A 144,179-nucleotide genomic window follows, 5' to 3' on the forward strand; every position below is an offset into this window, starting at 1 on the left:
CTAATTGGGCTAACCCAACTCTGGCTAAGGGGTAACAAATGTTTAACTGCAGGAGGACATTCATGCACAACAATACAACCGTTGACAAATTTTAAATGCCCATCTTATTCCTGCTTCACAGGTGAGTATTTACATATGTAAATAGTTTTTAACTTGTTTACTTTTTCTCTTTTACAGGTTCCCAGATCCAGCTCCTCCCCTCCTTCTCTATACTTCACCGCGGGCCCTTCGGCTAGTACAAAGAGAGACCAAAAAATTTGCCACCATTCCTCCAGGAACAGGACCAGAGACACAAGATAAGAAATAATACAAGCATACATTCATTAATGTACATTCCACAGTCTTGGTGATGGGGCAGATTCACTGACCTCATCACATTATATAAGAGCAATTAAAAAAATGATTTTTAATACAAAAATTTTGGCCTACTGAAAAGTATGTACAGTACATGATCAATAATTGGTTGGGGCTTCTTTTATGAGAATTACTGCATCAATACGGCGTGGCATGGAAGTGATCAGCCTGTGGCAGGTGGCCAGGTTGCTTTGATAGCAGCCTTCAGCATTGTTGGACCCGGTGTCTCTCATCTTCCTCTTGACAATACCCCATAGATTTTCTATGGTGTTTAGGTCAGGCGAGTTTGCTGGCCAATCAAGCACAGTGATACTGTGGTTATTAAACCAGGTACTGTTTTTTTTTGGCAGTGTGGACAGGTGCCAAGTCCTGCTGGAAAATGAAATCCGCAACTCCCTAAAGCTTGTCAGCAGAGGTAAGCACGGGCTCTAAAATGTTCTGGTAGATGGCTGTGCTGACTTTGGACTTGATATAACACAGTGGCCCAACACCAGCAGGTGACATGGTTCCCCAAACATCACTGATTGTGGAAACTTCACATCAGACTCAGGCAGCTTGGATTGTGTGCCTCTCCACTCTTTCTCCAGTCTCTGCGAACTTGATTTCCAAATTAAATGCAAAATTTACTTTCATCTGAATACAGACTTTGAACCACTGAGCCACAGTTCTGTCCTTTTTCTCCTGGCCAAGGTAAGACGGCTTCTCGGCTTCTCATATCAGTGCTATGCTGATGACACACAGCTCTATTTATCCTTTCCTCCAGGTGACACTTCAGTGGCAACTCGAATCTCTAACTGTCTCTCTGACATATCTACATGGATGAAGGAACATCACCTCCAATTGAATTTATCCAAAACTGAACTACTGGTCCTCCCAGCCAAGCAAGCTATTCTCCACAACATCAGCATCAAGCTACAGTCCCTACCAGTGGCTCCCACCAAGGTTGTAAGAAACCTGGGTGTCATGGTCAATGACCAGCTGACCTTCGCAGATCACGTTACCGCTGTAGCTCGATCATGCCGCTTCTCCCTATTCAACATAAGGAAGATTAGGCCATACCTAACTCAACATGCAACACAGCTCCTTGTTCAGACGTTAGTAATCTCCCGTCTTGACTACTGCAACGCCCTCCTGACAGGTCTTCCGGCCTGTGCTGTGAGACCACTACAGATGATCCACAATGCTGCAGCACGCCTGGTTTTCAACCAGCCTAAAAGAGCACATGTCACGCCCCTATTAGTTGAGCTGCATTGGCTACCCTTAGCTGCTCGCATCAAATTAAAATCACTAATGATGGCCTTCAGAGTATTCACTGGTTCTGCTCCCATCTACCTCAATAGACTCTTAAAACCATATGTTGGTGCTCACCCTCTCCGTTCCTCAAAGGAGCGCCAACTAACATGGCCAACCCCCCGTACAGGTCAGTCGTGGCTATTCTCATCTCTGGTACCACACTGGTGGAACAAGCTTCCAAGCACTATCAGGGCAACAGAAACCCTCTCCGCATTCAAGAAATCCTTGAAAACCCAACTCTTCCGAGAGTATCTCTTGCACTGAAAGTCTTTCTTTAATGCACTTATTACTTACTGGCATATTGCACTTAATGTAAGGTATTTTGTATAATTTGTGCTGTAGTTCGAATGTTAGATCCTCTTTTGTAAGTCGCTTTGGATAAAAGCGCCTGCCAAATGCATAAATGTAAATGTAAGACACTTCTGGCGTTGTCTCTGGGTCATGAGTGGCTTGACACAAGGAATGCAACAGTTGTAGCCATTTTGGGGGCATTTGTACCCCAAATTATTCTTTAAGTCACTTAACTTTTGGAATGTGGGACATTTGTTACAGTCATAAAACATTACCGAAATACAGTGCAGCATGCCTCTATGACACTAGTGGGCAGCCATTAGAAATTATTCATACGTTAAAAGGCGCATTGGTGGCTGAATAGAAGTGGCTAAATGACCCTGGCTATATGGCTATATGAAAAATGACGTTAGCGATGAAACAACAGTCTGAACACGCAAGTTCCACCGAGATGCCAATTACCAGCCTTACATACCCTTCTGCTCCAGTCTCAACCCCAGCTAATCAGCACTTAAAAGGCTAAGCACCACTTAATGGACCTCCATGAATATTTCACCTTATTTTAGTTACTGACATATATAAGTATGAATTAAAATGAAAATAGCGTGCTTAATTTGCTTTAAAACTGACAATTTTATTAAATTGACAGAAAAACCCGAGCTAGATATGGAAATTCTTGAATGCAACCGTGATGTCACTGGTGGACAACAGCTGAACAACGCCGCGGTAAAACACTGTTATGACTGACTGTTATGGCAGTATCTAGCTAGATAAATAACAAACATTATTCATGACAATAACCTAGCAATACACTAAACTCAAATTTAGAGGTACCGTTATTCTTGTAAATGTGATCGAAGTCAAACTCAAATTCATCCGACACTATAAACCTCCGTAATGCAACTACATAGCCGAGTATAATCTGAGCCACCAAGTTTAGCAAGTCAAGCTAACGTTAACTAACACCAATTAAAACAGGTGAAGTAAGTGTCCTTACCCTGTTTACCTCCATGTATACAGAGGCTCTTGAACACCTTTCATTGGTTTCCTTACATGCTCATATTGTTGGAAAAGCCCAGTGTAATGAGCACTACAGATAACAGAGTGAGCGGATGGTCCTTTCCAAAGTGCCCATTTATAGTTTACAAATTTAGTCCATTTTCTGGATATTTTGGGATCTTTGGGCCATTTGTGCACAGATGTCCCACTGTACATTGAATTATTGCAGCCAAGAACAACACACCTTTTCGTCATTTTGTGCAACTAGAGTTGTTGTCCACCATCTACATCACATGCAAGACGCCTATTAGAGTTTCAGAACACTGTTGAGGGGTGGACCAACAGTCTTTTAAACCTTATTCCTTGAATTAGTAAGAAATAACATGTTTTCTGACTATCAATAAACAGTTAGGAACTCAAATTCCACTGTATTTATTTGTTTGACACTTCCATATAGCTGGTGCTTAGGCCCTTAGGAGCTTGTTTCTCTCTTGTTTTTTGAGCACTGTTGTCTTAATTATAGTCAAAACACAGCACATCCAAACTACAGACGCTGTGTTTTTCTTTGGTACTAGCTGCTCGAGTCGCTTGGTCGTCCTTGGTGTTTAGTTTGCTTCCATGTGCCAGATAGGGGCAGAATCACGTGACTACAGCTTGGTAGACTGGATAAGATGCTGACTCAGCTTTGGGTTACTACAAGGAATTATGTTTTGGTGTACTGGACAAAAGCATTCAAGAACTTCACGATTGGTTTCAGGAAAATGGTGTGGAAAGTCTGCAATGAACACCATTCTCAGCTCTAGATCACACATTGAGGAGGACCTGGCCTTTGTTTGTCAATGCTATGGTTTTCCCAAAGAGCAGACAAATGCAGAACTGTCCCTTTTCAGTGCCATTCCATCAGAAGAAATCATCAGATCTAGGCAATAGCCTAGTAAACGTGTGTAATCTTTCAAGTTGTTCCTGACCGTGCCAATGAGCAGCGCATCATGTGAACGGAACTTATTTTGCTTACATCAATTAAAAACCTACTCGAGAAACACTATTGCTCAGGAGAGACTGTCTGACACTGCAGTGCTGAATATTGAGTGGGCCATTCAAGTGAACCAGGAGTAAACAGTCAGTGAATATGATGCTGTGCCCGGAGGGCGATCTCTTGCACTTCACTAAAGCAGGACATCATTTATATTACATATAGTATCTACCTATATACTAAATATCATTTGATAAATGGAGGAATTTTACTTCCATACAAATGTCAGTCATATTATATATAAACTACATTATTTTAATGATGTTGGCTGAGATGTCTTGCCCCCCCGATATAAGTTTCAAATGTCGCCCATGGTTGTGGCCCATGTCCTGAATACGTCTGTATGTGGTGGCTCTTGAAGCACTGACTCCAGCAGTGAACCTCCCCCAAAGCACTCCTTGTGAACCTCCCCCAAATTTTTTAATGGCCTTTTCTTGACAATCTTTTCAGTGCTGTGGTTATCCTTGTTGCTTGTGAATCTTTTTCTACCACCCTTTTTCTTTCCACTCAACTTTCCATTAATATGCTTGGATACAGCAGGAGGGTGTCAGCGACTGCCTTCTGGACATCTGTCGAGTCAGCGGTCTTCCTCATGATTGTGTAGCCTACTGAAACAGGCTAAGGGACCATTTTAAAGGCTTAGGAAACCTTTGCAGGTGTTTTGTGTAGATTTTTCTAATTTTCTGAGATAATGACTTTTGGGTTTTCATTACACCATAATCATCAACATAAAAAGAAATAAGCACTTGAAATAGATCACTCTGTTTGTAATGAATCTATAAAATAAGAGTTTCACTTTTTGAATTGAATTACTGAAATAAATTTACTTTTTGATGATATTCTAATTTATTGATATGCACCTGTACATAGAAATATAGTTTATAAAACTTTATTAATGCATCGAACACCTGTGTTAATATTAAATAAAACAGAAAACCAGATCTAGTGTCTCTTTTATAACTCACCCCTCCTCAAAACAGATTCCTCCATTTTCTTTCTGTCCTCTTCTGTCCATTCTTGCTCTATCTGTAGAAGTGAACGAAAGTGTGAAATGAATGTAAAAATGTATGAAATTAATATTGATGTGATATGAACAATAACTGAAACTCTGTTTAAATCACTGTTGATGTGTGGGTCTGAATCACTGAGCGCTGAGATCACTAACAGTTCAGACTCTGAGGACTTTCACTGATTTAAACTGAGACTGTGTTTGAAAAACTACAGCATTTAAACCAACAGGAAAGAGGTGAAACAGACAAGCTGTGGAACTACAGCAGCGCCTGAGGATCAGGATCAATTAGAGAACTCTGATCAGCGTTTACACTAATGACACCCACATCAAACATCATGAAAGAGAAATTAACATCCAACAAACAAAGCACATTCATCTAAAGACTCTGAACAACACACCCTGCTTAACTTTATACACTCTATTATTTATTTACACAGATAATATCAACTCAGTTTATTATAATATAATGTACTCACCTGTGAAATGACAACTGTATCAGCTAGAGAATCAGATAAAAGACAAAATAAGGATGTTTAATACACAGAACGTACACAAAGAACAAAGAGTTTTTAGTGCTCTGTACTCCAAAGGACAGTATCTGACATCATCAGTTTCTTTCTTAAACTGTAAATAATGTTGGCAGGTCGATTAGCTATTCTAAAGTGTCCAAAGGCGACAGTGTGTGGGAGAATGTGTGAGTACGTCTACAACAAACAGTCTCTGCATAAACAGCGGTGCCCACATGACTGAAGAAGAATCACACTCACCTGGGAGAACTCCAACTTCCAGAAATCCCTGAGGGTCACGTGTTCAAACTGACAGCCGTACAGTCAGAGAGAAGTGTATGATGCTTCAGTTTGCAAGATTACTAATTAATTTCACCTGTGTGTTAGCCTTTTATAAACTGTTTATTTTTATCTGTGTTTGTTTTGCCTGTCTTTCAATGCATGCTTTGCCTTTTTTTGCAGTCATCTATATATTTATGCAGTTTTACAGAGGACAGTGACCACATTTCGTGTCAGTCACCTTTCATGAAAAAATGGAAGAACATAAAATAATGTGAAGATTTCATGAATGGATTTACATGTTAATTATTATATTTAAATCAGTGAAATAAATCATCCAACTTTTCAAAATGAATAAATTAATGAATAAAAATAAAAATACAAAACTGCAGAATTATATGATTGTTATATGTTGTCTATGTTCTCTCTCTCTAGTAATTTATTGTTTATGTGTATGCAGAATATTAATGTGTCTATATGTCATTAACATATGTGTCTCTAAATTCCTGCAGTGCAGTGGGATTATGCAACAGTGCACTGTGAGAAGGAAGGTGGGAGTTGAAAGTTAAAAGCTCTCATTTCAAGCTTTATTTAAAATATGAGCAACTGATGAAACTGGATTTTGTGTGAGAGCTCGACTTGGATTAAAACTCTCCTCTGACTTTATAAACTACACAAACTACATCCAGTACTTTCAGTAGAAATACACAACATTCACTTACCGCCGTACATCCCTAAAACATGAAACAGAGTTAAAAACAAAAAAGATAGGTTATGAAGAAACATTCACAGCTCACATTAAAATAATTGATAATTCATGAAACTGTGAGAAAGTCCTGTCTCTCTTATTTACTGCAGCTCCGTCCGTTAGACTTTCAGTTCAGACCTGGGGTCATCAGTAACATCTGTGCTCTCAGACCAAAATGTTCAGGAGAACAAAGGAAAGTTTAGAAGAACACAGAGAGGTCAATCTGAACCATCCATCCATTATCTGTAACCGCTTATCAAATTTAGGGTCGCGGGGGGTCCAGAGCCTACCTGGAATCATCGGGCGCAAGGCGGGAATACACCCTGGAGGGGACGCCAGTCCTTCACAGGGCAACACAGACACACACACATTCACTCACACACTCACACCTACGGACACTTTCAAGTCGCCAATCCACCTGCAACGTGTGTTTTTGGACTGTGGGAGGAAACCGGAGCACCCGGAGGAAACCCACGCGGACACGGGGAGAACACACCTACTCCTCACAGACAGTCACCCAGAGCTGGAATCGAACCCACAACCTCCAGGCCCCTGGAGCTGTGTGACTGCGACACTACCTGCTGCGCCACCGTGCCGCCCGTCAATCTGAACCATTTTCACTAAAATAATAAACTGGATTTACAGGAGGTTCAGTGCAGACGTGTTTGAGAACTGAGAAAATGTGGACGTTGGTGAATTTAAAGTGAAGGAAAATGGATTATTGAGAGTGTGTTTACATTAATCAAATCTGAAATGGTTTCGTTAAATTAAAGAGTGATGTTTTCACGTCTAAGAACAAAGTTTAAACAACAAAAGCTCTATCTGAGGTGAGCTAATGCTAAAGCTAACACTGGCTGCTCAGCGCAATGTTAGATGCTGAGGATGTGCAGGTGCATTGTGGGAAAGAATGTGAACAGTCTTCATTCTGTGATGGGAGACTTTATCAGGTGAATATTCCCTGAAAGAACTGAGGTCACTGTGTGATTTCTGGATTAAACTGTAATAGATGTGATACGTTTATAAACACAGCAGACATTGTGATCAGTGTGAGGAGGGAGGAGTGATGTACTCACCAAGTATGAAGGATCTGTATAAAAGAAAATAACAGAGCAGAGTGTGAAATAAAACCCAGTGAGTAAACGCTAACATCATTTATAAACACTTCTTGTTCCTACAACCACTGACTCCTGTTCCTGAAGTGATTAATGAGCCCAATAGAATTTGTGGAGAGGAATTTGTAGCAGAGTTTCCCTAGTGTTTTTCCAGCATTTACACTGATGTGAGCTCCAGGACAAAAAGTTATTCAGCTGAATTAATGTGATTATATTTATGTCAGTTCAAATTTTCCTCTCTGTCAGATGGTTATTATTTTGGGGGCTGTGTAATTCTGTGGCTGATTTGGATGTTGAGCTTCTTGAGATTTTCTTACTGAGGCTCAGAAAACAGATCCTTCTTTGGAGAGATTTAGAAAAATGAACATTAAATTTCATTCCTGTGATGAGCATGTGGCTATTATTTGTTTGTGGGTTTGTTGTAAATATGGATCCCTTCATCTCTGACTGACTAAGAGTGTAATGGAATTGGTCAAATTATTGGTTGTGAACGTGTGTCAACAGCAAGTTTTAAAATTAGCTTTTGACCCTTTGCTCAGTTGGAAATCTAGGGGTTACAAAAACCTACAGTCATATATAATTTATAAGGTGGGAAAACACCCTGGAGGGGGTGCCAGTACAGGATAACACACACACTCACTTCTGAGTCGCTAATTCACCTACCAACGTGCGTTTTTGGACTGTGGGAGGAAACCTGAGCACCCGGAGGAAACCCACACAGACACAGAAAGAACACACCAAACTCCTCACAGACAGTCACCAGGAGTGGGAATCGAACCCACAACCTCCAGGTAGCTGTGTGACTGCGCCACCGTGCTGCCCATGACCACTGTACACATGTTAATTTGTGTTAATACTGACTTACCACCCACTTCTACTGTACACTCCTCTGTTATTGTTCCATCAGTGAGCTGACACAGGTAATGTCCTAAATTTCCTCTCGGCAGCTCCTGAGTGAACAGACTCACTCTGCCCTTGTAGCCCCGCCCCTCTGTCGCCTGTCTGTTCTTATAGAGACAAACACACTCTGTCTCCTTAAACCACCTATTCTCCAGGTCAACAGCACTGACTTCAGGGGACAGGTGACAGGAGAGAGTGGCGGCAGAGCTAGTCTGAACCTCATCACAGGGTCCAATGAGTTTAAACTCTGTGAAGGGAAACACACACCACGAAGTTCACAGTTAAACCTGTTACAGGAAACAATAACTAATCAATATTAAACACATCAATATCTGGATTTGGCTCACTGTTGCTTGCAGTCGCCATTTTTATCTCTATATCTCCTGTTCCAGCTTCAGACTCAAGACCTCCTACAGACAGACAGACAGAGAAAGAGGGAGAGAGAGAGAGGAGAGTATTAACTGGATTTTATTTATTGCCAGATCAACAGATATCACAAAAGCATATAAAAATACTGGTAAAATTATGCTGCCATTTCAGGCTTCAAAATAAATGTTAAGACATCAGCTGAAATTATGCAAAACCCCCATAATCCCACAATCAAACTCATCCATGCCTACACCAACATTTTAAAAACCCAAACTACATCATAGTCCTGACCAGAGTCCCATTTTCTCTTTCTATTATAATAAAAAGCAGTTTTAGCTGGAACCAACATAAAATATATAAATTTACGTTTCTTTTTCTTTATTTGGCACTATGGATACTCTAGAAGTGAGAGAGTTTGGCTTGGTTATATACTTTCATACCCCCCTGTACAAGGACTGTACAAAGGGGAAGGACTGAGAAAGGGGAAGAGAGAGAGATTGAAAGAATCAGGAAGACAGAGACAGAAAGAGTCAGTTTAAATGCTTAGTTTAATGATTGTTTTCTAGAAATGATTGTTTTGTAGAAGCAGTAAAACCTGGAGCTGTGCATCAGTTAAACACTTGAGCATTTAATAATTATAGTAGTAGTAGTAATAATAATATACAGAGCTGATTCTGCAGTGTTTCTAGTTTGAGAGATAAAAGTAAAGAGCACTAAAACCTCAGCTCCAGACTAAAGAGCTCAGAGTGTGAAATCTTGTGTGTAGTTTGAGACGTTCTGCTGTGGAGCTTTAGAGAACTTCTCCTGATGTGTTCCTCAGTAAGTCTGACTTTCTGATCGTCTGAATCCTGTTTGATTTCTTCACTTCACTCTGTAATAAACACATTCCCTCCATGTTTCAGCCAATTAGTCGCTTCTATTCAAATCAAATCAAATTTATTCGTATAGTGCTTTTTACAACTGATTTTGTCACAAAGCAGCCTCACAGAATTCCAGTAAATGACCATTTCATTATCAAACAGTGTTTCCTTCATTGAACAACATTAAATATAAACACGTCTCTGCTGTTAAACACGTTAGGACGGTATTCTGATTCTATTAAATGTCACCAGTCCAAAATATTCAGAACCTCTCTCTTTCTCTTTATCAGTGTTTAGATTTGTGTGTGTGTGTGTGTGTGTGTGTGTCTGCTCTGAACACAAAGCACAGCTTAATACATTCACATCCCATCAGTATCAAAGCAGTTCCACACTCATTTAAACTCACCTCTGTTCTCTCCATGAGTCAACGCCACCTGTGGAAATAAACAATATGAATGTGAAGATTTAATGGATGGTTAAGTTACTCATTACATTAAATTAGTGGAGAGTAACCAAGACGATTTTCAAGAACAGTGACATCACTTCCATCAGAGTCCATACTGCTTTTATCTGTGGTGTCTTTTTCTCATCAGTAAACTTCACTGTCTCTAAGTTCCTGCAGTGCAGTGGGATTATACATCAGTGCATTGTGGGAAGGAAGGTGGCAGATGGAAGTTAAAAACTCTCATTTCAAGATTTGTTTAACCCTCCTGTTGTGTTCCAGTCAAATCAGACCGATTTACAAATTTACATTGAAAAAGTGTAGTAAATGACATGTGTTTATCATGAGGTTCCATTACTGTGTTCAGACATGGTATTTGAACATCTAAAATATATCTGAAATGATCTCATAAAAATGGTGTTTTATAAAACATTATTATATATTAAGGGTAATTCTTTATATTATCATTATTCGAAATATTAAAAATATCTATCAGTGCATAATATGCAGTTTGACAATTACTAGAATCCATGAAGACAGAGTTATTCCTGTCTTTGTCATGACTATGATATATTCTGATGAAAACTGCCACATTTGCACTTTTCACTCCTTGCAGTTTAAGAGACAGCAGAATGCTACCGGTGATTGGCTGTTTATGTGCCACTCCCAACACAGTCCATTATAAAGGGATATGAAAGGCTGTTTTAGACCCAGGGCGAGAGATCTTCTGTTTTATACATTGTGCTTTCCTGACTGTTTACATTTAATGTGTTTAAGTGAAACTACCAAACCTTTTCTTAACATTGTGTATGTCGTGTCTATCGTGATACATATTGCTATCGTTTTATTGACCAAGCCTTTTATTAGGTAAATATTACTTGCAGCAATTAATCCCACTTCCTGATGTCTGGTTTAAACTGTAATAGGTGTGATGTTTTTAAACACAGCAGTCTTTACGATCAGTGTGAAGTGTGAGGAGTGATTTACTCACCACAGGAACTGTGTAAAAGAAAAGAACAGAGCACAGTGTGAGATAAAACCCAATGAGAAAACACTCATATCATTTACAAACACTACTTGAGAAAAATGTGTCTTTAACACATCATCTTCCTCATCAGAAATCTCCTTTATTCATCTGTGCTGGAGTTTCTCATCCTTCGCAACTGCACCGTCACCCAATGCTTTCACTACAACTCCATGAAGATTTTCAGCTAAACGCTTAAACCCTAAACCTACAGCAGACTCTCAGCCTTATAGAAATGTTTCTGTTTCCACTACATTCATTACTTCATCAGGTGTTTCTCTCTTAACAGTCCGTCCTGTGCTCCTCCATCAACTACAGTAATGTATGAGTGATAGATTCTTGTTGTGGAGGAAAAGCCGCTCACAGAAACACAAAGCTACAACACTCCCAGAGTCACTGAGAGATGTGGAAGTGTGAGAATAAACAGCTTCTGAGGTTGTGCTCTGTTCTGTAGAAATGACTTCACCTGGATGAACTAAATGTGTGGGGTTTAGGGAAGTGTTTACAGATGCAGCACAGATGTTGGGACAAAGTATCTTTGCCATTGGAAGATGACCACATATAAGAAACAACGTTTCTAAGGAGTGATGAATTGTTGCTATGACAGTGCCAACCATATCTGGACCTGCAACATTGTCTGCTTTGTTTTTTCAAAGGATGAAACTCAGATATCTCCCGCCACACCATGTAATGCACAGTGTAGGTCATAAAATAATGGTTTTTGAACTAAAATAATGAATTTTATGTCAGATAATAAAATAATTTATATTCAATATAAGTTTCATGTCCCTCTAACGTTTACTGCACTTTCTGTATGTGCTTGTCACGCCCTCGTCATGTCTGTTTTCCCGGCCATGTACTCTTTTAGCACATGGCTATGTTTGTTGTTGTTCTAGTCCCGCCTCCTCGTCTGTGTCATTTGTTAACCTACCTCCTCGTTAGCTGTCCAGGTGTATCGTGTCTGTGTCTTGTATTTAAGTTCCCTTGTGTCTCTCCTGTTTGTCGGTCATTCGTTCTTCCCTGTTTTGGTCCATGTTGTTACCGCTGTCTCGTTATCTAGTCTGTATGTCTCCACTGTTTATCCGTCATTGTTTTCCAGTCATCGTGTTTCCTTTCTGTCGAAGTCTATCCGTTTTGTTATTCTTTTGTAAATAAAGTTTGTTGTGTTTAGCGTGTGCGTCCGCCTCCGTCAGTCTGTACCCCACGAGCCTGACAGTGCTAGTATTAATTTTATAAACTGTCTAGTGCACTATGTAGGTATTTAGGGATTATTTGTGACTGAGCCAAATTTTCCAGATGTGAGAATCTCCACCCTTTCTGTTCCCTTTGTATTGTGTGACAATAGTGTCCATCACTACCACACTCAAAAATTGACTGGTTTTAAGTATGCAATTTTAGTGAAAACAATGCCACAGGTAACTACATACTACACACTCAAACACAAGTTAGAATTAGTATTAAAGGTGAAAAATGGGACACAGCATTTGTCTTAACTTTGAATGTATCATGGCCAAATTACTCATGTTTCTACAGTGGCAGTCTATTGAGCTGGAAACTGGTGTCACATCCTGGCACTTTCGTGTTTGTTTTCCCCTTCTATGTGGCTCTTTCTGTCTATCATTGTTCACATCTCCGCCCTCGCTCCACCTTGTTTCCGCCTCTTTGTCATTGTCCTTCGTTATCTGTGTCAGGTGTCTCTTGTTAAGTACGTTTATTTAAGCCCTCTTCCCTCACTTCCTGGGATCGGTCATTGTCGTGTGTTGTGTTTTTGTTATGTTTTGTTGTGATTTCGTCCTCGTTCTTGCTCGTCTCTCTTGCTCCTTTCATGCCCCATTCGTGTAGTGTTGTTTCGTATTGTTTAGCTTGCCCTGTTTCCTGTCATGTTATTTCGTGTTTCTCGCCTAGTTCGTTTGTTGTGTTATCTATCTATTAAAACTATCTGTGTTGTAGCGAGTGTGTCTGCCTCCGTAAGTCCTCTCATCACGCCCGCGTGACAACTGGCCTGCTGCTCAAAACTGGTATAACACACTAAGATTTATCCATTTTTTCTGTTATATTTCTGGCTCACCTCACAACTAGAAAAAATTGAGGAAAACCAAAATATTTTTATTGATGGCAAAAATTGATGTTAGAAATATTTTTTGGTGTGTTATATATGCAGAAAAATACTCTTAAAGAAAAATACTTTTATAGGAAACAATAACAACAAAATCACACTGATCCATATCTGGGGATTTGACTTGCAGTTGCCATTTTCTGTCTTTATGTCCTCCTACAGCTTCAGACAAATGACCCCCTTTAGAAAAAAATATAGATGGAGTGAGCAATCCAGAGAAAGAGAGCGAGAGAGAGATATATAAGTCTTCTTCTCTAATTCATAAAACAAATGCTTATAAAACACAAAATCTAAATGTTAATCATAAAATGACCAGGGTGTGTCATCAGAGATTATGGAAACATGCTAAACTGAAGAGCTGTCACCTCTGACAGCAGTGCTACTGTCACATCTTGGCACTTTCCTGTTTGTTTTCTCCTTCCATGTGGCTCTGTCTGTTTGTTGTTATTCCTATCTCCGCCCTCGTTTCACTCTAGCTCCACCTTTTGTTCCGCCTCTTTGTCATTGTCCTTCGTTATCTGTGTCAGGTGTCTCTTGTTAAGTTCGTTTATTTAAGCCCTCTTCCCTCACTTCCTGGTATCGGTCATTGTGTTATGTTTTGTTGTGTTTTCGTCCTCGTTCTTGCTCGTCTCTCTTGCTCCTTTCATGCCCCATTCGTGTTTACCTTATAGTTCGTGTGTGTTGTGTTATTGTAGTCTGCGTTTCTCATTCTCATTTCTCCTTTCGCCTTCGGTCTCTTGCTTGTCTCTTGCTCTATTCCTATGTTGCTAAGTAGTGTTTTCGTGTTTCGTGTACGGCCGCTCCAGTCTCCGTAAGCGCGGCTCCTCCAGCCGCTCCTGTCTTCGTGAGTGCGGCGCCCGCCTCTCCTGTCTCCGTGGACGACGTCGCTGCAGGGCCTCCTGTTTCCATGGACGTCGTCGCTAGGCCCCCAGTTCCCAAGCACCGCTCTGCACTCCCTCCTGACCTCCAGGAGAAGCTTACAAGCCTCATGGCATGCCTGGAGGTCTCCTTGAAGGCGGCATCCGCCTCTCCTGTCTTTGTGAGCGCGATGCCCGCCTCTCCTGCCTCCGTGGACGACGTCGCAGATTCCTCTGCCTCCATGGACATCGTCGCAGGTCCTTCTGCCTCCGTGGACGTCGTCGCAGATTCTCCTGCCTCCGTGGACGTCGTCGCAGATTCCTCTGCCTCCGTGGACGTCGTCGCAGATTCCTCTGCCTCCGTGGACGTCGTCGCAGGTTCCCCTGTCTCCGTGGACGTCGTCGCAGGTTCCCCTGTCTCCGTGGACGTCGTCGCAGGTTCCCCTGTCTCCGTGGACGTCGTCGCAGGTTCCCCTGTCTCCGTGGACGTCGTCGCAGGTTCCCCTGCCTCCGTGGACGTCGTCGCAGGTTCCCCTGTCTCCGTGGACGTCGTCGCAGGTTCCCCTGTCTCCGTGGACGTCGTCGCAGGTTCCCCTGCCTCCGTGGACGTCGTCGCAGGGCTTCCTGTCTCCGTGAGTGCGGCTCCCTCAGCCGCTCCTGTCTCCTTGAGCGCGGCTCCTAGCGCTACGGTCATACCCGTAGGACGGCCCCAAGGACTTCGGGGCCGATCCCCAGAACTGTGCCCAGGCTGGTCCCTCAGACATTTCCACAGACATTTGCCAGCCCTGGGCATCCACCTGTTATATTAGTTCCTGTATCTGTTCCTGTCCTGATTCATGTCTCTCTTCTTGTCCCTGTACCTGTGTCTGCTTTTCTTTCAGTTCCGGTCCCTGTCACCGTGTTAATGTCTGTCCCTGTGAAAGTCCTGGTCCCAGTTCCCTTGCCTCAAGTCCAGTCCCCTGTCCACTCCCAGTACAGATCCTCCGTCTCAGCACCTGTCCAGTCTATGTTCCAGTCCAGTGTCTGTCCCCCTATTTCCAGAATAGTCCAGTCCCCTGTTAGTCCTGTCCGGTCTCATGTTCAGTCACCATTTAAACCCTCTGTCCAGACCCATGTCCAGTTCCCAGTCCCATCACCTGTCTTGTCACGTGTATCTGCTCCTGTTCCGTCTTTAGTGTTCAATCAAATGTCCAGTCTATCTTTCAGTCCCCTGTCTCTACTCCTGTCTTCTCTCGTTCCCCATCTATTCTTTCTAGTTCTTTACAGTGTCCATTTAAGTCCAGTCCCGTGTCACCTGTTTCATTCCCTGTCTTGTCCTGAATCTTTTGGTCTTGGGGTGGGGGGGGGCGTCTGTCACATCTTGGCACTTTCCTGTTTGTTTTCTCCTTCCATGTGGCTCTGTCTGTTTGTTGTTATTCCTATCTCCGCCCTCGTTTCACTCTAGCTCCACCTTTTGTTCCGCTTCTTTGTCATTGTCCTTCGTTATCTGTGTCAGGTGTCTCTTGTTAAGTTCGTTTATTTAAGCCCTCTTCCCTCACTTCCTGGTATCGGTCATTGTGTTATGTTTTGTTGTGTTTTCGTCCTCGTTCTTGCTCGTCTCTCTTGCTCCTTTCATGCCCCATTCGTGTTTACCTTATTGTAGCGTATGTTAGGTTTTTAATCACACGTCACGATACCTTTGTGAATATATATTTAATATATATATTTATAATTTGTGTTTATAGCGTTGACCTTATTCAAACTCCTCTGATCTCTGATATTTGACTTAATGATATTAATTAAAGTTTATAATTGGCTTAGGCAATTAAAACATTAATAATTAGTTTGAGAATGAATAATAATCATGCTAAATGAGTACTTCAGGATTTTCAGGAAAATAATGAACAAAATGTAAACACTGTGATTTCAAATAATGAAAGTTTTATTAACAAAGAGAAGGATATTTACTGAACATAGCATGATCTTGGAATCTCACGGCATCAAAGCAGGGGAAGCCGATTCGACTGCGGCGATACGCTAGGCACTCTAACTTGTGACTAATGTGTTGCTAACTGAGGTTTAATTACGGCAAAATTTATCAAGAAACTTGATTAATATTTTCAGCTCTGGACATGCTTAAGTTTAGCTTACTTTTTCGTCGATTCTCACCGCTCGTTCAATGCAGAGGCTCTATGAGGTCCTGGGAGTGAAGGCGTCTCACTTGGTCTCGCGGTTCTCCCGCGGAAGCGTCCAGGCTTAATCAGCGTGGAGGTTTTTCTTCATCGGTTAAGTTGTCTCGGGCGTACCCGGAGTGTGATGACGCAGGCGGCAGGATCCCCTCTTTGGCTTTCTGTCCTGAGCAGGAGAGTCCAAAGTATGGACGTTCTTGGACGAAAGGTTCGCTAGTTACTGCAGATCCAGAACTGAAAATCGATTCAATAAACTCACTTATTCTACGACTTTCCTTATCTCGGCGGTGTTCTCTTACTCTGGCCACGAATAAGTTCACCTGCTTTGATCAGTCGTGAGATTAAACTTAGATTGGCAATAAAACATAAACAAGATTAAAAGAAAAGGAGATATTCAAAACGCTCGACGCATTATTAAAAATTTCATACGATCAGCTAACTCAAGACGTCTCTTGTAAGCTTTTGATGAAATCTATGAGGTTCTATTTGTCTTGTTGGCGGGAGAGAGAAAGCGTCTCTTTGTTGTTTCAAAGTTTCTCGAAATCCTCGCTGTTGTTGTCGTCTTCGTTCAGTTCTTTTACTTCTGTGTCGAGTTGTCGTCTCTTCGAACTCTTCTGCTTCCAGTTCTCTCCTCTCTCCAGTTCTCTTCTCTTCTCCGTTTTCTTCGCATAACTGAACTGTAACTGAACTGTGAGCAGTCGAGCTGCTGTTTTTCAAAGTCAGCGCAATCACGCCCTAATGGGAGGTGTCCTTTCCTGATTGGGCACAAATTCAGCCTCACATAACTCTCGCGAGGGAGAGAGAGTAGGAGGGGGTTTGAATCAGTGATTCGCACAGAAATAATATAAATTTCGCGTATCGAAATTCTTATACCTGTTATCAATATATAACAATGAGTACACTGGACTGTTAGCATCCAACATCCACATAAGATCCCATCTTGAGTACGTTGTTTTACGTCCAATTCATGATGATACGCTGGAAAAGAATATTAATCCGTTTTCTCTATTCAGAGACAGAACTCCTTTTCATGATAGGAACAATCAACAATATACATCATTTCATTAGAAGATAGGCATTCATCTGAGGGTACAGAAAGTGACATTAATACATTTATTTATACACATTTAATCAGAATTTGACTTTTTTTCCGCTATTGTTTTAGACGACCCCGAGCGAGGCGTAGTTTCGCCAGTGTCCATTTGGGGTTGCTGTTGGTCCATGTGTAGGTTGTCGTGTAGATGAGTCAACGGGGTTCAACTCGAGGTCACCCCTTCTAAACATCTGCTGATTCCCGTGGGAGATAATGAGAGACATTGAGGTGCCACTTCGTCATCAATTCCATTTTTCAGAATGGAAAAGTTTTAATTCAAAACTTTTCATTTCTTCATTTCGATCTGGTTATCTGGTATTCGGTCCATACTCCACTACATTATAGTTCGTTTGTGTTGTGTTATTGTAGTCTGCGTTTCTCATTCTCGTTTCTCCTTTCGCCTTCGGTCTCTTGCTTGTCTCTTGCTCTATTCCTATGTTGCTAAGTAGTGTTTTCGTGTTTCTCGTCCAGTTCGTTTATTGTGTTATATCTTTATTAAACTGTCTGTGTTGTAGCGAGTGTGTCCGCCTCCGTAAATCCACTCATCACACCCCCGTGACAGCTACAGCCTGCACATTCTTTGTTTAGTGTCCATAGCAGAATTCTATGTGCATTTAAGTCAACCTGGTATTTCCCTGTAAAGTGGAGTATATACGGAATTCAGTCATCACAAGTGAAATTCCAAACCATAGGAAGGGAAAATATTCAGTTCAAAGAGAACTTCAAATTTTGTAGAGAAAAGTGAGTAGTACCTTACCATTACACAGTAAGATGACAGTGAAGATTAACCATCAGTCACTGTGTTTCATTGTAAACATGAAACAGATTGTTTTATGTCCATTAAAGGCAACATTCACAATTTAAGTCAAAAGCCACTTTTTGTAGAAATCATATGATGTTTCTTCACCATCTGCTAGCTCTCCAGTCTGTTTGCGCTCCTGAAACTGGTGTAATGTTTAGTTAACTCCAGTGTCAGTAAATTAGTGAAAATACAAAGTGGCTCAGTCAGACATGCTAGGCTTCCTGTTTCTGATCACGGCAGAGAAAAAGCAAAGGGAGCCCTCCTAATATTGAAAATCATGAAAACAATACCTATACATTTATTTCCATATTATATAGACAGTATTTATTTCATAAAATAATTACTTAACAAAGGAAAGGTAGCAGTCAAAGATGTAGACATCATGTCTTTTATGTAATTACGTTGCAGGCCAGGTATGAAATATTGCCAGTGTATTTGACAAACGGAGACAGATTTAGAGACCAGAAAGACTATAACATGGATGCTGAGTTGACAAATGTTCTGCTGAACCAGTAAGTACTAATCTTCCGCCACTAGATAGAACTGTACTCACATTTATACTCTGTGCTCCATATACTATTGGGTTATCAGTTCAGTGAGTATTTGAGGTGGTGGCACATCAAGAGATAGATACTAGAGAGATAATAATTATTGCATCAGGGACCTGGAGGTTATGGGTTCAAGTCTGTGACTGTCTGTGAGGAGTCTGTCTGTGTGTACTCCCTGTGTCCACGTGGATTTCCTCCCATGGTCCAAAAAACATACGTTGGTAGGTGGATTGGTGAGTCAAAAGTGTCCATAGGTGTGACTGAATCTGTGAGAGTGTGTCAACCTGTGAAGGACTGGTGGCCCCTCCAGGGTGTGTTCCTGCCTTGCACCCAGTGATTCTGTCTAAGCTCCGGACCCACCGTAACCCTGAACTGGATAAGCGGTTTCAGACAATGAATAAATTAATGAGTACTGGAGACAAAATTATTCCCACTAGTGTTGACTAACACTGCCATCTGTCATTCTGAACATCAATCATCATAACAGAGCAGCAGACAGGCCATAACTTTTTTTTACAGCGGCTCCACTGTGAGCAGTAGTTTTAGAGATGTGCACCCTCTAGCGTCATGGAGTGAAGCAGTATATAGTGACTCGAGAGCACTGTGTTCATTTAAAGCCATTTCTGAAAATAATGCTTTCTCTCTTTTTCCTCTCAGTGAAGTTTCCCAGACACCATTAAAAACCTTTCAAAGAAGCAAAAACTACTGATTGTAAATATTTCATCAAACTGATGGAGCTCGTCAGTGTTGCCGGGCCTGCTACCCAGACAGCAAGCACTTGCAAATCCATTGGGTTAAGAAGGTTTTTACTTTGCTGACTATAGGCCTCTGCTGGTCCACCATTGGACCACTCCGATTACTGTCCTCTGGAGAACATCTAACTTGTTCATTATGTCCTCTAATTTATTTTACATTTTAAACGAGTTTATTCAGGAAAATAAATCAATTCAAATATTACCATCAACCGTGAGAGATACAATAATTAGTAAGCCTCATATGAAATAATTATGCTGAAAATGATAACATTGTTCTGGATTAAAATTTTTACAAAGAATAACAAAAGAATATAATAAGGAAAGATCAGCAAAGCTGTCTTTAACAACTGGTGATCCGACCAGAAAATGCTTTCCTAAACACCAGTGGACCTCCAACTAGGCTTGTTATACGCCTCCCAATAGGAACAGATTATTTTAAATGTGTGTCGCAAAAACCTCAAAAGTTCACCCACATCATGTAAAATAGCATGACACCGGGACCACATCACTACCACCATCGCCATCCCACCAATCACTAATTATGTGACAGGTCCAGATCCATTGGCTAACTGTATTACATGCAGTGACTGCAACAACAAACATGGCAACAATCACTACCTTTCTGTTCTGTGGGTGTTGTTTTTGTCCAGTAGTAAATTATGGTGACTGTGAATAAAAAAAATCCACAGACAGTAGTCTATGTTGGTAGTGTGCTCAGTTTTTCATGTTATACCCCACCAACAACACCACACCAGCTTCATTGCCATAGCATCTAATACAGCTATGCTAGCACATGTGACTATTGTTTAAACATAGACACTGGTTCTGGTCACTATTCACACTCAAATTCAAGAAAGAATTTGATTTGCCCTGCAGTGTGAACAAAGCCTGTAACAAAAACATGTGACCCCCACAACTTTCTTTATAAAATGGCTATAAGTAATAAAAGTTATAATCTGCTATTGTAAGGTCTACAGTTATACTGAAGTGGATATGTCAGTAAACTGGTCAGCAACTTACACAATTACTTAAATTTTATTGATTGGTCAGTGTGTCTGTACACGACAACTTATCATGTGCGTTGTGGCAAGAAACAACACATCCATCCACCACTGCTCCGGGAGGGCTGTGCTTTAGCTTCTGAAGCTAGAGTCTTTCTAAGCTCTGAGTAATTTTCTCTCAGTTTCTCCAGCTCCAAGTTCTTCTCCTCCATCTGTTTGCTGAACTCCTCCTGCATCCTTGACTTTGAAGCAAAAATGTCCCTCTGGAGTTCAGGCAGCAGGATCATCATTAACTTTCTGTCTGCTTCAGCTCTGGCTTCTCCTTCATACGACTCCATGATCTTCTCCATCTCCTGTCTGTGTCTCTCTTCTATCTCACATCTCTCTCTTTCTCTCTTCTCTTTCAGTCTCTTCACCTTTTCTTCCATTTCTGTCCTTCGCTCCAACTCTCTCTCCAGCTCTCGTTCCAATCCTCTCTTTTTCTCTTCATCCCTCTCTTCTTTTGTTCTTCTCTCTAGGTCAGTTGTTCTGTTGTTAAGATGTTTTATCTCTCCTTCGTGCTCTTGTACTGCTCCCTCCATCCTTCTCAGAAAGTTCTGCAGCTCTTTTTCATGTTTTTCTTTAATTTCTCTCTCTTCCTTCATCCTCATTTTTTCCATTTCTTTCATGATCTTTGTCTCCATTGCTCTGATCTGAGCTTCTATCTCCAGGTAGATCTCACTGCTGTAGAACTTCTCTCTGTTTCCTTCCACCATCTTCTCGATCTTCTCCAGCAGCTCTGAGACCTGAGACCCCTCTCCACTCTCCTTAATGTTGAGACAGTGAAACCCGTTCCCACATTTCTCCACAAGGCTCTGGACCTCCTGGTTTCCTGACTGGACAAACTCTTCAATCTTCTTCTCTTGGTCTTCATCAGAGACGGTGAAGAGGATCATGGTGTTCCTCCAGCATCTCTCTCCAAACATATCCTCCATTTTCTGCAGCATGTCTCTCTCCTCTCCTGAGGTCTGCTTCACTGGTATGACTAGGAGGAAGGCGTGGGGTCCTGGGGCCGACAGACGGACACAGAGTCCCACGTCCTGTCTCAGCTCGTCCAGAGAGAATCCAGGACTGAAATAGTCAGGAGTTTCCACCACAGTCACCTGCCTCCCAGCCACCTGGCTCTGTCTGCTCTCACTGTGCTGCCTCACTGTAGACGCTCCAGCCCTGCTCCTCTCCTCTCGGCCCAGGATCCTGTTTCCTACGGCACTCTTCCCACTTCCAGTCCTCCCCAGCAGAACCAGCCTCAGCTCTGATACACCACCAGACTCTGGAGGAGACTCTCCACTCACTGCAGATCAACAAGAATGAAGGGGGTCATTTATTACTGAGCATCAGTGAATATTCCACATATTTCAGAAGTTGTAATTATTTACTTCCTGAAGGAAGAGCTCTACTGTGGCTTAAGTAAAATATTAAACCTAGCAAATACTTAAAAACTAAGAATGATAGATATTATAAAATATTAACTACAGTATACACTTTATAATATTGTTTAAATCATAAATCAAATCCTTCATTACATTTAATACAAACAGTGTGTGATAAAACCTTCACAGTAATAAAAATATTCTGAAAACGTATTTATTGCAGAAATGATTTTAAGTGACCCGGTCAGTTACTTACACTGTGTAAGAATCCACTCCTTGTTGTATGTACTCCAGACTGGAGCTGATGATGGACGATGTGTTCTTTTCTGCAGCAGCTTGTTTCTCTCCATTATATGTCTGTCTTTCTCTTTAACATGCTGCACTCTCTCCATTAGCTGTGTGTGTATCTCACTTACAATCCTCTCCTTCTCTTCAAGCTGTTTGTCTTTTTCACTCACTTCAGTTTTCTGTTCTTCCAGTTGGATCTTCATCTTCTGGAGTGTGCTGCTCTTTTCCTGCAGCTCCTTTCTCTGTGTCTCCAGTTGATTTTTACAGCTGTCCACCTCTTTCACTGTGTCCTCCAGTAGAAACTCTTTCTCTCTCAGCAGTTTCCTCACATTCTCCAGCTCTGTGTCTTTCTCCTGAAGCTGTGTCTCTCTCTCCATTAGCTGTGTGTCTCGTTCTGTTATAATGTTCTGTTTCTCTTTCAGCTCTCTGCTCATTTGTTCTAATTGTTCTTTAGTTTCTGTAAGAAGTGAATCTTTCTCCTGCAGCATTCTGTCCTTCATCTGAAGTGTCTCTGTGTTATTTGTCAGAAGTTTTTCTTTCTCTTGAATTTCTTTGTCTTTTTCTCTCAGTTCTTCATTTCTCTCCATTAAAAGTCTCTCTCTGTCTTTAACAATGACTTTCAGTCCTTTTAACTCTGTGAGAAACACATTAAAATAACACTCAAGATCAAACTGGTTATTGTACTGGTTTCACATAAGTGTATACATATTTATAAATAGGAATAATAACATTTATTTCATTTAATTTATTTGGAAAAAAATAATCAAAATAATGATAATGTGACCTGTGCAAAGCTATTTTATAGTATGTGTTTGTTCAATTAAGTAAATAAACTGAGCATCTAAATCTATCTATGGCTTTCATTTTGTATCTTTTCATTACTCACCCGTCCTCAGAGCAGATTCCTCTATTTTCTTTCTCTCCCCTTCTGTCCATTCTCTGTTGATCTGTAAAAGTGAATAAAACGATGTGAAGGTTCATGTATGAATTATTATAAATACGTCAGGCTCTGGTCCTGTCTCGTGCTGTCTTGCTCTGTTTTGTCTGTTTTCTTTGCCATGTGCTCTTTTAGCAACTCCTGTCCTTCAAGCAGTCCAAGCCCCTGCCTCCATGGATGTCAATGCAGGGCCTCCTGCCTCTGTGGATATCATTGCAGGACTACTTGCTGCCACTGCTCCAGTGTCCGCAAAGCCTTCCGCTGCTTCTGCTCCAGCGAACGGGGCGCCTGCTGCATCTGTTCCTCTGATGGCGGTCTTAGTCTCTGCCTTAGCACTGCCCTTTCATTAGTGTTTCCAGGTGTTTCTTGTCTGTGCTCCTGTGTGTTTGTGTGGTCTTGTGTGTAGATGTCTGCTTCTGTGTTTGTTGATTGCTCATGTCTACATCAGTCCATGGTTGTTTGTTGTTTTGTTCTGTTCAGTTTAGTCTAGCACCGCGACCCTGAACTGGATAAGCAGTTATAGATAATAAATGAATGAATGAATGAATGAGTTTACTGTAGCTTGTTTACATTCATTGTTTGTTTTATTTATTTGTGTTAATAAAGTACTTTCTTGCGTGGATGTCCGCCTCGCAGTCACCCCTTCTACCGGGACATTGAGATATGGACAATAACTGAGTCCCTGTTTAAATCATTGTTGATGTGTGGGTCAACAGCGCCATTTAAACCAGCAGGAAAGAAGATGCTCAGACAATATTTGAACAAGATCTGATCCAACAGAGTCAAACTAAACCAAAAATATATAGACATAGTACTTAATACAAACACTGTGCTGTGATCAAACTAACCCTAACCCTAGTATTTTAAAGTGAAAAGCACATTCATTTAAAGATTTTGAAAAGCAACAGGCTGTGCACAACTTTATACACTTTAAGTTGTATGTTTACAGATAATATTAACTCAGATTATTAGATATTAGAAGATAATGTGCTCACCTGAGAAATGTAGACTGTGTGGAGAATCAGATTACAAACAAAATTAGAACATTAATAATCTATACATTAAAAACACAAACAGATTCACCTGTAAGTTCTTTATCACATGAAGACGTGTGGAAGCCCTAAGGAACAGTAACTGAAAACTTGTTATTCTCTAAGTATCTAGTTGGAGAGATAAAATTAAAGAGCACTAAGAGCTCAGAGTGTGAAATCTTGTGTGTAGTTTGAGACGTGCTGCTCTGGAGCTTTAGAGAACTTCTCCTGATGGATTCCTCAGTAAGTCTGACTTTCTGATCGTCTGAATCACTTCACTCTGTAATAAACACATTCCTCCATGTTTCAGCCGATCAGTCGCTTCTATTTCATTATTAAACAGTGTTTCTTTCATGGAACAGTATTAAATATAAACACTGACATAAACATGTCTCTGCTGTTAAACACGTTAAACACATTCATTTTATATTAAAAGTGATCAGTCTAAAATATTCTGAACCTCTCTCAGTATCAGTGATAAGATAAGTTATCTGGTGTGTGTGTGTGTGTGTTATTGTATTGTACATAAATGTATGAAGGGAACACTCTCTGCTGATGATGTTGAGCTGAACACTGCTCTGATACAAAGCACAGTGCAATACATTCAGTCTCTACAACAAACAGCTTCTTCATAAAAAAATCAATGCAGCAGCATCAGAGCAGACATTTGTCATCCACTCAGTTACACTCACCTCTGTTCACCTGTGGAAGAGAATAGTATAATAAGAAGATTTCTTTAGTATAATTATGATTTATTATTATGTCTTAATCAGTGGAATGTGATCCTGACCATTTTCAAAATGAATAAATCTTTTTAAAAATGTGCATTTCCCATGAAAACTGTAGATTTATTTTGATATTTGCTGTTTTACCTCTCTCTAACTTTCTCTATGAAAAATCAGCTGAATTACAGTAGAAAAGGAAATTTAATTTACACACAGGTTTAATGTGAACACTACACACTAGAACAGAGAATCTGGACATTTCAATGTTCAGAAATTTGAGGCATAAGAAGTGAAGTGGAGGAGATGAGGGGATCTCAAAAATAGGAATCAAGTCTGTCATTGATGCTGACCCTCATTATTTCATTTACTGATGTAGAGACTAATGCACTCAGACAAATACTATGTGTGAGTATGTGTTTAAGTGTGTCTTATGTGCTACTGCAATCAGTAATGATGATGATGATGTAATTAGTGAAAATGATGATGATGATGTAATGCCCAAATCACGTAAGAACAGTGACATAACAGATGCACCATCAGTAAACTTCACTGTCACTTCACATGCACTTATGCAGCAGTGAATTGTGGGAAGGAAGGTGGGAGATGGAAGTTAAAAGCTCTTATTTCAAGCTTTGTTTAAAACATGAGCAACTGATGAAACTGGATTTTATGTGAGAGCTTGACTTGGATTCAAACTCTCCTCTGACTTTATAAACTACACAAACTTTCAGTAGAAATAGACAACATTCACTTACCGCTCCAAATGCCTACAGCAGCATAGAGAAAGAAAGATAAAAAGGTTAGAGAGAAGTGTTGACTGTACACAATGTAGAAACACTATAGACAATGTATTGTTTGTAAAGTGTGAGAAAGTCCTGTCTCTCTTATTTACTGCAGCTCCGTCCGTTAGACTTTCAGTTCAGATGACCTGGGGTCATCCACTTTGTAAATAAATGAAGGCTTAGAGCTCAGCTGTTGTTTAATCCCTGTAGTGGAGATGAACAGATTATTAATTTTAATAAAAAGATATTATACTTTTTGGGGAATTAATATGCCAAACTATCTTATTATGCTGAAAGGCCTCTCTTAGCTGGTCTTCAGAGATTTTTCAGTGACATCCCCTCCTTGCACCAAGCCAAGATCGGAATGTGAGATTAGCATCCAGAGAAGGCTCGTAAGACCTCACTCCAGGACGTTTACGACCCAAGGTCCCAGGGTCAAGAGGAGAATCTCTCTGTGTGTCTCTCAAGAGGAGAGACACACAGACTCAAACTTGATTTAAACTGTTTTCTCACACATTTTGAAAGATTGTTAAACAAAACAATCACAAACCTTAATTCACCAGGAGCCCTGTGGCTGACTTGTGCTATTGCAACTGAAGTCAATTTATAGTGCCCCCTTTCGCATGACTTGCGTTACTGCATTTAAAATTTCTCTGGTGCACTCTTGTGGATGACTTGTGTAAATGCAAGTTAATTAAAAAAAAAAAAAAGTGGAAGTAACCAATTACTGATTATAAAATCTATATTGGTTGAGGTGAAATAAAATGAAAACTGCAATAATTAAACATTAATTAGTATTAAATCTGACACCCAACCCAGTCACCAAGCATCAGTGTTAAGACCCTTGACTGAGGTGTATTTGTAATTAGCAAGCTCAACAGGAGCCGCAGTGTCAGAATATACAGCCATGATCCACAGCGCTGAGCCCTTTCACATGGCAAATATATCACAATTAATGGCCCTCCATTTAATGGAGGAACCTAAAGGCGAGGCCTTAATAAAGGTACCCAGCCAAATGGCTACACTAGCAATAGAAAAACTCAAACACACTGTCCAGGACATAGAATTAGAAGCAGTGAAAACACAAATGATGAGCCCAAAAATGGAGAACATCAGAAATACTCGCAAAGAGCCTGATCATTTAATGGCACTGCATGCAAAAACAACAGCAGAACTTGCTGCAGTCAAAGATGAACTCCAATTGTCTCAGCACCTGCAGTCAGAGACTGAAAGCAAGCTAAACATTGCTAAAGTAGAGCTAGAGAAGGTACGCTCACATCTATTTAGCAACCAATAGAGAAGTCCAAAGGTATCCTTGAGTCACCTTTCCCAGCATCAACAGCCCCTACACCAGCTCCACCACTGGAGACTAACAGAGTCCTCCCAAGCACAGCCGAATATAGGTTCTCTCAGTTTAGCTATGTGCCCCCAGCACATTACCAGACTCCCTTCTATAGGGACCTGGACAGAATCGCACACCACATAACGTGCTTCGACCTAAAGCCAGATGGCTCAAATGGAATCTATTCATACCTAAGAGATATAGATTTCTTTTTGCAAAGGTTCCCCGGAGCCACAGTAGATGACAGAATCTGCCTGATCTGAAAGGAGTTCCAATCAGCTGTCACAGGCAGGACTGATGACAGCACTGCAAGTTAAACAACAAAGGCAGGAGTCACCCCATCAGTACTATCACCGCCTTAGACAAGCTTATTTTGGGCCCCAAAATGAACCAGGAATGGAAGAAGAGTTGAATTTCAAAACACTGTTTGTCTTAAATCTCCATCCCAACACTAGTTATTATCTAGGGGTTTCAGCATGTCCACGCACTCTGTCTAGCAAACAGCTGCGTGACTTAGCACTCAAAGGCTTTTTAAAAGACCAGCAAACTTTAAATCAATGGCCAGAAATGCCACAAAATTTTAGCCATTATACTCTGTCTTCCCCTATGGAGCTAGAGGAAGCCTCTAGGGCTGAATCATGGTATCCAAAGCCCGTTCCATCTCAGGGCACCCTCAGCCAGTAGGCATGAGAGTTCAGCACCCAAGGGAAATATGTTGGATCACGGATGTCCCCAAAACTCTCTCACATGCGACAAAACCCTAGACAAAAGCCCTTGTCCTAACTCGACTAACGAGAACAGGGATGAGAACTGGCACCAGTGCGAAAGCTCAGATGATGCGAATGTGTCTGAAGTATCTGGAATTAGCACAGAAATTCCAGTAACCGCTGAACAGGTGTTTTCGCACCTGTGTAAAGAGGAATGTCAGACAGCTGACCTCTTCTCAGACACCTCAGGTGAAACTGAGCATGTCCCAAGGACACCTGCAATTCAGACTTGCACGTCTGACCAATTTAATAAGGGTGGTGAAAATCAGACTCCTCTTAATGTCACGGTTGTTCAAGGTGATCCACCTGCATCACAGTTCCTGGGCCATTTAACAGAAAAGGGGGGTGCTCGTAGATTAAACCTAACCACAGTCCTAGAAAAGAAGCTTGTACAAGAAGCTCTCTTGGACACTGCATCAGACATCACTCTGATGTCATCCACACTCTTTGATGAAGTGTGGGCTGCAGCAGACCACGCCCCACGGAGATTACAGTTACAAAACTGTTCCAAATTGTGCCTTATTCATACACTGGTATCAACATAAGGTCTGTGGCAAGAGTGCTCATAACAATAGGACCCATAAGTCTGGTTCACCCTGTATATGTGTCTCCTATTGAAAACATTCCCTTCCTTATTGGCAAGGACCTGCTCAACAGGCTTGAGCCACTGATTGACTTCAAGTGTTTGAAGATCTGGGCCCAGGTTCACAAACCCCTGCCCATCTCACACTCACATCACCTTGAAGCTCAGTCCTGTCACCTAAACACCAGGTCCACAGAGACTATTAACACCTTTCACACTCCAGCAATGACAAAGGATGCCATGAGCCAGAGAATCTCAGCTCATGATAAACAAATGACTGTCCACACAATAACAGTCCCTTTTGCTAACACCCATTTGGATCCCAAATGGCCTCCAGAAAGAGATAAATTAAAAGACCTGACAAACCAGGGTAACCACAAAAAACATCCCATGGGATTTTGATTCCATTCAAATCCCAAGTGCAGGACAAAAATGGACCAAAGTGAAACATCACATAGTCCAGCAAAATACATACAGCACACAACAGGATAGGGACAGCTTGCAAAACTCCTCAGAGCCACATTTGCAGTCAACCAGCAGAGACTGGAAAAGAGCAAAAAGGGGATGCAAAAATGGTTATGACCAAAATGTGTTCAGTGAAAGGCTGAAAAGGGGGGACAAGTTGCAAAAGTACAACTCAGTTAAACTGGCCCAAAAGTTCATGAAAAGTGAGAAACAAGCTAATAAGCTCCTGCCACATGAGTCATACACACACAAGGTCCTAAATCTTTCCCCCACCATTCATCCTCTGTTCAGGAATGTGAATAAAGATCAGCAAAGCGCTGACTTCAAATGGGTTCCTCACAACCAGATGGAACCTCACCAAATCACCATGAGACTTGTAGGGGACAACAACACTCTTGTTAAGTCATAAAAAGCAGCAGACACCAAGAATACCTTTAATGGTATTAATCGTCAGCTTCCACAACCGAATATAAAAAAAAAAAAAAAAAAACTTTCATCTGTACTTACGTTGCGTCCGCCTGATAAAATAATCCGTGGTATATCAATATAGAAATAAAAATTCTAATTTCTACTTCAAGCATTGTATTCCATTCTAACTCGTGTATCGCCGTCCGTCGCTATGCACAGCTAATTTATTAAGCCACGACAAACGATTCAAAAGGGGGGTGTCAGCACACAGTACTGTTTTAAAAAATATTTTTTCTTCTGGAAAAAATTTTCTTTGCTTCTTCAGCAATCTAAGGTGACAACGCTCATTTTCAATGCCTCAGGCTTATACCCAATAGTCGTGTTAAATCAGAGTTCTTAGTAGTTAGCTTAACTATAGAGGAACACCCTGCTTATCCAGTAATTATCACTAAGGCAAAGATTTTTTTTACAAACCGGATTCCAAAAAAATTGGGACACTAAACAAATCGTGAATAAAAACTGAATGCAATGATGTGGAGGTGCCAACATCTAATATTATATTCAGAATAGAACACAAATCACAGTTTAAACTGAGAGAATGTATCATTTTAAGGGAAAAATGTGTTGTTTCAAAATTTCATGGCGTCAACAAATCCCAAAAAAGTTGGGACACGGCCATTTTTTACCACTGTGTGGCATCCCCCCTTCTTCTTACAACACTCAACAGACCTCTGGGGACAGAGGAGACCAGTTTCTCAAGTTTAGAAATAGGAATGCTCTCCCATTCATGTCTAATACAGGCCTCTAACTGTTCAATCGTCTTGGGCCTTCTTTGTCGCACCTTCCTCTTTATGATGCGCCAAATGTTCTCTATAGGTGAAGGATCTGGACTGCAGGCTGGTCATTTCAGTACCCGGATCCTTCTCCTACGTAGCCATGATGTTGTGATTACTGCAGAATGTGGTCTGGCATTATCTTGTTGAAAAATGCAGGGTCTTCCCTGAAAGAGATGACGTCTAGATGGGAGCATATGTTGTTCTAGAACCTGAACATAGTTCTCAGCATTAATGGTGCCTTTCCAGACATGCAAGCTGCCCATGCCACAAGCACTCATGCAACCCCATACCATCAGTGATGCAGGCTTCTGAACGGAGCGTTGATAACAACTTGGGTTATCCTTGTCCTCTCTGGTCCGGATAACATGGCGTCCCAGTGTTCCATAAAGAACTTCAAATCATGACTCATCTGACCATAGAACAGTCTTCCATTTTGCCACACTCCATTTTAAAAGACCCCTGGCCCAGTGCAAACGTCTGAGCTTGTGGAGCTTGCTTAGAAATGGCTTCCTCTTTGCACTGTAGGATTTCAGCTGGCAACAGCGGATGGCACGGTGGATTGTGTTCACTGACAATGCTTTCTGGAAGAATTCCTGAGCCCATTCTTTTATTTCCTTGACAGTGGCATTCCTGTTTGAGGTGCAGTGACGTTTAAGGGCCCGGAGATCACGAGCATCCAGTAGAGTTTTATGGCTTGACCCTTACGCACAGCAATTGTTCCAGATTCTCTGAATCTTTTGATGATGTTATGCACGGTTGATGATGATAACTTAAAAGTCTTTGCTATTTTACATGGCTAACACCATTCTGGTATTGCTGCACTATCTTTCTGCGCAACAATGGTGGAATTGGTGATCCTCTTACCATCTTGGCTTCAGAGAGACACTGACACTCTGAGAAGCTCTTTTTATACCCAATCATGTTGTCAATTGACCTAATTAGTGTTAATTGGTCTTCCAGCTGTTTGTTATATGCTCAATTTCCTTTTTCCAGCCACTTATTGCTACTTGTCCCAACTTTTTTGGGATTTGTTGACACTGTGAAATTTTGAATCAATATATTTTTCCTTTAAAATGTTACATTTACTCAGATTAAACGTTTGATCTGTCATCTATGTTCTATTAAGAATAAAATATTGATATTTGCCATCTCCACATAATTGCATTCAGTTTTTATTCACAATTTGTTTAGTGTCCCAACTTTTTTGGAATCCAGTTTGTAAGTATTTGCATAAATAACTCCCTTTGAAAATATCCTTTGATAAAAATAATATTTCCTAGTTAACAGACACTCTTAAAGTAAGGTGAACACTCATACCAGCATATTGGATCATGTCCAATAAAGGTTTATTTCCATATTAAATGATCCCAGAAAGGTATCAACCCTGAGAGTATGAATGAATGATTCCTGACCTTGCTGTTCACATTCATCTCTGTATTATCAGCCCAATGCTTCTAGAAAGAAAGCATGATCTGAAAGAGGGGACTGTGGTGGAGATGAACAGATTATTATACTTTTTGGGGACTTAATATGCCAAAGATATCTTATTATGCTGAAAGGCCTCTCTTAGCTGGTTTTCAGAGATTTTCAGTGACATCCCCTCCTTGCACCAAGCCAAGATTGGAATGTGAGATTAGCATCCAGAGCAGGCTCGTAAGACCTCACTCCAGGACGTTTACGACCCAAGGTCCCAGGGTCAAGAGGAGAATCTCTGCAAAATGCAGAGAAACACACAGACTCAAACTTGATTAAAACAATCACAAACCTTAATTCCCATTAGTTTAAAACAATTTGAAGTTACATATGTGCACAACTGTTTGAAATTAATTCCATTTTGACAATCAAAATATGTGGAACTAATTTACATGTGTTTAAAGTCATTTTTGGTTTATATGAATTTATGTAGAACCAAGGTAGCCACTGACGTGGGAAACAATTTTATTACTTTGTGTTTGTGGACAAATATTCTTAAATGATGATTAGTTAAAATTAGCATTTATAACTACATACTCATTGTGTGAATACTTGTACCTTATATGCATTATATGAATGACTAACCAGCATTTACACATGTAGTTAAACATTATTTTTGATCCTGCATGACTAACTATATGGCATGATAACTCACGTGATATTTACACATTTTTAATTCTTAAACGTCTAACCTTGAACAGATGTGCACTCCAGGCTTTTAGCACACTGATATTAATCATAGTGTTGGCTCAGGAGGGCTGAAGTGTAGGGGCATGTTGATGACCTTGAAAGTGCATTTCTGACTCCCTAAATTTTGCTCACGGGAGAGGAGTCTTGGGAAGAAAAGGCCCATTGTCAGCCTGGCCATAACGAATGTCTTCGGGGTCACGGCATGCACTTGAAACTTGCACGTGAAGAGCTGAGTACTAACACGTGAAATTATGCATATTAATATACGCTAATCAGCCAGAAACGCCTCATTGGCAGGGTTTACGTCATATGGGGTATAACTGTCGAAGTCAGATCTTGGAGAGGTCAGAGCTTTTACTTGGGAGGGGCATTAAACTCTTTTCGATGTATAGTTCTCCTGGATCCAGTATTGTTAAATAAATACTTTGATTTGCTTTGAACTTCACTCGACTGGTGTCTGCGACTCTTCCTTAACGAACACGTCTCCCCGAAGAGGGAGGGTGTATTTTGGACCTTTTTGATATTTTCTAAATTTTAATTACTCTGAGAACGGTCCAAAAGAACATTTTTATCTTCACCACATACTATGTTTGTAGTTGGTTAATAATTATGTAGAACATGGTTGTTTTAATGATTTTACTTTGTGTTAGCATCTAATCTTTTATATTGCAAAAGCATGATTCAAAATTCTGGGATGGTCAGGAATTGTCTTCAAATCTTTGTCTTGTCAAGGGTCATAAACTGTATGTGATGGCACTACCAAGGTACAGGAAGCAGCCAATCAGGAGGAAGAGAGGCTCAAATTCTATCCAATCGGGTATTAAAGGCAGGTTTTCTAAACTCTGATAAAAGCCAGTCACACACCACACTTAGAGGCTCACTCTTTTTAACACTCCTCTGAGACACAATATTTTGGGGATTTTTAGAGAGGAAGACATTTTTCTGAAGAACGTCTCTCTCATGCTTCCAGCAGACAGTGCTTCTCTGATAGGGTAGTCAGAGAGCTCCCCTGCTCTGCAGATGTCTCTGCAGGCGTAGGCTCTCTCATGACTCTCTTCAACAGTCTTGGGCCCCTCGTGGGACAGAGAGAACCAATTTTGCTATATTAATGTTGTCCAGATACAAACTATAGATTAAGAAAAGCTATAGTTTAACCCTAGCGAAATTTCAATGCCACACCCAAAGCATGGAAACCTTAGACCTCTGACCCTAAAAAGGACGACAATGCCTCCAGACCAACAATGACGACAGAAGGCCGCACGCACCCTCAGAATGACCTTCTGAGATGAGGAGAAACCTGCCCAGGAGAGACCTGCATGGACGTGTCTCTCTCTCACAAGGCGGCAGATCAGCAATGAAGAAGAATCCCCACAGAAACCTTCAGAACGCCACCAGTTCCGTCGGCTGCGTCTGAAAGCCTCGGGAGAAAAGGAACGCTGGCAGCTGCAACCTACAAGGCCCGTGTCTGCAATTCTCCAGGAAGTCGTGCTGAAAGGTACCGTCAGCGACATGCTCCCTGTCCATCTCTGGATACGTAAGGTCACATAGTCTCATGTCTCTCATGGCTCATGGGTTGGTACTGAAAGTTGCTGGGATAAACAATAGCCTTTCTTAGAACTTGATAATTATCATAGAGAAATTCCCTCATATTTTAATCTCCCTGTTCCCTCATATATCGCTGCAATCCATTTCATTATATGAATGTCTAATTTATATTCATTATTTGATATTACAATTAATAAACCAGTTGTGTGATAAAACCAATCCTTGGTTATTTGTTTGTGTGTGCACCTTTCTTGTATGGAATTATAACTTCTAGTTCAGATTCAATTTCAGAGTCAAGAACCCACGGCGTGTCAATGAGCATAATTCATTAATAATAGTTAATTCTAGCTAATTCTGCTGTATAATATGTGAAGATGGCCTTCTTGTCTAAGCTGAAAATTAGATAGGTAAAGACACTACATATTATTTAATGGCTCCCAAACATGGAGCTTAGCAAAATGAATTAAATAATTAATTATTAATAAAATAATAATTAATTATCACTGACTCCGCTATGTAGTGCTAATGCCACCGCAACGTGTGCATACTATTTCCACTACATCCCCTTAAACATTTACAGGCCTTTTGTTTATGTAATGAGGAAGACAATAATGATGATGTAATGAAGACGACTGTAATAATGATGATATAATTAGGAAGATTGTAATGATGTAATGAGAAAGACTGTTATAATGATGTAATAAAGAAGACTGTTATGATTATATAATTAAGGAGACTTTAATGATGATGATGATGATGATGTAATACTGTAATGATGTAATCAGCAAGAGTGTAATGGTGATGATTAAATAATTTTAGAGACTGTAATGGTGATATAATGAAGACTAAAAATAATGTAATGAAGAAATATGTAATGATAATAACGATGACTAATGATGATGTAATTAAGGAGATTGTTAAGAAATGAGAGGCTGAAATTATAATATAATAAGGGAGATAATTTATGATAATTTAATGAGAAAAACAATATTAATGATGCAATGGGGAAAACTGTAATGATAATTTAATAAAGCTGTAATGATGATGTAATAAGTCTAATGATAATGTAATGAGGGCAAGTGTTATGATGTAATTAGGGAGCCTGAAACAATAATGTTACGAGGGAGGCTGGAATAATTATTTAATTATGAAGACTGTAATAATGATTTAATAAGGAAGACTGTAATGATGATGTAATCAGGGTGAGTGTTATGATATAATGCGGACAACTTTAATGATGATGTAATAAAAGAGACTTATGAAATGAAATGAGAGAGGCTGAAATTATGATGTAAAGAGGAAGACAGTATTGATGATGGAATGAGGAAGACTGTTATGATGATGTAATTAATGATACAGTTATGAGTGTGAGGGAGACTAATGATGATGATGATGATCATTTCTGGGTGCTTTATGAAGTATATGGGGTCATTGTCCTGCTGGCAGACCCATGACTTAGAACACAAACTCAGGTTTCTGACATTGGGCTCTATACTGTGACCCAAAATTTGCTGATTTCATGATGCCTTGCACACAGTCAAGGAACCCAGTGCCAGAGGGAGCAAAACAACCCCAAAACATCTTTGAACCTCCACCATATTTGACTGTAGGTACTGTGTTCTTTTTTTGTAGGTTTTCGTTAGATGGTAGAATGATGTACTTTACCAAAAAACTGTATATTGGTACATTTTGGCAAACTGCAGTCTAACTTTTTATGTCTCTGTCAGCAGTGGGGTCCTCCTGAGTCTCCTACCATATTGCTTCATTTCATTCAAATGTCAACAAATATTTCGTGCTAATACTGAAGCACCCTGCCTGCAGGACAGCTTAAATGTTTTTTGGAACTTGGTTGGGGCTGCTTATCCACCATCCAGACGCACCATGGACAAAGAAACTTCTCTGAGAAAATCTCTGGAGATGGAAACCTTAAGATGTTGATGTTGAAATTTTTCCACAATTTTGGTTCTCAAGTCCTCAGACAGTTCTATTCTCCTCTTTCTGTTCTCCATGTTTAGACACACAATGCAAAGACTGAGTCAACTTCAGATGTGATTTTTTATTGCCCACACCTGTTACCACACAGGAGAGCATCAAATGCTTGAAACAAAGTTATTTACCCACAATTTTGAAAAGGTGCCATTAATTTTTTCCAGCCCATTTTTGGAGTTTTGCGAGAAATTATATATATTTTGGCTTTTTTTTATTGTTATTCCAAAGCACACAAAGGAAATAAACATGTGTATAACAAAACATGTATAATTGCAATAATTTTCTGGGAGAACTACATTCTGGACAAATTTCAGGGGTGCCAACACTGAGCCATGACTGTATTTCATATGCCTGTGTCCAAGCAATTATGAGGCTTTGTTTTTCAAGTCAGCTTTAAATGGCGGTAGCTGCAGTATGTATCCTGAGGCTTTTTAGTGAAGCTCATCGCTGCAACTTTGAAGTGTCTCAGCTACTTAACATGGCAATTTCATACCCTGCCTCAGAATTCAGTTTAATGACAGAAACTACAGCCTTCTTCCTGTAATTATAATCATACACCTGATACGATGTAAATTATCCTATGCCAATCCATTAGAACTTCACATAGGGCCCAGCCCACTCTCTTCCTACCTGCAGCCACAAAAATTCCTGTTATCATCCATTGTTCCTACACCTACCCACTATGGCCGTTTATGATCCGTTCAGCAACCAGCTACCCTTAACAACTAAGGTTACTCACTGAGCCCACTCATGAGTACACAAACCACCCACTGCATCACTAATGTGATGGAAATCTGTTTATATAAATGATTCATAATCAAGATATTCAAGAGATATTTAATCAGCAATGGCCACGCATGCTTGTGTAAACTGAAATTTTCTTATTCCTAATTCTCTGTGTGAGACCGCAAACTTATGTGTGTGTGTTTCAAATAACATATCGACACCTTCCCTTCAATCACCTTCCTTTGTCTCCAGACCACAGAGGGGGAGGCACAGGCCACGTCTGGAAAGGTGTTAGAAATACAGGAGATAGGGGGAAATAAATGGTGGGAAACTCTGAGTTTTGGGAACAGGATACAGTAAAAGATGACTGAAATGTAAAAGAGCGAACAGATGGTGTACTTCAAAGGGTTTTCCATGTATAAAAAGACGCTGATCAAAAATGGTCAGCAGAGAGGTGAAAAACAGCGTTGCGCGCACGTCCCTCTCTCACGTTAATTAATAAATGCTGTCTTACTTGATGCCGACTCAGAGACTCAAAGAGTGTCTTATTTTCTGTCATGATTTTTCCACCACACTAATCACTAGTTATTCACAGGGGTCATCATGTAGGCACCTCCCCTAGTCAGTGTTAAGCTGAATTTAGTCCACGACACCTCCGGAAAGCTCAACAGTGAAGTCTGATGTCCCAGACACCCCCACCTCTGAGCTAGTTTTACAGTCCTACCTTACCCTTAACTATCAACAACTGTAAATCCACCCAGGCCTCCCTGGTGACTAAGGCCATACTTAGCCCCACTGGCACCATTAATATATGCTCAGGGCCACCAGTTACATGTGATATTTACGTGCTACATCACCAATAACCACCACAGCATCTCTACATTGTATTTGCCCAACTAGTCTGTGCTCGCCTTATCCTTATCTACGTATCCTCAAACTCTATGAATTGTTTATTCTATGAAGTAAACTATCTGTTTAATTTCAGAGTACAGCTACATGTCTGGCCTCAGTGTAGATAATGCAATGCATTTTGGGACATGAATTTTTTACCTTGAACACATTCCCCCTCACACACAAACCTAACCTCTTTATTACTACAACTCAGCAATGTATTAACCTCTAGGTGTTTTCTCTCTTATAAACACTCTAATACCCGAACCAGTTGATTATGTCTCCATGTATACCTCCCCAGTGACAAACAAACCTTACAAGCTGGTAGAATGTGCTTCAGCATGCCAACCCTTGTATATAATCTAAACTAAGGTCTTCACCTACCCACTGTCCAAGATTTTGTGGCATTGGAAGGACATATTAAGTTGCTCCTAGCAAAAACTTAATATGAATGATCCCATTGGGCACAGCTCTTGTGAAGTGATCTTGAAGTGATTTGCACAAGTGTCCTTTGACAATCGACAGACTTCTAGATATGTTAGGTTTATTATATATTTCTGTAATTATACTGCCCTCCCTGTGAGTATAACTGTAACACAGTTTGGCAGTAAGCTAAACCTTTCCAAGACTGTGAACGAGACAGAGATTCTCTACTTCTGTAGCTCCAGGATTTATTCTTGTACATGTATAAGGTGAACTTGTAAATACATATAAAAAAGGTTCCTTACATATTAATATAATGTTTGTAATCTAATACAACCTTCTTTGAACTTCGGTAGTCTTAATATCAATTATATCGCATATTTAATAAATCTAATAGGATACTGTATACATACATATAGAAATAACTTATCCATTACTAATAAAATATTTGCTTGCTAACATATTAAAGACATAGACATTCTCTGCTAATTGAAGTAATGCATTTAAGAATCACTTTTATACTAAACTCTAAACATGACATACTGCTGAGATAATTTAAATGTGATATAATAATGAATCTATAATAATAGTTAACAACAAACACTTCATATTATAATACAACATATAGATAAATTACAACTGTTGCTTTCTGTAACCAACCAACTGACATTTCTTTCAAATGACAACAGCACAGAATTCTGAATAGAGTTTTGAGGCTGCTGTTGTGTTCTAATTCATGACACGTCATATACAATCATTATATACAGAGAATAGTAATGTTTATTAACTGTTTAAACCTTGGAATAGTTTGTCACCTGCATTATATATACTGCCGCTTGTGTCCTCCAACCTTCTGTGAACTATAACAAAGCTGGAAATCGATTTATCCCTCGCATATGGAGCTTACACCTCCACTGCTGTACTGATCAGCGGTCAGTAGACCATTCCCTGCTACTCCCGCTCGCTAGAACTGCTGATCGGCCTGTCATGTCTGACTTTGCTCTACACACAATGTGAGTCTCATTCAACGTTTGTTCTCTGAATAACAAGGCACAGTTTATAGCGGATGTCAAACTAGTCCATCATTTTGACTTAATTTTGCTGAATGAAACCTGGCAGCAACCAGGCAAATATCTGGCACTGAATGAAGCTACACATCCTGGGTTTCAGTATGTGGATCAGCCACATACCAAATTAAAGCCCATATTGATTTTCTTGGCCTACTGCCCACCTACACCTATTTCTGTATCTGTATTTCTGTCTGAGCTGTCTAAATTGCTAGCAGTGCTCTGTCCATTATTCCCTTCAATGATAGTGCTAGGTGATTTTTATATCCACATTGACTCAAGCAAATGTGTACATGCTGCTGATTTTATTAACCTGTTGCACTGCTTTGAGTTTACCCAACATGTAGTGTTTGTGACACACATTAAGAGACATATCGTTGACTTTTTTTTCCTACCAACATGCATGTTGCTGATTTTCATATTTCTAAACAATCAGCTGTTATATTTGATTTATCATTCTCAGTCCAAGACACACTCCTCGTAGAATCATATTTAGGAATACAAGAAAGTTCTGTTCTTCAGCTTTTATAAACACCCTCAACCAATTCCCCACCCCACTGTCATTAACTCACTCTGGTAAATCATTACACAGACACTGTTTTAGTTGAATTTATCCAGCATGCTCCTCTTCAAACAAGTATTGTGACATTCTGTCACCCTGACCCCTGGTGTACCCCTAAGCTCAGGTTAATGAAAACAAGGGGACATCAACTGTAGCACCTTAATCAAAGCACTAAACTGACACAGTACATACAGTTGCTTATATAGAGCACATATTGAATTATAAGTCTGCTGTGAAAAAAAGGAAAAGGCAGAAATACACTCCACTAATATTACCAACTGCTCAATCAACTGCTCTTTTCCACAATTAATAAGCTGCTGCCGCATGCTCATGGCTTCCCGTTAGCCATCAACAGCCTTTTGTAATCTTTCCTGGCTGTTTTTAATGAGGTTAGCAACATTAATTCAAATTTTCAGACTACTCTTAGCCCACTGAATCTTTATAAACTCCACATTTGCTAATCACTTCTCCACTTTTCACCAGTTGATGATAGTTTTGTAATTTAAATAGTTACAATCAATAGTTCTAAGGAAACTAACTGTATTTTAGACCCTTTGGCCACCCCCTGATTCATATTGCCTAATCTAGTGGTGATAAAACTCATGAAATATTGCACCATCACATATGAACTGTGACATCACTCCCAACAGAGTCCACACAGCTTTTGTGGTGTCATTTTACTCATCAGTAAACTTAACTGTCTCTAAATTCCTGCAGCACATTGTGATTATGCAGCAGTGCATTGTGGGAAGTTACAGGATCTCATTTCAAGCTTTTGTTTAAAAAATGAGTAACTGATGAAATTAGATTTTGTGTGACAACTTGAAATGGATTAAACCTCTCCCCTGATTTTATAATCTACACAAACTACATCCAGTACTTTCAATAGAAATACACAACATTCACTTACCTCCAGTAGTCTCTAAAACATCAAAGAAAAACAAAGTTTAAAAAGATGAAATGTCACAGAGAAATGTTGACTGTGCACAATATATAAGCACTACAGACAATGTATTATTTGTAAAGTGTGAGAAAGTCCTGCCTATTTACTGAATCTCACTTTGTAAATACAAACCGGATTCAAAAAAAGTTGGGACACTAAACAAATTGTTAATAAAAACTGAATGCAATTATGTGGAGATGGCAAATGTCAATATTTTATTCGTAATAGAACATAGATGACAGATCAAACGTTTAATCTGAGTAAATGTAACATTTTAAAGGAAAAATATGTGATTAAAAATTTCACAGTTTCAACAAATCCCAAAAAAGTTGGGACAAGTAGCAATAAGTGGCTGGAAAAAGGAAATTGAGCATATAACGAACAGCTGGAAGACCAATTAACACTAATTAGGTTAATTGACAACATGATTGGGTATAAAAAGAGCTTCTCAGAGTTTCAGTGTCTCTCTAAACCCAAGATGGTAAGAGGATCACCAATTCCACCATTGTTGCGCAGAAAGATAGTGCAGCAATACCAGAATGGTGTTACCCAGCGTAAAATAGCAAAGACTTTTAAGTTATCATCATCAACCGTGCAGAACATCATCAAAAGATTCAGAGAATCTGGAACAATTGCTGTGCGTAAGGGTCAAGGCCATAAAACTCTACTGGATTCGTGATCTCCGGGCCCTTAAACGTCACTGCACCTCAAACAGGAATGCCACTGTCAAGGAAATAACAGAATGGGCTCAGGAATTCTTCCAGAAAGCATTGTCAGTGAACACAATCCACCATGCCATCCGCCGTTGGCAGCTGAGACTCTACAGTGCAAAGAGAAAGCCAATTCTAAGCAAGCTCCACAAGCTCAGACATTTGCACTGGGCCAGGGAAAATGGAGTGTGGCAAAAATGGAAGACTGTTCTGTGATCAGATGAGTCACGATTTGAAGTTCTTTATGGAACACTGGGACGCCATGTAATCCGGACCAGAGAGGACAAGTATAACCTAAGTTGTTATCAACGCTCCGTTCAGAAGCCTGCATCACTGATGGTATGGGATTGCATGAGTGCTTGTGGCATGGGCAGCTTGCATGTCTGGAAAGGCACCATTAATGCTGAGAACTATGTTCAGGTTCTAGAACATATGCTCCCATCTACATGTCATCTCTTTCAGGGAAGACCCTGCATTTTTCAACAAGATAATGCCAGACCACATTCTGCAGCAATCACAACATCATGGCTATGTAGGAGAAGGATCCGGGTACTGAAATGGCCAGCCTGCAGTCCAGATCTTTCACCTATAAAGAACATTTGGCGCATCATAAAGAGGAAGGTGCGACAAAGAAGGCCCAACACGATTGAACAGTTAGAGGCCTGTATTAGACATGAATGGGAGAGCATTCCTATTTCTAAACTTGAGAAACTGGTCTCCTCTGTCCCCAGACATCTGTTGAGTGTTGTAAGAAGAAGGGGGGATTCCACACAGTGGTAAAAAATGGCCTTGTCCCAACTTTTTTGGGATTTGTTGACGCCATGAAATTTTGAAACAACATACTTTTCCCTTAAAATGAAACATGCTCTCAGTTTAAACTTTTGATCTGTGATTTGTGTTCTATTCTGAATAAAATATTAGATGTTGGCACCTCCTCATCATTGCATTCAGTTTTTATTCACAATTTGTTTAGTGTCAAACTTTTTTGGAATCCGGTTTGTAAATGAAAGTTTAGAATACAGCTACTCTTTCATCGTCTTAAACATTTACATGATATCTGTTATTTAATAAATGAGACTATAACCATGATGATGTAATGAGAGACACTGTAATGATTATATAATAATGGAGACTGTAACAATGATTTAATGAGGAAGACTAATAATGATGATTGAGGGAGACTATTATGATTTAATCAGAGAGAGTTTAATGGTGATGATGAAGTAATTAGAGAGACTAATGATGTAATAAAGACTAACAATAATAATGAAGAAAACTGTAGTGATAAATGTGTAAAACTATGTAATGATGACCTGTCAATGCGCTTGGCCATTTCTGTACCTGTTGGCTGAGTTTGTTTGGAAGAAGCTGTTTTGCCTGCCCTTTCCTGTTATTTCTGTTCTTACCACATATTCAACCTTCTACAGATTTCTTCAATAGATTATCTCCACAGGATTATTATTAATTACAGAGGCACTGTTTCAATTCTTGCCTGTCCCTGCAGAAATTGTTACTACTGCTACTGCTGTTCTTTTTTTGCCTGCTTAGAGTGTGGCATGTTTAGTTTTTATCCCTTTATCCACCTCTAGCAATAATGATAGTGGCTGTGTATGTGATAAGTGCAAGCTAGTTAGCTGTCTGATGGATAAGGTGTACCAGCTAGACGTGTATATCCAGGGTTTTATTATTAAGAGATAAATAGTGAGATTCACTGGTAGCAGCCCTGGGTGCCTTAGGGAGAGTCAGTACCCAGTCGACTCTGGCATTAGAGCCCTCACAGCAGGGTGAATGGGTGATGTCTTGGTGACAGAGCCAGAAAGCTTAGGCTAATGCTAATGCAGAGGCCAAAGCTAGCCCACCAGAACACCACGCTCCTCCGATTCGCATGTCAAACAGGTTCACCATGCTTAGCCAAGCACCCGCTGAGGAGCCTGTTAAAAGTGTTCTGGCTATAGAAGACGCCATCCTTTGACACGTCAATTTAGTTAATCCTTTACGGGTGCCAGCAGTAACAGTTAGCCATTTACTGGGAGCCAGAGCTCCTGACATTAGTGGCAACCTTAGACTGTTAGAAAATAGGAGATATTTGAAATTAGTCATCCAGGTAAGGGTCAATGATATTTGTCTCTGGCAGCCTGAGGTAAATAAGGGTAATATTAGAGAGGTGATCAAACTGGCCCAGACAATGTCCGATGCCGTCATCTGCTCTGTTCCTATCCCAATGTGGCATGGCACTGAAGCTTACAGAAGACTTTTGCCATTAAACTGCTGGATGTCCAATTGGGGGCTTTATAGATAATTGGTTACATTTTGAGAGCAGGTCTGGGCTTATAGGTAGGGATGGTGTCCACCAGCACGCGAGAGTGTGTTGCGTTACTTTTTTGGAACATAGCACACAGTCTTTTAGTTAGTCGACAGAGTAGTATAAACAGCTGCTGACAATCCAGAGCCAGGACCAGGTCGCAGACAGACAGGCTAAACCGACCGTCTGCAAACTGCCTTGTGGCATCACCTAGGTTTAACCTTAGGTGTAACTGAGTTATTGCCCTGAAATAAATAAAATAAAATAAAAAATCAATCAGCCTGTTTCAACAACTTAATCATATATCATAAATCATATTCAGATGATAGCAGCAGATCTAAAGTTTGGGTTAATCAATATAAGATCATTAAAGTCTCAAGCAGTCATTTTAAATTACATTATAAGTGATAATAAATTTGACGTTTTCTGTCTCATGGAAACATGGGTTAGACTGGATAAATATTCAGCACTAAAAAAAGCCCACTGTGGGCTATAATTATGATCAGATGATTATATTATCATCATTATGATGAAAAAAAAACTTTTAAATTATTTAATGCTTACAGACCACCAGGGTCCTTTTCATAATTTTTAAAAGAATTTGGTGAGTTTGCTGCAAACCTAGCTGTGTGCAATTATAAATTTATAATTTTAAGAGGTTTTAATATCCCTTTTGAGAAGGCAGGTAACTCACTAAAAAAGCATTTATTTCAATCTTAGACCCTACTGAAAATGTAACAGGATCTACACACTACTTTAAATTTAGTTTTGACACTAGGTCTAAACATAGACAAGCTTAATATCTTACCACAAACCTCTGCAATCTCCAACCATTATATAATTCCATATGAGCTAAATCTTAGGCATAATATATATGTCCCCTCACTAATCCAAAAATCAGTGAAGTTTTTATAGACTTTTTTGATAATAAAATGGAAAATATTAGACAACCCCCAGCATTAAATCCGACTTCGCTGTCATCTGATGTGACTAATACAAAACATAATGTAGTTGCAGAAGAAAGACTGTGTAGTGTGATATGATGAATGTGTATTAATTTCTAATAAGAAATGTGACTTTCTGAGATTTAATTTTAAATACCCAAACTTTAGCTGGTTTCAGAGACATCCCCAAGACACACCAAGCCAAGATTGGAATTTGAGATAAGCTTTTCAGCAAGAACTGGCCCTAAATTGGTGCCTGAAGGTCTGTGTCAGATAATCATAAAACTGACACAATAGGCCCTTTTAAGGACAGTTTATGACACGGGGTCTTGGAGGATCATGCAACTCTTCTCAAATGCAGAATGCAGAGAGACACACAGACTCAACCTTGATTAAAACTTGTCTTCTCACACATTTTGAAAGATTGTTAAACAAAATAATCACATTCCTTAATCCCTTGGTTTACCTGATGAACAAGTTGCCTATGGTTAAAGAGGAAAATGACTTGGGTTTTGAAATGACTCTGCAGGCTCCTCTGCAGGCCTCAGACTCTTATGGCTTTCTTAAATAGTCTTGGGCCCCTCAAGTGTGGTCCAGATAGAACAGAAATTCTACTTTAATTTTATCTCTTGTAGAAAACCATAGTTTAAGAATAGCCATAGTTTAACTCTAGTAAAAATTCAACGCCACAGCCACAGCATGAAGGAAACCTCAGACCTTCAAAGTGATAACATCTTCCAGACCAGTGACGAAGAAGACGGCCACATGCACCCTCAGAATGACCTTCTGAGATGAGGCCCAGGAGAGACCTGCATGGACGTGTCTCACAAGACGGCGGATCAGCGATAACAAAGAATCCCCACAGAAAATTTCAGAATGCCACCAGCTCCTACGGAGGGGTCGCCGTGTCTGAAAAGGGGGAGAAAAGGAACGCCTGCGGCTGCAACCTACAAGACCGCGTCTGCAGTTCTCCAGGAAAACCTGAAAGCACCGCGAGTCAGCGACATGCTCCATGCTCCCTGTCTCCTGGGATATGTAAGGTCACATGGTTTCATTTCTTTTCATTGCTCAGGAGTGATGCTGAATGCTTGCTGGGATAAACAATAGCCTTTCTAGAATTTAGGGTAATTCTCTCATATATTAATATTAAATTAAAAAGAAGTACTACCAGTTATTATCAATTCTCTTTTAAATATAGCAAACTTGCCCCTTAGCCTACACGTACCCAAAGTCTTTAAACTAGCAGTTATTAAACCTCTGATCAAGAAACCAAATCTCAATGCAAGCAAACTGGCTAATTACGAGCCTATTTCTAACCTAACATTTATACTTAGATCTTAAGAAAAACTGTAGCCCAACAATTAAATTCATATCTACCACGTTTATGAAAAATTCCAATCTGGATTCAGGCCACATTATAGCACTGAGAGCGCTCTAGTCAAGAAAACAAATTATTTTCTTATTGCCTTTAATCAAGGCTACGTGTCCTACACGTGACCTCAGTGCAGCTTTTGATACAACAGACCATAATGTTCTCCTACTAAGGCTAGAAAACATGTTTGGATTCACAGAGACAGCCATATTGTAGTTCAAATCTTACCTAATGGAACACTATCCATTCGAACAGGTAAACGATTTATCTTCCAATTATTCTAAAGTGAGATTTGGAGTTCCACACGACTATATTATTATTACAGTATTATTTACATTATACATATTACCATATTACTGGCACAGTTATAAGAAACCATGACATTAGGTTTCAGTGTTATGCAGATGATATGCAATTGTACATATCAGCTGAGCCTGATGACAAACACAGATTAAAGAAAATAGAGAAATGTGTAAAAGTTGTGAAAGGCTGGATGTTGTGTAGTTTCCTTCTTCTAAAAAGTAATAAAAAAGAGGTTCTGCTTCTGGGTCCAAAAGTGGCAAGAAACAAATGATCAAATTTAATTGTAAACCTCACTGATTTTCCAGTTATACCTGATTCAGCAGCACAAAATCTTAATGTCAAAATTGATTCATTTACCCTACATAACGCAGAAATATTAGTATGTAGTGTGATATGATTAATGTGTATTAATTCCTAATAAGAAATTTGACTTTCTGAGATGTGATTTTATATACCCAAGCTTTTGCTAGTTTTCAAAGATATCCCCAAGCTGCACCAAGCCAAGATTGGAATTTGAGATAAGCTTTTCAGAAAGAACTGGCCCCAAATTGGTGCCTGAAGGTCTGTGTCAGAGAGTCATAAAACTGACACTATAGGCCCTTTCAAGGAATGTTTATGACACAGGGTCTTGGAGAATCATGGAACTCTTCTCAAATGCAGAATGCAGAGAGACACTCCTGAGGATTAGTTTACGCTCTGTATAAAACTGCTTAATGAAGAACTTCTCAAACTATAGAATTAAACCTTAATTCCCATTGGTTTAAACAATTTGAAGTTACATATGTGTACAACTGTTTGAAATTAATTCCATTTCGACAATCATAATGGGTGGGATTAATTTACATGTGTTTAAAGTCATTTTTGTTTTATATGAATTTATGTAGAACCAAGGTAGCCACATACTATGTGTGTAGTTGGTTAATAATTATGTAAAATAAGGTACAGGAAGCAGCCAGTCAGGAGCAAGAGAGGCTCCAATTTTATCCAATCAGAGATTAAAAGCGGGCTTTCTAAATTCTGATTAAAAAGCCAGTGGCGCCAAATGAGAAAGATCTCTTTTTCAGAACTTCAAGGCTTCAGACACTTGGGGCTTCTTCTTTCCCCACACCTTCACTACACTTTACAATTTTTCTCTTTTAAGCCTTTTTCAAATGAAATGACTCTGGTTTTAAATTATTCTGCCGGCGCCTCTGCAGGTGTCAGACACTCATGGCTTTCATAAACAGTGTTGGGCCCCTCAAACGTGGTCCAAATAGACAGACGTTCTATATTAATTTTGTCCCTAATAGATAACTATAGTAAACAGGGCTGTAGTTATTCCAGCAAAAATTCAACGCCACACCCAGAGCATGAAGGAGAACTCTGACAAAGCTTCCGGACCAGCGACGAAGAAGACGACCACACGCACCCTCAGAATGACCTGAGATGAGGAGAAACATGCCCAGGAGAGACCAGCAGGGACGTGTCTCCCACAAGGCGGCAGATCAGCGTGGATGGAGAATCCCCACAGAGACCTTCAGAACGCCACCAGTTCCGACGGAGGGGTCGTCGTGTCTGAAAAGGTGGAGAAATGGAACGCCCGCGTCTGCAATCCTTCAGGAAGTCGCGCCGAAAAGCACCATGTGTCAGCGACATACTCCCAGCTATCTCCAGTCCATCTCCACGGATACGTAAGGTCACATGGTTTCATTTCTTTCATTGCTCAGGGTTGGTGCTGAATGCTTGCTGGGATCAACAACAGCCTTTTCTAGAATTTAGGGTAATTGTCATAGAGAAATTCCTTCATATATTAATTTCCCTGTTCCCACTTTTATCGCTGTAATCCATTTCATTATATGAATGTATAATCAATATTCATTATTTGATATTACAATTAATAAACCAGTTGTGTGATAAAACCAATCCTTGGTTATTTGTTTGTGTGTGCACCTTTCTTGTATAGAATTATTACTTCTAGTTCAGATTCAATTTCAGAGTCAAGAACCCATGGCGGGTCAATGAGCATAATTCATTAATAATAATTTAGTCTTGCTAATTCTGTAATATAATATGTAAAGTCATCTAACCTGATGACCTACTTGTCCAAGCTAAAATTAGACAGGTAAAGACACTAAATATTATTTAATGGCTCCCAAACGTGGAGCTTAATTATTATTTTATTATTCAATAAAATAATAATTAATTATCATTGCTCTGCTATGTAATGCTTATGCCACCACAATATGTGCATAACTGTTTCCACTACAAGTACATGTCTTTATTACTTCAAGGCTAGACTATTGTATCGTGCTACTGCCAGGATGCACTAGCAGGAATTTAAGTAAACTTCTAATAGTTCAAAAGGCTGCAGCCAGAGTCTTCACAAAAACTTGAAAATTTGACCAGCCCAGGTTCTATCATCACTTCATTGACTGCCTGTTAAATTCTGCCGATGCTCCAGCTACCACCACCCTGACTTGGACTAGCTGCCCACCCTACATTGAAATTTTCATGGACTCCTAACTACTACTACTAGGGGTGCAACAAGGTCTCATGACACGAGATCTCGTAAGATTAAAACAAGCTTGAACCTGTCTCGCGTGGGGAAAAAAAATCAGTTGGTATTGTGAACATTTTAAGAGGGATTTGGGAGCACAGTGGCAATGGCAGTGAGTGTGACAGCTCAGCAGTTAGAGCAGCTCTCAGCAGAAGAGGTATAGCTTGTAATTCAATCTTATTTTGTCAGTTACAGAGTTAGAGAAAATTCTCATAGAAGATGCTCACACTAATTTTAAGTCATACTCAGAGTCTCAAATACAACTTTTTTAAGCTGGGTCATTCACAATGTTTCATTCATTCATTCATTCATTATCTGTAACCGCTTATCCAATTCAGGGTCACGGTGGGTCCAGAGCCTACCTGGAATCATTGGGCGCAAGGCGGGAATACACCCTGGAGGGGGCGCCAGTCCTTCACAGGGCCACACAGACACACACACACATTCACTCACACACACACACACACACCTACGGACACTTTTGAGTCGCCAATCCACTGTCGTGTGTATCGTGTGTTTTTGGACTGTGGGAGGAAACCCACGCAGACACGGGGAGAACACACCAACTCCTACAATGTTTCATATAACTAAATAATAGGAAATAAAACACGAACATGCTCCATTTGTGTGTTTCTGGGGTTGTGTTTGGGGCTGCACGTTGGCCAGAGCTGTGGCTCTGGTTAAGTTTCTCCGCTGTTCACAAGCTCAGCCTTGGTTTATTCAAAATTTAATTTTTATGTTCAATTTGTGGAAATCTATACCCATTTAAGTCTCAGAAGAGTTCATACAGGAGAGAAACCAGTCTGTTGAGTTTGTGTTTTTTAAATTTGTCAAATAAAATATTTCCCAGATATATTTTTCATCTTTCCTTCCGTTTTCTTAAAAATATTTAAAAATCTCGACTTGTCTCTTTCTTGAGAACCCAATATTGTGCCTCATCTCATTCCTAACTACTACTACTACTACTACTACTACTACTAATTATAATAATAATAATAATAATAATAATAGTAATAACTAGAATATTGTCATCATCATATTATATTATTATATAATCACATTATATATACTATGATTATATCAGTACAAAACAGCACTATAAATACAAATCTGATTTGATTTGATTTAATGATGAGGATGTAATGAGGGTGACTGATGGACAACATACTGATAATGTAACACATGAAATATGGCATCATCACATAAGAACACTGACATCACTCCTAACAGAGTTCACACTGCTTTTATCTGTGGTGTCTTTTTCTCATCAGTAAACTTCACTGTGTTCCTGCAGTGCAGGGAGATTGTGTAGCAGTGCATTGTGGTAAGGAAGTTGGGAGATGGAAGTTAAAAGCTCTCATTTCAAGTTTTGTTTAAATCATAAGCAACTGATGAAACTGGATTTTATGTGAAAGCTTGACTTGGATTAATACTCTCCTCTGACTTTATGAACCACATAAACTACATGCAGTACTTTCAGTAGAAATACACAACATTTACTTACTGTTAAACTTTCCTAAATCATCCAAGAGAAAGAAAGATAAAATATGAAATATTAGAGAGAAATGTTGACTGTACACAATATATAAACACTATAGACAATGTATTAATTGTTAAGTGTGAGAAAGTCCTGCAGCTCCGTCTGTTAGATTTTCAGTTCAGACCTGGGGTCATCCATTTTGTAAATAAATGAAGGTTTAGATCTCAGCTGCTGTTTTATCCTCTTAAACATTTACAGGATGTTGGTTTATGCACCGATGATGTAATTAAGGAGACTGTAGTGATAATGATTATGATGTAATAAGGAAGACTGTAATGGTAATGTAAATAAAGAGTCAGTCATGATGATACACTGAGGGACACTAATGGTGATGACGATGCAATGAGGGAGATTGTTATATGATGTAATGAGGAAGACTAATGTTGCTGTAATTAAAAAAACTTTAATGAAAATGATGATGCTGATGTAATAATGGAAACTGTAATGATGTAATCAAAGAGAGTGCAATGATGATGATGATGAAATAATTGGAGAGACTGTAATGTTAATGTAATAATGAAGATGGTAACAATAATGTAATAAAGAAAACTAATGATAATCATGAAGAGAATGACTAATGATGATGTAATGAGAAGATTAATGATGATGTAATGAGGGTCAGTGTTATGATGATATAATGAGGAAAAACTGTAATGATGATGATGATGATGATGATGTAGTAATGAGGGAGAATGGGTGATGATGTAGCACCTGAAATATTGCATCATCACAGAAGAACAGTGACATCACTCCCAACAGAATCCACACTGCTTTTATCTGTGGTGTCTTCTTCTCATCAGTAAACTTCACTGTCTCTAAGTTCCTGCAGTGCAGTGGGATTATGCAGCAGTGTGTTGTGGGACGGAAGGTGGGAGATGTAAGTTAAAAGCTCTCATTTCAAGCTTTGTTTAAAACATAAGCAACTGATGAAACTGGATTTTATGTGAGAGCTTGACTTGGATTAAAACTCTCCTCTGACTTTATAAACTATACAAACTACATTCAGTAGTTTCAGTTGAAATACACAACATTCACTTACCACTTCAGCTCCCTAAAACATCAACGAAAAACAAAGATAAAAAGATGAAATGTTAGACAGAAATGTTGACTGTACACAATATATAAACACTACAGACAATGTATTATTTGTGAAGTGTGAGAAAGTCCTGTCTCTCTTATTTACTGCAGCTCCGTCCGTTAGACTTTCAGTTCAGACCTGGTGTCATCCACTTTGTAAATAAATGAAGGTTTAGAGCTCAGCTGCTGTTTTACCCTCTTAAACATTTACAGGATGTTTATTCATGTAATGAGGGAGACTGTAATGATGATGTAATGAGGGAGACTGTAATGATGATGTAATTAAGGAGACGGTAATGATGTAATCAGTGAGTGTAATGATAATGAAGTAATTAGAGAGACTGTAATGGTGATGTAAGAATGAAGACCTTAACAATAATATAATGAAGAAAACTATAATGATAATCATGAAAGAAGATGACTAATGATGATGTAATGATGGAAACTGTAATGATGAAATAATTAGGGAAATTGTAAAAATGAAATGAGGGAGGCTTTAATGATGATGTCTTGAGGAAGACTGTAATAATAATATAATAATGGTGTTGGGGAATAATGGAATATATATCAGCTTTACGTTTTCAAAATACAAAATATGAGCACAAAATATAAGTAACTGTATTCGGTTACAGTGACAATGAGAAAAGACTGTATTCAGTACAGTGTTTAATTTGTAAAATTAATGGATTACATTATTTATCTAATTTAACACAGAGTTTAAATTTCTCAGTCAATGTGGCAAATATTCCTCACTGTCAGTGTGAGATTTACCTTAATAGAGGGTCTGAATAACAGAGGATTAGAATGAGCCAACATTTGCGACACCCACTGACAGAAAAGAAATTACAGCTTCAAGATGAAGGAGAAATCCCTGCTGACGGAAACAAGCTATATAAAACACATCCAGTACTTTCAGTGGAAATACACAACATCCACTTACCGTTATACTTTCCTAAAACATCAAAGAGAAAGAAAGATAAAAAGATGAAATGTTAGACAGAAATGTTGACTGTACACAATATATAAACACTATAGACAATGTATTATTTGTAAAGTGTGCACTCTAAAAAGAGAACAGTTGATCCAACTTAATTGAATTGCTTCAATTGGTAACAAGTAATTCAATTAAGTTTATCCAACTTAATTTTTTAAGTTCAACCTTCAAAAACTTAAAAAATTAAGTTGGATAAACTTAATTGAATTACTTGTTACCAATTGAAGCAATTCAATTAAGTTGGTTGTTTTTAGAGTGTGAGAAGGTCCTGTCTCTCTTATTTACTGCAGCTCCATCCGTTAGACTTTCAGTTCAGACCTGGGGTCATCCACTTTGTAAATAAATAAAGGTTTAGAGCTCAGCTGCTGTTTTATCCTCTTAAACATTTACAGGATATTTGTTTATAATGAGGGAGACTGTTATGATGACATAATGAGGGAGACTTTAATGATGTAATCAGAGAAAATATAATGATGATAATGAAGTAATTAGAGAGACTGTAATGGTGATGTATTAATGAAGACTATAACAATAATGTAATGAAGAAAATGGCCATGATAATCATGAAAGGAGGATCTTTAATAATAATGTAATGAGGAGGACTAATAATGATTTTATAAGGGAGACTGTTATTATGATGTAATGCGAAAAAATAATGATGGTGATGATGATGAAATTGATGTAATGAGGGAGACTGAATGATGGTGCAACACCTGAAATATTGCACGTAAGAATAGTGACATCACTCCCAACAGAGTGGACACTGCTTATATCTGTGATGTCTTTCTCATCAGTAAACTTCAATGTTTCTAAGTTACTGCAGTGCAGTGGGATTATGCAGCAGTGCATTGTGGGAAGGAAGGTAGGAGATGGAAGTTAAAAGCTCTCATTTCAAGCTTTGTTTAAAACATGAGCAATTGATGAAACTGGATTTTATGTGAGAGCTTGACTTGGATTAAAACTCTCATCTGACTTTATAAACTACACAAACTACATCCAGTACTTTCAGTAGAAATACATAACATTCACTTACCCTTAAACTTTCCTTTACCTCCTCATCTTCCTAAAGTATCAAAGTGAAAGAAAGATAAAAAGATGAAATGTTAGAGAGAAATGTTGACAATGTATAAACACTATAGGCAATGTATTATTTGTAAAGTGTGAGAAAGTCCTGAGATTGGCGACTCAAAAAGTGTCTGTAGGTGTGAGTGTGTGAGTGAATGTGTGTGTGTCTGTGTTGCCCTGTGAAGTACTGGTGCCCCCTCCAGGGTGTATTCCCGCCTTGTGCCCAATGATTCCGGGTAGGCTCTGGACCCACCACGAGCCTGAACTGGATAAGCAGTTACAGATAATGACTGACTGACTGAGAAAGTCCTGTCTCTCTTATTTACTGCAGCTCCGTCCGTTAGACTTTCAGTTCAGACCTGGGGTCATCCACTTTGTGAATAAATGAAGGTTTAGAGCTCAGCTGCTGTTTTATCCTCTTAAACATTTACAGGATGTTTGTTTATGTAATGATGGAGACTGTAATGATGATGACGAAGATGATGTAATGAGGGAGACTGTAATGATGTAATCAGAGGGTTTAATGATAATGAAGTATTTTGAGAGACTGGAATGGTGATGTAAGAATGAAGACCGTAACAATAATGTAATGATGAAAACTAATGATAATCATGAAAGAGGATGACATATGATGATGTAACGATGGAGACTGTAATGACAAAGTAATTAGGGAGATTGTAAAGATGAAATGAGGGAGGTTGGAATGATGATATAAGGAGGAAGACTGTAATAATTATATAATAACGGTGTTGAGTAATGGGAGTAATGGAATATATGTAACAACGTTATGTTTTCAGAATACAAAATATAAGTAACTGTATTCCATTACTGTGACAATGAAAAAAGATGCTTTTTTTAAAGACGTATAATTTAGTGTCCACATATGCATATGTTATTAAGTGTGTGCACTATGCATATGTTAATAAGTGTGTTATTTTTCTAAATTTATATATACAGGGTTTTTTTTTCTCTGTGAGAATGGGATGGGATGTTAGGTTAAGCTTCTTTCCTGGAGGTAGCAAGACAGGATGTCCTTACAAGTTATCTTTCTTTTCCAGTACAGGAAATGATATAAACAAAAGCTATACCATTTATCTTACGTAGACACAAACCAACCTATATAAGTGAGGAGTGTAGGACCGAACGGAGAGAGATGAAAGGAGAGAGGAATGGAATTGGCTGATTCTCTCCCAGCCTTTACGGCTGGTAAGATGATGTTCTTTTGTGAAATTAAAATGTATTTAAAACTCTAGACAGTGTCTGGCAGAGAATCTTCTACATCACCCACTCCACAACACCCCAGAGGGAACACAACACTAATTTAACACAGGGTTTAAATGTCTCAGTCAATGTGATGGATTTTCGTCACAGTCAGTGTGAGATTAATCTTAATGGAGGGTCTGAATAACAAGATTAGAACGAGCCAAAATTTGCGACACCTGCAGACAGAAAAGTACGACGGAGTTTAGGGCCACACCTTTGAAAGAAAAAAAAAAAAACAAGATTCCGAGATTAAAGTCAGAATTCCGAGAAAAAATCTCAGAATAATTCTGAGAAAAAAACTCGGAATAATTCTGAGAAAAAAACTCGGAATAATTCTATAATAATAATAATTATTCCAGAATTCTGACTTTAATCTCGGAATCTTGTTTTTTTTTTTTTAACGCTGTGGCCCTAAAACTCCGTCGTAGAGACAGCTTCAAGATACAGGAGAAATCCCTGCTGACGGAAACAAGCTATATAAACTACATCCAGTACTTTCAGTAGAAATACACAACATTCACTTACCGTTAAACTTTCCTAAAACATCAAAGCGAAACAAAGATAAAAAGATGAAATGTTGGAGAGAAATGTTGACTGTACACAATAAATAAAAACTATAGACAATGTATTATTTGTAAAGTGTGAGAAAGTCCTGTCTCTCTTATTTACTGCAGCTCTGTCCGTTAGAATTTCAGTTCAGACCTGGGGTCATCCACTTTGTAAATAAGTGAAGGTTCAGAGCTCAGCTGCTGTTTTATCCTCTTAAACATTTACAGGATGTGTGTTTATGCAATAAGGAAGACTGTTATGATGACATAATGATGGAGACTTTAATGATGTAATCAGAGAAAGTGTAATGATGATAATGAAGTAATTAGAGAGAATGTAATGGTGATGTAATAATGAAGACTATAACAATAATGTAATAAAGAAAACGGCCATGATAATCATGAAAATAGGATGACTAATAATTAAGGCTGGGCAATAAACCGAAAATTAATCGAAATCAACATTCAGAACTTGTAATTGACATTATCATGTGTATATCAATTATATCAATTATTTTTATTCTGTTATGTCCCCCTATGTTTTCATGTACTGCCCCTTTCAAACCACGCTACCAAGTTGTTGTCACGTGACTCTGCCCCTATCTGGCACATAGAAGCAACCTAAACAACTCGAGCAGCTTGTACCAAAGAAAAACACAGTATCTGTGGTTTGGACGTGCTGTGTTTGGTTATAATTAAGACAACACTGAACAAAAAGAAGTCAGATGTAAATGCTGAGAAAAAAAAAGAGAGGAACAAGCTCCCAGCAACATTAGAAAAAATATAGTACAAGCCTCGTCACTGAACTATGAGGGTCAAAAATACAAAAACAAAATATTCCCTCATTAATCATAATCGTGGTAAGATGTTAAATTAATTGTGATATTGATTTGTGCTCATATCGCCCAGCACTACTATAAATAGTATAATGAAGAAGAAGAATAATGGTTTAGGGAGACTGTTATCATGATGTAATAGGGAAAACTGTAATGACAATGGTGATGATGGTGATTAAAATGATGCAGTGAGTGAGGCTGAGTAAACTTCACTGTCTCTAAGTTCCTGCAGTCCAGTGGGATTATGCCATAGTGCATTGTGGGAAGGAAGGTGGGAGATGGAAGTTAAAAGCTCTCATTTCAAGCTTTGTTTTAAAACATGAGCAACTGATGAAACTGGATTTTATGTGAGAGCTCGACTTGGATTAAAACTCTCCTCTGACTTTATAAACTACACAAACTATATCCAGTACTTTCAGTAGAAATACACAACATTCACTTACCTGATAACGTTCCTAAAACATCAAAGAGAAAAAAAAATAAAAAGATGAAATGTTAGAGAAAAATGTTGATTGTACACAATATATAAACACTATATACAATGTACAATGCTCAAAATAATAAAGGGAACACTTAAACAACACAATGTAACTCCAAGTCAATCACATTTCTGCGAAATCAACATTTTTAATCAAACTTTTGGGAAAATACTCTGATGAGTAGACTGACGAGACAAAAGTTGAAAATTGTGATAAATTGAACCATGAATTCTGCTGTCTACCAAAAAATCCGGAAGGTGAATATCCAGCCATCTGTTTGTGACCTCAAGCTGAAATTAACTTGGGTTCTGCAGCAGGACAATGATCCAAAACACACCAGTAAGTCCACCTCTGAATGACTGAAGAAAAACAAAGTGAAGACTTTGGAATGGCCTAGTCAAAGTCCTGACCTGAATCCTATTGAGATTCTTTGGCATGACCTTAAAAGGTGGTTCATGCTCGAAAACCCTCCAATGTGGATGAATTACAACAATTCTGCAAAGATGAGTGGGCCAAAATTTCTCTAAAGCGCTGTGAATGACTCATTGCAAGTTTCCACAAACACTTGATTGCAGTTGTTGCTGCTAAGGGCAGCCCAACCAGTTATTTTGTGTTTACTTGTGTTGGCTTTGACTAATATTTAAATTTGTTTAATGATCTGAAATATTTAAGCAAAAAAAAAAAAATCATGAAGGGGACAAACACTTTTTCACACCACTGTATACCCTGCAAACTCACGTCATTTCCACGTTGGACAAACTTGCTGCATTTGGCTCACGGGACGGACCTCAACTTGACTGCTTCACAATGTCAGCTTGCTCCTGTGCCCTGTGTTCATTTATGCTGATTCTCTGCCTTCAAAGCCACGTTCGGTCGCCATCAAGCCCACATAGCCTCCTACTCCCCCTTCTCCAGCAAACCAACCATGGGACTGCCTTGTATATGGGGCCAACGTGGGTATGTTGGACACTCGGGCAAAAAACAGCACGCCCAAGCTGATCCCACAAGTGTTCAATGTGGTTGAGGTCAGGAGCTAGCAGGGCATTCCATCCTCTCCACTCCCAAATTCTGGAGGTAGCCTCTGATAAACCCCGCTCTGTGGGCATGAGCGTTGTCATTTTGGAGGATAGAGTTCAGTCCCAGACTGTGGAGATATGGGATTGCCACTGGTTGCAGAATTTGATCTCGATATCTCTCTGCAGTGAGATTGCCTCCAATGACAACAAGCCTTGTTTTTCCAGTGAGGGAGATACCCATACCATCACACAAAATAAGCTGTTTGGCATTGGTAGAGAGGATTTGGCAATTGTTTTATGAGCGCAACCCACATACTCAGCTCTACTGCTCATCCCACAAATGCATTTTCCTTACAAATGTGGCACCATTTAAAGGGGAAATTAACAGGCTTTCCAATGGTATGAGATTTATTGCCAAGAAGAATTGTTACAACAAAGAAACAATCTATCAAAAAAATTTTCTTAGTTTTTGTGCTAAGTTTATTTTGTAGCAACTTTAAAGTTCTGCCTGAACTCCGTTTCCAGTTCCTTGACTTTATGTACATCACCCTGTAAAAATGCAGCTTTTTTCTGGGACAGATATGTTTTTAAATTTTTTTTAGTGATCCAAGGTTTATTATTAGTGTACACTTTGGCCTGTGTGATTGGAATGATCCACACAATATGACAGATAACTTATTGATTCTGTTAATACATTCATATCACCCTTGTTGCTTTTAAGCCTACTGCCAGACTGCCATTGATTTTTTATTATGTGATTATGTTGTACAGGAAATATGGTCGGCAGGAGTAAATAATGCTGAAATGAAAATAAATTCTATTTAGCTCAGTGTTACTTTATTGGGAAGGATATACTAAAAAGTGTTCCAAAATTCAGGCTAGTACATTAAGATTTGGAGCAAGGAATTCCAGGGGCAGAGATTGTTAGGACTGGCATCACAGTCAACGGGATGCTCAACTTTGCCCCAAGAACAGGCATAATGAATATGCAAGTCCGGTGTACCTATTTTCTATGAAACCCAAGCAAAGAATAGACAGTCCAATATTTGTCATAAAATTAGACCAATATTCAGCAACAAAAGTTTGCTCAACTTTAAATAACAGGTAAGTAAGAATGTGCATAACATTTTAAGCAATTTTAAGCACATTTATCAGCAATAACTAAGTGTTCAATATATTTGTATGATCAAAATTCAACACCAGTTATTTGTTGAAATGCAGCAACATGCATAAACAAACAAAATGATTTTAAAATATTAGAACAACTAACTATTGTAAGCACCTGATGTCCTTGCTCACCTGACTGTTACTAGTTGGTAATTGCCAGTTTACCAAGTCTGTCACACATTGTCCAGATCATCATGTACAGCAGCATATAATTAATCTTTGCCCAGGTTCAATAAAGTTCATTAAAAAGACAAACAAACACAGCAACAAACAGGTAAACAGCATTGTAGTCTGGAGTCAACAGAGTAGTGTCACCCTATGTTCTGAGTTATTAGTTCAGGTTCTAAGATTTTAAGTTATCAAAATGACAAGGAACTTGAATGAAGTGCAAAGTTTTTTTTAAGACTCTGTTTCTAGGTGAACAAGGCATGGTGCCTAGTAAGACATGACAGTCTCTTGCTCCAGCCTCTTTCTCCTCATTCCCTACTTTTGGAGTAATAGACGCTACAGATGTAAAAACACCCCTGAAACAGTGATCATGTTTAACAAAGTTTCAGGCTCATGTTTTACTTCCAAAAATCAAAAAACATTGTTTCTCTTAAAACACTATTGGTACTTGATTATATAAATAAAGCTCTTAATGGCTGTGGACATTTTGGTCATTTTTTACAAGACAAATCACTGAAGATATTTTGTGTTTACTTACTCTTATAGTCTTTACTCCTTTACAACAAATGTTGTAAAGCTCTTATACATTTAACTAGTTCTTACAGTAGAACACAACAGGATATTCTTCATGAGTAATGGGGTGAATACCACATTCACACTGTTAAAAATGTAAGAAAATGTTGAAGTATCCAAAAGTATTCAGAGTATGTTACTCATATTGAGTAAAGTAACAGCATATGTTACAAAATACATTTTAGGGCATGTACTTTGTATTCTGTAACAGAATACATTTTAAAAGTAACCCTCCCAACACTTTATAATAAGGGAGACTTTTATGATGATGTAATTAGGGAGACTGTAATCATGATGTAAGAAGGCTGTAATGATGATGTAATGAGGGAAAATAATGATGACATACTGAGGTAGATATAGTGATGATGTAACTTGAAATGTTGCATCATCACATAAGAACCCTCACATCACTCCCAACAGAGTCCACACTGCTTTTATCTGAGGTGTGTTTTTCTCATCAATAAACTTCACTGTCTCCAAGTTCCTGCAGTGCAGTGGGATTATACAGCAGTGTATTGTGGGAAGGATGGTGGGAGATGGGGCATTGTTTAAAAAATGAGCAACTAATGAAACTGGATTTTATGTGAGAGCTTGCCTTGGATTAAATGTCTCCTCTGACTTTATAAACTACACAAACTACAATCATTACTTCAGTAGAAATACACAAAATTCACTTACCAGTGCAACTCCCTAAAACATCAAAGAGAAAGAAAGATAAAAAAAAATAAATGTTAGAGAGAAATTTTGACTGTACATAATATTTAAAAAAGATAGACAATGTATTATTTGTAAAGTGTCCTGTCTCTCTTATTTACTGCAGCTCCGTTCATTAGACTTTCAGTTCAGACAAATTAAAGTTTAGAAGACCACACAGAGGTTGATCTGGACCATTTTCATGCCTGTGCATTGTGAGAAAGAAGAGGAACAGTCTTCATTCTGTGATGGGAGACTTCTTCGGGTGAATATTCCCTGAAATAACTGAGGTCACTGTCTGATTTCTGGATTAAACTGTAATAGATGTGATATGTTTATAAACACAGCAGACATTGTGATCAGTATGAGGAGGGAGGAGTGATTTACTCACCACAGGAACTGTGTAAAAGAAAAGAACAGAGCACAGTGTGAGATAAAACCCAATGAGAAAATGCTAACATCATGGACGGGGTCATTTACAAAGTTTCATATAAATAAATAATAGGAAATAAGACAAGAACACTCTCTGTTGGTATGTGTTTCTGGGGCTGTGTTTGGCACAAGACCATGCGTGTTCTCCACTGTTCACATGTATTAAACACTTACACATGTATTTCACAGAGCGTGGAGGAATGCAGAATTTATATATTATCATGTGAGTGTGTGTATCTTTGCCTGAAATATTGTAAAAGGAAGTGGTGGGAAGACATTTTGTGGCATTAATATGTTTATAAAACCCGATTTAGATGCACACAGCCACATTAAACTTCACTTGCTTTACAATAATTTGTTACATTGAATAAATAAGTAATTGTAATCCTTAAAATCAACAAAATGTTCTTAGTTTTCTTTGTTCTTTGGTGGTAGATCATCTAGTATTTATTGTTAAATCAAATGAACAAGAAAAACACTGATGCTCTTGTTATATGTTATGGACACAACCTTGTGCTCCTGTTTACATTTCTGCATTTATTAATCTTGCCCTCCATATTTTCTGTACAATACAATAACACAATAAGAACCACATGTAAACAATGACCTAGAAAAGGTTTTAATAACTTTTAATAACGTTATGTTTTTTATGTTTTAAAAGTGTTTTCTATGTAGTCCGTGTATTCTGAGGTTGTTTTGAGTGTGATCAGTAAAAGCTAAACCAGGGGTCACCAGTCATATCCATAAAAGGCCAGTGTGGCTGCAGGCTTTCATTCCAGCCAAACAGGAGCACAATGTGTATTTCTGTTTAAAGATTAGATTAGATTAGATTAGATTCAACTTTATTGTCATTGTGCAGTACAGGGCCAATGAAATGTAGTTAGCATCTAACCAGAAGTGCAATATATAACATTATTTACATAATTTACATAAAGTGCAGTTGTGATATAACATTGTGATTATGGAAGTTGTAACCATATATACATATTGAAATATAAAACATGTAAACAAAGTAACATTGTGTAGATGATGCATTATGTACTGAAGCATGAATGAAATACAACTTTACAGAAGGTGCAGTGAAATTATTGTGCAATTTTTATTTAAAGTGTCTGAATAGTGTTCATCAGGATAACAGCGTCAGGAAAAAAACTTTTACGAAGCCTGCTAGTGCGGGAACGGAGGCTCCTGTAATGTCTGCCAGATGGTAAAAGGCTGAAAAGTCCATGATTTGGGTGGGTGATGTCCTTGACGATATTTCTTGCCTTGCCCAGGCAGTGTTTGTGGTAGATGTCCTCGATGGTAGGTAATTCGGTGCCTATGGTGCGCTGTGCTGTTTTTACCACCCGCTGGAGAGCTTTGTGGTCTACAACATAGTGAAAAAGTTCACCAGTATCCTGGGAGACAAGTAAGGACAGAGGAGTTCAAGGACCAGGTAAGATCACTGGAAATGTGGAGACCAAGGAACATGAAACTGGACAATTAACCCACAGCAGTTCAGTTGATGTAAATCTATCTATCATTTATATAGTGCTTTTCACAACAAAAGGTCGTCACAAAGCAGCTTTACAGAGATCCGGGTCCAAACCTCCTATGAGCAAACCAGGGGCAACAGTGGCAAGGAAAAACTCCCTCAGCACACGAGGAAGAAACCTTGGAAGGAACCAAAAGGAAGGAACCATCTAGAAATCTGCAAACCAGATTCCAAAAAAGTTGGGACAAGTAGCAATAAGTGGCTGGAAAAAGGAAATTGAGCATATAACAAACAGCTGGAAGACCAATTAACACTAATTAGGTCAATTGACAACATGATTGGGTATAAAAAGAGCTTCTCGGAGTGTCAGTGTCTCTCTGAAGCCAAGATGGTAAGAGGATCACCAATTCCATCATTGTTGCGCAGAAAGATAGTGCAGCAATACCAGAATGGTGTTACCCAGCGTAAAATAGCAAAGACTTTTAAGTTATCATCATCAACCGTGCATAACATCATCAAAAGATTCAGAGAATCTGGAACAATTGCTGTGCGTAAGGGTCAAGGCCGTAAAACTCTACTGGATGCTCGTGATCTCCGGGCCCTTAAACGTCACTGCACCTCAAACAGGAATTCCACTGTCAAGGAAATAACAGAATGGGCTCAGGAATACTTCCAGAAAGCATTGTCAGTGAACACAATCCACCGTGCCATCCGCCGTTGCCAGCTGAAACTCTACAGTGCAAAGAGGAAGCCATTTCTAAGCAAGCTCCACAAGCTCAGACGTTTGCACTGGGCCAGGGGTCTTTTAAAATGGAGTGTGGCAAAATGGAAGACTGTTCTGTGGTCAGATGAGCCACGATTTGAAGTTCTTTATGGAACACTGGGACGCCATGTCATCTGGACCAGAGAGGACAAGGATAACCTAAGTTGTTATCAACGCTCCGTTCAGAAGCCTGCATCACTGATGGTATGGGGTTGCATGAGTGCTTGTGGCATGGGCAGCTTGCATGTCTGGAAAGGCACCATTAATGCAGAGAACTATGTTCAGGTTCTAGAACAACATATGCTCCCATCTAGACGTCATCTCTTTCAGGGAAGACCCTGCATTTTTCAACAAGATAATGCCAGACCACATTCTGCAGCAATCACAACATCATGGCTACGTAGGAGAAGGATCCGGGTACTGAAATGGCCAGCCTGCAGTCCAGATCCTTCACCTATAGAGAACATTTGGCGCATCATAAAGAGGAAGGTGCGACAAAGAAGGCCCAAGACGATTGAACAGTTAGAGGCCTGTATTAGACATGAATGGGAGAGCATTCCTATTTCTAAACTTGAGAAACTGGTCTCCTCTGTCCCCAGACGTCTGTTGAGTGTTGTAAGAAGAAGGGGGATGCCACACAGTGGTAAAAATGGCCTTGTCCCAACTTTTTTGGGATTTGTTGATGCCATGAAATTTTGAAACAACATATTTTTCCCTTAAAATGATACATTCTCTCAGTTTAAACTGTTGATCTGTGATTTGTGTTCTATTCTGAATAAAATATTAGATGTTGGTGCCTCCACATCATTGCATTCAGTTTTTATTCATAATTTGTTAGTGTCCCAACTCTTTTGGAATCCGGTTTGTATATAACTACTTGTAAATTGGTTTTAAGGATGTATTCAACCCAAGTACTCCACATTCATATAAAATATAATGTAGTTGCCGAAGAAAGACTGGAAACTTTTTACCTACAAATTGTCTAATTACAAGCCTATTTTTAATCTACCATTTGATCTTAGATTAAAAGCTGTGGCCCAACAACTCAGTTATCAACATAAGAACCATATATATGAAAAATTCCAAAATGGATTCAGGGCACATCATAGCACTGAGGCAGCCCTAGCCAAGATAACAAATGATTATCTTCTTGCCTCTGGTTTTGTCACGGCTGAGGGAAGGTCGAGGAGGCGGACGTACACGCAAGGACTAACGTTTTTGACACAAAAAAAGTGGCCGGACCTGAGCTGAAAGGAGTCTGGTAAATAGCACACCTGGCCCATAGAAGACCCACCTTGTCTGACTCACTGCCAAAACATGATCATTTTCAAAATAAAAGTTTGTGGTAGATGTCCTCGATGGTAGGTAATTCGGTGCCTATGATGCGCTGTGCTGTTTTTACCACCCGCTGGAGAGCTTTGCGGTCTGCAGCACAGCAACTGCCGTACCATACAGATATGCAGTTAGTAAGTATGCTCTCGATGGTGCAGCGGTAAAAGTTCACCAGTATCCTGGGAGACAAGTAAGCTTTCTTCAGAAGAAAATAGAGGCGCTGCTGCGTCTTTTTGATGAGGATGGAGGAGTTCAAGGACCAGGTAAGATCACTGGAAATGTAGAGACCGAGGAACTTGAAACTGGACAACTGACCCACTGCAGTTCCGTTGATGTAAATCTATCTATCTATCGTTACACTTATATAGCGCCTTTCTAGATACCCAAGGACGCTTTACAATCCACACTGTTCAGAACGCTCAGAACACTCAATCCACACACTGGCGAAAAGCGGCAGCCAAACGCGCACAGCGTACTCTCGACCAGGAACGACTGTCCACCTGGAGGACTGCATCGGCCACTAGGATTTCACCCAGGACAGAGTGCCAATCCATATCTGGGTGCACACACATTCACTCACACATACACACTCATTCACTCACACAGTAGGACAGTTATTAGACACAATTCACCTACCCTCCATGTTTTTGGACTGTGGGAGGAAACCGGAGACCCCGGAGGAAACCCACGCAGACACGAGGAGAACATGGAAACTCCACCCAGATGGGATTTGAACCGAAGATCCCAGCGCTGGGAGGCAAACGTGCTAACCACTAAAGTGCTAGGTAAAGTGCTCCTCAATCTGGCGTTTGTAGCAGTGCTTGGCTATAGCTATTCCTCTCCTCAGGTTAGCTCTGGCCAAGCTGTATGCTTCCCGGTCTCCTGATCTGAAGGCAGCAACTCTGGCTTTGAGCAGAGTGCGAACCTCTCTGTTCATCCAGGGCTTCTGATTAGGAAATGTTATTATTGTCTTTTTTGATGTCACTCTGTCCACACAGTTGTTGATGTGTTTCAGGACAGAGTTAGTGTAGTGTAGATTAAAGACTGAGACGAGTTGATTGAACAAGTAGAATCAGGTGTACTCCTGCTTAATTTGAATAAAAACCTGCAGTACACCGGCAACTTTATGAATAAGACTGGTGACCCATGATCTAAACTCTTTATTGTACTCTTCCTATAGAAGTCTACATACAAAATTCTGACTGAATCTCTGAGCCGTGTGGAGATTTCTATGAGAAACAGAGTTACTGTTAATTTTACTGAAATGCTCTGTCCTTCACTCCACATTACCATCATTTATCCTCTGTGTGATTTACCTCCTGTTTCTGAACACAACTCACTTCTGAACATCTGTGTTTCTCACTTCTGTCTTTTCATGTTTTATTCTGAGATGAGACACTGATGATGAGGCTGAGTTCATACAGAGGGGAGTTCTGAGATACTTACCCACTGTTGCTGTACACTCCAGTGTTGTGTCTCCATCAGTGACCTGACACAGGTAATATCCTACATCTGACCCTATGCTGTTAGTGATCTGTAAGGACACGTTGCTTCTCTGCAGCTCCTGAGTGAACAGACTCACTCTGCCCTCGTAGCCCCGCCCCTCTGTCACCTGTCTGTTCTTATAGAGACAAACACACTCCGTCTCCTTAAACCACCTGATCTCCAGGTCAACAGCACTGACTTCAGGAGACAGGTGACAGGAGAGAGTGACAGCAGAGCCTAAATCAAATTCATCATCACAGGGCCCAATGAGTTTAAACTCTGTGAAGGGAAACACATCGCAATGTTCACAGTTAAACCTGTTGTAGGAAACAATAATAATATGAAAAACTGATCAATATATGGTTGTTTGTCTCACTGTTGCTTGCAGTCTCCATTTTTTCTCTTTATCTCCTCCTACAGAGAGAGAGAGAGAAAGAGTGAGAGAAAGAGAGAGAGAGTTTGTGTGTGTGTGTGAGAGAGAGAGAGATGTAAGTTTGTGTACCTAGCAGTGTTGTGGTCAAGACTGCAAGAGGCCAGTCCAAGATAAAACAAAGACTTTATCATATAAACATAAGAAAATGGAAACCAATTTGAATTCATTTGTAATTAATTTTAGGGCGGCACGGTGGTGCAGCAGGTAGTGTCGCAGTCACACAGCTCCAGGAACCTGGAGGTTGTGGGTTTGATTCCCGCTCCGGGTGACTGTCTGTGAGGAGTTGGTGTGTTCTCCCTGTGTCCGCGTGGGTTTCCTCCAGGTGCTCCGGTTTCCTCCCACAGTCCAAAAACACACGTTGGTAGGTGGATTGGCGACTCCAAAGTGTCCGTAGGTGTGTGTGTCTGTGTTGCCCTGTGAAGGACTGGCGCCCCCTCCAGAGGAGTATTCCCGCCTTGCGCCCAATGATTCCAGGTAGGCTCTGGACCCACCGCGACCCTGACTTGGATAAGTGGTTACAGATAATGAATGAATGTAATTAATTTTATTTTTCTTATATTATTCCACATTTATTAATACATGTTTCAGCATATATTTTGATATAATTATTAAATATTATTGAGCTAAAAGTATTTTCAATTACTATTTTAGTCTTAGTCAATTTAAGTTGTCCCTCAATTTAAGTTTTTTTAAACTGAATCAGAAATAATTTTACATTGTCAACTGAATACAAACCAACAACATCCATTGCATTCGTTTATTCATGAATGAGAAAAACATAGTAATTTGCCCTCATACAAAATCGGTTCATTTACGCCGTCTTGGATACTGAAGGAGAATGTCCCTCTATCAGACGGACACTAATGAAATTCGGCATTTCTGTATGAAGATTTCTCTCGTCCTTGTTTTTTGCTGGCTGTCTGTTAACGGACTGCTTAATTGTCCCTTTTAGACCCTGTTTAATATCACTCCGCTATTTTTTTTCTAAATAAATCGTCCGCAAGCGTCGGTGCCGCCCCGAGCGCCTTTGAGAAAACACGGTTACACCGCACGTCAGATTTTTTCCCGCACATATACTAGTGACTTAACGGTAATACTCAATGCGGTGAAGACCTGAAAGCAAGCCCTTCACTTTAAAGGTAAAGTAACAAACTGTGATATAACTATATTGTTTTTGAGTAAATGGTATCTATTGCTCTTAAAGATGAGTCAAATTTACTGCTTTAAATCGTTATATTTAATAAGTAGCAAATACAACCATCGGATATCAGTTCAGTTTTTACCACACTATGTACATGAGAAATGGAATAAAATTACTGTACTTATTTTAAAATATTATTTTATGGAGCCTGGTACTTAAAAATTATTTCAATTATTTGTAATTGGACGCCATTTACTCAAACTCTATACAGTAATATATATTTCATAGGTACATAGCATGTTAGACACTGAACTGATATCTGTATTTATTAAGTACCTATTAGAAATGACCGTTTTATAAACCGCTTAAGGGCTTTCTTTCTTCTTCACGCGCACTGAGTTTTACCGCTCAGTGTCTGCGCACAAAAATATGACGTGCGGCGAGTGTAACTGTGTTTCTGAAAAGGCGGTTGATTAAACCGGATTCCCGTTACAGAAAAGAGTAACTTGTTTCTCCGTTAGTCAACGGTGCGGATTGAAACCGAGTCCTACAGCACTTCTCACAACACAACACATCCAACAAATGCTCATCGGAAACTCTGAATGTAAATGTGGCGGCATTATTGTTTTTGTCCACCACAGGAATTTGAATCCCAGAAAACGGGAAACTGCTCGGCCTCTGCCGCCCTTCCTTTCGCTCTCCTTCAGAGTTATAGGACTGCTTCAGGAGAAACCTGCTCCACTTTAAAGCAGCTCAAATCCGCTCTCTCCACAAAAACGTAAATCTTAAAAAATAACAATAAATAAATAATAAATATAATATAATTTATCCACAAATGCAACACGCACCTCTCTCTCTTAATTCCAGCGTCCAGAGCAGAGCACTTGAGTTTCAGTTTCTCCTGCAGCTCAGTCCCCCCCCCCCCCCCCCCTACATGTTCCTGCAGTAACCGGAGGCTACAGTTTTAGGAACAGTTTCAGGATCACAAGTGTAGGACCCTGTGATTTCGTGACACTGCCCTCTAACGGTATAAGCAGACGAGAAGACTACAGTTTTAGGACCCCATTAGCGATGTACCTAAAGGCTTATTAAACAGAAAAAAATTATAAATTTTTTTAAAGCTTATTCCGCCCCAAAAAAGTGCAGTCTAAAGTGTTATTTATTCCGCCGGTCGGTCCTGTTTCTCATTTCCACTGTCACTGACGTTTTGTTCTCTTCAGTCTGTCCGTATCTCTAGTTTGTCTGTATCCCTCTTTAGTTTGTTTAGCTCTCTGTCCTGTGTTAGTCTGTTTAGCTCTCTGTGTCCAAGTTTAGTTCGTTTAGCTCCCTTTGTCCATGTCTCTGTTAGCTCCCTGTTTGTTGTCTTTCTGTCGAAGTCTCTCTGTTTTGTTATATCTTGTTTAAATAAAAAGTATACTGTGTTTTAGCAAGTGTGTCCGCCTCCGTCAGTCTGCTCCGCGATCCTGACAGTTAAATAATTAAATGTTAGAGACTGACACAGGTGTTTCTGCAGAAAAAAAAACATGAAACATAATATGTAAAATGGCCATGTAAAAGATAAATGCATTTATATCAAATAGACTCATAAAGCATAAACATCACTGTAATAACTGTGTTTAGTTTACCTAACTGTTGACACCATGGTCTTTATCATTGTTGCTATCATTATTTTTTGAATAATAAACATGAACATTTTCAAAGATCACATTACAAACATTTGATCTCGTTTGTTGATTTGTTCTCATGTAATACCTATAAATACATTTGCAAAAATGTTGGAAATTACATGGCCCCTGATGCTTTTGAGAAGAATCTTTTCTCAGAAAGAGAAGTGCCCTGATCTAAGAAGATTGTCCTTTACAGGGTTTTATTGCAGAGCTCTAATAACAAAACTGTCTGCTCTGCCCCTGACCCTCAACAATAAATATTCATCTGAACCAATATATAATTATTACACAGTAAACACACAGTGATGTTAGAACAGAGAACACTCCTCTCTTTCTGTAATAAATTATAAACAGATTTACCAGTTCATTAAACACATCTATTGTGTAGTTTGTGAATTCACCTGGTGCCAGTGTGCAGTGGATAAACAACAGCTGTGAAAGAAGGGTCAGAAATAATGTTCAGAAACACTGCCCTGAGGAAAATATGAAAATTATCCAGGAAATATATCTATTATTTATCATTATTAGAAACTCATTCATTCATTCATTATCTGTAACCACTTATCCAATTCAGGGTCGCAGTGGGTCCAGAGCCTACCTGGAATCATTGGTCGCAAGGCAGGGAATACACCCTGGAGGGAGAGCCAGTCCTTTACAGGGCAACACAGACACACACACATTCACTCACACCTACAGACACTTTGGAGTCACCAATCCACCTACCAACATGTGTTTTTGGACTGGGAGGAAACCGGAGCACCCGGAGGAAACCCACGCAGACACGGGGAGAACACACCAACTCCTCACAGACAGTCACCCGGAGCGGGAATCCTGGAGGTCCCTGGAGCTGTGTGACTGCAACACTACCTGCTGTGCCACCGTGCCGCCCATTAATAGAAACTGTTAAATATTAAAATATTGTTCAACTTCTAGATGTTATTTTTATTGCTTAAGTTATTTTGTGAAAGCCACCGTTTCACTTGTAGATGGTCCACCTTGTAGCTGCAAGGTCAGAGACAGTAGCTCATCTGTTAATGAACAATTTGTGTTGTCATCCTCTAGTCACAGGACACAGGACACTGACCACAGAGCACTGCTGAATATTACTGCTGTGGCCCTGCATAGTGTTAGTCCCCCTTCTACTCTGTTCTTCACTGGTCAGGACCTCCACAGAGCAGGTATGATTTCTGTGGTGGATCAGTCTCGGTGCTGCAGTGACACTGATGTGGTGGTGGTGTGTTAGTGTGTGTGGTGCTGTCATAAGTGCTGTGGTTGTAGAACAATAAAGTGCTACTGTACGGTCAGTGGAGCTCAGAGAATGGACAGTGAATATAGAAACAATGAGGTCCTCTTAATGGTGTAATCTCACATTCTCTTAACATCAGACAACAACTGATTCAATTAAGAATTTGTATTTAAAATATTTTAAAGACTTTGTATTAAAATATTTTGTTCTGTTTGGATTTCAGAAAAAATTACAGATATTTGTAACAAAATGAATAATCATTTACAGATTACAGTTCTGCTCAAATGTGTTTCTCAATCTACATTTTCTGATAAAACAGGAACAAATGTTGTGAGACGTCACATTAATCACAACTCCTAAGTTTCCTTAGTCATAAAGTCATCAATTATGAACTCATCATGAAGTTTCTGGTTAAAGATTTACATCAGCCTCTTCCACATTCACAAACTGAAACACATTTACAGACTGACTTTACAAGAAAGGAACAGATTTAACCGACTTGACTCAAGCTCGACTCTATGTAGACAGAGCCTCTATCATTGATACTCTGGGCTCAGCTCTGCAGAAACTGCACTATGTAATTCTTAGTGGAGGGTAGGAAACCACCACCCCCTCTCCACTGATTTCAGTACAGTGCTATACATATGAATTACACTTGGCGGAGCCCCTGGAGCAAAAAACCCAAATCTTATGTAGTGTTCACTTAAATTATCTTTTCATTTGCATATTTTTCTAAGCACTGTTTGTGTAGATGTGATCTGGACCTAAGCAGTCCCTCTTCTGCATCCTGCCACCACACAATATCTACACGCAGCAGCACTGAAGCTCTAAATCCAGGCTGGAAAGCAGTGACACTCTTTGATTGAAGGGGAGAGAGCATTTGTCTTAATAAAACTGTCTCTCTTTCAACAAGCTTGCACTTTGAAATCATATCTCTATGACAATAAGTGTGGTCCAACTCTCCCCTGCTCCTCCGGTCTCCTCATCCTGTGCAAGACCAGGAACACCCCCCTGTTGATGATTGGCTGGAGTAATGTTTTAATATTCAGTCCAAACCTCTTTGTGTTTCCCATCCTCAGGCTTAGGCTTTTTAGAAGGTCACTTCATTACTCCTCTACACTGAGTTCACACGCTCCTCCTGATGCCCCTCTCTCCATAATCATCACATCAAACTGAATAAATGCCTTTGTGCACAACTGAGTATAATTGTTTCATCAGTGAAACACTGAGGAAACCCCAACTTTATCTAAAATTCTGAATAATCTTAGAGAGGTTGTTGACCCATGGAAACTTTATAAACACTTTTAGTAACACAGTCTAATATGTACCTCTTCTATAATAAAAAAACACGGTTATTTACCACCACAAACACCTGAGCTAAAGATGAGTAGCCCACCGTGGTCAGAAGACCCTCCACACCCTCACAAAAAAAAAAAAGAAAAAGAAAAATCTTTTAAGGCGATGATCACAATTTCTTTTTGTTAGTTTCCTCACTGGTCTGTTTGTGTGCTGTCTGGTGTTTGTACACATCCCTGGCTAGGTAACTGGGACCAAAAGTCTTTCATCTCGGTCTGAAATGGTTCAGAAGCCCGCTGCCGTTCAGGCACAACAGAGAAACAGCATCTGGAGGCATTGGACAGTGGGGAGTAAAAAATATTTAAATGAAATTAAACATGAATAGGATGTTGCTTTATTCCTGCTCCATATGTGGGTAATATTGACTTATTTTTGGTTTCAGACACATAACATAAAGTCAAACCGACTCTGGAGAAATTCTGGAGAGTGCTTACTGCATGAAAGTAAACACAGACCGAGTTACAAATGAGTTTCTGTGATAATTCAAACAGTGAATAAAGGCATACAGACCAGTTAAACTTCGACTACAAACAAGCTACAGTCACTTCTGACTCAAACACACTGTTCCACCTTAAAAGACACAGAGCTTCTGAATGAACACAAACAGCACGGGGAGTTTGTTTTGCTGTGAGAACTGTAGATCTCTGGAATTTTAAAAGTTTCCTCACCCCAGGACCACACATTCTCACCAGTTGCTGCTCTTTGAGCAGGTCCAGATCTCTTGGTTAACTTTAGTGCACACAGTGATTTCAGCAACAAACACGACAAAGACCACCTCCCTTTTCTGTTGTTGTCTATTTCTAAAGAACTCAGAACCATGAACACAATTGGCACTTAAATAAAAAGTAAATAAACAATAATTCATGGTCAGTTATCAATGTGATGATTTGTTTCATTTTCCCAGGTACTGCTCCTCTTAACACCTCCACAGTTGCCTCGTTATAACAACAACTGATGTGGCTATGCACGCACCTGCAACTGCTGTCCTAAAATACTGATCAGACTTGGGCCCTTGAGTCTTGCAGTTCGGACAATCAGCCTTTGACTTTGAAGCCAAAATATTTCTCCAGATTTCTGGCAGCAGGATCTTCATTAAGTTTCTCTCTGCTTCTGCTCTGGCTTCTCCTTCATACGTCTCCATGATCTCCTCCATCTGTCTGTGTCTCTCCTCCATCTCACACCTCTTTCTCTCTTCTCTTTCAGTCTCTTCACCTTTTCTTCCATTTCTGTCCTTCGCTCTAACTCTCTCTCCAACTCTCGTTCCAGTCCTCTCCTTTTCTCTTTATCCCTCTCTTCTTTCATTCTTCTCTCTAGGTCAGTTGTTCGGTCGTTAAGTTGTTTTATTTCTCCTTCGTGCTCTTGTACTGCTCCCTCTTTCCTTCTCAGAGAGTTCTGCAGCTCCTTTTCATGTTTTTCCTTCATTTCTTTCTCTTCCTTCATCCTCTTTTCCTCCATTTCTTTCATGATCTTTGTCTCCATTGCTCTGATCTGAGCTTCTGTCTCCAGGAAGATCTCACTGCTGTAGAATTCTCTCTGTTTCCTTCCACCTTGAAGAGGATCATGGTGTTCCTCCAGCATCTCTCTCCAAACATCTCCTCCATTTTCTGCAGCATGTCTCTCTCCTCTCCTGAGGTCTGCTTCACTGGTATGACTAGGAGGAAGGCGTGGGGTCCTGGGGCCGACAGACGGACACAGAGTCCCACGTCCTGTCTCAGCTCGTCCAGAGAGAGTCCAGGACTGAAATAGTCAGGAGTGTCCACCACAGTCACCTGCCTCCCAGCCACCTGGCCCTGTCTGCTCTCACTCTGCTGCCTCACTGTAGACGCTCCAGCCCTGCTCTTCTCCTCTCGGCCCAGGAGCCTGTTTCCTGCTGCACTCTTCCCACTTCCAGTCCTCCCCAGCAGGACCAGCCTCAGCTTTGATACACCACCAGACTCTGGAGGAGACTCTCCACTCACTGCAGATCAACAAGAATGAAGGGGTTAATTTATTACTAAGCATGAGAATGGTCTGTCTAGAGAAACATTTCAGAAACTATATGAATGTGTGATTATTTACTGTGTGGAGGAAGTTCTTCTTTACTGTTTCTCCTCCTGAGTGGAGCTGGGTCTGGAGTCTCTTCACTGACTGAGAAACCACAGAACCAGAATAAACACACATTCTTAAAGAGAGTTTGTGGAGAGTTAATGCTGTAAAATTAAGGTAGACAGTTAATGTTTCCTTCAGCCAAAATACCTATTTTTAAAGAGCTGTGTGCAGATATGCAATTATGTGAATTAATGTGGGAATTAGCTTTTTTAAATTAATTTCACAACCTCTACAGAGAATACAATCCTGCAATTTACACACACAATTAATCTTTATTTATTGAACTGTGGCCCTGAACCTACCAGGAATCACTGAGCACAAGGCAGGAATACACCCCAGAGGGGGCACCAGAACTTTGCAGGGCGACACACACTCACACATTCACTCAAACCTAGGGACACTTCTAGTAGCCAATCCACCTACCAATGTGTGTTTTTGGACTGTGGGTGGAAACCGAAGCACCTGGAGCATGAGGAGAACACACCAAACTCCTCACGGTCAACTACCTGGGGGAATATATATATATGAGCACAAGGCAAGTACACACATTTGAGTGGGCACCAGAACTTTTCAGGGAGTGTTCCTGCCTTGCCAATATATATAAATATATATATATATACACAAACCACTATTCTAATTTGCTGAACAGTGTGTGATATAACCTTCACAGTACAAGAAATATTCTGAAAAATATAAACTACTCATTGCAGAAATCAATGTAAGTGACCTGGTCAGTTACTTACAGTCTGGAGGTCTCCCCTCCTTGCTGTTTCTCCTCCTGACTGGAACTGATGATGGAGGATGTGTTCTTTCCTGCAGCTGCTTGTTTCTCTCCTCTAGAAGTCTCTCTTTCTCTTTAACCTGCTTCTCTCTCTCCATTAGCTGTGTGTGTATCTCACTTACAATCCTCCACTTCTCTTCAAGCTGTTTGTCTTTTTCACTCACTTCAGTTTTCTGTTCTTCCAGTTGGATCTTCATCTTCTGGAGTGTGCTGCTCTTTTCCTGCAGCTCCTTTCTCTGTGTCTCCAGTTGATTTTTACAGCTGTCCACCTCTTTCACTGTGTCCTCCAGTAGAGACTCTCTCTCTCTCAGCAGTTTCCTCACATTCTCCAGCTCTGTGTCTTTCTCCTTAAACTGTTCACTAACACCTTCAAGTCTTTCATTTGTCTCCTTTAATAACACGTCTCTTTTATCAATTGTCTCTAAATGTTCTTTTATAACTGTGTCTTTCTCCTGAAGTCTTTTCTCCATCTCTTCCATTTGTATTCTATGATTCTGCTCTAATTCACTTCTGGTTTGTCTCAGTTCATCTCTGACCTCTGTGAGAAGTCTGTCTTTCTCCTGAAGCTGTATCTCTATTAGCTGTTTATCTTTATCTGTTATAATGTTCAGTTTCTCTTCCAGCTGTTTGGCCTTTTCTTCTAAATCTGTAAGGAATCATGAATTCTACATTTTAGATCATAATTAAACAGGTTCACACGTTCTCCACACTGAGAAACACAATCATAGCGCAGTCATCTCTGTTTTTCAGCCAGTGCAGAGACAAGAGCACTGTTTAGATTCTGTCTCTGTGTCAGGAACGGCGTGTGGAAAAGAGCAGTTAAACACATTCATGAGGAACTAATAACACAGACAATTAATGACAATTATTAGTAATTATTCTCAGACATTAATTAACAGTTAATAAAGACTGAGATTGATGGATTAAATGGTAAAAACTCACCAGTCTTCTGTGAAGAAACGACACTTCTCAGACTTGGAGTTTGAGTTTGTAGATCAGAATTCTGTTGTGCTGAAATGATAAAGACAGAGCATTCATTTAATCACACAGATATTGTATATGAATATTGAGCAGGCGTCAGAACCATATCTCCATTAAAGCTGGATCTATACTCCACAAACACAACACATCTGAAAAGAACAACAGAGAACCTTTCCTCAAAAATACTATTCACATCTGGAATAAAGCACATCTGCATATTAAACATCCTCCTCCCATTTCTCTCTTTTCTCCCACATGGGGTAGTACATAGTGCAAGGGAATATGAAGGGTTAATGTGGACGTACATTACCCTGTTAAACTTGAAACACTGCTCCCCTGACATTCTGGAACTTCTGTTAAACATGACATATGCAGCCCTTTTCCACAAGGGAACACAGTTCGGGGATTTAATGAAGCATCTGTGACCTGCTTTGGTCAAAACACCACAAGAATCACAGGACAACTACTGAGCAAACAGACCCAGCTCAGTGTGCCAGCCCTCACCTGCCAGTGGATCACCAACTTCCTCACTGGCAGAGAACAGCAGGAGAGGCTGGGAATCCAGATCACAAGTACGAGTGCTCCACACTCCCCACTGCACACCAATGATTGTACCCCCATGGACCCAGGTGAGCAGCCAAAGACGACAGTGGCAGTATCACCAGTTCAGTCTGTCATTTTGCTATAGTGTAGTTATACTAGAGTAATGATGTAAGAGTGATAGAAGTACTGGGGTAAAAGCAAGAATAACAACAACAACAACAGTGACAGTGACATCAGTCTGGGACAATAATAATTATAATAGTGCTGGAAGCATCAGTCTGAGGGTTAGTAATCCGAGTCCATGTCTACTTCAACGTAATTTATGGTGGTGGGTGATGGTGAGTGGTCTGAGGCTGGCAGCAGTAGACGAAGTGTGAGCAGCTGGTCTGTGGAACACAGGAGAACACACACAGCAAAGCAGCTACATCAGGCAAGACACATGAGGTCTGTTTTAACACAGTTTTATTTCTCCTCCACATCTTTTTACATTTACTGCCCTTATTTTGGCTCTGTTTTCTCATGTCTCCACTGTGTCTGTTTAACACAGTTTAACCCCACCTTTGCTTCTGGGTCCAGTTCTGTGATTGGAGATCCTCAGAGTGTGGGCAGTGTCATTCTGATGTCAACACAAATTCAGGCTCATGTTAGAGAGAGAATATGAGGCACTATTTGTAACTTCGTTTTGACAGGTCATTTGGGCCAATCAGAGCGTGCCCCGTGCCCCGCCCCCTTTTGGGAGGGAAGCCCCGCCCCCTTGTCCAGTCAGAAGCGTCTATTTGATCGGAAGTCCTGCCCTGTCATCGACCAATCATAAGCGTGTATTTTCCCACTCTTGCTCAAAAGTCCCGCCCTCGCTTCGTCCAATCACAAGCGTGTATTTTACCCCGGAATTCCCTGCCCTCCCCTCAACCAATCATAAACGTGTAATTTAACCGTAATTCCCACCCTTCGCTCTGTTTTATTACAGGTATCTACAATCTACAACCCCCCACGATGAACCCCTTTATCCCGCGCACACATACGCGAACCCCCCACCCCTTTATTGCGCACACACATACGTGAACCCCCCACCCTTTATCGTGCACACACATACACGAACACCTTACGGGAATTACAGCAATTGCCCAACAGTCTCCCAACCCCCCCCCCCATCAAACGGTCATGACACACGCACGTACCCACACACACACACAAGTTCTAAATGATTAATGGTGTTTTAGTGATTAAAGATTGTTTTAAAATCGTTCATTTTCTCCCCCGTTCAAAAAGTGGTCTATGACCCTCACCCCAAAAACATACTGTTTTAATACGATAAAAATGACATTTGAAGATGTCTTAACGCTGCCGCTCCTAAACCCTCCTCCTCGCTGTACGTCAGAAAGTTTCCGATAAGTGACTCAGTATATCTAGGAGCTCAATAGCTGTCCAAAATCTACACATTACACGCTGACATTCAGCTTTGGATGACATACAGCTCGGACTGGAACCAAAATCTACAGGTAAGAACTGACATTCTGTTATTTATCACGGAAAATATGATTAATTTAAGAATATTAATTTATATTTCATTTAAAAATATGTTATTTATTTATTTATTTATTTATTTTAGATTAAGAACAAAGAAGAACAGACGTGATGGCTAATATTTTACAAGCTCCAAGACTAAGTCCTTAGGGTAAGTAAATATATATATATATATATATATATATATATATATATATATATATATATATATATATAAATGTATATATATTTATATAGATAATATGTATTTTATAATGTTATTCATGAAAATTTTCGTATCTCTTTAGTCAAACGTCCTAAACAGTTATGAACTGGAGACACCTCCTACTTGAACACATCCACTTATGATGAAGCTCTTCCCCCGTAAGTAAAGTACAATATGTTATTCATAATTTTGTGTGTATCTCCTAGTCCTAATTGAAACTTTTTTTTTTTTCATCTTTAGATTTCAGTAAAAACAATCTGACACTATTATGATGCTACTTTCTACAAATGCTGTTATCTGTGAAGAGCCATCGACTGCTTACTCAAGAATGTAATACTTATTTTATTTTAATGTTTATTTATTCATTTTGCATTATTGTATTAGTCAAATGGCCCAAAAACGCCCTAGCAACGAGGTTTTAAACAATCAAGCTAAGAAGCCTAACATCAGTCCTTTTTCACATGATTTAAATAGCACTCAGATAATCTGCGAACTAAAACGCAGTATTTCAAAATTAGAAACTAAATTGAATGAACACGAAACGTGCACAACTCTGAATGCTTTTCTGTTAGAAGCTGTAAATCAGCTTAATGACAGTTTGTCAGTAAATCCGACCCCAAACTTTGAATGTTTAACATCTCCTAACAATACTGAAGAAAATACAGCTAAAAGTTTGCATGATGTTTTCTTTGAACTGGAGCAGAGCTTATCGAAATTACAAAACACACTCAATGAATATGATACGTGTACAACTCTGAATCCTTTTCTGTTAGACACTGTAAAACAGCTTAATGACAGTTTGTCAGAACCTTCTAATCCACCCTCAAACTTTGAATGTTTAACGTCTCCTGTTAATACCTCAGAAAATAATCCTGAAAATTTGTCAGATTTTTTCTATGAACTAAATCAAAGTCTTTTGAGATTAAATGATATTCTGATAAACTTAAGTCAACATTCATTAACCAGTCCTGATTATCATGACAATTCTCCTCCACCCCCCAGTGTTGAATCAGAGAATGACCCCAATGACAATTCTCCTCCTTCACCTAATATTGAGAATAACCCCAATGACAATCCTCCTCCATCTGACGATGGTGATGTACAAATGGGGGGTGTTATTGACCCAAATATCAATATTAATCGCTTAGACAGATTCCGCACCACAGAAATTAGAAGAAGGATAAACTTTTTTTCTCTCGGCAACGTCGACAGCTTTGCAAAATTTTACAATTATGTTCTTGAGATTTTAAATGAAATGCTCAATGTTGCCAATGATGAAATAGGTGGTCCGAGTGATGGTGTGTTTGTAGAAATTCAGGGTGATTCGCTCAATGTTTCGTCGCGTGTTCAGATAAATGATGGGGGTATCGACCTGAATTCCTTTCTGATGTTGTTTGAAAACGCCATTCAGAGTAAATTTGAAATACTTTCCGATGAAACTTTACAAGTAGTTATTCGGATTGTGCATGCTCCTCAGGGTGGAGGGAAAAAAAGCTATCGGGTATCTTCAGCACAGATTTTGTTCAGAAAAAGATGAAACATCTATATGTTTTTCACAACAAAGATAACCTCTGTTTTGCCTTATGCGTTTCTCAAATATTGAATCCTGAGAAAAACATTTCTGAAGTAGAACAAATAGCGAGGCAACTGCAAAATGATGTAGGTTTATCCACAGATGAAATGGTTAGCTTTGCACATATCGCACGCTTTGAGCAACATTTGAACTGCAAAATCATAGTGTTGTACCGAAGTGATGAAAAGAAGGGGTATACTTTGTTTCAGAACACTAACATGCCTCATGACAAAACCGTTTACCTGTTCTTGCAAGATAACCATTATTACGGTGTCAAAAATCTTAAAGGAGTTTTAGGTACATCCTATGTCTGCCCTTACTGTTCCACCGGCTTTAACAATCAGAAACATCACAAATGTGATTTTCATTGCAAAGTGTGTCTTGACAAAGACTGTCCTAAACAGCCTAAAAAGACTGTACAATGTAAAGATTGTCTAAGGGTTTGTAGATCGCAGCATTGTTATGATAAACATAAAACAGTGATCGATTCAAGCGATAATCAAACTTTATGCAAAACTAGATTCTACTGCCCTAAATGTAATACCGTGCAGGATCAGAGTAAAGGATCGAAAAAGCATCAGTGTCAAACCAGTCGTTGTAAAAACTGAGATACATCGATAGTCTCTCTTTTCTCCCTATGAGACTGAGTGCTATTCCAAAGGCTATAGGGTTCACAACAGACAAAAAAAGATATTTTCCAAAGTATTTTTGGAATACTGTGGAAAATCAGAATTATGTAGGACCTTATCCAAAACCTGAGTTCTACGGGGTAGACACCATGATGGCCAAAGAAAGAGAAGAATTTTTTGAATGGTACAATACATGTACAGGAAAGCTCTTTCACTTTAAGGAAGAAATGGCTCAATATTGTAAGAACGATGTCCACATTCTGAGAAAAGGCTGTATAGCTTTCAGGGATGAGATACTGAGCAGTACAATGGTTGACCCGTTCAAATGCAGCTAGTGTCTGTTTGCAAATATTCAGAATCAACTTTCTGTCTGAAAACATTTTAGCTATCCCACCTTTAGATAATTACATAGACAGTCAGAAATCTTTCTCAACACCTTCCATACAATGGCTCAAGTACATCTCTGAGAGAGACAAGATCCCCATTCGACATGCCCTCAATGAAGGTGAGGTCAAATTACTTACACAAACTACTTTGTGGATGGTTATTATGACGATGGTAGTGAACGAAAGGCTTTTGAGTTTTTAGGATGTTTTTATCACGGATGTGATAAATGTTTTCCTTCAAATTTACCACATCCTCTAAGTAAGAGTTCACAATCCTTTGGGGATGTTTTTCAAAATTCTATGTATAGAATTCAGACTTTGCAAAACATTTTCAAACTGAATGTAACTATGATGTGGTAGCATACCTGGAATGAGATGAAAAGATCAAACCAGGATGTTAAATTGTTTATGACCCGCTTTGACTTTTCTGAGCGCATAAAACCGCAAGATGCTCTGTTCGGTGGTCGAACAAACGCATTGCATCTCCATTATGTAGCACAGCCCGGTGAAAGGATTGATTACTATGATTTCACGTCCCTCTATCCTTATGTAAATAAAACAAAGAGGTACCCCACTATCATATTTCGTGATTTTCAACTGTTGGAAAAATATTTTGGGCTCAGTAGAGCAAAAGTTCTCCCCCCTAAGGGATTGTGGGCCCCTGTTCTCCCTTATAGAGTGAAAAGCAAACTCGTGTTTCCTTTGTGTCGAACGTGTGCTGAACAACAAATGCAAAATTGTAAACACACGGATGAGGAGAGGGCCCTGACAGGTAGTTGGTGTAGCGTTGAGGTGATGAAAGCCATTGTGAAGGGATACAGAGTGTTGAAGGTGATTGAAATATGGCACTTCCCTAATCATTCGAAATATTTGTTTACAGAATACATCGACAGGTTTCTGCAGACAAAACAGGAGAGTTCAGGTTATCCCTCCTGGGTGGTTGATGAGGCTGATAAAAAAGAGTACATTCAAAAGTATGAGGAGAATGAAGGAATCAAACTAGAACAATCACGCATTGAAGTTAATCCTGCACAGAGATCTGTGGCTAAACTGGCATTGAATTCTTTATGGGGAAAAATGTGTCAGAGAACTGACAGGACAAACACTACACTGATCAAAGTGACCCTAGTGAGTTTTTACAATTCATATTCTCGGATATGTATAAAGGGCGGCACGGTGGCGCAGCAGGTAGTGTCGCAGTCACACAGCTCCAGGGGCCTGGAGGTTGTGGGTTCGATTCCCGCTCCGGGTGACTGTCTGTGAGGAGTTGGTGTGTTCTCCCCATGTCCGCGTGGGTTTCCGCCGGGTGCTCCGGTTTCCTCCCACAGTCCAAAAACACACGTTGCAGGTGGATTGGCGACTCGAAAGTGTCCGTAAGGTGTGAGTGAATGTGTGTGTGTCTGTGTTGCCCTGTGAAGGACTGGCGTCCCCTCCAGGGTTCCCGCCTTGCGCCCAATGATTCCAGGTAGGCTCTGGACCCCCCGCAACCCTAAATTGGATAAGCAGTTACAGATAATGGATGGATGGATAGATATGTATAAACCAAACCGGGTAATGCTAATGTATTTATCGGTATTTTCACCACAGCCTATGCTAGACTTGAATTATACAATGTGATAGATCAACTACAGCAGAGATGCTTATACACGAATACTGACAGCGTTATTTTCAAAAGTAAAGTAGGTGACTGGATGCCTCCTCTAAGTGATTACTTAGGAGGCCTTACGAGTGAACTGGACACAGGTGATCAAATAGTAGAATTTGTCAGCGGGGGTCCGAAAACCTATGGTTACCGCACTCTCAAAGGTAAAACTACGATGAAAGTTAAGGGTATTACTTTAAACTACACCAATGGTGAAATTGTTAACTTGAAATCCTTGACAGAACTGGTTAATGAACATGTGAAAAATCCTAATTCTGACGCAGAAATTATGACTACCCACAATCAAATTGTGAGAGATAAAAGAGGCTTTCACTTAAAAAACAAATCACTGATGAAAAGATTCAGAGTTGTGTACGATAAACGTGTTCTCTTACCTGATTTCACAACATTACCATACGGATATTAAATAACTAACTAAATTAACTAAAAATGATTAATCCAAAGGAATTTGATTCTAGACTTCAGCTTCCTTTTACTTGTATAGTGTGTGGACCAAGCAATAGTGGAAAATCTTTTTTTATCAAAATGTTGTTGGAAAATTGTACGGATTCCATGTCAAAAACCCCGGATCAAATTGTATGGTGTTATACGTGCTGGCAACCTCTCTATGATGGACTGCTGAACAAAATAAACATACGTTTTGTTCAAGGAATACCCAACTCTTTGTGTGATGATGAACTATTTCCACCGCACAAAACAAATTTATTGGTAATTGATGATCTGATGGAAACAGCTAGCAAGAACGAGGAGGTAGAGAAGGCCTTTACAAAATATACACACCACAGAAACCTGAGTGTCATCTATTTGGTTCAAAATCTGTTTTTTCAAGGAAAAAGTAGCAGAACCATCAACTTAAACACCAACTATATGGTGCTTTTTAAAAATCCTAGAGATAAGCTACAGATAAGTATACTGGCACGTCAAATGTATCCGGGAAACAACAAGTACTTTTTAGAATGTTACCAAGAAGCAACTGCTAGACCTTATGGGTATTTATTTGTAAATTTAAAAGCATCAACGCCAGATGAACTTCGTCTCAGGTCAGGATTGTTTGCGTGGGAGAATCCTGCAGTGTATATTCCAAAGAAAAAATTTGTAAAGTACTGAAAAATGTCTGCGCGTCTAAAGAGAAATTTTCAGATGTTGACATCTCTATTTCATGCTACCCCTGGAGAAAGGAAGGTTATATTACGTAAAGCTTCCTCAGATCTCATATTAGCCATCTGCGAATTAGCCCTAAATCTATTGAGAGGAAACATTCCTTTAACGTCTTGTCAATATCATCAGTTTAAAAGACAGAAAAAATTAATTAAACTATTTGCTAATAAAAGAACATCTGTGGAGGCTAAAAGAAAATCTGTTAACCAATCCGGAGGTTTTCTTCTCCCTTTATTAAGTGTCGCAGTCCCCTTCATCAGCAGTTTAATAACATCTGGTCAGAGATAACATGGAAACCGCTGATAAGATGTATTTGGTGCCTCAACACCAATTAGATAAACTTAAAAACATGACGAGTGGAAAAGAAACTGTTAGAAAAATGGTGGAAAATGATATAGACGATATGATGCGTCATATATTGAACAGATCTGATTTGATTCCTTATGAAAAGGCTAAACTTTATGCATCAGCCTTGCAAAGATTTTTAAACATTGTCAAACAGGGAGAAGAGGAAACGTCTCAATTAACCCTTTGCCTACCTGCTGAAAATAAGCCATCGACGGAGGCGACTGAAAATAAACCTTTGACGGAGGATTTACAAACAACCAAAGATGAAATTATTAAAGAGGTTATAGCAAATGTTCCAGCCAGAACCCGAAAAAATGCTTCTTACATCATGGAGAAAATATTAAAGTCTGATGATGTAGCTTCATGGAATGATGAAGGAGAATTTATTTTCAATGGTCAAACAGTAAAAGGATCACACGTTGGATTTGATTAAAAATCTCACAGCTCCTCAAAATGTATCTGATGACCGGAGACCGTTAGGCTGGGGTGAACTGTTACAAACTGTCGCTAACTTAAACATTCCGTTTTCAACCATTCCTAATGCAGGGGTTAGACGAAAAATATCTGATGTTAAAAAATCAAAAACGTTGTATTCTCCCCCTGCTTCCTCCCCTAAAAGTTATGATTCCTCTAATCTTGAACCTGTTTTTAAATCTCCTAGATTTACCGCTTCAAACTGGTTGAATTTTTAATTAATCATATTGTAATTTTATTTCATAAATGATGAATCTTTGTAACAATTAATCATGTAATGTTTGTCTTTATTTAAATAAAATGCAATTTCAATGATTTTACATGTATCATCGTTATTATTTTATTTCAGATACATTGTAAATCTTTCACCAGAGTTAACACATTGAATACAATTCATAACGTGTGTGTTATTTTTTCTAGGGTACATTTTTTTAACAAAAGCTACAACCATATCATCGTTTCTTTTTAAATCATCACTATACATAGACATAATTTCATTTAAAGTATAACCTTTAGCTTTATGATATAAAAAGAATAAACAATGTTGTCCGCAACAAACAGATTCGAACCTCTGAACTTGTTTAGAGTTATGTATTATTTCCACACAGTTCCTTTTTAAAAAATAATAAATAGATTCAGGAAAGATGGGGGAATTTGGACGATTTCCGTATGAATCGAAAAAATATCCTGTGGTTTCATTGATTAGATATAAAGCCAGCCAATGCCCCCGGGCATGTGACTCGGATCAGTATTTACGATGAATAATGCAGGAAACTGCGTCAATCTATTCTCGGGTAACTCATCACTAGCAAAAACACCGTAAAAGACTTTTCTTAGAGACTTAGAAACTTCTCATCAACTCTGTAAGTTCTCCGGTATCCATGGTTATTGATAATCTATGAGAACGTTTCGACGACTATTGATTTCCAAAATTGAATCAAAACTGGCATACACAATTAGATTCACAGTCCTCGGAAGAGGGTTTCGAAATCTGAGTTCCAATCTCATATTACCCAACTTTATTAAAGATAGATGCTGCCCGCAGTCATCATCAAGTGTCAGGTTGAATGCGACCTTGGGTGTAACCTTGGGTGTAGTCTTGTCTGTTTATAGACAACTCCTGATCTTTAAGCTGTTTTCCTGAAGCTAAAATTAAGGAATGAAACTCACGGACCACATTCCCGTTTTGAAAATCTGGCTGGAATGGCTTTGCAGGGTGTTGTGTTCCGTCTACATAGAGAGCTATAAACTCTGTATCGTAATGTTTAAAATTAAACAGATTTTTATTGTATACCCTGCTGAAAGTGTCATTATCGACCATTCCGAAAATTAATGTTTTAGGAAGGGGTCCGAGGAACAGGTTCTCTTGGGTACAGATACGACTGCCTGCGGGTAGACTGAAGGTTTTCATAGAGACCCTCTCTAACGGATATTTAGCTGTAGAGTTAAGTAAAGCCTGCACATGACCCAGTTTCACAGCTGGAGAAACTTACTTTTTTCACAAACAGTAATGCTGAGAGTAATTTCAGTTTGTAATCCCTCAGTCCTTCTTTCATTAGACAAAATTCCTCTTTACTTCGAACCATTTTAATTTTTAAATCAACTCCGTTTAGTAAAGGTTTATCTTGAAAAAATATATCGGAGTTGATGTGCCCGATCAAATCAAAGGTTTTACTTTCTGAGCTAAAAAGAGCCCTGTTTTTTAATCCATTATCACGACCTTGAGAGTCGGTTACATCCATCTGACCGGCTGTATCTTTATAAAACAACCCGGTTGAAAATTGCGTTTGCAAGGCGTCTGCGCCATAATTCATAATACACTCCATTATTGATCTGTAAGGGTAAGTATTGCTTGATTGACTGATGAGGCGATCCCCGAGCATAACATCTACTTGTGAAAATAGAGATGCTATAGGGTAGTTAATAATTCCGACCTTGGCATCGTTAGCAATATTTGACCCATCAGAATTTGTAATCTTACATCTTAGATGTAAAAAGGTGTTGTTCAAGTCCAGGTAGTCTTCCCCATTTCCTGCTACGTAAAACTCCAAGGGCCTGTTATCCGTCAAGGCGGAAAGTGGCAGTATTTCGACATAAGTATATTTTTCAATACTTGTTTGAGTGTAAGGTAACGTAAAAATGTCTAGCTCAGATTTGGTGCATTCAGTTGAAAGACTGTGTAAGAAAGCCATTGTGTTAGAAAATGTTCAATCTTCTTCGTTTGATAGAGGAGGACGAAGCACGCTTGTTGTCTCTTCGTTTGTTCTTTTTCACTCTGCCTTTACTCTCTGTGAGCTTTCGCTTTTTATCTGTAATTACAACGCGCCTCCCAGGAGGCCTCTTAACATTTTTGCGCGCAATCGCAGCAATTCCTGATCCATCCTGTTTTTGATTCCTGCTAATAATATTGCTCATGACGTCACTTACTATGCCTTGCGCGGCTGTTTTAAAATGTGGTTTTACAATAGATATACCCCTTTTAATAACGGGCACAGCCATCCTAAAGAGCGCTTTGAAGATTCCGCCTAACCCGGAACCATACATAGTTGGTGTTCCTTGATACCCCGGCAGACCACTTCCTGCTTGGTTTGTATAATATTCTATAAGATTTCTGGGGTCTGTGTAGCTTATACCGGTCATTTTCAAATGCGAAATGAATGTTTTGCGGGTCTAAAGTGAAGTTTAGCAATGAATTTTCCGTAGAGAAAAGGAATATGTTGATTCTGGTCTGATTTAATTTCAATAACTATATCGTTTATAAAACTCTTGCTCACAGGTACGTAGTGTGGCTTGTCGTAAGTTATTGTGACAATTTCGTTGTTCTCACCAGTTATATGTACACATCTCAACAATGGTACAAAACTATCCCCTACCCTTTGATAATGAATAATATCTGTATACACGTACAGGGTATAAAATCCTGCGCGGACGTCTACCGGATAGGGAGCCTCAGGTTCATCACGTGTAAGATTTTTCTTTGGTTCCAGACCTTATATAATTGATAGAATCCCGTGAGCCCCCAGCGAATAACTTTTATCAGTTACCATATGTATTTTGTATGTACTAACATTATATTGGATTTTTATTTCAAGAGCTAACTTTTTTATCGCTCTATTCATTTCCTGAACCAGAGCATCTATGTTACTGTAATACCCCGGACTCATCTGGCAGTTATAAAATTCTTTTTTCATTCCGTCATCGAATCGGATAAAAAATATGCTTTCCCACTCTGTCAACGAGTACCATGAATGAGGATATTGTACTTCAGTGAGAGCCACCTCCCAGTCACCCGTCAATTCAATAGGCTTGGCAAATTTGGTGGTGTAACATGAAATCTTGTTTTCAGGATAGATGTCTTTGGATGCGTTGCTCGGGAGAGTCACGTAGAACCCTGTCTCTTCCATGACTATATGTTTATGATTTTCAAGGCGTTCATATCAAATCTTTTTAAACTTTGATGTCAGTCACGTCCTTTGCAGGAATCCAAGAGTTAAACTTTTCAGGCCACCCCACCCATTTCACTAAACACATCTTTCTCCTATTTTGTATTTTTTCATCTAAAATTTTCTCAATTTTATAGGTTTTATTTTTTCTGACTATAATTTTTTGTAGCTCCTGTTCATAAAATGCCCCATCAATGTTTTCACCATCCATATCTTGCAGCTTGTAAACCGGAGGATCTCTGGGTATCTGTTCCGAAACCGTGAAATTTTCATTCATATAGTTTTGTTCATATCCTTTTTCAAAATGTCTTTTCACACTTGAAATCTTTACAATGTCCCAGATCTTAAACTTAAAACGTAGTTTCTTGGTTCTTGAAGGAATCAACCCGTACAAGTTTTTAAAAACTTTGAATGAATTTGATTCATTAACATCAACAGGTTTCATTTTGATAGAGCTGTGGTAATTATTATTGTAAGCAAGGACCACATCAACGTATTTTCTCGTATTAACAGCTGTGAAATATTTCCACATTTTATTTTTAAGCGTCTTGTTAAAACGTTCACAGACCGAAGCTTTCTGCCCTGTGCCTGTTGCAAAATGTACGATATTATACCTGTTCATTAATCCTTGAAAGCTTTTGTTAAAAAATTATTTTCCTTGGTCAGTTTGTAGTTTTTTAGGAACTCTCCCATCCATCAGAATAGACTCAAAAGCTTTTGTCACCTCAGCTCCTGATTTGTTCCGTAATACATGTACCCAAGCATATTTAGATAAAATATCTATACAAGTTAACATAAATTTCATATTCTCATTATTCTCTGATAAACTAGTCATATCCACTAAATCGGCTTGCCATTGCTCATCCATGTTTTTCACAAAAACTCTGTTTTTCTTAAATTTAACAGAAAAAGAAGGTTTATGCAGAGTGTATGCATCCTGCTCTGCTAGCCAGGTTTTAAGTTCACCATCGTTTACCCATTTACCAATTTTCTCAACAATAGCTCTTTGCAAACTCTCAACCCCTCCGTAAAATCCTGGTTCTGAGGGTGTGTAATAGATGTGCCTCATTAACTGCTTCATCATTTTTGTAATAATGAGTCAAATATGTGTGAACTCAATATTTTATTGATTTATATTCAGAAACCTTGGGGGCCTAAAATAAAAGTGTTAGATAAATAATATACTTTAGTTTAATAATTAAACAAAACACCGCAGAGTCAAACATTTTATTTTCAAAACACACACTGTATGAATTAAATTTATATTATTACTTTTCAAAAAAATCACACATTGTTTAAGATACATGAAATAATTTTATTATTAGTTTTCAAAAATCACACACAATTGGTTACATACTTTTAAAAGAATAAAAAAAATATATATACAAAAAAAATTAAATAAAATAAATCAATAAAATAAAATAAAATAAAAATATATACATAAAATAAATTAAAAATAAAAATTAAAAAGTTCAGAGGTGTTAGCGACACATTCAGACGTTTTATTGAGTAGGTGAGGTGAAATGGTCCATGAGATGTTGAATTTGGTAGCCCCAGTAATCTACATTGTCGTTATTGACTTGTTCGGAGTACACGGGCGATCTCTTTTAGAGCTGTTGCGATATTCATCTCGTTTCGCAAATCGCACACAATCGTTTCAAACGACCCCAACAATTTTTCTAAAGATGGGAGATGCATGTACCCACAGAGATGCAATACTCTCGCTAAGAGAAATTTAAGACACGGGTGATAGAGTTTCTTGAGAAGCCTTTTAGCGTTGATGTGTAGGTAAAATTCTTCCGGATCGTACAGGCATGAATGTTGGTGTTGCGACGGATGGTCAACAACGCAGCCGTTGCAGTTTTCAACAATATCCTTCTGAATCACCTTCTCAAGGAGGTCCGCTGTGAAAGCCCGAATGACGGAGAGCATAGACGGGGTCACAAACTCGTCATCCTGAGCCGTGGTTTTGAAAGATTCTGAAGTTCCATCCTCACCAGTAGTTTGAAAAATTTCCGAAGTGGTGTTGTCACAGTTTTGAGCGTAGTACAGGTTGACATATTCCTAAGCCATTTTCAGCAGATGTTGCGTTGTCACTTTCTGAGACACGAGTGACTTGTTGAGAGAGAGAGAGTGTAGCTTGTTTTTATCTCTCAAGAGTTTTGGGTGTGTACTTTGGCACCTCCTCCAACACCCCCTACAAGGAAAGCTGGTGTCGGATTCAAAAATGGTCGTCTAATCTTATTTTTAATCTCTGAAGACTTTTAATCAATTCGGTTTCTTCAAACAATTGTTCAATGTTTTCAAACCATTCTTTATATATTTCTTTCCAATCTTCCCATTCTATATTCATGCAGGAATCACGATGTGAAGAAAATCCCGTATCAGGTGCATTTCTTTTGTGACTGTATAACATCGACAAGCATACAAAACAAGTTCCTTTAACATTCTTTACAATTTGGAGAGCAAAAGTGTGCAATGTCACAGTTCTTGTTGAAATCCAAGGTTTGATGAGGATCTTGAATTGTTGCGAAGGATACAAATTACCAGACATAATTTTAGTGTTGAGCTCGTAGCAATGGTTAGTGAAACTGCCCCAATCGTTCCGATGAAGCGTAAACATTTCTGTGGCATCTTTGCAACTCTCTGTTGAGCTGTTGAAAAATGATACGCTGTCTCTCTCATGATCAAACTTAAATCCTAAGTACAATCCATTTCTTAATTGAAATGTTTTAACCTTGTCTGATTCAGAGATCTGTGAAGAAGTACAGAATGTCAGTTCTTACCTGTAGATTTTGGTTCCAGTCCGAGCTGTATGTCATCCAAAGCTGAATGTCAGCGTGTAATGTGTAGATTTTTGACAGCTATTGAGCTCCTAGATATACTGAGTCACTTATCGGAAACTTTCTGACGTACAGCGAGGAGGAGGGTTTAGGAGCGGCAGCGTTAAGACATCTTTAAATGTCATTTTTATCGTATTAAAACAGTATGTTTTTGGGGTGAGGGTCATAGACCACTTTTTGAACGGGGGAGAAAATGAACGATTTTAAAACAATCTTTAATCACTAAAACACCATTAATCATTTAGAACTTGGAGTTAGAAAAATAAAATTTTACTTATGTATACACTTGTGTGTGTGTGGGGGGGGGTATGTGCGTGTGTCATGACCGTTTGATGGGGGGGGGGTTGGGAGGCCGTTGGGCGATTGCTGTAATTCCCGTAAGGTTTTCGTGTATGTGTGTGCGCGATAAAGCTGTGCTCTGACACAAAGCACAGCTCAATACATTCAGTCTCTACAACAAACAGCTTCTTCATAAAGAATCAACACAGCAGCATCAGAGCAGACATTTCTCTTCCACTCAGTTACACTCACCTCTGGACTCTCTGTCAGACGACTCCCGCTGCTGGAGGAAATAATATAATGTGAATATTCCTTTAATATTTTCAAAACTTAATAATTACATTTAAATCAGTGGAAAGTGATGATGAATGTTTTCAAAATGAAATAATCTCTTCATTAAAATACATTTCTACGGAGCCCCTAAAGTCTCATGGTGTAAAAATATTATTTAGAGACTTAATCTGTTCCCTCAGTTTAGACATGACACAGGCTCTGCGTTAGGACACACGTTTGATCTCCTGTCCATTCCTTATTTACACGTTACAACCATGTGTTAATAGACTAAAACATTAATAGTTCAGGTCGAGGAGAGAGTGAATAAAGGCAGTATTTTAAATCCGACGGGACTTATGAATGTTATGAAGAATGAATGTTTAAAAAATGAATAAAACCATAAAAAATAAGCACACTGTGCACACTGTGCAAGGCAAGGCATGTTTATTTATAGAGCACCTTTCACACAAAAGCAATTCAAAGTGCTTTACAGAAGAAACAGTTAAATTAAAAGCAAAAATAAAAATTTAAAAAAGTCCAATAAAACTCAACTCAACTCAACTCAACTTTATTTATAGAGCACTTTAAAAAACACCAACAGGTAAAACAAAGTGCTGTACAAAAGATGTTTATAAAACAAACTAAAACAAAATAAAATAACCAATAAGGAAAAATAAATAACTTAAATAAAAACAACACTAATAAAATTAATAAAACAAAACAAACGTCTCATGCTGAGTTGAAAGCCAAGGAATAAAAATGGGTTTTAAGATAAGTTTTAAAAACCGAAAGTGAAGAAGCCTGCCTAATCTGTAATGGCAGGCTATTCCACAGTTTCGGCGCAGCAACTGAAAAATCTCCTCTGAGCTTACGTTTTGACCTCGGCACCTCCAGGAGCAGCTGATCAGCTGACCTGAGGCACCGAGCAGAGACGTGGGGGTGTAGCAGCTCAGTGAGGTAAGGTGGGGCGAGTCCATTTAAAGATTTGAAAACAAATAAAAGAATCTTAAAATGTACTCTAAAATGCACAGGCAACCAGTGGAGAGAGGCCAGAATGGGAGTTATATGTTCCCTCTTACGTGATCCCGTTAAGAGTCGGGCAGCAGCATTTTGCACCAATTGGAGACGTCTGAGGGAGGACTGGCTGACTCCAAAAAACAGTGCATTGCAGTAATCCAACCGGGATGTGATGAAGGCATGGATTACTGTTTGAAAGTGCTCGTAAGAGAGAATTGGCTTCACCTTTGCCAGCTGCCTCAGGTGGAAAAAGCTGGACCTAACTACTGTGCCTATTTGGCGGTCCAATTTAAAATCACTGTCCATCTTAAAACCCAAATTTAAGATAGTTGGCTTCACATACAAAGTCAAGGGGCCCAAATCAACTGGAGGGGCTTCACAGGGACCACTGGGACCAAACACCATCACTTCTGTTTTTTTTTTGTTAAAATGTAAAAAATTTAAAGCCATCCAGTCTTTAATGTCATTGAGACATAACAACAGTGGTTTAATCAAGAAAGCATCTTTCTTCTTTAAAGGGACATATATCTGGCTGTCGTCAACGTAACAGTGAAATGCAATGCCATGTTTTCTCAAGATAGAGCCCAATGGGAGCAGATAAAGTGAGAAAAGGAGGGGTCCTAAGATTGAGCCCTGTGGAACTCCATATGATAGGGGAGCTGAGGAGGATTCTGAGCCAGCAAAACTAACACACAAAGTTCTGTCTGTCAGATAGGACCTAAACCAGTCCAAAGCACTACCACAAATGCCGACTAGATGCTGCAAGCGGGAAACTAAAATGTTGTGATCCACTGTGTCAAAAGCAGCAGTTAGATCCAGCAGGACAAGAATTGCATGGTCCCCAGAATCATTGGCCAGGAGAATGTCATTAAAAACCCTGAGCAACGCTGACTCTGTACTATGCAAGGTTTTAAAACCAGACTGAAAAACCTCCAGAATATTATGCTCATCCAAAAATAATTTCAGTTGAGCATAAACAACTTTCTCCAAGATCTTTGAAATAAAAGGCAGCTTGGAAATAGGCCTATAATTAGCCAATACTGTATGGTCGAGGCCAGGTTTCTTGAGCAGGGGTTGTACTACAGCATGTTTAAAACTCACAGGAACAACACCAGAAGACAGGCTGCTGTTAATAATGGCCAGAACCTGCTGCCCTATAGTATGAAAAATCTCTTTAAGAAAGTGAGGAGGCAAAACATCACAAGGAGAACCTGAGGGCTTTAAATGGCCCACCACATCCTCCAAGTGCGACAGAGTCACCGGCTCAAACCTATCAAACACAGCCAAGCAAGGGGCAGAGTCAGAGGGGTCAACAGCAGGAGCTGTGATAAGAGCTCTTGCAGTAACAATCTTATCAATAAAAAAGTGCAGAAAGTCATTACACATGTCAGGAGATGCTTCCAAACAGACAGGCTGAGGGGCCTTAAGAACAGAGTCAATGGTTTTAAATAACACACGTGGCTTATGACAATTTGCCATAATAATATTTGACAAGTGTTCTCTCTTAGCCTCTTTGATAGTGCTCTGGTAAGAACGCCAGCAGTCTTTTAACATTTGAAATGAAACCTGCAGCTTATCCTTTTTCCATCAGCGTTCAGCTCTGCGACACTTCTGCTTTGCTGCACGCGCTCGGTCATTGAACCAGGGCTCAGGTTTAACTTTGGGCTGTTTAGTTCTTAATGGAGCCACTGAGTCCAGTATGGTTCGGCAGGAGGAGTGAAACCAGGAGCTGAGGTCCTCCGTATTAACAGAGGCTGAGTCAGGAGGAGGACAAAGCTGGTCGAAAGCGCAGGTAAACTGACCGGCAGTGAAAGAGTTAAAACTCCGACCAAGCCGAGCAGGAGCGCAAGGTTTAAAAGCAGCACAGGAGAAAACAACATCAAATAAAACAGGCATGTGATCAGAAAACCCACTATCATTTATCTCTACATTTAACACAGACAACCCATAAGACAGAACAAGGTCTAAGGTATGTCCATGTTCATGTGTGGGCCCGGACACATACTGCACTAAATTAAAAGAGTCAATAACACCTTAAAGTCTATTCTGTAACAGACTGGTATCCAGTGTAAGGATTTGAGGATGGGGGTGTAGTGTATGTTGTTTTTTTTTTTTTATCATACACCGTGATACCTATGTGAATATATATTTAATATATATATTTATATATTGTGTTTATAGCGTTGACCTTATTCAAACTCTTATAATTACTGATATTTGACTAATGATAGTAATTAAAGTTTATAATTGGCTTAAACAATTAAAACGTTACTAATTAGTTTGAGAATGAATAATAGTCAAGCTAAGTGAGATCTTCAGGATTTTCAGGAATTTTAATGAACAAACTGCATACACTGTGATTTCAAATAATGAAAGTTTTATTAACAAAGAGAAGGATATTTAATTAACATAGCGTAATCTTGAAATCTCACGGCATCAACGCAGGGGAAACCGATTCGACTTTAAAGATAAGCTAGGCACTGTGACTTGTGAATAAAATGTTGCTAATTGAGGTTTGATTACGTATAAATTTATAAAGGGACTTAATCAGGCATCAGCTTCTGGAAAATGTGAGAATTGAGCTAGCTTACTCGTTTGCCGTTTCACCGAGCCGTCGCGTCCTGCTGTTTTAACCTCCGTGTTCTGGGGTTGTTTCTCGTCGTTCCCACGTCGTGAAAGACAGGCCCGCTTGTGAAGGAGATTCCCTCCCGGTTGAGTTAGAAGCACTCGGCCTCAGGCGAAGCGGCGTCGATCGAGAGTTCCCCTTTTCGGAGAACTGCAGGCGTGGCTGGTTTCTCACCGGAGTGGAGTGGCTTCTTCAGAGTGTTAGCTTGTCTCGTTGCTCGGTTCTCCAGAAGTAATGCCCTCAGAAGTCAGCTTATAATGCTAATATATCCGCTATCAACTAATCAAAAAGGGTGATATCTTATTCTGGCCACGAATAAGTTTCACCTACTTTGATCACTCGTGAGATCACACTTCGATGGGCGATAAAACAAAAACACAATTAAAAGAAAAGAAGATATTCAAATCACTCGACGTATTCGTAAATTTCTCTCACACTAGCTAACTCAAGACGTCTCCTGGGAGCTTAGTGAGGTTTCTTCAAAAGTCTTCGTTCGTCGGCGTGAAAAGGAGAAAGCGTCTCGCTTGGAGAGGTTGAACTTGAAGAGATGAAACAAAGAGAACGCGTGCAGGCGTTCAGAGCGGAAACGAAGTTAAGAATCAGAGAGAAAAAGCGAGTTGAGCTGAGTTGAGCTTCCGATCTTCTGAGCTGAACCGCTGAACTGCTGCACTGCACGGGCGAACTGCTCTCTGAACTGCGAACTCTGAACTGTTCTCTCCACTTCGAACTGAATTGATGTGCCGAGCTGAACTTCTTTTCAAAGCCAGCGCGGTCACGCCCTATTGGGAGGTGTCCTTTCTTTGAATGGGTGGCGAGTCCGAGGCTCACCCGAAAGAGAGAAGAGGGGGAGGTTTGAATCAGAGACTCACACAGAAGGAATAGAAATTTCGCGTATCGAAATTTCTTATACATGTTAGTAATATACAACAATGAGCGTCCTGGATTATTAATATCAAACATTTACATAAGATTTTATCTTGGGTGCGTTGTGTTTACGTCCCATTCACAATATCGTTTTTGGAAGGTATCAATTCTAGTATTAATTCGTTTTTCTAATCAGAGACAGAAACTTCCTTTCATGATAAAAACAGTAATACACATCATTTCATTAGAAGGTGGACGTTCATCTGAGGACACAGAGAGTGACATTTATACATATTGCATAGACATACTTATTAAAATTTTATTAAGTCCATCATGTATTTAGACGGCCTTAGCCGAGACGTGATTTCGCAAACGTCCACCCGGGGTCGCTGTTGGTCCATGCCGGTGGTTCGGTGTGGATGAGTCAACGGGAGTTCAAACCGAGGTCACTCCTGTTAACCATTTGTTGTTCCCTGCAAGCGATAAGGAGAGACCATTAGGCGCCCCTGTCGTAAGCAGGGGGGCAGTATAACTCCCCTCCTTGTTTGATGTTCTGTTCCTTAAGAGCATCATAAAGTTTGTTATCTTTAAATTTCCGAAGGGAGGAAGGGGTGTTGGGGCCAGGTGTCCTGGTCCGTCTTTTGATGTTTAGATCTTATGTGTGTGTGGGGGCTGCAGGGTATTTGCACCCCCGCGGTTTGTGGAATGTTAATTCGGTCGCAGACAGAAGGTCCTCTTCAGAATGGAAAAGTTTTAATTCAAAACTTTTAATTTCTTCATTTTGATTTCTTCATCTCGTTATCCGGTTCATACTCCACTACAGGGGTGATGTGATGTCTTCATTTGCTCCAAGTGAGAACTCTGGCAGCTGCATTTTGAAGCAGATGAAGCTGTTTAATGGTCTTTTTTGGAAGTCCAGTTAAGAGACCATTACAGTAATCAATCCTGCTAGAAATAAAGGCATGGATAAGTTTCTCCACGTCTGGTTTAGTCAGAAAATCTCTAATCTTACTGATGTTCTTAAGATGGTAAAATGCTGATCTAGTAACCGCTTTAATATGACTACTAACACTGAGATGTGTGTCCATTAATACACCAAGGTTTTGAGCCAGATCTTTAGATTTGGGGGCTCTCGAGTCCAGATATGCAGTCAATCTTTGTCTCTCATTGCTGTTCCCAAATAGTATAATCTCAGTTTTATGCTTATTCAGCTGCAGAAATTTGTGTCCCATTCAGTTAGTGATGTGTTCAAGGTACTTGCTTAATGGACCAGAGTCATTTGGGGACAGGGCCATGTAAATCTGAGTATCAGATTGCATAGCTGTGATAGGACAGCCCATAGTCCTGTAGAGTCTGGCCAAGAGGAAGCATTCATTCATTCATTCATTATCTGTAACCGCTTATCCAGTTCAGGGTCGCTGTGGGTCCAGAGCCTACCTGGAATCATTGGGTGCAAGGCGGGAATACACCCTGGAGGGGGCACCAGTCCTTCACAGGGCAACACACTCACACCTACAGACACTTTTGAGTCGCCAATCCACCTACCAACGTGTTTGTGGAAGGAAACCGGAGCACCCGGAGGAAACCCACACGGATACGGGGAGAACACACCAACTCCTCACAGACAGTCACCCGGAGCGGGAATCGAACCCACAACCTCCAGGTCCCTGGAACTGTGTGACTGCGACACTACATGCTGCGCCACCATGCCACCCAAGAGCTAGCTAAAACGTACATTTAACTACGTTTAACTTGATATGCGCCCCCTAGCCTCTAGGAAAACGGCATGCTGGTTGAACCAAAGCATTCAACTAGAAGATTATTTAACCTTTTCAGTGGAAATTTTTTTTAGCACACACACACACATATATATATATATATATATATATAAACCTAGAGGGAGGTCTTGGTGTCAAGCAAAATAAAATATCCTACACAGACAGATATATATATATATATATATATATATATATATATATATATATATATTAGTGGCGGATGCTGGTCTTTCAAGGAGAGGAAGCTCAATTTCGGCCTACATCCTAAAATGTGTTGGTTTATTTATACGTAAATTCTACCCTCCGTTCCTTTTCAAGAAAATGATCTGTGCCCCTGTCGTACCAACAAGGCGTCTTTTCCAGGGACTTGACTAGTGTCCTCTCAATGGCCAGCAGAGCTAGGCTGTTTAAACGGCCTTGGCCCATGTGAAGTGTGTCCGCCTGTGAGTGCTTTGTGACGGTGGAGGGGCTCAGCAGCACCCGCTGGACAGAAACTGCGATAGAAGTCAGAAAGAGTGACAGAAGTCAGTCTCCAAACACAAGCATCTACAAAAACCCACCAGAAATATAAGCTCGATTTGTCGCTAGTCGTTTTTAACAAAGAAAATGCCGCTAAGAGAACTTAAAAAGTCTCCGGTTCCACTCAGAACAGAATGAAAATGTAATGCTCCCACGAATCTTTACACCAAATGATCGCTGATTCGCTCATTTCGCTGTCAATCAAAAAGGGATTCAGCCTCAGACAGATCATCCAATCATCATGCAGAAGCTGAGCGTCCGGGCCAGCCGAGGCCAGCCCACTGCCCCATAGACCCCCAGAGACGCTGAGCGTCCGATGGGCGGGACAAAGCCCAGCATTTATACAATCACTCGTCTTGTGAAGGGAATGATTGAGAGGAAAGCCGCGTCTTTACCAGTGATAAGAAGCTGAATCTGAACAAAAGTTGAGCGCGTTGTGGTGCATATTAATTCAATGACATGTACACACAACATAATATATTTGATCACTTATTTTTTGACATTTTAGGGGAAGCTGAGCTTCCCTTGCAGTCTTAGAGCAATCGCCTCTGATATATATATATATATATATATATATATATATATATATATATATATCATGTATATATGTGTATATATATCATATATATTCATGTATATATATATATATATATATATATATTCACTCGGCAGGTTGCAGCTGCTCTTACTCGAGCGCAAAACTCAACTACAATCCGGCATTGTGGGAAATGTAGTTTAGATTCGCGCGCGAGTAAGAGCAGCTGCAACCTGCCGAGTGAATATATATATTCATTAATTATCAGTAACCGCTTATCCAATTCAGGGTCGCAGTGGGTCCAGAGCCTACCTGGAATCATTGGGCGCAACTCCTCACAGACAGTCACCTGGAGCAGGAATCGAACCCACAACCTCCAGGTCCCTGGAGCTGTGTGACTGCGACACCTACCTGCTGTGCCACCGTTTTTTTAACACATTTTTCCACTAAAAAGGGTTAAATAATCTTCTACTTGAATGCTTTGGTTCAGCATGCCGCTTTCCAAGCGGCCTTAGAGGCTAAGGGGCAAATATCAAGTTAAACGTAGTTAAATGTACGTTTTAGCTGGTGTGGTCTTTTAGTACCCAGTAAACATTTAGCCGTTGATTCAACGTTGAAATAACGTACTTGACTGTCGTCTAATCAACGTTTTCTTAAGGTTGAAAATGAAAGTTGAAAAGACGTCCAAACACAGACGTTGAAAAGACGACTTAAAAAGTCACATTAAAGACGTCCTTTTAAAGCCGTTATTTCAACGTTGAAATCACATACCTAAATGTCGTTCAATCAGGGTTTTTTTAAGGTTGAAAATGAAAGTTGAAAAGACGACTAACAAAGTCACATTAAATACGTCCTTTTAAAGCCGTTATTTCAACATTGAAATCACGTACCTAAATGTCATTCAATAAACACTGAATTAAAGTTGAAAAGACATCCAAACATAAACTTTGAAAAGACGAGTAACAGAGTCACATTACAAATGTACTTTCAAAGTACAGTAGGTTCCATTAAGAATTTAATGGTTCAGAATGGATTTTAATGGTGTCTACATCTAATAGTTTTCATCATGTAACATGTAACCCATTAGCACTTAATGGTTCCTAATAGTTTATCCATTATTTCTTTTAATAGTTTCCATTATGTAACACTTCTATTAGTATTTAATTGTACCTGTCAGTTCACAATCCCGGTTGGAAAAAACATTACACCCATAGGTAAAAGCAAAATATTTATAAACATATTGGCAAATTTTTGTAATTAGCCCAAAATATGTGACTCAAACATGGCATGGCATACATGTATAAATGTATTTAAAAAAAAAAAAAATATATATATATATATATATATATGAAAATATAAAAACAATAATATTCTGTATTCAATTACACATGTAAATGAAACAAAAATTTGCATACTAAGAAATTGAAGTACAGATTTTAACAAAGTACAAAGTATAGAGTGTACAAAAGCTTGTCACTGGGGCTGTACCTCTTTTAGGTACAATACAGTACCTTTCAGTGTTTTTTTATGTAGTCATGTTTTTGTACTAGTTAATGTACTTGGAACCATAAGGGGCTAAAATGTATCATTAACATTAGCTTTATATATACCACCCCAGTGACAAACCATTTTGTAGCCTGTGGTGACTAAAGTCACCAGCAGCAGGTAGTGTCACAGTCACACAGCTCCAGGGACCTGGAGGTTGTGGGTTCGATTCCCGCTCTGGGTGACTGTCTGTGAGGAGTTGGTGTGTTCTCCCCGTGTCCACGTGGGTTTCCTCCCACAGTCCAAAAACACATGTTGGTAGGTGGATTGACGACCTTCCATAATCAACAGTGTACGAAACAATTACTTATGTAAAAAGGCAAAATAAAAAATATAGCAATTTTTAAATTAATAAAAATCCACCTGAAGAGGAAATACGCAAAACTGACATTTTAATATATACATTAAATTTTACCTTTTTTTTTAATCTGTTTAACCCAATACATTTAATTAATAAAAATATGGCAGTGGAAGGAAAATTATAGCTTGTGTTTTCAGTACACATCTTCTGTTAGAATGAAACTTGAAAATAGTGTACTGGCAGTCATATACCACAGGTTATACTGTACATGTCCACGCACAGGCCAATGTGTTGTTTGAGTTTGGCAAAGGTAAACTTTCTATGCAGAAATTGTGTGCATTGGTTCAGTGGAGGCATGAAAGGTACAGTACAGGAGGTTGATCACTCGAGTCACACTCTGCAACTCCATGTTTAAAATGCATCTCTGGAGAAATGTCATGATGTTTTCAGGTGTGCAGGGTATTCAATTTTGAAGTCGTGATACATACAGGTGTTTGTGAAGAAGGCCTCATCTACTGCACTATGACAGCAAACCTCAACTCAGCTTTCACCACACTCTGGCTTCCTCTGGAAACACCAGTTTCCCAGTCCTGATCTTTCAGCTGAATTATCAGATATAATGTTGTAGGTTCACCCTACAGAAAAACAGAAATAGACTTGGCATGACACACTAAGACATAATACTGACTTTCCATTGACTGTGACTATTTCAGTTGGTGTGGCAACAGTTTACTTTATCGTACTTAATGAGGGGGTCAGAGTTGTAAGTCAAGAAAAACAAGTTTATTCTTGAAGTCAATGCCTATACATCATGAAGAAAAATGCTTTAATAATGATCCAATACCTATTAACTATTAATTTATACTGGTGCCCCCCTCTGGAGTTTGGTGTTTTCTTACTGTGTCTGTATGGGTTTCCTCTGTGTGCTCCTGGTTTCCTCCCATGATCCAAACACACATTGGCAGGTGGATTGGCTACTCAAAAGTGTCCATTGTGTGAGTGCGTGAGTGAAATTGTGGGTGTGTGGTGCCCTGTGAAGGACTAGTGCCCTGTCTAGGGTGTGTTCCCACCTTGCGCAGAGTGACTCCAGGTAGTATATATATATTTTGTACCCACCACAACCTTGAACTGGACAAGCAGACAATGAATGAATACATGAATGAATGAAAGCACAGAAGCCACATTGATGCAATAATTGTTAAATTATTATTTAGGTCAAATGTTTAAATCAAACCTGTAAGCTTTGAAGTCCTCTCTCATCTCAACGTCAGTGTGGCAATGTGTATTTTAGGGAGTACAGCTGTAAATCCATTGCTGAACTGGTGAATTTTGTTCACTGTTAGAGTATGGATTCCATATGGAAGCTTTATTATAATAATCCAATAAATTATATCAATAAAGACAATAGTGTAGCGCAAATAAGATAGAATAAGGAAACAATATTAGACAAATATTAATATAATAGAATATTAATAATGGTCTTACAGTAAAAAAACTAATATAAATCTAGTATTATATTATAGTATTATATTATAAATATTATAATAATATATATAATATTTTCAGAATTATAAAAGATACAATAATACTTATATGATGTTGGTTCACTTGCTACCAGCACTGGGCATTTGGTGACAATGCTGTTGATGCATCTGTTGACTTCCTTGCCTGATAAAATTACTGAAACCTTCAGATTTCTGCAACATTGAAAAGTGGCACATTTTCTAGCTTTTGCTTGAGTGACATATGCAAGGTCTGCTGGAGGATGGACAGTATTGACTCAAAACACGTATGCTTTCATTAATAATCAGATCACAGCTTATAAGTTTTAAAATATTATTACTAATTCTACAATATAATAAAATACATACTTGCATTAGTGTTCCCCGCAACATTTATATTTCACAGTTAAACCTTTGGGAACATGAACATACTCCAAGTTAGTTGGATACCTGAGTGGGAAAAAATTGTCAGTCTAACAAAATATTGTATCATATGTAAATGTTTTGGTGCACCTCATAAAATTATATGTATTGATTTTCTAAGTAAAAGTAATAACAGAGTACAATACATCGATATTTTACACACAACTTCAGATAAAAATACCATTCATCTGATGTTTTTCACATATTTGAAAAAGCACAAATGTGGCCTGTGCAAATGGTATTGTATGATTTTACTTTCCAGCCCAGCACTTCTTTTGATATTTGGTTAACATTCGCATTGTTAGCAAGGTGGCTTGCATGTAACTGCAACCCAGACCTGCTGAAATAAATGTCAAAAACATTACTGTTAATAATGTAATATTACTTTGAATTTGCTTTATACAGAATGGGTTAACTATTATCCTCCTCTACTCCTTCACTTGTCTTCACTGAGATGCTAAACTAACACAGCTGTTGCTTTGCTAGAGCTCTTTAAATACTTATACTTTACCAGAATGAGTGAAACTAAAGTTTTATTAAGATTAAATATCACTTACCTCTGAATATACGAGCCTCCTCCGCTGTTTTAGTAATGCCTGCTTCAACAAACCGTTGAAAAATCATCCACTGAAACTTATTTTGATGCTGTATTCGAACTCTGAGTAATCGTTATCTGAAGGAGAGGGGCTCTCTCTCTCAAACACACACACATTCTCTCTCTCTCTCTCTCTCTCTCTCTCTCTCTCTTTTAACTGATTTAAAACGCATTCCGGACGTCCACTGACAATATTAATTTGTCCCAAAATAACAGACACATTTTGGACGTCCACTGACGTTAACTGGTCCTGAAGTAACTGACTTGTTTAAAACGCATTCTGGACGTCCACAGACGTTATCAATTGGTCCCGGAATAACCGACTTGTTTTCAATGCATTTCGGACGTCCATTGACGTTGTCAGTTGGTCCCGAAATAACTGACTTGTTTTCAATGCATTTTGGACATCCATTGACGTTATCAATTGGTCCCGAAACAACTGACCTGTTTTCAACGCATTTCGGACGTCCATTGACGTTATCAATTAGTCCCAAAATAACGGACTTGTTTTCAACGCATTTCAGAAGTCCATTGACGTTATCAATTGGTCCCGAAATGACGGACTTGTTTTCAATTAATTTTGGACGTCCACTGACGTTTAAAATATGTCCTTGACGGACCGACTAACTTTAGACCTTTTTAGAACGTCCAGGGACGTTCCTTGTTTACTGGGTAGCATAGGTACGTTTCAGCCATGATATCAGGTTGTTATAAATTAAATAAAAGTGGACCAAGAATAGAGCCCTGGGGGACACCACAGGTCACTGGCATATTCTCTGAAATATTATTTTCTATTTCTACAAAGTAGTTCCTGCCTTCCAGGTAAGACACAAACCACTTCAGGACTGTTCCTGAGAGTCCAACCCAGTTTGTGAGTCTATCTATAAGAATCTTATGGTCAATGGTATCAAAGGCAGCACTTAGGTCAAGAAGTAATAGAAGAGATACCTTTTCAGTCTCCATATTTAAGCGAATATCATTAATTTTATTTGCTACTGAAACAACCCTTTGGTGTTCTATTTAAATCACAGTGTGATAATGATGATATAACTCTCATTTGGATTTATCACAATCACTATATTCACCAACACAGTGTTGTTGGTAGATTCACTGATATTTATTGGATTTTTCGTTGGTGGAATCCTTCCCATGAAATAAATGAATCTACACAGTGCTTATAGACAACATACAACAGCACAAACAGCTTTAACACACAGAATATGCCAAGTCAGACCTGACCAAGTCCAAACTATATAATGCATTGGAGATGCAAACTGAACACTGAACCTAGCAGCACAGTGTACAGAACGTGAGGTGTGTGTTTAATAATGGAAAAAATACACACAGCAGATGCACGAAGACACACACAACTGTCTTTGTAGTGTAGGAGAAACATCTGGCCACATGCTGGAATAGTACAAAGCTTTTTCTAAATCTCAAAAGTTAAACATCCTGAACATCACCTGATTTTTACATCTGGTCCTTCATTCTGAGGAGCCACTTCAGCCCTCCTCCACTGCTCTTTCTTTAGGCTCTTTTCCTGCTGATGTTCCTTGTTTCTCTGTCTCTGTAAACTTCTGCACAGTTATGTGATGAATCTCCTTTGTAAGTGAATGTATTTCACTCAGCTGTGAATGTGTCTGTCTCAGTTTCTCCAGCTCCATGTTCTTCTCCTCCATCTGTTTGCTGAACTGCTCCTGCATCTTTGACTTTGAAGCCAAAATATTTCTCCGGATTTCTGGAAGCAGGATCTTCATTAAGTTTCTCTCTGCTTCAGCTCTGGCTTCTCCTTCATACGTCTTCATGATCTCCTCCATCTCCCGTCTGTGTCTCTCCTCCATCTCACACCTGTCCCTCTCGCTCTTCTCTTTCAGTCTCTTCACTTTTTCTTCCAGTTCTGTCCTTTGCTGTTTCTCTCTCTCCAGCTCTCGTTCCAGTCCTCTCCTTTTCTCTTCGTCCCTCTCTTCTTTCATTCTTCTCTCTAGGTCAGTTGTTCGAATGTTAAGTTGTTTTATCTCTCCTTCGTGCTCTTGTACTGCTCCCTCTATCCTTCTCAGAGAGTTCTGTAGCTCCTTTTCATGTTTTTCCTTCATTTCTCCCTCTTCTTTCACCCTCTTTTCCTCCATTTCTTCATTTTTGTGTCCATTGCTCTGATCTGAGCTTCTGTCTCCAGGTAGATCTCACTGATATAGAACTCCTCTCTGTTTCCTTCCACCATCTTCTCGATCTTCTCCAGCAGCTCTGAGACCTGAGACCCCTCTCCACTCTCCTTAATGTTGAGACAGTAAAACCTGTTCCCACATTTCTCCACAAGGCTCTGGACCTCCTGGTTTCCTGACTGGACAAACTCTTCAATCTTCTTCTCTTGGTCTTCATCAGTGACAGTGAAGAGGATAATGGTGTTCCTCCAGCATCTCTCTCCAAACATCTCCTCCATTTTCTGCAGCATGTCTCTCTCCTCTCCTGAGGTCTGCTTCACTGGTATGACTAGGAGGAAGGCGTGGGGTCCTGGGGCTGACAGACAGACACAGAGTCCCACGTCTTGTCTCAGCTCGTCCAGAGAGAGTCCAGGCCTGAAATAGTCAGGAGTGTCCACCACAGTCACCTGCCTCCCAGCCACCTGGCCCTGTCTGCTCTCACTCTGCTGCCTCACTGTAGACGCTCCAACCCTGCTCCTCTCCTCTCGGCCCAGGAGCCTGTTTCCTGCTTCCCTCTTCCTACTTCCAGTCCTCCCCAGCAGAACCAGCCTCAGCTCTGATACACCACCAGACTCTGGAGGAGTCTCTCCACTCACTGCAGATCAACAAGAATGAAGGGGTTCATTTATTACTGAGGGTGAGAGAATGGTCTGTCACCATTTCAGAAACTATATGAATGTGTGATTATTTACTGCTTGGAGGATATATACTGTTTGTATACTGATATATACCTATACTGTTTCTCCTCCTGAGTGGAGCTGGGTCTGGAGTCTCTTCTCTGACTGAGAAACCACAGAACCACAATAAACAGAACAAAAAATTCTTAAAGTCAGTTTGTGGACAGTTAATGCTGTAGAAATGAGTGTCTATTTACACACAACTACTGTTTATTTACTAAACTGTGGTCAGAGCAAAACATTGAACTTAGCAAATAAATATAAAGAGAGCAAAAATAATATAAAATATTAAATACGGTACATATGTTATAATATTGTTTTAATCATAAATCAAATCCTCCATTACATTAATAACAGAGAGTGTGCCATAAAACATTCACAGTAATAAAAATATTTTGAAAACGTACTTATTGCAGAAATGATTTTAAGTGACCCGGTCAGTTACTTACTGTCTGTAAGAATCCACTCCTTGCTGTATGTACTCCAGACTGGAACTGATGATGGACGATGTGTTCTTTTCTGCAGCTGCTTGTTTCTCTCCTCTAGAAGCCTCTCTTTCTCTTTAACCTGCTCCTCTCTCTCCATTAGCTGTGTGTGTATCTCACTTACAATCCTCCACTTCTCTTCAAGCTGTTTGTCTTTTTCACTCACTTCAGTTTTCTGTTCTTCCAGAACATGGAATACACCCTGGAGGGGGCGCCAGTCCTTCACAGGGCAACACAGAAACACACACATTCACTCACTCACACACTCACACCTACGGACACTTTTGAGTCGCCAATCCACCTACCAACGTGTGTTTTTGGACTGTGGGAGGAATCCGGAGCACCCGGAGGAAACCCACGCGGACATGGGGAGAACACACCAACTCCTCACAGACAGTCACCCGGAGCGGGAAGCGAACCCACAACCTCCAGGTCCCTGGAGCTGTGTGACTGCGACACTACCTGCTGCACCACCGTGCCACCCTCCCTGTAATTTACACTTAGAAAATAAAATGTGATTTGAGAAGAGTGTAAAAATGATATAAACACATTGGACTCTTCTGTTACTAAACAGAGAATGAAAGACAGAACTGTCTGTGGCTTTTATTTTGTATCTTTTCATTACTCACCCGTCCTCAGAGCAGATTCCTCCATTTTCTTTCTCTCCTCTTCTGTCCATTCTGTCGCTCTGTAGAAGTGAATAAAACAGTGTGAAGGTTCATGTATGAAGTTAATATTGATGTGATATGAACAATAACTGAGTCTCTGTTTAAATCACTGTTGAAGTGTGGGTCTGAATCACTGAGAGCTGAGATTACTAACAGAGAATAGAGCCTCTCTTGTGGCTACGCCGGGTCCTCTGCTGGTTTACTGCAATAAGCAACTTCTGAATCACGGGGTGGGGGGCTCTCGCAAGAAATGTGTAACACTTTACAGCACAAATCTCACGAGTGTTTACCTCTCTACAAGAAGAATCTAGCTCAGTATTCACAGTAATGACATAATAGCAGAGAGAGAGAGAGAGAGAGGATGAGCAGCGGTACAAGAGTTAATACTGGACTGAATTTACACAGTAGAGTGCACTGAAACATACCTGAGGGCACACGTTGGAGCAGTAAGTATTTGTTGCGGTGCTACTGATAGTTTTGTTTATGAAAATGTTATAATCAGTTTTTGAGAGTCACAGAGCAGTGAGCCAAGGTTTACAGCTGCTAACTTTAGCCAGATTAGCTCAGGAGACAAAAAAGCCAGTTCTTACATTGTATTCCTTTAAAGCGACAGGAAAGGAGAGGCACAGACAAGATTTGAACACGACCTGATCCAACAGAGTCAAACTGAGCCAATAAAATCTAAACACAGTGTTTAATACAGACACTGTGCTGTGGTCAAAGTAACAAAGTATTTTGAAGTGAAAAGAAAAATGAAAAAGTGAAAAGAATTATTTAAAGGAGAAATGAACATCCAACAAACAAAGTACATTCATCTAAAGACTCTGAACAACAACACGCTCTGCACCACTTTATACACTGTTCATGTCTACAGATAATATTAACTCTGATTATTACTAGATATTAGAAGATAATGTGCTCACCTGAAAAATGATGACTTTATAAACTAGAGAATCAGATTAGAGACAAAATTAGAAGATTTAAATACAGAAAGTACATAATAACACAAACAGATTCACCTGTAAGTTCTGTATCACATGAAGACGTGTAGAAGCTCTAAGGAACTGTAACTGAACATCTGTTACTCTCTTAGTATTTAAAATAATAATAATACTGCTCTGTTTCTGCAGTGTTTCTAGTTTGAGAGATAAAAGTAAAGAGCACTAAAAACTCAGCTCCAGACTAAAGAGCTCAGAGTGTGAAATCTTGTGTGTAGTTTGAGACGTGCTGCTCTGGAGCTTTAGAGAACTTCTCCTGATGGGTTCCTCAGTAAGTCTGACTTTCTGATCGTCTGAATCCTGTTTGATTTCTTCACTTCACTCTGTAATAAACACATTCCCTCCATGTTTCAGCCGATCAGTCGCTTCTATTTCATTATTAAACAGTGTTTCCTTCATGGAACAGTATTAAATAGAAACACTGACATAAACACGTCTCTGCTGTTAAACACGTTAGGACAGTGCTTCTCAAACTTTTTACACCAAGTACCACTCATTATCAAACCACCACCTCCAAGTACCACCTATGAGTCTTATCACAGCAATACGTGGGTCCTTGGTTGTTCCTCCGCTCCAGAGTAAAAATTACAGAGAGAAAACACATACATAGGTCTAAACTGAACGTTTTAAACACAATTAAACATTTATGAGAACACACAACATCTTTGGGAAAAGGTATTAAACATTTTGAAAGAAAAGCAAAGGAGAAACGAGAGAGAGTTCAGTTTAATATTTATCAATTATGCACTTTAGGTGAAAACAGCACAGAGCTCTGAGCAGGTCTCACAATGGCTCTCGGCGCTTGTGTTAAACTGTGTTAAGACTCTAATGACACGAAGAATGGCCACAGTTTACCTTCAGCATGTACAGAACACTCGCATTGTTTCTCTCTTTTTGCCTCTGGATGTTGCACTGCTGGACTCTGGAGTATTTCTCAGTGTGTTCTCGTGCTCGGTCTCGGCTTGTTTTCTCATTTCCACTTTGGCCATTTTGTAAATAAAGTCCAAACTGCTCACATCTGTCTCTAGCTTATGTTCAGAAAGTAAGCAGCTGAAACAGTAAGCTTTCTGTACATGGATTTAGCAAAACACTGAGGATCACGGCCCCTACCTGAAAAAAGCAGGAGAACGCTATCTTCCCCACCCTCTTCCCTTATAGACGTAATAAACTAGGGTGTATGTGCAGCCCATGTTTATTATTTTTAACACCAACACATTAAAGCACAATTATGACAACTGAAAAATTATGAAATTTACTCTTGAATAATTTAGGTTCAGTTTTTAATTAATTGCTTAATTATTAAGTAATAAGTAAATTTGGTAACACTTTCTATAAAGCCCACATTTATAAGCCTTTATAAGTGCAGTTATAACTGTTCACAACTCAAAAATAATGCTTTGTAAGCTTAATTAATAAAGTCCAATAATACGTCAAAAACACTCTTACAATGAGCTGTTATTTATTATTTTGCAAGTTATAAACATATAACACAAGTGTCAATATTCATTACACTGCCTTTCAAATGGGTAATGACCTGTGTATAATTATATAGCACCTATAATAAAAATGAATGATTTTAAATGCATTATAAATGTTTAAAATTCCATCATTGTTTACTTAGCTATTCCTCGTGTTTTAAATAATAAATAATAATATAAACTGTCAGTCACTTTAATTGAAGCACTCAGTGATGGCATTTTAATCATTTATAGTGTATTTATAATAGGGGTGGGACTTTAACGCGTTAATTTCAATTGATTAATTAATTAGGGGGAAAATAACGAAATAAAAAAATTTACGCATTTTAATCGCACTTTGCACCTTGGAAAGTTTCTCAGTGCATGAGTTCCAGGCGTACAAATTATAACGATGCACATTGTGATGAACATGATGGAGACTACTAGTGGATGGGAAATTTAAATACAACAAACTTCCAGATGGAAGTACAAACAAAAATTGTGTTATTTGCACTTTATGCAGAAAGGAGTTTGCTTATCACAGGAGCACTTGCACCGTTCGTTACCACCTCAACGCAAAACATGTTGGGGCTAGCGTGCAGGCCAGTAATGTTAACAGTACAGTGATCCCTCGTTTTTCGCTGAGGATGCGTTCCAAGACCACCCGTGAAAAACAAACTTCCGCGAAGTAGAGGAAAGATATTTTTTTCATGTATTTAACGAGTATTTGGACTCCCTGTACTGTTAACAACCCTTTGCACCAAACAGTCATTCTATGTTTTTCAGCTGGAACTACGTGTGATATCCTACCAGTTTCTTTAATAGAGTAATTCCTAAGCTGTGATTTAGCGTAAGTAAATTTCACTTGCATGTGGACATGAACAATACATGTACTGTACGTAAGAAATACTTGTAAATTATATATTTTGTCACCTACAGGCCTAGTCTAATACATGTAAATAATAAAAAAGCCCCCTTGAAAAAACCCGCGAAGAAGCGAATCTGCGAAAGATGAACCACGAAGTAGCGAGCGATTACTGTAATGCTAACAGTGTCGCCAGTCAACACTCGACCACATGTCGGGGTTCACATTCAGAAACAAAATGGCAAAGTCCACGTCAGACAAACTGACTAATTTACTGGTAGTAGACTGGTGGGAAAATAAACACGATTTTCAATTTAAGCTTATGTTCGTTGATTAATTCATTAAACAAACGTAAATCAATTTTTCTCATGCTAAATATTGAAATGTGATTAAAATGTGATTAATTTTGATTAATTAATTACAAAGCTTCTAATTAATTTGATAAATTTTTTTAATCATGTCCCACCCCTAATTTATAATTGTTAACACATTTTGTAGGTGTTTTATAATTCTGCACAAGTCATTATCCATTTAAAGGGTTTTAAAATGAAGAGTGAGACTTGTGTTAATATATGTTTATAACTTACAAAATAAACAATAATATTTAATTATTGTTATCACTAAGAGCCACATCAAGCATTACTGGAGTTTATATATGCTCACAATGCATTATTAACATGTTATAAAAAGACATGTTATAAAGAGTTATAACTGCACTTTTAAAGGCTTATAAATAGGGGCTCATAGAAAGTGTCACTGTAAATATTTCGAGGTCAGTGGCGTACCACCTCTTACTGCTTCATGTACCATCAGTGGTTCTGATTCTATTAAAGGTGATCAGTCTAAAATGTTCTGAACCGCTCTCAGTATCAGTTTATAGATCAGTTATCTGTGTGTGTGTGTGTGTGTGTGATTGTATAAATGTCCTCTCAGTCTCTCCAGGCTGCTGTGAGCTACACACAGTGCAGAAGTGTGTGAGGAAACTCTCTGCTGATGATGTTGAGCTGAACACTGCTCTGACACAAAGCACAGCTCAATACATTCAGTCTCTACAACAAACAGCTTTTTAATAAACAATCAACACAGCAGCATCAGTGCAGACATTTCTCTTCCACTCAGTTACACTCACCTCTGCCCAGATGTGGAAGAGAATAATATAATGTTAAAATTTCTTTAATCTAAATCAGTGGAAAGTGTTCCATTTTCAAAAAGAAAACATTTAAAATTCTGATGAAAAACTGCTGATTTATTAGGGTTCAAGAAATCAGTGTGCTGAACCCTATGGTATTTGTTATGATTTTTCTTATTGTTATTCTTTTTCTCCTGTAAAAGTCATTGTGTGGAAGAGTAGATGTAGTTTGTGTGTATCTCATATTAATATTATATTTGTTGTATTAGTTCTGTATGAATAACCTGCTGAATTACAGCAGAAAAGGAAAATTAATTTACACAACAAGAGCAACACACGAATGCACGATGAGTAAACACTGCTTAACGTTACCACTGTCGTTGTTGATTCCAAAACATTTTGGAAGAAGGAGGGAATTTTACTGGAAAACTAACCCATACCAGGGAGCAAATAAAGTGAGTAGAGTAGGTACTCTGCAGTGGAAACACGTCATAAGTTCCTGCAGTACAGTGGGATTATGCAGCAGTGCATTATGGGAAGGAAGGTGGGAGGAAGTTAAAAGCTCTCATTTCAAGCTTTGTTTAAAACATGAGTAACTGATGACACTGGATTTTATGTGAGAGCTTGACTTGGATTAAAACTCTCCTCTGACTTTATAAACTACACAAACTACATCCAGTACTTTCAGTAGAAATACACAACATTCACTTACCTCTTCATTTTATGAGAAAGAAAGATAAAAAGTTGAAATGTTAGAGAGAAATGTTTGTAACAGTATGGTTAAATTCACAACAGTTATCAAAAAGAGCTCAAACACATTTGGCTTCAAGTCAGTAACAGGGACAGTGTCTGTTTAAGCTGCGCTGAACACAAACTTACCAGCTTTATTGAGTGTGTAAAAATTGATATGTTTTATGTATTTATTTTTTACAGCAGAAAGACGTGTTTTCCATTCATGGAGTTTTTGCAAATTATGAAAATGTGCATAAAAACCTGAATGAGAAAGGCCCAAAATCCGACAAAATGATGACATGCAAAATCAAAAATGTGTGTGACTTTTAACAGAATTCCCCAACTCTCCTTACCTTTCTTTCTTCACACTTTAGAACAGGAGTGCACAACTCCAGTCCTGGAGCGCCGGTATTCAGCATAGGCTGGTGATTCCTCTGCTTACACACACCTGATTCAACTCATCTGTTAATTGACAGGTTTACGGGTTGTGTTTTAGCAAAGGAATCACCAAACTTTGCTGGATTCCGGCCCTCCAGGACTAGAGTTGTTCATCCCTGCTTTAGAACCACTGTTTTCATATCTGCACCACCTGAGCTATGTATTTTTGTGCTTATGTACAGCACTGTGCAAAAATCAGAGACCACACATTTATTTACTTCCTGTCAAAACATTAAGAACAAGTTACAACAGAAACAAACACATATTAAAACGTCCCAACAAATAAATATTAAAATCAATCTTTGTTTATAAATTTTGTTTTGATATAGACTTCTGTAAAAATGATTCAGATTAAAGCAAAACTTTACTCAAATCTCTTTCATTTCACCACAGTCATGCAAGACATTCTTTTAGCCAACCAGGCCTCTTTTTTGTTATTAAACGTAGTGAATTATGTGGAATTATGTGTTATGTTCTATTTCTTATGGATGTCAATGTCTGTGCTCTTCTGCAAGTTCCCCCTCTCACTTACACGTTCTACCGTAAACCTGTAGATGTGCACAGGAAATCCTAGTGCAGATGGCGTGGCCACTGTCTCGTTTCGATGCTGCCCCTGATCACAGAGCCGCCATTTGATGTTTTTTCGATGGAAAGACGACTCATTTTGCATATTTTTTACAAGTTCCCAAGATTTGGCAATGTCCCATGTTGACTGTATATAAACACTATAGACAATGTATTATTTGTAAAGTGTGAGAAAGTCCTGTCTCTCTTATTTACTGCAGCTCCATCCGTTAGACTTTCAGTTCAGACCTGCGGTCATCCACTTTGTAAATAAATGAAGGTTTAGAGCTCAGCTGCTGTTTTATCCTCTTAAACATTTACAGGATGTTTGTTTATGTAATGAGGGAGACTGGGATGATAATGTTATGTGGAAGATGATGATGATGTAATGAGGGAGACTGTAATATGATGTAATGTGTGAATTTAATGATGATTTAATGAGGAGTCATTGGGTGCAAGGCAGAGGGGGCACCAGTCCTTCACAGGGTGACACACACTCACACGTTCACTCACACCTATGGACACATTTAACCCGCCAACATATGTTTTGGAATATGTGAGGAATCCAAAGCACCTAGAGGAAACCCATACAGAGAGAGCACACCAAACTCACACAGGGAGAGCACACCAAACCCCAGGACCCTGAGGCTGTGTGACTGAGACACTACCTGCTGCACTACTGTGCCACTCAGTCTGTTAAACAAACATGGCTAACTTTATGACAGTGCACCAGGAAATCAGATTATGTTTATGGCCTTGGTTGTTTATGGCTTGTTTTACGACAGTGGCCCATGATGTGTGATGACGGTGTGTTCATCCTGTTTTCAGATCCTGTTTCTGACAACTTCAATCCATATGTAAGATTGCAAAATGTGGTATAAAGTTGTGTGCTTCTCAGACTAGACCAGACTATATTCCAGATCATACTTCTGGAACCAGAGAACTCAATAACCAGCATTATATCCAGACTGATCTCCTCTCTTCGTTGGATACAGTTGGTATTCTTAAGTGTGTTTCCTTAAGACAAAAGGCACAGTAGAGCAGTGTGTTCCTCATGACCATACAGGTGCTTATATTTTCTTTAGTTGAAAGATAAAAGGGGGAACTAGAGTTCCTGGTAAAATAGATGCAAGGGTAAAACAGAATTTTGTCTAAGTTGTGGTTGTTTGATTTATTTGTTTTTTGTGTTAAAGTGTCTAAATCATATATTGACATGGCAACAGCATTTGTATAATGGAGCTTAATTTGAATCTGGTCAATTTAAATCTGGACAAAGATATTAGACAAATTATGCTCCAAATGAAAGCTAAGCTATGTAAGAAATGTAATATTCCAGAAGAAGGACATTAAGGGGTGTGTTCGGGTGTTCAGACACTGGCATTCTGTACTAATGAATGAGCAGAAAGAACAAAATGCACAACTATTACAGGAGTGTTCTAGTCATAAGCGTGCAGCCACTAGTGCACAGAACACTTGTGAACACAAGGCACTCTCAATGCACTACAAGCTAAAGTAGATACATTTATAAAAGAGAAAAGGGAACTTAAGGATTTAGTTGCAAAAAAGTAAAAAAGCTGTATCCATCACTTACAGAATTCCAAAGAAGTCCAGAAAAGAAATATTCCAGCTCAGAATCTGATGACAGCACGGATGAAGAAAGTTATGATCTAACAATGTTAGAAGCTGTTTCAATTGTGAAACAAGTAAAATCTAGAGGGGGGACACTAAAATCTCAATTAAGCAAAACCCACTTAATCCAGAGCAGATAGACCATCTGTCAAAAAGTTTAAGCACACAAAAGAAATAGGCATTGGTCCTTTCTTGACGCAAATGTCACGTAAAATCTAACTGCATTCTCTCCATCCATTAGACGTCATATTGGTGTGCTCCATGGGGGTTGTTCAGAGTTTGTTTCAGTAGCAGAAGTTCTGAATTCTTGGGTGTCAGTGGCTCAATGGGCCAATGGCTTATCTGAGGAAATGAGGAAGGTTTTGCTTCTGTTGAAGCCCAAATGGCTCACTAGTAGACTGACTGATTTGTCTGAGTATTTAACAGCGTATTTGAGAGTTAAAATACATGTCGTCTCTATGTTGCAATCTGCTCACCAGCTGACAAGTAGCCAGGTCACATAGAGTAAACATAAATTTGAGACAACTCACAGTCTTTGTCAGACAGTGAGTTAAAACGTATACAACAGGCTACTCAGCTGATCCCCCCCCCCCCCCCCCCCGTAATTAAACTAGAGATGTCAGCTGTGAGAGCGACATTGTAGAGCCAATTCTCCCAAAACATGATAATAGGTTACATGTGAGAACCACTGTGAATGTAAATGAATGTGATATTTTTGATTGACATAGGAGCACAAGCTACATTACTACCCACAGCAACGGCTAAAAAATTCAGACTGTCTTTAATTAATACTGCTACTGTGATTATAGGAGTAACAGGTGAAAGCTACAATACATAAACAGAGCCTGTGTGTTTAAGGTTTGGTCCTAAATCCATTTCTCTCTCCCTCATAGTAGCTCCAAATAAGTCACCTCCAATTTCGGGTATTGATGCCAGTTGAAAATGCAATTTGATTTTGGAGCTGGGAATTATATGGCTATCTGTCCTTCTAGTCCAAGTGTTTGACCCTACAATTAAATGTCATCCTATTGGACATTGAACCAGTTAAGTTCAAGGAAAACCTCCACTGGTGACAAAGCAATGTCCACTGGCCAATTGAGGGTGTTAAATTTATACAAATAACAAAAACAAATTCTATAAAAATTGCTTGATAAAGTTATATTAATTGAGATTTCTCAGATTTAAACTAGACATGTCAGCTGTGAGACCATGGTTGGCCATTTCTTTTGACAGTGAAATGTTTCAGTGGTGAAGACTGCCACTGTGATTCTGTGTATTTTAGGTCTGGCTGAAGTCCCAAATAAATGAAACTTGCCTTCTTGTCAAGATAAGCAAAATCAGACAGCTCTGAATTCTAAAACCACACATCTGACTCATTTAATAGTGTTTATCATTAGCAATACAGTACTCATTCATTTTTGACTGCAAAGGCTGACAGTCCATCACAGGGCATTATATACTCATCCAGTCACTCGCTCACTTACACTTACGGACCCTTTTTGAATAGCCAATCTACCTATCGCCATGTGTGCTTAGACTGTGGGAGGAAACCCATGCAGACACATAATATTATAAAATGCAGAATGTGCAAAGAAGAGATCAAAAGCCTGGCCTGATCCATCGCTTCCATTATATCAAGAAAGGTTCAACCTGACCAGTCCAGTAAAAGTCTGTGTTGGACCTCCTATTGTTTTTAGTAATGACTGTAGAATACATCGGAAAAGCTCAAAAATGAAGCCAACATCGGTGTAGTGCCTCTGCTGGCTGGTGGCAGTATGATGTGAAGCTCCTCTTTTTATTAGAATGCTCTACCTTAAGAGGTGCAGCTACTGGCACTTACCAACATCCCTTTCCAAGTTAAATGGGGCAACAGTGACATTTCTGGCATCAGCAAAACTTATCACTCCACATTAAATAGTGCAGCATTTACATTCTGTAGCCTACAGAACATTCCATTCCACATTAAATGGAGCCAAAATTAGTGTGGCTAGGGTAGAATTATTTGTTCCACTTTAATGGTGCAGGGTTTACTGTATGGCCCCTGTTAGAATAGTCTGTTTTGCCTTAAATGCTGCACTGTTTAAGGTGGAATGAAAATGTGTTAACTTTTAATGTGGAAAGAAGGGTATATGAAGAGTATGAAGAGTAATATGAAGAGTATTTGTAGTTTGAGAAATAGAAAAATAGAAATGAAGGTTGTTTGCATGCTTTAAGAATCTTCCAGCATGGTGCTCTGAGAGACTCAGAGAGCACTGAGGAAGGGGTGTGTCTACCCAAATGAAGAGGCCTGTCGGTCTCAGCCCCTGGTCTCTCCTGTGTAGTCTCAGGATGCAAATTTTACAACATGGCAGACAATTTTGGCTTCATTGTTATATAATGGAAGGGAATGGAGACACACCATTACTACAGTCATTTGACATTACTGAGGGTTGACCCTGATTTATATTTTCAGTTCACAGTCCACCACAGCTACAGTGAAGTCAGTTACCATTGTGTTGGCGTGGCACTGTTCTTTCACTGCTATTCACAAAGTTGCTGCTTTTTCACACACACTTTTTCTTAGAAGAGACACTTGATACTTTCTCCAGACTCCAGGTCCTGAGTCTTCTCAAGTTTTGAAAATCTCTCTCTTAGATTCTCCAGCTCCTTCTACTTTTCTTCCATCTGCCTGCTCAATTCTAACTGCATCTTTAAGTTTGAAGTCAAACTATCTTGCTAAACTTCTTGAGGGATGACCTCCACCAGGTTCTCCTCTGCCTCCGTCTTGGATTCTTCTTCATGCCTATCCTCCATCTCCTCTCTGTGTAATATCCTCTTAATATCCTCCTTCTGCCTCTCTCTCAAGCTGTTTATTATGTTCTCCATCTTAATTTTCCTCTGCTGGTATATTCTGAGTTCTTGTTCCAGTTCACTTTTTCGCTTGCTATTCTTTTCTTCCTTGAACTTTCTCTTTAGTTCAGTCATTTGCTTGTTCAGTTGTCTGAGCTCTTCTTCATGCTCTTGTATCACTCCATGAATCTTTCTCAAAGGGTTCTCCACCATTTCTCTAGAGTTAGGGTCTTCCCTAGCTTTCCTCTGTCCTCCTTCTTCCAGTGTGATCTTCTTTTCTGGTTCTCTGATCTGAGCTTCTGTCTCCAGGTAGATCTCACTGCTGTAGAACTTCTCTCTGTTCCCTTCTACTATATTCTGGATCTTCTCCAGCAGCTCTGAGACCTGAAACCCCTCTCCACTCTCCTTAATATTGAGACAGTGAAACCTGTTCCCACATTTCTCCACAAGGCTCTGGACCTCCTGGTTTCCTGACTGGACAAACTCTTCAATCTTCTTCTCTTGGTCTTCATCAGTGACGGTGAAGAGGATAATGGTGTTCCTCCAGCATCTCTCTCCAAACATCTCCTCCATTCTCTGCAGCATGTCTCTCTCCTCTCCTGAGGTCTGCTTCACTGGTATGACTAGGAGGAAGGCGTGGGGTCCTGGGGCCAACAGATGGACACAGAGTCCCACGTCCTGTCTCAGCTCTTCCAGAGAGAGTCCAGGACTGAAATAGTCAGGAGTGTCCACCACAGTCACCTGCCTCCCAGCCACCTGGCCCTGTCTGCTCTCACTCTGCTGCCTCACTGTAGATGCTCCAGCGCTGCTCCTCTCCTCTCGGCCCAGGAGCCTGTTTCCTGCTGCACTCTTCCCACTTCCAGTCCTCCCCAGCAGAACCAGCCTCAGCTCTGATACACCACCAGACTCTGGAGGAGACTCTCCACTCACTGCAGATCAACAAGAATGAAGGGGTTCATTTATTACTGAGTGTGAGAGAATGGTCTGTCTAGAGAAATATTTCAGAAACTATATGAATGTGTGATTATTTACTGAATGGAGGAAGTCCTTCTTTACTGTTTCTCCTCCTGAGTGGAGCTGGGTCTGGAGTCTCTTCACTGACTGAGAAACCACAGAACCACAATAAACGCGTATTCTTAAAGACAGTTTGTGGATAGTTAATGCTGTGGAAATGAGTGAGTATCTCTTTATACACACAACTACTAGTTATTTACTGAAATGTGGCCAGAGCAAAATATTATACTCAACATATAAATAAAAACGAAGTATTAAAAATATTATAAAAAATAAACTTTAGTTATAATCATGTTATAATAATATTATTTTAATCATAAATCAAATCCTCTATTACATTAAACAGAGACATGTGTCATAAAACCTTCAGTAATAAAAAAATATTCTAAAAAAAGTTTCCTGCAGCTGCTTGTTTCTCTTGTCTAGAAGTCTGTCTTTCTCCTGAAGCTGTGTGCCTCTCTCTCCATTAGCTATGTGTCTCGTTCTGTTATAATGTTCTGTTTCTCTTTCAGCTCTCTGCCCATTTGTTCGAATTGTTCTTTTGTTTCTGTATGAAGTGAGTCTTTCTCCTGCAGCATTTTGTCCTTCATCTGAAGTGTCTCTGTGTTATTTCTCACAAGTTTTTCTTTCTCTTTGTCTTTTTCTCTCAGTTCTTCATTTCTCTCCATTAAAAGTCTCTCTCTGTCTTTAACGATGACTTTCAGTCCTTTTAACTCTGTGAGAAACACATTAATAAAACACTCAGGATCAAACTGGTCACTTTCCTGATTTCACATAAATTTATACACATTTATAAATAGGAATAATGACTGTTTATTTATTACATTTAAGAAATCACAATAATTATAATGTGATGTGCAAAATTATGGCACATTTTATATTCCATGCTCCATTAAATATGTTCAATTAATAACATAAAGTGTGCATCTAAATCTGCAGATTCTAACTTCCCTGTAATTTACACTTAGAAAATAAAATGTGATTTGAGAAGAGTGTAAAAATGATATAAACACATTGGACTCTTCTGTTACTAAACAGAGAATAAAAGGCAGAACTATCTGTGACTTTTATTTTGTATCTTTTCATTACTCACCCGTCCTCAGAGCAGATTCCTCCATTTTCTTTCTCTCCTCTTCTGTCCATTCTCTGTCGCTCTGTAGAAGTGAATAAAACAGTGTGAAGGTTCATGTATGAAGTTAATATTGATGTGATATGAACAATAACTGAGTCTCTGTTTAAATCACTGTTGAAGTGTGGGTCTGAATCACAGAGCTGAGATCACTAACAGTTCAGACTCTGAGGACTTTCACTGATTTAAACTCAGACTGTGTTTGAAAAACAGTGACATTTAAAGGAACACTGTAGTATTTCTAACTTAAAATTACAGCTTCTAAATGACTGATGTTCCACTGAGCTTTAACAGGGAGAATAGAGCCTCTGTTGTGGCTACGCCGGGTCCTCTGCTGGTTTACTGCACTAAGCAACTTCTGAATCAAGGGGCGGGGGGCTCTCACAAGAAAAGTGTAACACTTTACAGCACAAATCTCACGGGTGTTTACCTCTCTACAAGAAGAATCTAGCTCAGTATTCACAGTACGGACATAATAGCAGAGAGAGAGAGAGAGAGAGAGAGAGAGAGATGTTTGTGTGAATTACACTCAGCAGCAGGTAGGGGGAGCTCAGGAGACAAAAGGAGAGGCACAGACAAGATTAAAACACGATCTGATCCAACAGAGTCAAACTGAGCTAATAAAATCTAAACAGTGTCACACCCTTGTTCTGTCTTGTCTGTTGTTGTCCCTGCCATGTGCTCACTTAGCACATGGCTCTATTTATTATTGTTTATGTCTCCGCCCTAGTCCCGCCTTTGTTCCTCCTCCTCATCAGTGTCTCATTTGTAACCCTGCCCCCTCATTATCTGTTTCAGGTGTCCCTTGTCTGTGTGGTGTATTTAAGTTCCCTTGTCTCTCTTCCTTGTGTTGGACATTCCATGTTTGCTTGTCTGTCTTGACTGTTTCTTGAGTTGATTCACATCCCTGGTCTGTCTGTTTCTTCCTTGTGCTTTGTGAGTTGTTTGGTTTGTCTATTTGTATTACTCTGTTTAGTTCTGTGTTCTAGTTTCATTCTGTGTTCTAGTTTAACGTCTGTAGCTCTGTCTGTTTAGCTCTCTCTCTGTCCATTTCCCTGCTTGTCCAGTTTTCTCTTTCTGTCCATGTCTCTCTGTCTAGGTCATTCTTTCAAAGTCTCTCTCTGTCTAGATCTTTCTTTATCTAAGGTTCCTGTCATGTTGTCCTAGTTTGTTTATCTGTGTTGTTATCTTCTGTTTAATAAAAATTACTGTGTTTTAGCAAATACGTCTGCCTCCCATCAGTCCGGCGCGATCCTGACAGTGTTAATTTGACCACAGCACAGTGTCTGTATTAAACAAAGTATTTTTAAGTGAAAAGATTTTTTTTAAAGGAGAAATGAACATCCAACAAACAAAGTACATTCATCTAAAGACTCTGAACAACAACACACTCTGCACCACTTTATACACTTTTTATGTCTACAGATAATATTAACTCTGATTATTACTAGATATTAGAAGATAATGTGCTCACCTGAGAAATGATGACTTTATCAACTAGAGAATCAGATTAGAGACAAAATTAGAAGATTTAAATACAGAAAGTACATAATAACACAAACAGATTCACCTGTAAGTTCTGTATCACATGAAGACGTGTAGAAGCTCTAAGGAACTGTGTTACGCCCCTACTATTGGGCTCCAGGGTCTAGGGTGGTAATAGTAAGGGAAACGTAACAATATGTGTAGGTGAAAAGAAAAGCCAGCCAAAAAGCTAGAGACCACGTGGTTCAGGACTATAAACCTTACTTTAATATAAACGACCATACCTCAATAACACACGACAGGTGGACAAACCTTAGGAGGGAGGAACATGGACAGTACCAAAGAAAAGAAAATAACAAAACATGACTAACACCTAAGCTATGTCAAGATACTCTAACTATATTCTATAAAGAAAATACAAGGGGTGGTACCTGCCCTCTACTCTGGTGTGTCTATACAATACAGAGCCTACGTGTGCACCATGTAAGTGCGCGCACATCTAACTTGCTCTCACCCTCCTAGGGAGACAGAAACAAACAGACAACCTGACAGGACTAGGACACAGTTTCAAACACAAAAATATAAATACTTCAAAGGCAAAACAACACTAACATAAGGTAGACCTCATTAAACTAGTTTTTTAAGACACACAACAGCACACAAGTCCATACAACCAGACAGAGTCAAACAATTTCCAAACAAAACAAGTGAGCCCAAAGATGGCTGCCTTTCTGATTTCCTGGTGCAGCTTAAAACCCTTAAGCCCCACCCTTTTAGGAGCAGTAAGCAGATGTGGCTGGTTGGGATTGGCTGGAGCTGGAAGGGTTGCCAGGTCCATGAAGTGACAGTCCAATCTACCCATGAGAAGAAGAGAGAGAGAAAAAGAAAGAACCAGGAAACAAAACAAGATAACAAATACATGCACAAAATTGTTACATGTAACAAACTGTAACTGAACATCTGTTACTCTCTTAGCATTTAAAATAATAATAATACTGCTCTGTTTCTGCAGTGTTTCTAGTTTGAGAGATATAAGTAAAGAGCACTAAAACCTCAGCTCCAGACTAAAGAGCTCAGAGTGTGAAATCTTGTGTGTAGTTTGAGACGTTCTGCTGTGGAGCTTTAGAGAACTTCTCCTGATGGGTTCCTCAGTAAGTCTGACTTTCTGATCGTCTGAATCCTGTTTGATTTCTTCACTTCACTCTGTAATAAACACATTCCCTCCATGTTTCAGCCGATCAGTCGCTTCTATTTCTTTATTAAACAGTGTTTCCTTCATGGAACAGTATTAAATAGAAACACTGACATAAACACGTCTCTGCTGTTAAACACGTTAGGACAGTGCTTCTCAAACTTTTTACACCAAGTACCACTCATTGTCAAACCACCAGCTCCAAGTACCACCTATGAGTCTTATCACAGCAATACGTGTGTCCTTGGTTGTTCCTCCGCTCCAGAGTAAAAATTAGAGAGAAAACACATACATAGGTCTAAACTGAACGTTTTAAACACAATTAAACATTTATGAGAACACACAACATCTTTGGGAAAAGGTGTTAAACATTTTGAAAGAAAAGCAAAGGAGAAACGAGAGAGAGTTCAATTTAATATTTATTAATTATGCACTTTAGGTGAAAACAGCACAGAGCTCTGAGCAGGTCTCACAATGGCTCTCGGCGCTTGTGTTAAACTGTGTTAAGACTCTAATGACACGAAGAATGGCCACAGTTTACCTTCAGCACGTACAGAACACTCGCATTGTTTCTCTCTTTTTGCCTCTGGATGTTGCACTGCTGGACTCTGGAGTATTTCTCAGTGTGTTCTCGTGCTCGGTCTCGGCTTGTTTTCTCACTTCCACTTTGGCCATTTTGTAAATAAAGTCCAAACTGCTCACATCTGTCTCTAGCTTATGTTCAGAAAGTAAGCAGCTGAAACAGTAAGCTTTCTGTACATGGATTTAGCAAAACACTGAGGATCACGGCCCTTACCTGGAAAAAGCAGGAGAACGCCATCTTCCCCACCCTCTTCCCTTTTTTTTTTTTGCTTGAGAATGACACGTGATTTTCTATGACAATTTCTGTAATTTCTATGAATTACAGCAAAAAAGGAAACTGAATTTACACACAGCTCTAATGTGAACACTACACACTGGAACAGAGAATCTGGACGTTACAATGGTCATAAATATGAGGAGTAAGAACTCAACTCAAATTTATTTATAGAGCACTTTAAAAAACACCAACAGCTAAAACAAAGTGCTGTACAAAAGATGTTTATAAAACGAAATAAAATAAAATAACCAATAAGGAAAAATAAATAACTTAAATAAAAACAAAAGTAATAAAACAAAAGTCTCATGCTGGGTTGAAAGCCAAGGAATAAAAGTGGGTTTTAAGATCGAAATCGAAAGTGAAGAAGCCTGCCTAATCTGTAATGGCAGGCTATTCCACAGTTTCGGCGCAACAATTGAAAAAGCTCTATCTCCTCTGAGCTTACATTTTGACCTCGGCACCTCCAGGAGCAGCTGATCAGCTGAGACATGGGGATGTAGCAGCTCAGTGAGGTAAGGTGGGCGAGTCCATTTAAAGATTTAAAAACAAATAAGAGAATCTTAAAATGTACTCTAAAATGCACAGGCAACCAGTGGAGAGAGGCCAGAATGGGAGTTATATGCTCCCTCTTACGTGATCCCGTTAAGAGTCGGGCAGCAGCATTTTGAACTAATTGAAGACGTCTGAGGGAGGACTGGCTGACTCCAAAATACAGTGCATTGCAGTAATCCAGCCGGGATGTGATGAAGGCATGGATTACTGTTTGAAAGTGCTCGTGTGAGAGAAATGGCTTCACCTTTGCCAGTTGCCTCAGGTGGAAAAAGCTGGACCTAACCCTAACTACTGTGCCTAATTGGCGGTCCAATTTAATTTAGTGAAAGAAGTGAAGTGGAGGAGACGAGAGGATCTCAGGAATCAAGTCTCTCACTGATGCTGACACTAATTATTTGATTTTCTGATTTAGAGACTAATGCAGTCAGACAAATAGTGTGTGTGTGTGTCTTTTGTCCTACTGTTTTCAGTAATGGTGATGATAATGATGTAATTAGTGAAACTGATGATTGTGATGATAATGTAATACCTCAAATAATACATCATCACATAAGAACAGTGACATAACTCCCAACAGAGTCCACATTGCTTTTATATGTGATGTCTTTTTCTCATCAGTACACTTCACTGTCTCTAAATTCCTGCACTGCATAGTGCATTGTGGGAAGGAAGGGGAGAGATGGAAGTTAAAGGCTCTCATTTCAAGCTTTGTTTAAAACATGAGCAACTGATTAAACTGGATTTTATGTGAGAGCTTGACTTGGATTAAAACTCTCCTCTGACTTTATAAACTACACAAACTACATCCAGTACTTTCAGTAGAAATACATAACATTCACTTACCAGTCTCTGCCTCTAAAACATCAAAGAGAAAGATAAAAAGATGAAATGTTAGAGAGAAATGTGGACTGTACACAATATATAAACACTATAGACAATGTATTATTTGTAAATTGTGAGAAAGTCCTGTCTCTCTTATTTACTGCAGCTCCGTCCGTTAGACTTTCAGTTCAGACCTGGGGTCATCCACTTTGTAAATAAATGAAGGTTTAGAGCTCAGCTGCTGTTTTGTTTCTTAAACATTTACAGGATATTTGTTCATTTAATGAGGGAGACTGTAATGATGATGATGATGTAATGAGGGAGGCTGTAATAATGGTGTACTGTGGGACACTAATGATGAGGATGTAATGCCTCACATATAGCATCATCAACATAAGAACACTGACATTACTCTCAACAAAGTCCACACTGCTTTTATCTGTGGTGTCTTTTTCTCATCAATAAACTTTACTGTCTCTAAGTTCCTGCAGTGCAGTGGGATTATGCAGCAGTGCATTGTGGGAAGGAAGGTGGGAGATGGAAGTTAAAGGCTCCCATTTTCAAGCTTTGTTTAAAACATGAGCAACTGATGAACCTGGATTTTATGTGAGAGCTTGACTTGGATTAAAACTCTCCTCTGACTTTATAAACTACACAAACTACATCCAGTACTTTCAGTAGAAATACACAACATTCACTTACCAGTAGATTTGCCTAAAACATCAAAGAGAAAGAAAGATAAAAAGATGAAATGTTAGAGAGAAATGTGGACTGTACACAATATATAAACACTATAGACAATGTATTATTTGTAAAGTGTGAGAAAGTCCTGTCTCTCTTATTTACTGCAGCTCCGTCCGTTAGACTTTCAGTTCAGACCTGGGGTCATCAGTAACATCTGTGCTCTCAGACCAAAATGTTCAGGAGAACAAAGGAAAGTTTAGAAGAACACAGAGAGGTCGATCTGAACCATTTTCACTAAAATAATAAACTGGATTTACAGGAGGTTCAGTGCAGACGTGTTTGAGAACTGAGAAAATGTGGACGTTGGTGAATTTAAAGTGAAGGAAAATGGATTATTGAGAGTGTGTTTACATTAATCAAAGCAGGGAAATGGTTTCGTTAAATTAAAGAGGGAGGTTTTCACGTCTAAAGACAATGTTTTTAAGATGGAAGCTATATCTGAGATGAGCTAATGCTAAAGCTAACACTGGCTACTCAGAGCAATGTTAGATGCTGAGGAGGTGCAGTTGCATTGTGGGAAAGAATGTGAACAGTCTTCATTCTGTGATGGGAGACTTTATCAGGTGAATATACCTTGAAAGAACTGAGGTCACTGTCTGATTTCTGGATTAAACTGTAATAGATGTGATACGTTTTTAAACACAGCAGACATTGTGATCAGTGTGAGGAGGGAGGAGTGATTTATTCACATTGTATGAAGGAACTGTGTAAAAGAAAAGAGCAGAGCACAGTGTGAGATAAAACCCAATGAGAAAACACTCACATCATTTACAAACACTACTTGAGAAACAGTCTTTAACACTTCATCTTCCTCATCAGAAATCTCCTTTATTCATCTGTGCTGGAGTTTCTCATCCTTCGCTACTGCACCGTCACCCAATGCTTTCACTACAACTCCATGAAGATGTTCAGCTAAACGCTTAAACCCTAAACCTACAACAGACTCTCAGCCTTATAGAAATGTTTCTGTTTCCACTACATTCATTACTTCATCAGGTGTTTCTCTCTTAACAGTCCGTCCTGTGCTCCTCCATCAACTACAGTAACGTATGAGTGATAGATTCTTGTTGTGGAGGAAAAGCCGCTCACAGAAACACAAAGCTACAACACTCCCAGAGTCACTGAGAGATGTGGAAGTGTGAGAATAAACAGCTTCTGAGGTTCTGCTCTGTTCTGTAGAAATGTCTTCACCTGGATGAACTAAATGTGTGGGGTTTAGGGACGTGTTTACAGATGCAGCACAGATGTTGGGTCACAGTTAAATCTGACTTCTACATCAGCATCCATGCTCCTCTAACAGACTGTGGACTTTATATAAACGTATATATGACAGATACAGTGTGTGGTGTGTTAATGGTCTCTGTGTGTTTTCTCTGAGTGTAAGAGTTTGTTGTGGTCAGCACTGGATTTTAAACTCAGTGACCTCATGTAAAGTGAAAGATTTGAGTCTGGGATCAGGAACAGCTCGGCTCTTTTCTAAACTGTGTTAGGAGTTACTAATGAATGTATTATGATTTTAAACATCTCAGTTTAACTTTATAACTCCTACTGAAAGCACTGTGATGAAAGATATCTTTGAATATTATTCAGACCTTTCCCTGTAGTCAGTGTATCTGAGGTTGTTCTGAGTGTGATCAGTAAAATCTAAACTCTTTATTGTACTCTTCCTATAGAAGTCTATATACAGAATTCTGACTGAGTCTCTGAGCCGTGTGGAGATTTCTATCAGAAACAGAGTTACTGTTTATTTTACTGAAATGCTCCGTCTGTCCTTCACTCCACATTAACATCATTTATCCTCTGTGTGATTTACCTCCTGTTTCTGAACACAACTCACTTCTGAACATCTGTGTTTCTCACTTCTGTCTTTTCATGTTTTATTCTGAGATGAGACACTGATGATGAGGCTGAGTTTATACAGAGGGGAGTTCTGAGATACTTACTCACTCTTAATGTACACTCCACCGTTGTGTCTCCATCAGTGACCTGACACAGGTAATGTCCTCTATCTGACAGTGTGCAGTTTCTGATCTGTAAGGAGACGTTTCCTCTCTGCAGCTCCTGAGTGAACAGACTCACTCTGCCCTCGTAGCCCCGCCCCTCTGTCACCTGTCTGTTCTTATAGAGACAAACACACTCCGTCTCCTTAAACCACCTGATCTCCAGATCAACAGCACTGACTTCAGGAGACAGGTGACAGGAGAGAGTGGCAGCAGAGCCAGAGTCATATTTATCACCACGGGGTCCAATGAGTTTAAATTCTGTGAAGGAAAACACACACCACGATGTTCACAGTTAAATCTGTTATAGAAGTGGTTCTCAAACTTTAACGACCAAGTATCACCCGTTATCAAACCAAAACCTCCAAGTACCATCTATGATTTTTACCACAGAATCATGTGCGCCCTGGTTCTTCCTCTGCTCCAGGGACATAAGGCAAAATATTGCTTGCATTTTTGCATGGTTTGGTTGATTTTTATTTACTTGAAATTTGCATACGTAACACAAAATTATCTAAAATAATCACTAAAAAATTATAAAGAGAATACAAGTAATTATAGGCCTTAACTGAATGTTTTAAACACAATTATACATTGACGAGAATATATAAAATGTATGGGCAATAAGCGTTTTGAAATAAAAACGAGAAGAGGTCAATTTAATGTCAGTAATGTGCTTTAACAGGCTACAGGTGAAAACAGCGCTGTGCTTGGGGCAGGTCACAGTGGCTCTCTGCGCTTGTAGCAGGTGAAGGAGGTTAAATCTTGTTTTAGGGCTGTAATGATGCGAAGAACGTCCACGGTTTCCTTCAGCCGAGTGTTGTCTTCTATTTTATCTTCACGTGTACAAAATTCTCGCTTAGGTTTTCTCTATTTTTGCCCCTGGATTTCGTCCTTCTGGGAGTATTTCTCGGGCTTGGTCTCGGCTTGTCTTTTCTCGGTTTTGCTTTGCTCTTTTTATAATAAAATGCAAATTGCTCACGTCTGTCTGTAGCCTTCTGAAACTGGGTTTTCATTGGGGCATAAATATGAAAACTGTGAAACATTATGTAATTTACACATAAAATTTTAGATTTTCAGTTATGAATAAATTCCTTAATTAAGTAGTAAACATTTCTTGTCCTTTGGCGGACCTCCTCTTGCTGCTTCACGTACCACAGTTTGACAACCACTGTGTTATAGGAATCAGTCACAAATCAATATCAAACACTGATTAATATCTTCACTTTTGACTCACTGTTGCTTGCAGTTGCCATCTTTGTCTCTTTATCTGCTCCTACAGCTTCAGACCAAAAGAAAATGTACTACTTCCGCCTCTGCTGCTTTTCCCTTCGCTCTTCTTCGGAGTTATATCACTGCTTCAGGAGAAACCTGCTCCATTTTAAAGCAGCTCAGACCTGCTCTTTGTCTCAAACACAACGATCCACAAAAACAAGCCCGAGTTTATACCTTTATCCACAAATCACCCACAAACTCCTCTCTCTCCGTTTCAGCGCCCAGAGCGGACTACTGCACTCTTTCACTGTGGGTTTGCCAGATTAGAGGGAGGAGACTCCACAAATCCTGCCAAAATATTACTTTAATCTGAATATTATTAATTAAACCAATGAAAACTCAATGCACACAAACTACATCTACCTTCCAAGTGGGGTGTCTGTACGAAATATGGTCTCTTCCGAACAACGAATTTTACAGGAGAAAAAGAATAATAAGAAAAACTGTAAAAAATACAATAGGGTTCAGAGTGCTTGAACCCTAATAACATGAATCAGAATGATATAGTGTTGTCTGCAGAGCTGGAGAGTCCAGAGCGTGCAGTAGTTTTAGAGCTGCGCCCTCTAGCGTCATGGATTGGAGCAGTAGGTGGGAGTACATTGTTATTTGAACGTAATGCTTTCTTTCTCTAATAGAAGTTTCCCAGTCACCATTTTACAATAAAACTCCGCCCGGTCCAGACCAAGTCCAGCAACATCCATAAGGTGACACAGTGTGAAGACACATCAGAGTGCCGTGCAATGAAGGTGAGTTCATGCAGATAGTGTCCAACTGAGATCCAAAGACAAGGGCTTCCTCTAAGAGCCCGTGCAAAGTCTTGTCGCCTGTTACTGTTACTTTATAAAAATTTAAAACCCTAAAAAGTCCACGAAAAAAACAGACAAGCCAGTGGTGTTCAGAGCATTACAGTTCATTAAAAACTGGGGCTCTGTCCAGCCCCAGTCCACTCACAGTTTGTAGGATCCTGAGTGCAACAGCTCTCCACACAAGATCTTTGGGACCAGTAAGGAGTCTCTGTACAAACTGCAGTCTAAATGCAGCAGTCCTGCTGGCCATGTGGACAAGCCCCTGCCCTCCTTCCTCTTTCGGCAAATGAAGGACAGCCTGAGGAATCTAATACAGCCGGTCCCAAAAGAAATCCACCAGCAGTTCATGAATATTGGATAAAAAATTTGGTGGGGGATCTACACAAACCAATTAATGCAATAGCGATGAGGCAGTGAGGTTATTAATCACTAGTACACGTCCCCCATATGACATCCGCGTACTAGCCACGCCCATCTTTTAAGACGACCTTTAACCTTGTCAATAATGACATCCCAATTTTTTTTGACACACTCACTGTCTCCCAAGTGCACTCCAAGATACTCCTGTTCTCCATGACAAACCATCAGGAGTGCAGGTCCCCCACCAGTCCATTCCCCAAGTAAAACAGCCTCACTCTTTGCCCAGTTCACTATTGCAGAAGATAAAATTCTAAAATCGTGTAAAACACCAACTAAAATGTCCACATCACTCTGTGAACTGTTCAGTACCACAAGGTCATCTGCACATGCTGACAAATGTACAGTCACATTGGTGTGAGGTACAGGAAGACCAGAGATCCGTTCTCTCAGCTTACACAGCAAGGGTTCAATAGATAATGCATACAACAAGCCAGATCTTGTCTTATACCTCGCTGTACTGTAAAAGGAGCACATGAACCACCGTTTACTTTCTATACACTCTCAATGCCATTGTACAGCACCTTGACCATGGCTATAAAACCAGGGTTGAACCCAAAGCCCTCCAGAACCTTCCATAAATATTCATGTTCAACCCGGTCAAATGCCTTTTCCTGGTCTAAGAAACTGAGAGCAGTCTGTAAGCCCAATAGCCCAGAGATGTCCAAAACATCTCAAAGCAAGTATATATTATCCAAAATAGACCTACCAGGCACACAGTATGCCTGGTCAATGTGAATGATCTGCTCCATAACCTTCCCCAGTCTAGAAGCTAACATTTTTGATACCAACTTGCAGTCGGTGCACAGTAATGCCACAGGGCATCAGTTCTTTAGCTCCATCAGGTCTCCTTTCTTTGGTAACAGTGTTACGGCGGCTCTCCGACAGCTTACAGGGAGCTTCCCTTTCTTTATGCTGTCTTTTAATACACTGAGCACGTCCTCACCTAACACTGACCAGAATGCCTTATAAAATTCAACAGGGAGACCATCGATGCCAGGAGCTCTGCCATTGTCCACACCCTGAAGGACCTCATACAGTTCCCCCATGGAGAGTTCAGCATCAAGTGCAGCGGCAGACTCCTCCATGACTCTGAAATTCCTCCTCCACGTCATGTGCCTGGATCTGCTCGCTCTCATACAGCTTTGAAAAACATTTGATTGTTTGCTGGCGTATCTCAGAAGGCTCAGAGACTAGATCCCCTGATTCTGTTCACACAGCAAGCACAAGCCTTTTCTGTCCATTCTTTCTCTCAAGACCAAAGAAGAACTTAGAAGGAGCATCAAATTCCGTTACATTCTGGAAACATGAGCGGACCAGCGCCCCCTGTGCTGTGACACCCAGCAGGTCAGCTAAAGTAGACTTTTACTTTTAAGAACTTTAATATGCTCTTGATTTCCGGTGGACTCTGCTAAGCCCTGGACTTCCACTACTTCATTCTCTAGAGCTTTTAGAGATCTGGTGGTGTCTCTAGTGACATTGAGAGTGTACTTTTCACAGAACAATTTAATCTGTATTTTCGCTACGTCCCACCACTGCTGTAAGGAATTAAAAGACGTTTATTGAGACTTAAAAACCTTCCAGAAAAAAAGTGATACACTCCTTAAAATGAACATAATTCAAGAGCTCTGTATTAAAATGCCGCTCTGAGGCTTTATGTTGGACTTTCTAATAGTGCACTGAACAATACAATGATCAGAAAACCCAACAGGAGAGATAAAACAGCGTGTAAAAACAGATAAATGAGGCTTAAAACAATAAAACCGATCAAGTCTGACTAAAGAGAGAGTATTGTCTATAGAATGTGTCCATACTGTCTCTGACCCCATGTAAAGTCCTCCATACATCACACAGATCATGGGTCTCTATGAATTCACACAACTGCCTGCGGGAAGCAGTGTGCGGTTCCATGTGGTTTCTGTCCAGGTCGTCAGCAGTGCAGTTAAAATCACCGCCCAGAATGAAAAGATCATTAAAATCACAGTTAGAAATCACAGTGCTCAAAGAGTGTAAGAAGATCGTCCTCTCATTTGCTGCAGTCGGAGCATAAACACAAATAAAAACAAATGTGTCATCCTCATAACTGGCTTCAACCTTCAGCAGCCTCCCGGGTAAAAGCTCATCTAGACCGTAAAACCGTAAGCCCCTCCCACTCTTTTTAGCCCAATCAACAGCATTTATTAAAATCACTGTGTTCTAGATCACCTCAGCAGTGTACTGTACAGGCAGCTTCTCATCCTGAGAACACACAGACCAGCCAGACTCAGAGAGAGAGCCATCACTGTCCGAGTCACTATCCTTCACAACACTGACCTCTCTTCTGGCCTGTTAAGTCCCTTTTCCTCGCCCCCGTTTATTCCTTTTTCCAGGAACTTTGAACACACGGTCCTCCACCATTTCAATATCCACACTACTGTCTAAGGCCTCAGGCACAACACCAACTGCCTCCTGTCCTTCACTGACCAGTGGCTCCACTGAAGGCCCCTCCATAACCGGTGCAGGCACAGAGGACCCCTCCTGAGCCAGTTCAGTCTCCACAATGACACCTGCATTGGAGGTGCCCACCTTGTCCCCCTCAGGTTCTGGGGCAGCAGCTGGGTCTTCCACCACCGAACTAGCAGCAGCCGCAGGGGGAACAGCCACCGCAGGCCCAGCAGGGTCAGGTCCCCGCTGCTCCTGTTCGGTATTTGCTGACCCATTAGTGTTTGGCTCAGCTGTGAAAGGTCAAGTAGGAACGAGATGTCCAACCTGCCCACACTCCAAACACTTCATTTCAGCGTCAGAACTCACATACACGGTGTAGTCAAACCCATCCATATTGAACTTTAAAGACAGTCCCAGAGACACTCTCTCTTTCAGCACCATGGACACCACTCTCCTGTAAGAAATCATATGTTTGAGTCTTGGGCTGATGATAAATTTCCTGATGGGGGATACAAGCTCACCAAACCAGGAGAGCACTTTAGCAAGCACCTCATCGTTCAGGAAAAGGGGGCACGTTGGACAGGATGATTTTCTTAGGTGATGTACTCAGGCGCTGAACATGAGCCAGAAGTCCATTAAGAATGATTCCTTTCTGAATCGGTCCATGTGCAAGTTCCACCGTCTTAGCAAACATTACCACCGCTCTATTCATGCGGGACACAGCGAGCAATTGCCACGACCCTCCACATCCTCCGCCTCCAAACAGCATTCCTCTACACTCACTCGACACTCCACCTTAACGTCGTGCCAGCGAGTGAGGCTCTCATACAGGTGTCACTGTATGGAGCCTCCAAGCCCCAGCGAAACACCTAGAGTAAACACTCTCAAGCTTCACACACACCACTACTACACTCCTCACACACCACTACTACACTCCTCACACACCACTACTACACTCCTCACACACTCACACACACACACCACTACTACACTCCTCACACACTCACACACACACACCACTACTACACTCCTCACACACTCACCACACACTCATACACACACACCACTACTACACTCCTCACACACTCACCACACACTCATACACACACACCACTACTACACTCCTCACACACTCACACACACACCACTACTACACTCCTCACACACTCACACACACACCACTACTACACTCCTCACACACTCACACACACACACACACACACCACTACTACACTCCTCACACACTCACACACACACACCACTACTACACTCCTCACACACTCACACACACACACCACTACTACAATCCTCACACACTCACACACACACCACTACTACACTCCTCACACACTCACACACCACTACTACACTCCTCACACACTCACACACACACACCACTACTACACTCCTCACACACTCACACACACAAACCACTACTACACTCCTCACACACCACTACTACACTCCTCACACACTCACACACACACCACTACTACAATCTTCACACACTCACACACACACCACTACTACACACCTCACACACTCATACACACACACCACTACTACACTCCTCACACACACCACTACTACACACCTCGCACACTCATACACACACACCACTACTACACTCACCACACACTCATACACACACACCACTACTACACTCCTCACACACTCACACCACTACTATACTCCTCACACACTCACCACACACTCACACACACACCACTACTACACTCCTCACACACTCACCACACACACACCACTACTACACTCCTCACACACTCACCACTACTACACTCCTCACACACACACACCACTACTACACTCCTCACACACTCACACACCACTACTACACTCCTCACACACTCACACACACACACCACTACTACACTCCTCACACACTCACACACACAAACCACTACTACACTCCTCACACACCACTACTACACTCCTCACACACTCACACACACACACCACTACTACAATCCTCACACACTCACACACACACCACTACTACACACCTCACACACTCATACACACACACCACTACTACACTCCTCACACACATCACTACTACACTCCTCACACACTCACCACACACTCATACACACACACCACTACTACACTCCTCACACACTCACATCACTACTACACTCCTCATACACTCACCACACACTCACACACACACCACTACTACACTCCTCACACACTCACCACACACTCACACACACACCACTACTACACTCCTCCAACACTCACCATACACTCACACACACACCACTACTACACTCCTCACACACACCACTACTACACTCCTCACACACTCACCACACACTCATACACACACACCACTACTACACTCCTCACACACACACACCACTACTACACTCCTCACACACACACACCACTACTACACTCCTCACACACCACTACTACACTCCTCACACACCACAACTACACTCCTCACACACCACTACTACACTCCTCACACACTCACACACACACACACCACTACTACACTCCTCACACACTCACCACACACTCATACACACACACCATTACTACACTCCTCACACACACACACCACTACTACACTCCTCACACACCACTACTACACTCCTCACACACCACAACTACACTCCTCACACACCACTACTACACTCCTCACACACCACAACTACACTCCTCACACACCACTACTACACTCCTCACACACTCACACACACACCACTACTACACTCCTCACACACTCACACACACACCACTACTACACTCCTCACACACACACTACTGCTACACTTCTCACACACTCACACTCACACAAAATTCACTCCAAACACCCAAAAACTATGAAAAAGTCAGCTCAAACGCTAACCGCTCTCATTAACGCTCACTACAGAGAGAGAGGGAGAGAGAGAGAGAGAGAGAGAGAGAGAGAGAGAGAGAGAGAGAGAGAGAGAGAAATTTAGATTTTTACCAAAAGCCTCAGGACTTCATCCAGGACTCAAAAACATCATAAACTCACAGTTTATTTGAAATTGAATTGGACTGAAAAGGGCCAGCTCTCCCTCCACCAGGGTTCAGAACAAGGCCATAGCACCACTCCCCCTCAAACACCTCCAAATTACTCATGGCTTTTTAAAACTTAAACTCAGCACAAGTCTAGATTTCACCAAACGAGAAACAGAGGGAAAGCCAGAGATAAAAACGTGAGGTGTATAATTTTGCCCACAGTTCTTAAACAATCCACTCAGAGTCTGGAACAGAGGTCGGGTGTTGGCCAACCAGAACACAATGCAACTCACTGCAGTGAAATGAACCGGCGAGCCTCTGGCCTCAAGCTCGCTTCTCTAATCTCAAGGCTACGGCAACAAGGAAAACTGATCTGTGAGAACTGGGACACAGAGCCATGTTCAGTCTAAACAACAAAAGCAACACACGAATACACAATCATTTACCATCATCATCGTTGTGTTTTTCAAAGCCAGTGATTCCTGTTAGAGACAGGGTTTTGCTACGTCACCAGCTCCATTTCTCAGGAGAGCTGTGTCAGTGGAAAAGTGACCAGCTTTAAGCGAGCCGAGCCATGTCGAGTCGAGTCGTGTAGAGCCGGACCCATGGGGTGGAAAAGCACCATTAGAGAACAACTTGAGATACATGCACAGGAGACTCACAGGTCTCCAGTTCTTAATATCCTGCAGGTCCCCATTCTTGGGCAGGAGGGTGATTGTGACCCTCATGCAGCTCTGTGGCAGACCCCCCTCTGTGTGGCTCTTCTTGAGCACAGTCAGCAGTTCTACACCCAGCTCTGTCCAAAGGATCTATAAAACTCCACAGGCAGGTCGTCTATGCCCTGAGCTGTCCCACCGTCCATGCTCTGCTCATGCTCTTGTTTGAGCAGCAGCCTCTCTTAACTCATCGTTCAACTGCCCCAACACCTTCAGTAGACCTGAATAGAAACTCAAGGCTAGTTCTCCATTTGCCTCATACTCACTTCTGCACAATTCCTCACAGAAGCACACAGCACGTCTCCGTATTTCAGTGGGCTCTGTCAGTTCTAGCCCAGATTCAGAACGCAGAGAGTGAATGAAATGACTCTGAATGACTTCTTCTCAAAGCTAAAGAAGAACTAAGATGGCATTAAATCAGCATTAAATATTGAATGAAATTAAACATTGGGGACCAGATCCCCCTGTGCCCTATACCCAAGTTGATCAGTGCGGTGAGACATTAAAACCTTTTAGCATCTGTCTATTTTCTGAATTTCCATCTGAAATTACACGGCAAAATGTGAATGATTGTTACTTTCAAAATACTTGGAATGAATGAATATAGTGGGTTTTTTTGGTAATAAAATATATGGGGTTTTTAACCCTACGAAAGTTTACATAGGCTTCCAGTTTACTCCTAAATTCCTTTTTTTTACCACTTTATATATGACTTTAGAGACATCATCTGTGATCTGCAGGTGTGGATTTATATGTAGAAATGTACCAGAAAATGTTTAGAGTGTTCCAAATTTATTTATAAAATATTTATTCAAGTCTAAATAGAGGATCATGTGTGGTGTCTCATAGAGTTCATTTGTTTTTGGTAAAAAAAACTACTGTACTACTATATATCCTGATGTCTTTATGAATTACTACAAATAAACTTTGCATGGTTTATGTTTTGGCCATAAAAAACCATATTGGGCAATATTAGGTTCTAACAAGCAATAATGGATTTACTAGGTGTGTAACAATTTGTTCTCTTTGAAAAATTGGGCTAATCTCCAAAGTGTCAAAGACAGTGACCTTGAATAAGGCGTTAAATGAATGGTTGGGGTGCCCTCTTGTGGCCGTGAAAAGGTATTGTATGAGGTGCGTGTCGCCCTGCAAAGGCCTGGCGCCCCCTCTATGCTGTGTTCCTGCCTTGCGCCATATGATTCCTGGTTGGCTCTGGACCCACCGCGACCCTGAACTGGATAAGGGTTACAGATAATGAATGAATGAATGAATGAATGAATGAATGAATGTAAATTCCCTAAAGAGTAAATGGTTTGTCTTCTTGGTTTCTCATTATTTACTGAACTAACTCAATAAATAACCTGGGGTCTGGAATGTAGCCCTCAACTATAACACCCTTCATATTTTAGTGCTTTGTTCTAATGATTTTATCTTGCTGACAGAGTATGAACTTCTTCAACTGCACCGACTCTTTACGTCCAAAAGGTCACTGTCTGAATTCTCCAAACCCACTCTCGGCTCCTGACAATCACTGTGACAATAACTCTTATTCTGTGCCAACGTCAAAACTGGCCAAAGCTAACTTTTACGGAGAGAGATGGGTCTCCAAATGCTCTACAAATGCGTAAATGTTAATTCAGAAATTAAACACAAGACACATATATTTCACTATTTCAAATGAATAAATCCCAATCTGTGTCTCACGGTCTGCAGTTTGTATAAATACAGTTATATTCACAAACACATGTTTTTGGTTCCTATCATAACTTTCTGCGAAAATAAATACATTTGTTTGGATTTACATTGTATATTTGTCTAAAGTCGAAGCCACGAATTTCACCCGATCCAAATACAAATTCACCCTGATCCACAAATGTGGCCAGCAGGCGAACAAGCCACCGCTAGGTGGCACTGTTGTTCTCCTCTGTGTCTCAGGACTGACCTGCTGCTCTCAGGGTCGCAACAAAACAACCCCCTGTAGGCGGGACTGTGACTCCATTGGCTGCCGCAGTAAATGATAGACAGCTACTCTGGCTGTGGATTGGCTCAATAAAAGTGATGACCAATGAGAAGCGCATATTCTGTTTAGTGAAACGGTTGAGGGAGCACATCTGTCTGAAACTAATCAACGACGCTGAAGATGGCTACTCGCCAGTTTCTTTTTCGGATTTTCTTTCACCTTGTGCATAAAGTATAAACAAATAAATTATATAAATCCACTGGTGCCTTATGGTAGCGGTAGCAGTATGAATCCTTTGGTGCAGTGGGATTAGGGTAGTGTAGTATAGCAGTGAAGTGTATGAGTGCGGTGTTGAGTTCAGTAGAGTGAGGGATGTTGGAATGAGTCTGTTCCTAAGCCGACTGGTTCTGGCACAGATGCTCCTGTAGCCCCTGCCTGATGGTTGGAGGTTGTACAGAGTGTGGCTGGGCTGGGAGGAGGCCCTGATTGTTATGCGTTCTGCAAACACAGCGATGTTGATAAAGGTCTCCACTGGTTGCAAGCAATACTTCAATGATGCACTAGGTGGTCTTCACTCTTTGCAGGGCCTTCCTGTCCTCCACAGTGCAGCTGCCTCATCATTCTCTTCCACACAGTGCAGCAGGTGGTTTATTTAACTAAGTGAGAGGTGCTGAGGGTCTGAGAAAGATCCTCAGAATTATAGACACCCAAGAATCTAAAGCCGTTGATATGGCTAGGAAGCAAACTTTTTTTTTTGTTTTCTGGTGATCAACAGTCATTTCTTTGGTCTTTTCTGTGGTTGCTGGAGGTGCACCATGCTGCCAGGTGCTAGATCTCCTCTCTGTGGTATCATCTGCATACCTGAAAATGTTTTTGGATCTGTACAAAGGTCAAGGGTAGACAGGGAGAAGAACAGAGGACTCATCACACAGCCCTGAGGCACACCAGTGTTCAGAGTGAGGCTGCAGTAATGTCACACAGCTCCAGGGTCTTGGATTTGTGTGTTCCGGCCCCACTCCAGTGACTGTCTGTGAGGATTTTGATATATTCTTCCTGTGTCTGCATGGGTTTCCTCTGAGTGCTCTGGTTTTCTCTCACAGTTGATAGGTGGATTGGCTACACAAAAGTGTCCATAGGTGTGAGTGTGTGATTGAATGTCACTCTGTGAAGGACTGGCAGGGTGTGTTCCGGACCCGCCTCGACCCTGTATTGGATAAACGGTTACAAACAAGGAATGAATTCTATATGTAGTTTGAGGCAGGATAACATTCAAACCCCACCACAGTCTGGGTGCTACATGCTTTGTGAGTCTGAGTACTGATCTTTGTTTTTTACTGACTTTAAACATTTTCAGTGTTTACTAAAGGGAGTTTCGGATCTCAGCAGTGCCTAGTTTTTTTGTTTGTACAAAGCTTTTCAGAAAGCCTATAAAACGAATGAATGTCTAGGTACAGTTTTTCAGCCTTTCTAAGACTGTAGGTCTGACTAGAGCCAACATTTTATTTGCTACTGAAACAACACTTTGGTGTTCTATTTAAATCACAGTTAGAAAATTATGACATAACTGTCATTTGGATTCAAGAGGTCCTTAACCTATGTAGTGGAGGAAGGACAAGGATGCTGGCCGTCTTCAAGATTATGGATTATTCAAATTGTTTGATTAAGGAATATAGGATTCTCCTCTGGCCCTCCACATCCTAACCCACGAGGCATCCTGTGTTCCTTAGCTTGGACTGTAAGGACGGCCATAAAATTACCCCCACACACAGTGTGTTTTGGAGACCCTGAAGATAAACATGTTTCTTTGGACCATTCTCAAAGTATTTAAAATTTACCAACTAATGAGAAAATAACAAAAAGGTCCAAAATACACTCTCCCTCTTCGGGGGAGGCATGTCCGTTACGAGAGAGTCGCAGACACCAGTCGAGTGAAGTTCAAAGCAAATCAAAGTATTTATTTACCAAAATACTGGATCCAGGAGAATTCACACATTGAGAACAGTCTAATACCCCTCCCAAGTGAAAATTCTGACCTCCCATCATCTGACTCAAAAAGTTATACCCATGATGACGTATAGCCTGTGGTGAGGCGTTTCTGGCTGATTAGCGTATATTAATATGCATGATTTCACGTGTTAGTACTCAGCTCTTCACGTGCAATATTCAGGTGCCTGTTGTGACCCTGAAGACATTCATTATCTGGTCAGGCTAACAATGGGCCTCTCTTCTCAGCACTTTTTTTCCCTAGAGACTAAAATTTAGGGAGTTAGAAATACACTTCAAGGCCACAAGAAGAAGCTACAGATCAGCGCCTCCATGCCCAACACTATGATGTCAGTGTGTTACAATTCTGGAGTGCACATCCGTTCAAGGTTAGATGTTAAGAATTAAAACTGTGTGTAAATATCAAGTTATCATGCCATATAGTGAAGTTAGCTTATAATATGTTTTTAGGAGTAATTATCATATGAGTTAGTAGTGCAGAATCAAGCAAAAATGTTTAACTACATGTGTAAGTAATTAATAATGTAAATACTGGTTAGTCATTCATATACATGCATATAGGGTACAGGATTTCACACCATGAGTATGTAGTTATTAATGCTAATTTAACTAATCATCATTTAAGGATATTTGTCAACAAACACAAAGTAATAAAATTGTTTTCTACAACAATTCCCCCTTTTGACCTGTCCAACTGACAGGTCAATACATTTAGATAAATGGTAAACAATTAATGTTAGATTGGTCTGCCTAGGTCACCCCCGGTTTGGCGAGTGACTTAGGTAGAGCGTGATGGCAGATTGTGGTGGTAGCGGGCAATTACACCACTCCTGTTGGGAGTGGACACCTCTGTCCTACCACTCACTCTCTGGACTAAGAGATTACAATGAGCCCTATATGTGTATGTGTTAAAGTGTATTCTTCATCCGTTGGTAGGGATCTGCGCTGGGGGCAAGGATAGACTTTCCTTGTCGTGCCCCTGCCTCAGGGGATTATTCTGCCCCTATGTTGGTTGAGGCTGCTTGATCAGCCTCTTCTGAGGTGTTGTTTTCCTTCAGTGAATGTTTGATGTTAGGTGTCGGTGCGGCTCTGCACTGTGTGAGGTGATACCACTATAAGCCTTTACCCTTCAGCCGGACTGCACAACTGGTTCTCTCTGTCACCTGGTAGGGTCCTGTCCAGCGAGGTTCATACCACTTCCGCTTGATAACCTTCAGGAGGACCCAGGGTGAGACTGTCACTTCTGGATCCTTCTCCTCCGTTTCTTCTCCTTCTCTCCTTTCCTGCACCTGTATAGAGAAATCTTTACAAACAGCTTTTAGTTCTTCATATAGCTGTCGGTACTCTGCTTGAGGTAGTTTCTGGGGGGACGCAAGCGCGCTGGAGGGGCCTTGAAAAGGTATGCCCCTCCCTAATTCAAAAGGAGTGAACCCTGTATTTCTGTTCACTTAACTACGGACACTAATTAAAACAATTGGAAGGGCATCAAGCCAATTCATGCCCGTGGCCAGTTTGATTTTTGCTAATTTGGTTTTCAAAGTTTTGATTCATCCTCTCCACCTGACCTTGTGAGGCAGGATAATACACACAACCATAGCTATGGTGCAGCCCCAACGACTGCTCCACCCACTGCAGTGTTTTACTCGTGAAATGACTCCCGCTATCTGAAAAAAAAATAAATAAATAAAATTTTCTAGGAAACCCATGGTTAGAAATCCAACAATTAATCAGAAACTTACAGACTGATTTTACATCTTCCCTCAGAGTGGGGAATGCCTACACCCACCCCGAGAATCTATCTACTACGGCCAGGAGATATCTATATCTCCTAATGGGGTCAATCATATCTGTGTAATCCATTTGAATCTCATGTCCATGAGAATCTGGCAATGGAAACCTTCCTGGAGCTAGTTTAAATTGTTTTGCTACATTCTGAGTGTTACAAATCTGAGATTTAGTGATGTAATCAACCACTAATGCTGACATGTATTGGTGCCACCATTGTTTTAGATTTTCCAGTGTTTTGTTGTTTTCCTATATGTGCCACTTCTAATGCTGAAATTACTGCTAGCAGTTCTGCGTTCCCCCTTTTTCTGAAACAGTACACCATTAATCACAGTGTCTGTTTCAGAAACATCCATGTAAAAATGTAGTGAATAGTCATGTCTGGCTAAGTCAACTGCAACTGATAAGGTTTGTTTAACATCTATAAACGCCTGTTCAGACTCCACCGTCCAATTCAGCTTACCAGACAAATTTCTCATCCCTATAGATTTCACCATGTCCCTAAAAGGTTATGTTCGTTCGACAAAGTCAAGAATCTATTGTCTGCTGTAACCAGTCAGTCCTAAAAATGCTAACATGTCTTACACAGTCTCAGGTTTTTTGTTTATATTGGGTAATCCAAATTGGTTGTGTAATATTCATACAAAAAGATACAGGTGTCTGATTAGTGTATCCTACATCATCTGGTCCTGTGGACCACAATGTGTCAGGCAGTAATGCTAATAATGCCTCCGTCTGTGGATGATCATAGTCCTCACAACCATGGTGTCTAGGCAGCAATTGATGGTGCAATGTGACTAGGATGGGTGAGTTATCAGTGATGTGATATGTCTGTGTTGACTGTGAAAACATGACACCGGGCAGCTGGGTCCGGACCCAATCCGTGGCCTCATTTGCTCTTTTTACCATAGGGCCCAACTGCTTGGCCTCGTGTCTCGGATGGAGAGCTAGTGAAATGTGTGGTGCCGCCGTGTCAGACAGTTTGTACCAATTACGTTGTTGTGGTGTTAGTGAGACAGGAGATGCCACCCCTTCATGACCCACATAAATCCCTGTGGTATCAACCGACCACTCTGTACCCTCTAATTCTGTTTGAAAAGCTTCATAGTAAGTTAAATCTCCCCCTACATCATAGAACAGGGTGACATGGAATGGGTCGGCGGAGGAACATAAAGTGCCATGGCTGTAATCCAAGGCGACCACTGTTGTAACAAGTCAATTAGTGGTGGTGACTAGACCGTCTGTCCAGTCACTAAACCCCAGTAAATGTCTACCGACTCATCCTGCTGAGGTCTCATCAGGTGTGCGGGTAATACTGTGTTGATGGCTGACAATGTGGCTCCCGTGTCTGCCAGAAAAGTGATTTTGGAGGCCCCCACAGTTAATGACAGCATGGGTTCTGCCCTGGCCCTGCTGTCCTGGTGCTCCTCTGGGCCCCTATTGGCCAGCAGGAAGATGTGACAGTCCCGGTTTTGGTGCCGCCTGTGGGTGTGGTACCTGGTGTGGATAGCTGGTGTCAGTAAAGAGTGGTGCCTTCCATTGTGCTGCCCAGTGGTCCAAAGCTCCACATCTTAGGCACGTCCCGGTCTGGTGGTGGACCCTGCCCCTCCACCTACCATTACCCCGCCACCTGCCCCATGAGTAGGGCTGATATGGAAATATGAAATTAGTCCATAATTATACGGTGGGTTTTGTGGTGGCCCTGTTTGGGTTGGCATATATGTTTGTGTGTTCATGTATGTTTGTGGTGGTTGAATGTTTGGTTGTGGTACTGCAGTCATAGGCATCATGGTGTCAGACTTTGTTTGCTTTTTATTGTCATTAATAAATTTCCTGGCTTCTGCTAGTTGAACAGTTAGTAGTTCTCTTTGTAACTTAACTGTCTCCTTGTCTTTATTATCTAATTTTTAATGGTACATATTTATATGTTCCTGTACTAGTGGCCACTAATGGAAGCATAGTGCCGACCTTAGTGTAAGTCCCAAACCTCTCAGGCGGGTGTCGGTGTCTAGTGCTTCTTCTCAAAATGTCTGTTTTGTCAAAGGTGTGCATGTGCGTTCTAAAGTCTGTTGTTTTCATTTCAATTGTCTCTTTTCTTCTAATATGAGGTTTTCCATGATACGCAATGTATTGTTCAAATCAGTCATCCGTCTATCACCACATCGTCCGTTTGCACTGTCCTCATCATTTGCTGTGTGTCCGTCATCATGGTCAGAGTCATCATCAGTTGTGACATGGCCGTCTAAATCTGCTTTAATCCTAATGTTTTGTTTAGTTTTTTGTGGCATTTGGTTCTTAAATGGTGTTTTCAGTGTTTGTTTATGGTGAAGGCGCGGTTTATCCTTTTCTATATAATTTCCCGTGGTATCTATAATGTCAGAACAGTCGGTGTTAATATTTGTGTGTGCAATTAAAATTGACTCTCGTGGCCTCCGCAATTCAAAAAGATTTTCTGTGTGTGCGTTTGTTTGTATGTCTGTTTGCTGCCTGCTCACAGAGCCCCTCCCGTCTGTGTGTGCGTTTGTGTGTTTGTCTCTGTAAACTCACTGTGCCCGAGTCTATACTGAAGACAGGCAGGATGATGTCAGCTGGTGGGACGTGGCCTATGTTGTATGGCGGAGGCGGGGCAATAGGCACCTCCCCCTTGTGTTTTGTATACTCACTTTCCACTTCCGCGTTCTCCACGCCGTAAATGACGTTTTAATTCATTATGTGAATCACTAGTAGTAGCCATAATGTCCGTAAGAAGCTGATTAAAAAATTTGACCTTACCTGAAATGGTCTTCGTTCCAATTCACCCTTTAATTGCAAATCAATTATCACCGCTAGGTTTCATTGCAATTCAGAGTGAATTAAAACAGTTTCCCAGCACCCACGCAAATCGCCCACGCAGCCGCCGCTGCTCTCAGCACAGTCCGCCTTAGTTTATATAAAAGAAAAAGTCCAAAGTTTTACAGTCAAGTTTACAAACTCAGCCAATAAAAGCAGGACCACCTCAGCCCTGTGAATAATTTCACAGGTGGATAGAAAACATAAGCTTGTCTTCAAACACATTA

General features: G+C 39.9%; 2 pseudogenes; both read right to left on the bottom strand.

Annotated features, from left to right (window-relative positions):
* Nucleotides 1–16,135: 16,135 nt before the first annotated feature.
* Nucleotides 16,136–79,317, bottom strand: LOC136676414 (trichohyalin-like; annotated as a pseudogene).
* A 24,041-nt stretch (nucleotides 79,318–103,358) lies between these two features.
* Nucleotides 103,359–106,269, bottom strand: LOC136676423 (GTPase IMAP family member 7-like; annotated as a pseudogene).
* Nucleotides 106,270–144,179: the final 37,910 nt, after the last annotated feature.

Source organism: Hoplias malabaricus, chromosome 2 (assembly GCF_029633855.1).
Source record: "Hoplias malabaricus isolate fHopMal1 chromosome 2, fHopMal1.hap1, whole genome shotgun sequence".
In the NCBI taxonomy this organism is placed as follows: domain Eukaryota; kingdom Metazoa; phylum Chordata; class Actinopteri; order Characiformes; family Erythrinidae; genus Hoplias; species Hoplias malabaricus.